Source organism: Furipterus horrens, unplaced genomic scaffold, assembly GCF_987537825.1.
Source record: "Furipterus horrens unplaced genomic scaffold, mFurHor1.1.pri manual_scaffold_9, whole genome shotgun sequence".
Classification (NCBI taxonomy): Eukaryota; Metazoa; Chordata; class Mammalia; order Chiroptera; family Furipteridae; genus Furipterus; species Furipterus horrens.
The window spans coordinates 394,825-502,017 of record NW_028327179.1 but is presented as its reverse complement, the minus strand read 5'-3'; the positions used below and the strand labels follow the sequence as shown (position 1 = coordinate 502,017).

General features: G+C 55.6%; 6 protein-coding genes and 1 pseudogene across 11 annotated transcripts; 3 read left to right on the top strand and 4 right to left on the bottom strand.

The window, feature by feature from the left end:
• Positions 1-3,176: 3,176 nt before the first annotated feature.
• H2AZ2 (H2A.Z variant histone 2) lies at positions 3,177-11,758 on the top strand. The gene is made up of 5 exons (XM_090287763.1): positions 3,177-3,233; positions 5,335-5,412; positions 7,734-7,847; positions 10,423-10,552; positions 11,426-11,758. Exons 1-5 carry the CDS (start codon positions 3,177-3,179, stop codon positions 11,485-11,487), a joined length of 441 nt encoding a protein of 146 aa, XP_090143889.1. The 3' UTR covers positions 11,488-11,758.
• An 8,685-nt stretch (positions 11,759-20,443) lies between these two features.
• Positions 20,444-24,031, bottom strand: PPIA (peptidylprolyl isomerase A). Its single transcript, XM_090287762.1, has 7 exons — positions 23,844-24,031; positions 23,557-23,697; positions 23,362-23,488; positions 21,808-21,838; positions 21,623-21,711; positions 21,267-21,439; positions 20,444-20,793 (listed from the first exon to the last, which is right to left on the bottom strand). The coding sequence occupies exons 1-7, from the start codon at positions 24,029-24,031 to the stop codon at positions 20,661-20,663; spliced, it is 882 nt and encodes a 293-aa protein (XP_090143888.1). The 3' UTR covers positions 20,444-20,660.
• A 3,649-nt stretch (positions 24,032-27,680) lies between these two features.
• ZMIZ2 (zinc finger MIZ-type containing 2) lies at positions 27,681-39,016 on the bottom strand. 2 transcript variants are annotated; one of them, XM_090286972.1, is made up of 18 exons: positions 38,843-39,016; positions 35,516-35,650; positions 34,777-34,979; positions 34,401-34,593; positions 33,923-34,180; positions 33,618-33,764; positions 33,193-33,270; positions 32,857-33,016; positions 32,202-32,346; positions 31,917-32,127; positions 31,371-31,476; positions 31,052-31,209; positions 30,445-30,512; positions 30,156-30,224; positions 29,677-29,921; positions 29,100-29,269; positions 28,777-29,016; positions 27,681-28,250 (listed from the first exon to the last, which is right to left on the bottom strand). In XM_090286972.1, exons 1-18 carry the CDS (start codon positions 39,014-39,016, stop codon positions 28,143-28,145), a joined length of 2,868 nt encoding a protein of 955 aa, XP_090143098.1. In that variant the 3' UTR covers positions 27,681-28,142. The 2 variants fall into 2 exon arrangements, with proteins under 2 accessions (XP_090143098.1, XP_090143099.1); XM_090286973.1 differs by lacking the exon at positions 38,843-39,016 and adding an exon at positions 35,277-35,391 and having other exon boundaries at positions 35,516-35,624.
• A 2,251-nt stretch (positions 39,017-41,267) lies between these two features.
• On the bottom strand, positions 41,268-42,793 carry LOC150001155 (dual specificity protein phosphatase 14-like; annotated as a pseudogene).
• A 1,709-nt stretch (positions 42,794-44,502) lies between these two features.
• OGDH (oxoglutarate dehydrogenase) lies at positions 44,503-87,199 on the bottom strand. Of its 3 annotated transcripts, none has more exons than XM_090286966.1 (23): positions 87,139-87,199; positions 73,703-73,951; positions 68,599-68,790; positions 67,299-67,389; positions 55,966-56,081; positions 55,019-55,173; positions 54,775-54,921; positions 54,384-54,474; positions 53,940-54,119; positions 51,918-52,046; positions 51,602-51,781; positions 51,128-51,280; positions 50,504-50,606; positions 50,255-50,383; positions 49,862-50,012; positions 49,540-49,667; positions 49,276-49,454; positions 49,059-49,130; positions 48,643-48,771; positions 48,045-48,117; positions 45,080-45,243; positions 44,790-44,944; positions 44,503-44,701 (listed from the first exon to the last, which is right to left on the bottom strand). In XM_090286966.1, exons 2-23 carry the CDS (start codon positions 73,922-73,924, stop codon positions 44,581-44,583), a joined length of 3,060 nt encoding a protein of 1,019 aa, XP_090143092.1. In that variant the 5' UTR covers positions 73,925-73,951; positions 87,139-87,199; the 3' UTR covers positions 44,503-44,580. The 3 variants fall into 3 exon arrangements, with proteins under 3 accessions (XP_090143092.1, XP_090143090.1, XP_090143091.1); XM_090286964.1 differs by lacking the exon at positions 67,299-67,389 and adding an exon at positions 67,077-67,179; XM_090286965.1 differs by lacking the exons at positions 67,299-67,389; positions 87,139-87,199 and adding exons at positions 67,077-67,179; positions 86,447-86,470.
• Positions 87,200-87,561: 362 nt separating this feature from the next.
• Positions 87,562-96,162, top strand: TMED4 (transmembrane p24 trafficking protein 4). Of its 2 annotated transcripts, none has more exons than XM_090286971.1 (5): positions 87,562-87,583; positions 93,935-94,035; positions 94,169-94,294; positions 94,489-94,635; positions 95,514-96,162. In XM_090286971.1, exons 2-5 carry the CDS (start codon positions 93,952-93,954, stop codon positions 95,661-95,663), a joined length of 507 nt encoding a protein of 168 aa, XP_090143097.1. In that variant the 5' UTR covers positions 87,562-87,583; positions 93,935-93,951; the 3' UTR covers positions 95,664-96,162. The 2 variants fall into 2 exon arrangements, with proteins under 2 accessions (XP_090143097.1, XP_090143096.1); XM_090286970.1 differs by lacking the exon at positions 87,562-87,583 and adding an exon at positions 93,635-93,834.
• Positions 96,163-99,737: 3,575 nt separating this feature from the next.
• DDX56 (DEAD-box helicase 56) lies at positions 99,738-106,049 on the top strand. 2 transcript variants are annotated; one of them, XM_090286968.1, is made up of 14 exons: positions 99,749-99,842; positions 99,960-100,121; positions 100,653-100,813; positions 100,939-101,109; positions 101,228-101,318; positions 101,872-102,116; positions 102,414-102,533; positions 103,063-103,176; positions 103,271-103,365; positions 104,003-104,076; positions 104,159-104,248; positions 104,756-104,861; positions 105,540-105,610; positions 105,972-106,049. In XM_090286968.1, exons 1-14 carry the CDS (start codon positions 99,783-99,785, stop codon positions 106,047-106,049), a joined length of 1,638 nt encoding a protein of 545 aa, XP_090143094.1. In that variant the 5' UTR covers positions 99,749-99,782. The 2 variants fall into 2 exon arrangements, with proteins under 2 accessions (XP_090143093.1, XP_090143094.1); XM_090286967.1 differs by lacking the exons at positions 105,540-105,610; positions 105,972-106,049 and having other exon boundaries at positions 99,738-99,842; positions 104,756-105,200.
• The last annotated feature ends 1,144 nt before the right edge of the window (positions 106,050-107,193 follow it).

The window sequence follows — 107,193 nt, the reverse complement described above, 5'->3', positions numbered from 1 at the left end:
TTAGGATAGTCTTGACAATTTCTACAAAGAAGCAAGCTGGGAGTCTCCTGAATCTTTCGGTTTTTTTTTTCAACGATGTTTAGTAGTTTTAAAAGTATAAGTCTTGTGCTTCTTTTATGAAATTTGTTCCCAAGTACTTTATTCTTTAAGATGGTATTGTACATGGAAGTGCTTTGTTCCTTTAAAATCTTGTACATGTGAGTATACCACTCACTCAAAAGCTGACTTTGGTCAAGTTTCCCAGGAAACAGACTGGAACACGGGGATCTGCCTCCAAGAAGTTGACTGTGGGATGCTCCTGGCACCATTACTGTGAAAGTACTTTGTTATTTTAGGTCCCGTTCATTCAGGTACAGGCACATACAGCTTCTGAGGAAGGAGGATTAGTGCAGAGACTGAACTGCAATGCAGTGCCACCCACACAGAAGCCGGAGTGGGAATGGCCCTCCAGAGCTGCCCCGAATTGAGGCAAGAGACCCACCAGCCACTGGGGGTGCGCTGCCCGCTGAGAAGAGGTGCAGCCGTGGACAGTGAGCTCCTTTGGGCCAAGTGTCACCTGTGGGGAGAAAGGACCCATCAGTGATCAGTCAACACTCTCAGGAGCTGAGGGACTGAAGCACCTCAGTCTTGAGTGACCTTTGGAACCACGCACCTCAGTTTATACCACACCGGCGGTCCTCAGCTTCTAGCGCACCTTGTTTGACTCGGTGGGTGTGGGTTTGCGGTCAGACTCGGCATTTCTAACCAGTTCTAGGTGCTGCTGCTGCTGCTGCTGGGCTAGGGGCCACGCTTTGAGAACCATCAGGCTGTATTTTTTTACTTTTTTAAGAAATAAAGTTCTTTTTTCAAGAAGATTTTATATTTAGAGATGGAAAGGTAGGGAGAAAGAGCGAGAGAAACATCGCTGTGTGGTTGCCTCTCACGCGCCCCCAGCTGGGGACCTGGGCCACGACCCAGGCCTGTGCCCTGATGGGAATTGAACCGGCGACCCCGTGGTTTGCAGGCCGGCGCTCAGTCCCCTGAGCCACACTGGCCACGGCCATCAGACTCTATTTTACCGGGTCAAATCCAGCAAAGTTGAATAATTCGTTAATGTTTGGGAGTTCATCGTTCATAAACGCTAAGCCCAAGTCCCCACCGGACCGGGGCTCCTCCCGGGCTCACACCGCCTTCTCCGGAGGCCCCGCCACCGCAGACCAGACCTCATTCACTGACGCGCTTTGCGAGCGGCCTGCGTAGACACCGAGGATTTCCATCCGCTCGTCCTCGGCCTGTGGCCTCCGTCTGCCTCTCCCGCCTCTGAACGCGACACACCCGCCGGTAGAGGCTGTTCTGCGTGGGACGAAAGCCGGTTCACTTCACCCTGACTCCGCTTTGGTCAAAGCCGCCCCGTCCACGGAGGCGGGGGGCGCAGCGCGCGGGCACAGTGAACGTCCCGCCAGGAAGTCGCCGCGCACTGGAGGGTCACCGTGCGCGGCCGGGTCGGTGCTCACACCGCCCTGCCACCTGCTTCAGTCCCACACGTGACGGGCCGGGCTTGGGGACACGATACGCCCGGCCCTGGGCACACAGCCAGCCAGGGACGGGTTCTGGGTCCAAACTCGGCTGTCGAAGTGGCTCCAAACAGAGCAGCGCTCTTCTCGCCTCCATTCACCAGGCGGTGCCTCCGGGCGCTCGGCTGCGCGTCCTCGCCGAGGGCCGGCGACGGCGGTGGGTCTGTCGGGCAGGTCTGCGCGGCGGCGGGCAGCTGGGACGCGGGCGCGCTTCCCCGAAGGCGGGAGCACGCGCGGCTCACCCCAGGCCGGACTCGGGCCGCGTTTGCCTGGGGGTCGCCGGGGCTCAGGAGACCAGCTGTGCGTTTGCAAGGAGAGGAAGGCGCGGGGAAGGACGAGAGGGGCTCCTGCTCCGGGAGCGACGTGCCAAAGGCTGCGCCGCTCACGCGTGTGGCGGGGGGGGTCCGGTCGCGGGGACACAGCGGCTGTCCTTCGGTGCCTTCTCGCCAGGGTCCCCGCCCCCGCCCCGCGCGCGCCCGCTGACACCTGCACGCGGGCAGGTCGCTCAGACCCGCACGCCGAGGGCCCTGGCGCGACAGGAGGCGCAGGGCGAAGCGCGGCCCGTCGGCACCTCAGTCTCCCTCGAGGTTCCGCCCCGCGCCTCCGGTTCCCAGACCGCCCTTCTCGCCTCAGCCCCCGTCCCGCCGCCGCGTTATCTTTCCTCCTGCCCCAAGGTCGTTCACACGCGGGGCGGGCCCGCCCACTCGGTGACGGCTGTGAAACGCCGGCCCGGAGACCGCCGTGAGGGCGGCGGGCCCCGCCCTGGGCCGCCCAGCGCGGCCACGGAAAGGCACCCCGAGAACACGGCTCGGCTCGCGGCCGCTGCGAGCAAGACGTGGCCCGAGAAGCCGGCCTGCGGAACCGTGAGCGGACACGCCCGCCCTTCACTGCCTCTCGGCGTCGCAGCGGCCGCTTCCGAGCGCTGCTGCCTTCCGCCCGGCGTCAGCGCCCTCCGGACGCGAGTCGCGCTACCGTTAACAAGCCGCGGGAGTCTGAACACCGGCGGGGAGAAGCCACGCCGCGGCCGCTCCCTCCCGAACAGCGCTGAGCAGCCGGAGAGCCGACGCCGCGAACGCGCGGGAAAGCCCCCACCGCCTCCAGCCGCGCCCCCTCGGCGATCCCGCCGTCGTTCCCGGGGGCCAGCCGCCCTCGCGCGCGGGCGATGTTCTCATTGGTTGACTTCCGCCAGCGGCCCGCCCTCACTAGTCCGTCCCTCCGTTCAGCAGGCTCTGCCGCGGACACAGGCGGAGAGCGGCGCGGGGCCCCGTCCCTGCTCGCGCGCAGGCGCGTCGGTGTGGAAGCTGGAAACCCCGCCCCCATGTGCCGTGTGCAAAAAAACACAGCCGTTAGGGAGGAGGTGTCAGGGGCGTGGTCTAACTAGAAGGTGACGCACGATTGGGCGATTGCCGGGGTTCAAACTAGCAAGGCGAGCGGCCATTGGCTGGGGCAGCGCGAGGCGGGACCTGGTTATTGTCCGGCGGCGGCGGCGGCGGCTGCGGCGGTCGGTGCTGCGGTAGCAGCGGCGGCGGCGGCGGCGGCGGCGGCTCGGCGGGAGCGGGGGCGGCAGCGCCGAGACCATGGTGAGGGCGGCGGCGGCGGCGGCGGCGTTAGGGCGGGCGGGAGATGGCGGGAGGTGCCGGGCGGGCCGAGGCCTGGCGGCCGGACCTGCGCAGCTGGCGAGCAAGTCCAAGTGCTAAGTGGTGCTTCTTGTTGCGAGGACGCTGCGCTCGGCGGGGACGCGCGGGTCCCTAACTGGTCGTGGGGCCGTGCGGCGCCGGTGCCGAGGCCTTTCCGCGGGCTTCCGAGACGCAGTCGGTGCGCCCGGCCCCGCCGCCGGTGCTCTCCGTGGTCACGCGCGCACTCGCGATGTTGTGCAGCCCGGTGTCGCTTTACCGGCCGCTAAAAATACCGGAGGCACCGAGTTGTCACCCAGGCCCTTAGCATTTTAAACTGGAGCGGAAGTCCGCCTGGTCCGTTACAGGGCCGCGCTCGAGTCTCGAACAAAGTGCGCTCCTGCTCCGCCGCGGGTGTGCGTCCTCCGAACGCCCGGCGCACGTTCGCCCCGACGCGGCCCTTGGAATGAAAAGCGTGCAGTGCTTGTGTCCTGTTTCTCAGCCACCACGCGTGTTCAGACTAACATGCAGGGAGAGCGAGGGCGTTAGGAAAGGAAAGTCATTATTTTCTGTATTTGTGATACCACAGAAGTTCAACTTTGTTGAATGTCAAAGTGTATCTGGATTCTCCAAACTTTGGAAATAGTCGTTTAATGTATCGCGGTTTCTAAAAACTGATACCGCGTCTGCTTTCTCAAAATGCAAGTAAATGGATAAAACACATTGGATGGATTGAAACAGGATAAAACTGCCTAAGAGAACCGGGAAGCCTGCGGTGTTTTGCAGTTTGTGGCTTTTAATTAGTGATAGTTCTTCGTACATAATTCATAGGGATACAGTGATTAGAAGTTGGGCCCACGCACCAGCTGAGAGGTTTTTTAAGTGTTTTATACCAGCGCGGACAGGTGACAGATTACTGTGAGGAGTAAGTGAGAATATACTGTTACTTGACCCGACCTCAGAAATAAAAAAATGATGCAACATCTTGTTTAGAAATACGGTCAGAAATTATTAAAATAGATGAGGCACCCCGGAAGTTTCTAAAGATCCTCGATTCTCACTGTTAAACCAGTCTGTTGCTAAATTGTTAAATATAAGAAAGTGACATTAATTAGTTCTTAGACTTTCTTGCTTCTAACACCTCCCACAGCTTTTGTTTTTTACAGAGAGAAACATTAAATTAACCCGAGACCTGCACTTAGGGGGACTATACATGGTTGAATTTTTTCTTTCTTTTTTTTTTTCTTTTAGAGAGAGGAAGGGAGGGGGGGAGAGAGAGGTTCCACTCCTCCGCGCATTTATTGGTTGGTTCACGTTTGTGCCTGAACGGGAATCGGTCCCTCCTGCAACCTTGGGGTATCTGGGGTATCGGCAGCTGAGCTAACCGGCCGGCGCCTACACAGTTGATTTTTAACTTAAAAATTTTTTTAGAGAAAGCATTACAAAGGGGAAATGCCATTTCAGTGCTTACCCTCTACTTCAGAAATATAGCTCCTCAAACAGCCAATCATATAAACTCATTTCTTCTTCTAACACTTTTTTTTTTTTTGCAGCGAAGATATAATAAATTTAACTGGTAAAATCAGACAATGCACAAGGGCACATTAGTTTCCCTCTCATCAGACCCTTAGTATCCCCTCCCCAGGGGCAGATAACTTTTCTAACTTACTGTGTGGTCCTCTGGAAGGTATGTGCGCACACACTATAACACTCCATTTCTGCATAAACGAGCTCAGTTCACTTGCAAATCCCATGCCCTTTTCACGAAGAAATATTTTCTGGTCTGCTCTTTATCAGCACACATCTGTACCCCGTTTGTTGAAATGGTCTGTGGCTTTAAATAAGCAAAACAATGTATAACAAGACTAGGTTTACCGCAGGCTCATTGACATGGATAGGTTATTTGATGTGACAGCAAAACAGTGTTGAGCAAAACGGGGTTCAAGCCCTGACTCGCCTGGTGTGGCTCAGTGGGTTGGTGTCACCCCGCAGACCGAAAGGCTGCTGGTTTGATTCCCAGTCAGGACACATGCTTTACAAGCTGGTCCTCAGTCCCCTGAGCCACACCAGCCAGGGCTTGTTTTCTAAACTAAAGTAAAACTAGAAAACATGTTGCTTCTTGAATATTTCTGAAATAGTGTCTTCACCTGGAGCCTTTTTTCATGTAGGCTGGAGGCAAAGCTGGGAAGGACAGTGGGAAGGCCAAGGCTAAGGCAGTGTCTCGCTCACAGAGGGCTGGGCTACAGGTAAGTTTATTGAATTATTGTTCTTACTGCTATAGTTTCATGACCCACAGATGATTCATTAATTATAAAAATGTGTTAGTGATCATTAATAATGAGATAATTGGTCAGAACTAAATCATAAAGCAGCTATCTTTTAATTTGTATTCTCTTCTTCCAGGCAAGACCAAGTCGTGAAGAGGTCTTAAAATTGGTTATTTTGCTTTCATAAAATCTGTTGTTTCTAGATTATAATTATGTTCCTGATTCGTTTATGAATTGTATCATCGAAATGAGTATGCTGTGGTTTTTCCTTTGGAGAAAGCATTTGTAGTGGTGCATTAACTTTCAGGATGAGGTAGAATTTTTGGTAGAATAATGAATTATCTGTTAGTCCTCTATTTCCCCAGTAGCTTTAGTTTTAGACTGAGTGATATACTCAAAACTAAATATTTTCAGACTTCACGTGTTTGAATAATTGCACCTTTAATCTACAGACGAAAAGTTTTCTGGATAAGGAAGCACTAGCCTCTCTATATGAGACACTTTGTAACCAGGGAAGTTTGAAGGCTGGAACGTAAGGTTTGGCTTTGGCCCTCTTGGCAGTGGCAGGCCAGGGAACACGTGTGAGCAGGAGCCTGACATGACCCGGGCGATGCTGAAGAAAGGGGCCGACGCTTGGTGGGCATGCTCCTGTGCTTGATCGAATCCTGTGAGGCTCGATTGGAATTCATCTGAAGTGGGAGGTGGGGGTTGGGTGAAGGCTGTGGCCGTGCTGAGGAACAGGGTGAAGCGTGCTTGAATGAAGGTAGGACAGGTCATGGCGGGAGCCGGGCATGTGTCTCCAGTGTAGAAAGGAAAGTCAGAGGTTTCCGTCACCTGGGAGCTAAGGGCACAGGAGTCGGTGGAGAGGCGAGCTGTAAGGTTTAGGACTTTACATGGAGTCCTTTTGAAGCTCCACCAAAAGATCCACCTGGAAATGTCCAAAAGCTGTGGATTGAGTCCACCTTTCCAAGAGAGGTGATCGAAAGAATTACAAATGTAGAATCATTCTATACAACTGGTAACTTAATTCATGTTTTGAGTGAGTTTCCAGTAGAGCACGAGAAAGGAGCACAAGGATGGCGGTGGACCCCCACCCACACCCCTGGGAAACACAGGAAAGTGTGAGGGGTCATCAGAGTCTGGAGTTAGTATCAGAACACTCTGCAATTACAACCCAAGGAGAAATGGTTTCTGAGGTCCTACTGTGTGTCAGACACCATGCCGATCTCTGAGGATGCGTCTTCAAGGAGGCATGGATCCTGCTCTTAGGGATGCTATCGAGAGGTGGCTAATACATTTGGTCATTAAAATGTCACTGCTGACCTTCAAGAATGACATTAATAAAAAAAAAACAAAACGTGCGCCTGCGAACGAAGTGTCGCTGGTTTGATTCCCAGTCAGGGCACATGACTAGGTTGCACATCAGGTCCCCAAAGGGCCCCAGTTGGGGGCGGGAGTGAGAGGCAACCACACAGTGATGTTTCTCTCCCTCTCTTTCTCCTTTCCCCTCTCTCTAAAAATAAAAAAATAAACAAGTAAATAAAATAAAAAATTAAGACTTAAAAAGAAAGCACTACTCAGAAGTCATGTTCGGGAGAAAATGGGTGACAAGAAAGTGTTTCAGGATTTGCTTTTCAGTTTTGCCTCGGAAAAGGTCTAGGCTGTAACTGGAAGCAGTTGCCATAGACACGAGGAAAGGGTTTGAGTGACGTGTGCGGGAGGGAAGGAGCGGGGGCAGAGGAGGGACTGGAGCTGCTGGCATGGTGGGGCCAGGGCCAGGGGAGGAGGGCCCAGCGCGCGGACCAGGGCACTAGGGTGTTCTGGCAACGAGAGGGAGCCTGTCCTTAGGAAGCGGGGTGGGGCATGGTGAGAGGATGTGGTCTTTCTCTCAGGTCGGCTCTTGAAACTGAGGGAGACGGAATGGAGTCGGAGCCGAAGGAGGGCGTTGGAGGTTCAGAGCCGCAGGGGCTGTTGGGTGAAGGAATTAATCAGATATGAAACGGTTTCGGTTGGTGGCTGCACAGCAGTTTCCCTTCATATTGTGCTGACACTCCATATTATGAAGAAACTAACGCACAGACCCCTGCCGTGGTTCATGTCCTTTGAACTTGAATCTCTTCTCAGGAGGTTAAAAGCAGGCACGAAGACTTGGGGCTGAATACTGTGATACAGCGCAGAGACCCAGGACTGTTAATTGCCAAATAGGTGTGGCTTCTCATACGAGTAACCAGATTCTTAAGTTCGTATTGTTTGTCTTTGATCATACTCAGTGCCTCCCATTCAGATGGTGTCTCTTTCAGTTCCCCGTGGGCCGCATCCACAGACATTTGAAGACCCGCACCACGAGCCACGGAAGGGTCGGCGCCACCGCGGCCGTGTACAGCGCCGCAATCCTGGAGTACCTCACTGCAGAGGTGTGTGTGGGATGTTAGATGTGCGAGTCCGAAAGTTGTAGACCAAAAAAGGCTGGAACTGTGGCAGATGGGTTTGAAACAAAAAGAGACATATCTCCTCGGTGGCCTTTTTCATAGCAATTTTAGATGTGTCTTAATGAGCCTGTTGCCCGGGACCAGTGTCCTAAAGAATCTTGGTGTACTCATTTCTAAAGTTAAGTAACCGTCGACAACCCGTGTTGTTAAGTGACTGCCAAAGGATTGTAAAAATTTAAGTACTATACTGTTGAGTGTATATAATCATTAGAAGTTACAGCATAATCCCTTAAACATTTGAGGAGCGGGAAAGGTTTGCAGTGCGAGAATACACTTTTAAAAATCATGAATATATGAAATTTGATAAAATACCTCACTTAACCGTTCTGGTTCTACACACGGTTGTGTGCATCTAATGCTGTGTCATGCTCAGTTTCACTTTTCAGGAAGATGAGTAACTTGGGCAAGAGTTTTTAATGACTTGGGCCATGGACCACCCCTCGTCCACCCCAGCACCTCCTAGGGAAAACAGGGTGGTCATGAAACTCCGTGAGTTGTAGTTCAAGCAAGTCACGTGGCAGAGGGGGCCAACCTAGCAGAAACAGAAGGACGTTTTTACTTAGAAAGATTTAGGTTCAGTCTGTATGTTTTTACCTTTGCAGTCATTCCATTAACCTCACCAGGTCATTTGTGTCCCTTTGAAGATTTAAGATTGAATTATCAGTAGTTGCAGCTTTGCTGCGTCACGACCCGCGGGTTGCGTTTTGGGAGCGTGGTGCTAGTTGGTAACCTCTTCCCTCTCCTCCACCTTACACCGGTTTTTTGTTTAGCCCCAGACTTTTCAAAAAGGTGTAGTCTTCTGGCTCAGAATGTTCGTCCCTCCTGAACTCCCATTTTCTTTATTCTTGGAAACCTTGATTACAATTTATTAGGTTAAGATTGGACAGTAACTTATATAAGCAGTCAGCATGTTTTCAGATACATAAATTTGGGGTTTTCATCATTAGTAGAGGTAAAGAAAATAATTAGTCATTAGTAGAAGCGATCACTTTTCAGCCTTGGCTTCCTGCTCGGGTCACTTGGGGAGCTTTCAGGAGACACTGGTGCCAGGCCAGTGAGTTCCCGGGGAGAATGAAGTGGGTTCTGGAGGGTTTTAAAGCGTGCCAGTCCCTTCAGATGCACACCGGGGTTCCTGCCGCTCTGTTTAAGTGCGGAGGTGCTGTGAAGTTACTTCTGTATTGTCAAAGGTTTATAATGCCAGTGTAGTCTACAGAGGCAAAATAAGAAAATTAAAAGTGCATTTCTCTGGCTAGCTGGAACTTTGAAATTCTTCCAATTGAAAATTTCCACGATAGAATAAAGGGCTTCTGGCTTATTGTGTACAGATTATAGGGCCCAGTGATGTTAAAACCTCTTGAATAGCGCTTACAGCTCTTCTTGAATTTGTCCAGTAAAGACAGGAAGAGCCACTTAAGAAAACAAAACAAAACTTATTGAACAAAATTTTTTTTTTAGCCCTGGCTGATGTGGCTCAGTGGATTGGGCATTGGCCTGTGAACCAAAGGGTCACTGGTTTGATATCCAGTCAGGGCACGTGCCTGGGTTGTGGGCCAGGTCCCTGGTTGGGAGTGAGTGAGAGGCAACCAGTTGATCAATATCTCTCCTACTCTTTCTCTCTCCCTTCCCCTCTCTCTATAAAAAAATCTTTAAAAGTTTTTTTTAATTATATTTTTAATCTTTTCTACAAGTGCTAAGAAATAAATTCCAGCCATTAAGGGCTATACAGAAATAGAATACGTGAATATATGATCTTTCTAGATGTTCGCATTTAGAATCGTAGCTAAGGAATAATATCCTTTGACTTTCTTTCTATAGAAGTAGCTTTTTGCTGCCCTGCCTGGTGTGACTCAGTGGATTGAGCACTGGCCTATGAACCAAAGGGTCACAAATTCGATTCCCAGTCGGGGCACATGCCTGGTTGCGGACCAGGTCCCCAGTTGGGGGCATGTGAGAGGCAACCACACATCGATGTTTCTCTCCCTCTCTCCCTCCCTTCCTCTCTCTCTAAAAATAAATAAAATCTTTTAAAAAATAAAAATAATTAAAAAAATAAAGAAGTAACTACTTGCTCAAGTTTCCAGTGCTCTTGCAAAATATGAATATTAAAAGGCCAAATGAAGGAAGGAGAGTTCTATAAAAGCATTACAGAAATATGAAAAAGAAGGATTTTTGGAAATCACGGGCATCCCTAACACCTCTACATTAATGGCAGGGGTGCTTGTGAAAGAATCTCTTTTTTCAAGGATCTGATTTTTTAAATATATTTGATGGGACTTGTTCATATGTTTATATTCCTGTTCAGTGCCAAATGCATTGTTGGAGGAGTATTAATAAATATCCCAGAATTCATATAAATATGAAAAATAAAAATGAACTGTTTCTATATATTTCTGTGTGCTTTATGTACAGATGCTATAGTGATCTTAGCTATAACTGCAAGTCTGTAGCAAAGCCTTCAACGCTCCACCCTCTGTTGGGTGTGCTGTCTGGTGCTTTGTAGGTGCTGGAGCTGGCAGGCAATGCTTCCAAGGACCTCAAAGTGAAGCGGATCACTCCGCGGCACCTGCAGCTTGCAATCCGTGGGGATGAAGAGTTGGATTCTCTTATCAAAGCCACCATAGCTGGGGGTGGTATGTATTATGGCCTCATATGTTTAGTTTGGTACTGGCCTAATTAATAATTCATATCAGTAATTCAGTGCATTTCATCAGCTAACTGGAAAACCTATAAACTTAAATTCTGTAAGTATTAAGTTTTATTACAGTTCTAGGCTTATTTTCATTACCACCTGAATAAATATTTCTTCTCCATTATAGCAAGTCCTTTATCTAAATTTCATATGTGATACTTAAAACCTGGCGTTTAAAATATTTCCCATGCTCGTTAAACTATATTTGAAAAATGATCTTGAGAAATTGCTTAATGTGAGGCGGAGATAATCAGATGATTTAGGGTCAGTGAAGGTGAGAGGTAAGCTGGGTCTCTTAACCCTTTATGAGTCACCTTCGGAGAACCTCTGGAAAGCTGTGGTTACTCTTCTCCCAAAAAACACATAAAATCAGCCCTGGCCAGTGTGGCTCAGTTGGTTGGAGTGTTGTCCTGGAACAAAAAGTTCGCAGGTTCGATCCCCGGTGCGGTCACATACAATTCCAAGTCCAGTTGTACATATGGGAGGCAACCAATCAATGCTTCTCTTTTGCATGAATGTGTTTCTCTCTCCCTTCCTTTCTCTCTAAAATCAATGAAAAAATTCCTCAGATAAGGATAAAAAAAATATTTTTTGAGCACATAAAAATCACATGATTTTACGTAGTCTTATAGGGGTTCCCAGACCCCGAAGTGGGTCCCCCGTTAGTGTGGATACTTAACAGAATTTGTCATGAGAGGGCACTTAAGTTCCATTCTTTGTACACTTGTTCTTTTTGGTTTGAGACACTGAAGTGGTTAGATACAGTCAGCTTAACATTCTTTTTAATGATACGTTTCTCTTTATTTCACTCTAGGTGTGATCCCTCACATCCACAAGTCTCTGATTGGCAAGAAGGGACAGCAGAAGACCGCATAGAGGGCTGTTTTAACCACGCCTCTGGCTCCCCGCCGCCGTGCTATGACTAGGACAGCACGGGTGAGGGGCACGTGTGGAGTTTTAAACACGGTAAACGCAAAAGCATAGACAGTTACTGTAGACGCGGTAAAGGAAACCTTTGTACGTTCTTAGACTCGAAGTTTGATAAAAGTACCTTCTCACACGTCAGCAGTTGTGTGTTGATTAGCTGGGTTTCTCCCATGGGTTTTATACAAAAATGGAATTGATAAACCAGTTTTTACAAAAATAACTTGTCTCAAAACTGTTGTTTTTTTTTTGTGATATGTTGGAAACAGTTTACTCATACTTTGAAATTTTTTAAATTTCAAATCGGTTAATATTCACAATAATCTTAAAGTAGAATTTGGGACTGTAGTTTAACCATGACTGATCACCATATTATATTGAATCTTAGATGCTGTTTCTAGTGTGCACCATTACCTTACATACAACTAAAGAAAGAAAAACTGCCCATTACCCATGATATGCCATTAATAATGAGCTGCATCCCAGTGTCAGAGATGTCAGAATATGGAAGTGTGCACTTAGAGTTGTTGAAAGAATAGTGGAAGTGTTTGATTTGCTGAGCATTTACTCTGCGGTGGGCCCTGTGCTAAGGGCTTTTCTAACCCAGGACTTTTATTACCCCCTCTTGAAAGATGTGGAACCTAAGCTTTTGAATAGACTCCTTCCTTTGTCACCAAAAAAATAAACATGTGGAACCTGATGTTCACGGAAATGAAATGGTTTGCCAGAAAACATTTATTTAGTTGCTAGAAGGTGGCAGAGCTGAGATACAAATTTAGATCTGCCTGACTTCAAAGCCCAAGTGCTCATGTAGAATTGTAATTAAATGTGGCTTAAAATTCAGCCCTGGCTGGTGTGGCTCAGTGGATTGACTGCCTGCCTGCAAACCAAAAAGGTCACTGGTTCGATTCCCAGTCAGGGCAGAGGCCTGGGTTGCGGGCCAGGTCCCCAGTTGGGGGCGTGTGAGAGGCAGCCAGTTGATGTTTCTCTTCCTCTCTTCTTCCTTCCCATCTCTAAAAATAAATAAATAAAATTTAAAAGTTTTTTGGCTTAAAATTCAAACTTTTAGTGGTCTTTTATTGATACAGTAACATTCAGTAATTTGTACAATATTTTTTTTAATTTTTTTTTTTAAAGACTATAGAGGGGGAAGGAAGGGAGAGAAGGGAGAGAAGCATCCATGTGTGAGAGATACATCAATCAGTTGCCTCCTGCACACCCCCAACTGGGGACCTGGCCTACAACCCAGGCCTGTGCGCTGACTGGGGACCAAACCGGCGACCCTTTAGTTCGCAGGCCAGTACTCAATCCACTGAGCCACACCAGCCAGGGCTCTTTTTACTCTATAAGTTTCTCTTCACTCTGTTTTTCTTAAAATTTAATTTTTGAAGAAACTGAGTTGTCCTATAGAATGATCTATAATTGTAGATTTTACTGAGTGCATCCCAGTGTTACTTAATTTTCCCATTTCCTAAACTTCTACAAGCAGTTCTAGGAGGGTTGTTTTTTGTTGTGTTTTGCTTTTCACAAAAATAATTCATAGGTGATACTGTGTACTTGCTATCAGACACTGTCAGGGAACACCTGATTCCTGCCTCACTTCGTAACGTGAAGACTGGTAGGGGGGTGGGTGCTGCTGGCCGCTCCATCCATCCCCAAGCCCTCTACCGGCTCTTCCCTCCCCATTAGTTGTTGCCCAGATGTCGGGCCCCATGGGGGTGGCTAGTGGGCGACACCCTCTCATCCCTCTGCTCTTGCATTTACGGGGCAGGACAGAACTCACATCAGTGGGGTTAGGGTTGACATCTCCTCATTCCCCCTTTCTTCCTGTGTCTTGCTCTTGGGAAGAGGTTTTGAGGCCTTCTTTCTCTATGCCATCAAGTAATTCTCTGTCCCTGGCAAAACCCTATTATGCAGTAACATAAATGCATTGACGTAACGGATTTCATCCCATCCAACTATTGGCAATACTGTTTCAGTGGCATCACGGTACAGTAACAGGGAGCCATGCACGGGCCTCCTTTCCTCGAAATTCGAAACAACCTAGGCCACAGTGTTAGGGTAGTGGATCGACGCCTCCTTTGACGTCAAATAATGACAGTGCCTGCTCAGTCCTCCAAAATCCCACCCAGTGGGCTCCCTCTGGGAGCCAGCACGGAACTGCCCTCACTGGCCGGGAGGTACAGGCCAAAAGCTATAACCAGGAAAACCCAAGAAACCTGAGAACTTATAAACAAAACCGGTATCCATGACTCCATTATTCCAAAGAGTACTCAACAAGCCAATCTGCCCACCAGTCACAACCCGTGATCCCCACACAATGGCTCTTCCAAAGCAGTCCTCACCCAGACCTTGCTTCATGGCCTTTTCCCAGACCTGCTTCCTTTTCACCAGCCAGGCAGGTTTACGCGGCCCACACCTCAGGTGGGCACGCAGGGGCACTCCCGGGCACTGGGAAACCCAGTCCCACTCGGGGTCGACCAGCCACAGGCAGCTAGGGGCCCACCGGAGTCACCATTGCTGTTAGGAAACAGCAAGTGGGGTCCCACTGGCCACCGCCACCCTCTAGGCAAAATTCCAGAGGCAAAGGTTTGGTGGCAAAGGAAAGGAGTTTATTCAAAAGCTTCACAATTTCGGAATAACAGCTTTCCATATGCATTGGTCACTTAAACCTATCAATTAAAGCTGAACTCTGAATACCTGAGTTTTCCTGTTATTCCCTGTTAGTTTTTAATTATCTTATTTCTAGAGGGTTAGTTTACAAACAAAAACATTAGATACAAAAACTACACCATCTGGAAGAACGGCAGGCTTCTGCCACTCTCTGCCAGGCCAGCCTGACTCTAGGCTGTGACTGGAGTTCCTTCCCATCCAGAATGCTGTCTGCTGGGAAGTGCAGGCAGCAGCAGCACGATCGTGCAGGCGTCCTCAAGAAGAGTCAGAGAGCCAGCAAGCAAGATCCAGCCAGTCTGAGAGCCTGAGAGCCCTTCTTTTAATTTTTAAAAATATTTTATTTATAGAGGGAAAGGGAGGGGGAAAGAGAGGGAGGGAAACATTCATTGGTTGCCTCTCACACACGCCCCGGCCTGGGGCCAAGGACCCAACCGGCAACCTAGGCCTGTGCCCTGACCAGGAATCGAACCTGCGACCTTTACTTTGCAGGGTGACGCCCAGCCAACCGAGCCCCACCAGTCAGGGCCCAGCACTGCGTGCTGCACAAACGGAAGGTCTGGGGCAGCCCCGCATTAAGACCGCCAGAAGAAAACGGCAGCGGGCCCAGCCCCAGGTTCGCCATTCGGAGCATCTGAGAGTGGGCAAGGGCTGCGCCCGGGCCCCATAGGCTTCATGAGTCCCAAGTGCCCCAAAGCGCCAGCTGCAAGGCCTTTTCAGCTGGTTGGTAGTTGCATAACCAGACCCCAAACCTCTGTATTACTAAAGGACAACAACCCCGACCCACTTGGATGGGCAGAACAGGATTCCACAGCCTTTACATCTTGAGAGTTTAATGAACCCATCTGCCCTTGGGCGTCCCAACTCACAGAGCCCCTTTTCTCCTTTTGTATAGCAAAGGAGGGAAAGCCTCTTGGGATACTCACCTAGAAATATGAGACACCCCCCCCCCCCAACCCCCACTGGGACTCTGGCATGGGGACTGCCAATGACTGGTTTAGGCACCAAGGAGACCATTGTGGATCCCCTTTCCCCACCTTTGAACCCCAAGCAGCAGAAGCCCTCCGGAGTTCCCATCCCATTCCACACTTTTCAGTCGGCCCCCATACCTCCTATGAAATCCTTGTTACTGCTCCTTACACAACACAATCCGGCTGCTCTTCTCCCATTTCCTGACGCAGCTCCTCACAACTGCTTAACACAGATTGTCACCTCCTGACCCCGGGTGACATCTGCAGGAGGACCCTGAGTGCTGCTGGCTTCTCATGGTTCCTTGAAAACCTGCATTGAGTGTGAGCTATCCAGGCCCTTTCGGATCGTGGAGCCCAACAAGCACGCAGGCCTGCACCCTCGCCCAGGGCAAGGCTGCCAACACTTACACTGAGAGTGGATACAGCAGCTCACAACGCTGAAGTGCTGGGGAAGCAACGTGGCTTTCCTACAGCAGCAGAATAAAGAGTAGGAATTTTTGGACACTATACTTTTTGTTTTATATATATTTTCCTTTTTCTTTTGTCTTATTTTCTCTTGCTATTTTTGGATGCTATACTTTATATTTTTTATTGATTGGTTTTAGAAAGAGAGGGGAAGGGAGAGAGATTGAGTTGTTTTTCCACCTGTCCATGCACTCACTGGTTGACTGCTGCATGTATCCTGGCCAGGAATTGAACCCACAACCTTGGCTCATCAGGACAACGCTTCAGTCAACTGAGCTACCGATCAGGGCTGCACAGTACACTTTGCCTGATGCTTTAGCTACTGTTAAGATCTCAGGACCTCCTAAACTTGTCTCCCTGGAAGCTAAGGGAAATCGCTTTGCCGACATTTCTGCTAGGAATGCCACCCTTAAAGAAGCCAACGGCTCCAAATGGCTACTCCCCCAAATGATGACTTTGAAAAACTAGTTAAAGAAGCCCAACAATGGGCCTACCGACCGAGATGGAAGCATAGGTAGACACGCTTCTCCACCCTCCACATCAATAAGAAGAAATACAACTACCTCAAAACTAAAAACAACCAGAACTACCAGAAAATTGAATTGCACGGAAGTCTTAAGAAAGATAGAAAGAAGCAATGATCATCTAGACAGGTAGGAGCTGCAGAGATGGGGCAGAGAGGACATGGTGTAGAGACAGCAGTGGCTGTGGCCAGCGGAATGAGCAGTCACATATTATAGAAGTCGGGAAGGACACCTGGGGAGCATTCCCAGCTCCTCACCAGACCATGCAGCTCACAGTTCCAGCACCTGGGAAAATCAAACAACATTGCTTCTGTCTGTGCAAACCAGTGGGGGGTGGGGTGGAGGAAGAAACTGCTGGTCTCTCAGCAGAATCCATTGTTTAGAGGCCCCACGGTCTTAGAACATCCACAGACCCACCCACAACCAGAACAACAGCAAGAGAGACACCATAAGGGAAGCGGGAGAAGTGCCTGAAAAAGCAGCATTGTTCCCTCTCAGACCCCTCCCCCACGCACAGCGCCACAACGTGGTGAAACTGGTTGCCCCCACTGACGAATACCTAAGGCTCCACCTCTTACAATGTAACAGGTGTGACAGCTCTACCTAAGACACGGGTAAACACAGGAGGCTGTCAAGTTGAGGAGGCAGAGAGGTATGGCCCAAAAGAGGGAGAAGATCAAGGCTCCAGTGGAAGAACTAAGCAACAAGGAGATAGCCAACCTAACAGATGAAAAGTTCAAAACATTGGTGATAATGTTACAGAAACTGGGGAGTCCAAAAATCCCCCGAGTTTGTGGCTGGGGGATGGGGAGAAGGAAGCAGCTTTCAGAATGCCTCCACACGCCTGAGGCTGGTGGCTGGTGTCTTTCATTATGCAAAAAGGCCTCAGGTGGATGGGAGGAGTCTTGAACCAGGGGACGGTATGGGAAGCACACAGAGCCTGCCTGAGGTTCTGTGAATGGTCACAACTGTTGGCAACACCCACTGCGTCAGAGGCCGCAGTCAGGGATATATAGGCAGCTGCGAACACTTTAGGGGGACGGCGTGCTCTGGGGCTGTCTCCCTCGCTGGTGGGTGTTCGCAGGGGTGCTCTGGAGAAGGAGAGGAGGTCCACACGGTTTACAGAAAGAAGACAGTTTGCAAGGAGGCTGAGAATCCCAGCGGTTTTGTATTGAGAGCTGATGGGAACCACAGCACAGAAAGGACCTCCCCAATCAGATTGAATGATTGGCAGCTGCTGGTAAAGCTGAACTGTGTTTGGGAAACTGGCTAGGTTTGTTAGGGGGGAGGCAAGGATATCTGTAACTGTTAAATAAACAATTTTCTTTTCACTCAACTGAAGTACTGAGTTGTAATTCTGGCGGCGGGCAATTGGACCCCTAACTTTTTAAAAAGCCCATGGGTTTGTTTTCAATTGGAGCAGCCCAGGGGTTCTGTCGTCGTCGGCGGCAGCCGTCCGTCTCGAGAGACGATGGTGTAGCTTCTTAAGAGTCTATCTGCACCGCCGAGAATGGCTGTGCAGTCCGACTCGGGAGTGACACGGTATCTGTCTCCTCCCGTGTTGAATCGACATCTTGCGATGACACTGGAGTGTCCTCTCCAGTGAAGCTGAAGCTACAGAGCCTGGGCAGGGTGATATGGAGGGTCTGCTGTTGCCCATGCAGCAGACCCCCCCTCTCTTCGCAGCTGAAGGGTCCAAGGGAAAGACGGAGTCAATACAGCTTGGCTTCAGGTGCGCCGCAGGAGTTGCCGGTGTTGACTACAATGTCAAACCGCCTTAGGGACTCCGGCTCCGGATTTTCTGTCGGGGTTTACTCCCTTAGCCTTTCCCCTGAAGAGGTATGCCGCAAGGCAGCGGAGGTTTTTTGGAGTCAGAGTTTTCCTTCTCTGATGTGCCCTGACTGGAAGATCGAACCAGCAACACTTAGCTCGCAGGCCGACGCTCAATCCACTGAGCCAAACCAGCCAGCGGTTTTTAATAGGTAGAAATTACAGTATGTAAAAATAACATAGAAGGGTTGTTCTAGATTGAGACTAAAGACACTTCATAATCAAATGCAATGTGTGAACCTAGGTTGCATCCTGGAGGTGCGGTACAGGGGAGAGGGCTTATAAAAAACCTAATTGCATGTAAATTATACCTTAATAAAGCTGATTTTGCCCTAAGTAGTGTGGCTCAGAGGATTGAGTGCTGGCCTGTGAATTGGAAGGTCGCTGGTTCAATTCCCAGTCAGGGCACAGGCCTGGGTTGGGGGCCAGGTCCCCAGTTGGAGGCGTGCAGGAGGCAACCAATCAATGTCTCTCTCATACATTGATGTTTCTCTTCCTCTCATTCTCCCTCCCTCCCCTACTTAAGTAAATGAAATCTTTAAAAATACATTTTAAAAACACCTAGGACCCCTGGGGGAACTCTGAAACATGGATACTCTAGATCAGTTCTCAACCTGTGGGTCACGACCCCTCTGGGGGTCGAACGACCCTTTTACAGGGGTCACCTAAGACCATCAGAAAACATATATAAGTACATATTGTTTATCACTATGCTTTATGTTCAATTCGTAACAATGAAAATACATCCTGCATCAGATATTTACATTATGATTCCTAACAGTAGCAAAATTAGTTATGAAGTAGCAACAAAAACAATCTTATGGCTGGAGGTCACAACATGAGGAACTGTATTAGAAGGGTCGCAGCATTAGGAAGGTTGAGAACCACTGCTCTAGGTTATATGGGTTTTGCTTATTTTCTGAGGCATGATAAAGGTACTGCATGAGCTCACCTCCCAGGAAGCTCTCCTGGCTGGCTCCCCTGTGGGTGGCTCTTGTGCCCTTAGACTGCTGATGCCACACGATGATCCACACACCGCTCACCTTGCCTTGTCCTGCCAACACATAATTGACAATTCACCTTTGCCTAGATTTGAGCTTCCTTTTTTCAATACTAAGCACAATGTGTTAGGAACACATGTGATTGGAGAACACAAAAATCAGAATCACAGTTACCTCTGTGCAACTGAAAAGAGTGGGATGGACTCCCTCAGGGGCTTCTGGGCGGCTGGGAATGCTAGATAGGCTGGTGGTTTCACACTCTACATCTTACATACATAGTCCACTTCTAAAGATGGCTCCCACTGTTCCCCACCTCCGGTTGTACATGCCCGCGACTGGGCTGAACCTAGTGACTGGCTTCCCACAAAAGCGACGGGATGTCATTTTTGACAGGTTAGACAGGTTTTCTCATCTTGCTGGACTCACTGCCTTCAGGATTTTCTTTCGTGAAGCTACCCGTTGGCGAGGCCTCACGGCAAGAATACTGTCCTGTGACACCCACATGAGTGTGCTACAGGGGGCCCTGGCCAACTTGACTGCAGAGGACCAAGCAAGCCGGGCTGATTTCTGACCCCCAAAAACTGATGTTGCTTGGTCACTGAGCTTTGAGGTCATCTGAAATGTAGCAGACACCTGTACAACACGCTTCTGTATGTATGCTTCACAAGAAAACACTAAGTTCCTAGCTCTGGGAAAAAACCAACCAACCAGGGTCTATGTTTGGGTTTGTTTTCACTCCAGTATTTGTGAGACTGTAGCCAGGTTCTCTGACCTGGGCTTTTGGGGACAGCAGATGCCTTCCAGAGGCCACATGACTTCAGGTACCCGACTTTTCACCACCCAACTCAACTGTCCATTTCATACAATTAAGTTACCTCCTCAAAGTAAACAGTTCCTGCTGTTCCGACACAGCCCAGGACCCACCCCCACCCACAGAGCTATGAAGCCTGACAGCTGCACCATCATAGGGTGTCAAGTGTTTCATTAAAACCACCCGTGCCTTTCAATTTGTTGCTGCACTAATTTTCTTTCTTAACTTTATTTTTGAAGAGGGGAAGGAAGAGGAGAGAAACATCTATGTAATCACTACCACTCCCCCAACCGAGGACCTGGCCCACAATCCAGACCTGTGCCCTGAGAATCAAACCAGAAGACCCTTTGGTTTGCAGGCCGGTGCGCAATCCACGGAGCCACACCAGCCAGGGCGCAGCGCTAGCTTTGATAGCTCCCTCAAGGTGTCGAGTGGGAACTTCCCTGAAAGGAGCCCTCCTCCCAGCTTTTTGTCTACACATCCAGTATTCCCCTCACAGCTTACCTGGGGGATACTCTGACATTTAATCCTTAGTAAGGGGAAGCAAAAAACAAAGTACTCTGGAATTAAGCAAACAGCAACAATGCCTTAGAAGGAACATGTTGCTGCTTAAAATGAAACCCTAAACCAAACAAGGACAGACAATTGTTGATTAGTTTTTATTTCATAATCATAAACTTAACTCTGCAATCCAGCTAGACTTGGAAGGGGTAAGGAAAATATGAAACCCAATGAACTGCGGCGAGAGCACGAAGATTACAGAACATTTCCAAGCAGAGAGGGGTGAAGGGGTGCTCTCCTGAGCTACAGAAGGAATGGTCTGGTGGTTAAAATAAAACCCACATCAAATGTATTAGAGTTGTCCACAGTCAGTAATGGTAATCTTCTTGCTGGTCTTGCCATTCCTGGACCCATAGCGCTCCATGGCTGTCACAACACCCATGCCATCTTTCACCTGGCCGAAGACCACATGCTTGCCATCCAGCCTGGGAACAGAACAGTCATTACCAGCGGAAACCAGAGATAGCAACCAGCCTGCACTGTGCATTAAGAGAATAGGGCCCCACAAACCAATGCAGCACACACAGGAGGATGCTGAAGGGCGGCTTATCCAGCCTTTCTAATACTAACTGGTTTAACGACTGGTTAAATAATGGGAACCTTATTTTGTCTCCTGACCTAAAAGAAAAGGCAACACCACAGACTGACCCAAAAAGGTGGCAAAAGATTCTTCAGCCCTGGCCAGGGAGCACAGCGGGTCATAGAGCTGTCCCGACACACCATAGTTGTGGGTTTGATCCCCATTCAGGGTACATACAAGAATCAACCAATGAATGCATATATAAGTGGGACAACAAATCAATACACATACAGAAATATACATAAAAGGGCCAACAGATCACATGCCAATTTAGATAAAAATGCTCCTTGCTTGCCCCCGGCCTGGTTCTGCCCTTACCACTCGGTCTTGGCCGTGCAGATGAAGAACTGGGAACCGTTTGTGTTGGGTCCAGCATTTGCCATGGACAAGATGCCAGGACCTGTGTGCTTCAGGATGAAATTCTCATCATCGAATTTCTCCCCGTAGATGGACTTGCCGCCTGTGCCATTGTGGCGTGTGAAGTCCCCACCCTGTGGAAGTAACATGTCACTTTTGCAACATAATCGGAAAGCATGCCAAGTCTGCAAGGTTCAAACTTCAACACTCAAGTTTAAACTGACCAAAAGGTTTAAGTGAATCCAAAATGGTAGAATGTAAACATTGCAATCCCAAAGGAAGGTGACAGCCCAAGTCAAAGTCGGTAAATTTCATACCTGGCACATAAATCCCGGAATAATTCTGTGAAAGCAGGAACCTTTATAACCAAATCCTTTCTCCCCGGTGCTCAGAACACGAAAGTTTTCTATTTAAAGAAACAAACAGAAAAGGGTATACGCGGGTGCACACACCACACACACCATTAAAACGGGACTCCTTATTAAACTGAGAAAGAACTAACCTGCCGTCTTTGGGACTTTGTCTGCAAACAGCTGTAAGAGAAAAACAACACCTGCTTACACTTCATTGCTCACCCCCCCGCATCTCTAAGGGGTTCCGACTCCCTACAGAGACTGCCTCAGCCGCTGCTCCGAATCCCGAGTAAGCGGCGCCCCGGCGGCCTGCACGTCCTGCGGGGGGGGGACCAGGCAACAGGAGACGGAGACACGCCGACAATCCGGAGCCCGCAGTGGCTGAAATAGTGTGAAGCTTCTAGAAAGTGACTTGGCGCTTCTGAGCGTTGTGACACTCACTTCCGAACAGACACCCGGCCTCTCAAGTGTCCGCCCCCCCCACCCCCCAAGCGCTGGGACCAGAACAGATTTCCGGCCAACCTTGCCCGCTCCCGCCGCACAAACCGCGGACGTCAGACACCGGGAACGAACCGGGCTCGCGGACTCGACCTGCGGCCCCCCTCGGTTCCCAGCGCCTCCGCTCCGACCCTTCCCCGCGCGCACGGAACCTTCGGCTGGAGACGGCCGCACAGCGCACCCCCTCGCCCTTCCGCAGGGACGGCCTGTTTCCACAACGACCCCACTGCCCGGAGACCGGGGGTCGAGCCGTCCACGCACAGGGCCCCCGGGACTGACGTCCCGCACGCCCCGGCCTCCCCGCCAGGCCGGAGGAACGCGGGCCGAGGCCTCACTGGCAGCTCCACCTCCCTTCTCGCCCAGCGGCCCGCGGGAGGCCGAGCGCCTTTCCACTAAGCCCCACGGCTAACCCGACACTCAGCCCCGGCCAAGTTTCCACGTGCGCCCCTGACAGCTACTCGCTTCTCCCGCCAGGGCCGGCGACCGGCGGGAGCGGACGTCGGCCGGGCCGGGCTGCGGCGCCCGCGCGCCGTGGGCAGCAGCCTCCGCCCTCGACTTCACGAAAGGAACCGACTCGCGGCCGGGGCCCCAGCCCGAGCGCCGGCGGCCTGGATACGCGGCCGGGGAGAAGACCACGCCCGAGAAGGTGGCCGGGCCGCCGCAGCTGCCGGCCGCGGCCCTCCCACGGGCGTCGTCACCACGCGGAAGGCGCCAGCTCGCTTCCGCCAGACCCGCGGCGGCTCCACCGCACGGCCGAACCACCGCGGCCGCGAGTCTCGCGGGGCCCAAGGCCGGGCGGCTGCGTTCGCCGTGAGGCGCGCGGGAAAAGCACACTCGGGTGCGGCCGCCGCGAGAAGCCAGGAGAGGGTCCGAGCGCTCAGGGCGACGCCCGTGGTCGCCGTCCGTTTGGGCCGTTGCCAACCCGCAGGGCCCACGGTCCGCGCGCCGGCCAACAGCTCGCGGTCCCAGCACGTGCGCGGCCGGAAGGGCGCGGCCGCCCCTCCCCCGCCGTCTTTGTCTGCCCGCCGCCCCCGGCCTCCCAAAATGGCCCCTCGTCAGGAAATGGCGCCGCGCCGCCGCGCTCCTCAGACGAGCGCCCGCCCGGGCCCCTCGGCCGCCGCCTCCACACCCCGCCCTCTGCCCGGGCCCACTACAAGCGCCGCCGCCACCGCCGCCGCCGCCGCCGCCGCCGCCACCCGCCCCACCTCGAAGGAGACGCGGCCCAAGGGCTCGCCGTCGGCAGCGATGTCGAAGAACACGGTGGGGTTGACCATGGCTGGATGCGGGAATATCCGGGGCGGCGGCGGCGGCGTCTGCAAGGCGGCACGAGTCCTATCGCCCGCCCCTCTTATAGCCGGGTGGGGCCACGCCCACGGTCGGTCGCGCGCCGCTGCCCTGACCAATCGCTACCGCACGCAGGCCGGAGTGACGGTTCTCCTGGCTTACGGGCAAAGGCGGCGCTGGGGCGGGGGCGGGACTGCAGGCGCGCGTGCGCGCTGGCGTTCCTTGGCAGGTTCCCGCCCGCGGGCTCCGTCGCGGTTCTGCGGCGTGAGGTGGAGAGTCGGGGCGCGCGGCGCGGCCTCGGGGTGGAGCAGGGGGTGGGCGCCGGGGACCGCCTGGGTGGCCGGCGGGAGCCCGAGCGGGCCTGGGATTCGGGAGGCTGCCCCCCGCTAAGGCGTCTCCCCACTGCGCTGAGGGGGCAACTGAGGCGAACGCAGGCCTCAAGGTCGCGCGGCGCGCCAAGGTCGCTCGGGGTCCTCGGAGCCCAGGTAGCCGCAGGCGCTGGCGTCCCCGCGGGCTGCAGAGGAGGCGCAGCCGCACCGCCTGCGCGGTGACGAAATGCTTCCAAAATGTCCTACTTTCCGAAAATACCATGTGCGCCCTGCCCGCACCGCCTCCAGGAGGCAGACACTGCGGCGCAGCCTGGCCGCCCCACCTTGGGCAACGCTGCGCCTTCTGCGCCCCTTTTAGATCTCGGCGCCACCCCCACCCCCACGCCCGGGGGCGGGTTTGTGCTCTGGATCCCCAGTCGGGAGGAAGACAGAGCCGCAGTTTATGCAGTGAATGCCCGCAGGCGGACAGCCATCGCACCTTTATCACCGGTACCGAGCGCGCTTCGGCGACCCCAGCGGTCCCTCCAGAACGCCTCCAAGTGGCGAGGACGTGGGTCCCCCGCCGCGCAGCTGCACCGCTCACGACGCCATCGAAAACCTTAGACTCGGGTCCTTCATCTGCAGAGCCAGGACGCGTGTGAGGGGCACAGTCAGGGAGACCCCGTGGCGGAGGGGCGGCCTGCGCGGCGGTCCCCTCGCCGGTCGCAGGTGCGGACGCGCGCTCGGCGTCCCGCGTCGCCAGGCTTGCTCAGAGCGTTAGCGGAGCCGCCCTCTCGTTCCCCATCCCCTAGAGCTTCGTGACCTTGAGGAAGCCGCTCGCCCTCCTCTGACCCCGACAGAAGCCAACCTGGGGCGCCAAACTCCGCTCCCCTCTGGTCTGGGCCTGAGAGCATGTGGGGCCCCACCCCACCCCCGTCCCCATTCCCTACCGCAAGAAGCAAGAAACAGGGGGGCCTAGTAGTGTGACTTCCCTTGTACAACTGATTCTTTTAAAGACTTTAGTTGCTTTTAGAGAGAGGGAAGGGAGGGAGAAAGGGGGGGAGAGAAGCATCCAGGCGTGGTGGCCTCGACTCTTCTGCCCCATCTCTCCAACTCTGACCTTTCCCCCTTGAGCTGTTTCAGATCCCTCCTTTGTCACAGCTGCACGGGTGACCTCGTTTTGTTCTCGGGCACCTGCCACGGGGGACCTTACCCACTCCCAAGGCTCCGATTCTCAGCTGACCTCCAAGCCGAGCTCTGTCCCTGCGGCCACCACACTTGCTTGACCTTTCGCAGTCTGGTTACCAGGCCCCTGGGTTCCCTGCCGGATGGCCCTCCTCAGAACCACCTGCTTCCGTGACTCCCGGGCTGTATGGCCCCCTCGGAGGACTCCTGGGCCGGGCCCCCAGTACGGGACTGAAGCAGCCCCTGTCCCACCTGGCCCTTGCTGGCTGGCTCTGGTCCCTGGAGCCGCACTGGCGCTCACTCACTCACCCCTCCTTGTGTTTCCAGGCCCCACTCTTGACCTGCTCAGGCGCCCCTGCCCCTTCTCCACCCTCGAAGCTCCACGCTGCGGCCCAGATGGGGAGTTAGCTTAGCTCTCCTGGAGTCACTGCCCATGCAACATCCAAACTCAGTACAAGGGAGTTGAGTGGATGTGTAAATGAAGCCCACGCCCCCACAGAGGTGACCAGAGGCTGGCTCTGGAGCATGCCCCCAGGGTAGCTAGAATTGTTACACTGGCCAGCTCAGCAGGCACCCCTCCTCTTGATAGTCAGCCCAGGAGAACGTCCAGCAGGTGAGGCAGCTTCCACCACCCCAGCTGCATCTGCTGACACCTGCCCACACCCTCTCGCCTTCCTCGGATCCGTCTTCTCTGGTCCCCATCTCGCCAAGCCCCTCACAGGTAGCCGGCCTCAGGCTGCTCTTCTTCCCCACCCCTAGGCATCTCCTCGTCCTGCAGCTCACCTGCCCTAGGTCCTGCCCACGCCCAGCCCCTGAAGCATGCCCTCATCCCACTTTGGGCTCACTTCCCAGAACAGTCTGCACTGCTTGCCCTGACCCCTTGCTGCTCCCTTCTCCACCTGTACAATTAGACTTCTGCTCTCACCAAGGCCCCCAGGGACCTGATCTGTTAGATTTCTCTGGGTCTCAGGCCCATCCTGACCCGACTCGACCCCACGGCAGGCAGGAAGGGCTGTTTCAGGGGTCATCTAAGGGTGCTACAGTGGGGAGAGAGCCAAGGGATGGAGATGGGAGCACCTCCTGCAGGGAGAGGGCAGGCGTGGGGCCAGGGGCTGCCTGGGAGTCAGGATGCCTCCACCCCCCCCCCCCCCCACACTGCAGTCTCCGTGTTTGGAAGTGCTCGAAGCTTTGTTGACTTCAGTGGTCCAGTCCCAGGCTTTTTGGGGGCGGAGTTGGTCGCTGACCCAATCTCCTCACTCCCTGGAGTGTTCAGTTGCTGTTTCTCCTTGGGCCAGTTTGGGTGTTTTGCATGTTTCTAGGAATTTGTTCAGCTAGGTTGTCTGATTTATTGGCACACAATTATTCCCAGCGTTATCACCCTTCCTTCTGTCAGGACAGTACTAATTCCCTGCTTTCATTTCTAATTTAGTCATCTGTGCCTCCTCAGTCTTATCTAAAAGTTTGTTCATTCCGTTGTTTCACAACTACCCTGGCTGGTGTGGCTCGGGGGATTGAGTGCCAGCCTGAGAATGGAAGGTTGCAGGTTCAATTCCTGGTCAGGGCACAGGCCTGGGTTGCACATCAGGTCCCCAGTTGGGGGCCTGTGAGAGGCAACCACACATCGATGTTTTTCTTTCTCCCTTTCTCTACAAAAATTAAAATAAAGTCTTTAAAAAGTTTGATTTTAGAGAAACGTCAATTTGTCGTTCCATTTATTGATGCATTCATTAGTTGATTCCTGTGTGTACCCTGACCAGGGATCAAACCTGCAATTTTGGTGTATTAGGACCATGTCCTAATCAACTGACTTATCTGGCCAGGGGGCTGGCTTTTGTTTTTTAATTGCATGATATTTAGTGCACACATAAGAATATGGCCCATATGCACACTGAGGTGAAAACCCACAAAGCCACCGCTGTGCTAGGGATCAGACCTTTGCTCTTCCACAGCAGCCAGCCCCACTACTGTGGGGCAGCAGATGCAGGAACCCCACAGGCTCAGCAGCTGGCCCTGAGCTTTTGACAAGACTTCTACTGCAGAAGCCCTCTCCCTGGTCGTCTGTCCCATGCTGAGTCCACAGTGATGTTGGTGCTGTGGTTCCCACCCCACTGCCCCACGCCATGGCGGTCACTGCTCAGTCCTTTCTTTCTGCCTGAGGACTTCGAGTGGCTTACAGCCTCGGGGTCACGTCCTGTTCTCTCCACACCCCGCAAGGAGCACCCACAATGCGGTTGGCTGGGGGTGCACTGGTGCTGGGAGACCACATGTGGGCCGGCACCCGTTCTGCCCACCAGACCCTCAGAAAGTGCTGTGCTGGGCCCTGTCCCCCTGGGGGCCGTGCTCATTCCCAGGCTGGCCTTCTGGCCCCCAGCCTGGACCTCAGGGGTCCCCTGCCATGCTGGAGGTCGCCTGTGGCCAGACAAGCTGGAAACACAAGCTGCTGCAGGACAAACAGGTTTACATTGGGGGTCCCAAAATGTCAACAGGCAAGGACTGGCAACACCTCTCCCCCTCCCCCGCCAGCATGTGAAACCTGCCCTCTCCCCACCGCTCACAAAAGGGCCGGGGCCCCACCCCAGGCTCCCCGCCAGCATGCCCAGGCGAGGGGACAAGGTGGCAGAGGTGTCTCCCGGCCTGGGCGACACTTCACAAAACAGCAGGACAACTCTCAGGCTGCTGCCAACTTGGAAAATTCCAGGGATGAGGAAACAGCACGGGCGGGGGCGGCGCGCAAGGAGAACCCGGGCCACGTGGGAGTCCTTTAATGGAGACGGGCGGGCGCCCCCATCCGGCGCCTGGACACGGGAGGTGGCTTTAAAAACGCGGCGGGGCTGCACGGTCACGGTATGGGGCTGGAGGGGCAATGATGTCCACTGGAGATGGATGGGGCTCCCCTGGGGCAGGAGGGGAAGGCCGGGCCACGCCCCGCTCGGGAACCGCCTGGGTCACCGCTGGGGGCGGGCGGGGCCGAGGGTGCGCTGTGTGTGGGAAGTGGCCCAGAGGAGGCGGGGCGTGGAGGGGGGCTGATCCCCCGAAACCTCCTGCAGCAGCCGGCGGGGCCAGGGCTAGCGCGCAGGTCCCCTCCCAGCTCGGGGGCGGCTGCCTACAGCTTCAGGGACCAGTGGCTCCAGGTGAATCTTGGGGAGGGGGGCGGGCAGGGCGCGCGGTGACGACTGTGGCTGGGCCCACCCGCAGGCGCGCCCACAGGCTCAGTTGTTCTCGAACAGAGAGAGCAGGTCGTCGTTGCTGTTGGCGGGCAGGTCGGGAGGGCCCAGGTAGGACAGCAGCTCATCGGGATTGGTCAGTTCTGGGAGCAGCTGAGGACAAAGCAAACTGGCCTCAGACCCACCTCCTGGCAGCCCTGTCCCTGTGCCCAGCCGGGGGGTGGATGAGGCCGTGGAGCACCCCCTGCCCTGCACGGGCCCTGCGGCCTGGCTCTCCCTGCAGAAGGCAGCTCTGGGACCAGGAATCCCTGACACGCTGCCCACGGCCAACACGGAACACGCAGGGCTGCCTCAGAGGGCTGAGCTGCTGCGGGCACACGGGCCTGCGCGGGGACCCCACCGTGAACAGGGCCATGCGAGAGCTAGGACCCCAGTCCCCAGGACTTCCCGCTTGGAGCGGCTCTAGTGGTGTTCGCGCTGAACCTCAGACCCCAAGGCTGGTGCTGTCAGCTGCGAGCCCAGCCTTCCTGGGGCCTCTGACGTGCCGCCGCAGTGCCCAGGCCCCAGAGCTCTGCCTCTGCTCAGAAGGCGCCGAGGTGTGAGCGTGTGCACCAGGACAACGGGAAGTCAGCTCCCAGCCAGGCTCCCACGCGCTCCCAGCAGCAGGCTCGGTACTCACGTCCAGGGCCGGTTCTGGGGCCTCCCCTGCCCCAGATATGGGGGGCCCCATCACGCCTGTGGCAGCATGGAAGGCCAGCTCGCTGATGGGACCCGAGTTCATTGGGCCCAGGGGCTGCCGGGCCCCCGGGGAAGGGTTAGGGTGGTGCAGCTGGGGCCCAGGGGGGCCTCCAAGGTTGGGGGTGTGCAGTCCAGGCGGCCCAGGGGTGTGGGCCGGGTCCAGGTGACCTGCAGGCGCCATCTGAGGAAGGAGGGAAGGACCTGGTAAAAGGGCCCAGGGATCCCTTGGGGGGTGGTCCCTCAGCCCCATGGCCTGGTACTGACCTGGCCCGGGAGGCTGGGAGTAGACTTCTCTGGCATCAGGAGGCTGCTGGGAATGTCAGGCTGGTAGGAGATGGGGGGCGGCCCCGGGGTGAACTCAGGAAGAATCGGGGTGCTGGGTGTGGTGGGTGGGAAGGAGTCGGGGAAGGTCCCGGGTCCCAGGAAGCTGGAGCCTGAGAGAGAAGAGCCAGGTCCTGGGAGGGGCCTTGGAGGGCAGGGCCCCAGTGTCCACTCCCAGGTTACGTGATTTTAGGGAAGTCCCTGCCAGGGCAAATGGCCTCAGGACATCACTCCCAGGCCAGGAGGCGACAGGAATGGGACCTACCTTACCACATGGGGTCACATGGGGCCAGTCCATGGATATGTGCCGGCAGATGGCCCCTTGTTTGAAACCTCTGGGAGGGTGGGGTTCAGCTGGAGGCCCTGCTGCCCGTCCCCACTGGCTCAGCAGAGGCAATATCTGCACTGCTGTGTCTGCAACCAGCCCCCCACCCCCACCTGCCCTGGTATCTGACCGGTCCGGAGAGGACGGTCATTTGCCCAGGGCTGTCTGTGTTTGCAGGCCAGGCACTGTACTCACCCTGGGTAGGGTAGTCACTGGGGGCTGGGACCGAGGGGGGCTGCTGGGGGCTGAAGGGGGCAGCCCCTGGGCCCAGGGCAGCTATCATCTCCATCACGCTGGGCAGGAGCGCGTGTGCAGGGCTCACGGTGCGGCAGCGTTTCAGCACCGGCCCGTCTGGCTCCTCCTTGACATGCACATCAGGCTTCACAGGCACCGGCTTCCAGCTGCATGTGGGCTCGATGGTGATCTCCTCACAGTCAGAGCTGGCGGGACACGGGCCAGTCACAACCTGTCCTGCCCCGGGGCAGTTCCTAGGCAGCCCTTCCACTCAAATGCACATCCCCTGTGCCCTGTGGGATGCCGGCCGGGTTGTAGGCAGATTCTGTGAGCCTGGAACCGAGCGTACTCCTCGGCAGATCAGCAAGCGTGCGACCCTGCCCAGCCTGGGGCTGCCCTCTGCTGACCACAGAGGCCGAGGGAGCTGCAGGAAGACTCACTTCTGGATGTAGGTGAGGATGCCCAGCATGTACTGGTCCACCTCCAGGCCCTCCAGCAGGGCTGTCTTGCTGCAAAGAACAAGTGGGACGCAGCTCAGAGGCCTGGCCTGGTCCCCCCGGGGCAGAGGCCGCCCAGTGTGAGGCGGCCCTGTGCGAGGTCTCAGGCCTGAGCTGCAGCGGCTATGTCTGTGGTGTGACGCCCACACCTGGCTGGGGTATTCACTGAGAGCCTCTGAAGAACTGCCCTGGCCCCTGGTGTCCACATGAGGACCATTTCTGGGACACTTACTTGCAGACGGGGCACCTCCAGGTCCCCCGCTCGCAGTTGAGCTGCAGGTAGGACTCCAGGTCGAAGCACTGTGGAGAGAGACCGTTGCTCGCACTGGGCCAGGGCCCAGCCCGGACTCTCAGGAACACGGGGTTTGTTTCCTTACACATGTGAGAAGCTATGTGCACCAGGTTGTCGCTACACCATTATTCTAATGGGCCAAGATTAGGGACAGCCACGCAGCCCTCCCTGGGAATAGATGGCCATGGGGCCAAAGCCAGCGTTGGACCGCTGTGCTCCAGACGTGGTGTCTAAAGAACAGGGTACGGGGCCATGCAAGCACTCGTGGTCACAGGCGGCAGGCGCAGGGAGCCCGTGTGGCGCTCCTGGGGTCGCAGCAGGGGGCTGCACCCTGCATCCTCGATACTGTCAACACTGCAGCCCCCAAACGCAGTAAGGTCACCATGCTTAGAACAAATAGAAGCCCAGCCTGATGGGGACAGGGGAATCTGGCCAACTGCCTGCTGGCTGGGTGACCTGTCCTGTCACCTGCAGGCCCAGGTGCTGAATCTCATCTAAAGATAATTAGACAATGAATGTACTAGAAAAACCTGCAGCAACGACCCACCTGTATATGGCGACAGTCGTGGCCTCGGGCAGGGAGCTGGATCCTGCGGAAGGTGATGGGGCACTTGAGGGACACCTTGATGGCCGTCTGCTCCACCCCGTCCTCTCCGTTGGGCCCCGGGGTGCCAGGGATGGTGCCGCTGCTGAAGTTCCGTTTTACTGGCGGGGACAGGGAGAGGACTGAGGGAAGGGCCGCAGATGGCAAGCGACATGGGCCCATCTGGAGCTGAGCGCTGCCCCTGCGGGGTCCCTGCCCAGGGGAGACAGCCTCTCTGACAGGGTGGGGCCGCGGGGCAGGGCGGGCAGGCCACTCCACTCACTCTTGGTGATGCAGTGCTCAGCGGGCAGCAGCCGCTTCTTGAGGAGGCCCTGCAGCACCGAGCGGACAGCGGGCCGGTGCACCAGCTGCAGCACGAACAGGTGGGACTGCAAGGTAGGTGCAGGTGAGGGGACGTGGGCCGCGTACCTCCTGGCACGGTGCTCGGGCTGGTGCGCTGCCTCCCCCAGAGCCCGGGCGCTACAGGGCTGGCTTTGGCCACCTGGGATCCGCTCCACGCCCCACCCACCCTCAGCATAATCCCTCGGGGGCCTCTGGAGCCTGCCTGTCTGCAGCGCTCCCCCCACCCCCCGGGCTGCCCATCTGAGCGCAGCTGCCGGGGCCCCAGTGCTGGCTGGAGTCGGGTGACCCGCAACAAGGACTCGGGTCCCGTGAGGTTCCTACATGGTGGTGTGAGTGCCCACCTCACGCTGGGACCTAACTGGAAGCCATGAGGGCAGGTTTAACTGGATCTTCCTCTTAAAAGGTTGGAGGATAGATGAACAGGCAGCCAGTGGCAGGACAAAGGCCTGTTGCCCGGGGCACTCACGCAGCAGCAGGCCGTGACAGTGATCTGGATGGTGTTGCGGCCCGGCTGGCACACGTGCTTCAGGTACAGGGGCTTGTGGGAGGTCTTGTTGTCCCCGCGCTCGATGGTGAGCGGGGTGGCGTTGACGCTGACCTGCACGGAGGCCGGCCAGTTGGTGTTCATCTGCCGGTCCTCGTGGTGGTAGCACTTGAACTGCAGCTCCAGGTCAGGCCTGTGGGGGGGCAGATGCTGAGAGCCAGGTGGGAGGGCAAGGGGCCGCGGGGGCCGGGGGCCGGGGCCGCTCACCTCAGCATCAGGGTCTTGTAGACCGAGTCGCGGAGCTGGAAGGCGTGGTTGCTCACAGCCAGGTTGTGCTGCAGGCGGAAGGGCTCCAGGACCACCCCGTCCCGCACGGGGAAGGTCAGCCGCAGCTCCTCACAGGGGCCCCCACCTAGGAGCAGGCCCGTGTGTCAGGCCCCACGGCAGGGGCGGTGGCGAGGGGACTGCAGCTCTTCCCTCCCCATCACCAGGCTGCGGCCTGGGTGGCATCTCTCCTAAAACTCTGGGCTCCACTGTCACCTCCAATGGTAATGGGATCGTACCATGGTTCCATCCTGCCTCAGTCACCCCGCCTACTGTCCCCTAAAATAAACCCAAGAACATGCCCCAACCCAGAAAGAAGGTGCTCCTGGTGTTTTCAGCAGGGTGGGGACTGAGGGGGGGTCCACTTGCTACCTTCCATCAATCACCCTAGTGCTCTAATTACGTTTTAGGACTCCAACTACAGGGGTTCTGAACCAGGAGTGGGCTTCAGGGGTCCCCTGGTTTTGTGTGCACTGGCGCTTTCCCACAGAAGCCCTGCCCATACAGCTCATCCGCAGAGGCCCGGTCCCCCACTCCCTGCAGGGGTCAGTCCTGGGCCCCTACCCACCCACCTGTCCCAGGACCAGGAGACACTCACCAGGGGGTGACAGGTGGAATGAGCTCACGCTGGGCTTGAGGTCAGGCAGGAAGGGAGCCTTGATGTCCTGACTGTAGGGGACGCTGCTGCCGGGGGTCACGGGCGGCGTGGGGCTCCCTGGCAGTGGGGAGCTGGGGTAGCCAGGGATGGCACGGGTGGGCTGTGGAGTGGAGTCAAGGCAGAACAGTGGGGCTGCAGCATGTTTCGGAGCACCCGCTGGGAGCAGTCAGGGCCACCGAGGGGTGCCTGGCTGGGTGCCCACACTTCCTGGTGCCTGGGAGCCCCCTCTCCACCCACCCACCCAGGGAGGGTCCCCCCATCTGCTGGCGCCCGTACCCCACTCAGGCCAGGCTGGCTGTAGGCAATGCTCCCGCCGCTGAAGCCGGTGCCCTGCCCGTTGAACTGCTCTGCAGGCTGAGGAGAGAAGACCACGTGCACCTGGGGCCCCACACAAGACCCAGGACAGGGCTGAAGGCAGGGAGCCCACCACACTCAGACAGGCCTTGCCCTTTATTTTCTTCTTTATACGCATTTGTATTTTTGAATCACCTACAGGGAGCACATACTGATGTCATAATTTTAAAACTGCCACTACAGAAACAGGGGACCCCGTGTCGGAGAGGTTTACGTGGGCGCCCAGCGAGGACGCACTCTGAGGGCCCTTTCAGAGCCGCCCCCCTCCCCAGCCAGCCTAGGCTCCACAAGCCTGTCCGTGCCCCAGTGCTGGTGGCGGCTGCTGCAGGCCCCGGAGCCGGCTCTACCTTGCAGTGCAGTCCCGGGGGCCCAGAGGTGGACAGCTGCAGCCTGTGACCAGGGTAGGAAGAGGGGGCAGGGGGCTGCCCAGGTGTGTACTGGCTGGTGCTGGGTGAGTACTGGCCTCCCGGCAGGTACTGCTGCCCTGGATACACCTGAAGGAGGAAAGAGGCAAGCGCCGGGGGAAGAACAGGTGTCAGGGGATCCAGGTCCCAAGGAGGGACAGCGGTGACCATGGCCAGTTCTCATGGACGGATGTCCGGTCTCACCACGGCTCTGAGTGATGCTTGGGGTGAGGCGCCCGGACACTCACCTCGCTGGAGTAGGCTCTCTTGACCCCCTGTCGGGCCAGTGGCTGGGCCTGGAGAGGCCCCGGGTACCCATGCTGGGGCAGGCGCTGCCCTGTGTACAAGGGTGCCATGCCCCCTGCCCGGGCAGCGTTCATGCCCACGGGCCCGGAGGGGCCCATCAGCGACCCCATGCTGGCAGGGTTTATGCTGTTGGGGACGCTGGGCCCCCGGGGACCTCCATGCTGCAGGAACTGGCTGTTAAAAGACTGTCCGGCCCCCATCTGGGAAGAGAAGGGGGACCATCAGACCCAGCCACCACTGCGGGTACCCCGGCCCTCTGCCCTCAGCGCCTCGCTCCTGCCCGCCCACCTCCTCCCAGGGCCTGCCCTCACCACCCCACGCCATGTGTGTGCCCCGCAGCCCCTGAGCCACGCCAGGCTGCCTGACTGTCCCCGCCTCCCAGCAGCACCCAGGCCCGCCCGGGCGGGGCTGCGGCCTCACCGCTCCGTACTGGCTCAGCTCCTGGCTCTGCTTCTCCTGGAGGGCAGCCACAGTGGCCGTGGCTGTGGCTGTAGCAGTGGCGGCAGCAGCAGCCACAGCAGCAGCCGCCGCTGCTTGAGTGAAGTCTGTGGAGGGTCGTGTGGCATGGGAGGGGAGGCCCAGACAGCCAGGCCCCCCAGGGCCACCTGCATACCTGTAAGACACACAGATGGCTTGGCTAGAAGGGCTTCCCCACCTGTGGCCCAGGGGTGGGGCGCACAGCACCTACGCCCACTCTTTCCCAGCCATTCCCTCGTGAGCTGGGGGAGCCAGCGGAGGAAGCCCAGCAAATCACTGCTGCCGCCCCAGCACACTTGCCGGGGAGGTTCCCGCTTACCCAGAGGTGAAGCCGGGGCCCCCAGGGTAGCCCCCGCGGCCATACACTCCCTGCTGCACGTAGCCCTTGTTGGCGCCGCCCTCACTGAATGCTTGCTGTCCCAGGCACTGTGGGGGGCTCAGGGCTGAGCCACCGCCTGCCATGCCAGGCATCATGGAGCTGCCGGGGGGACTCCCTGCAGGGCCCATGGGGCTCCCCAAAACCTGCGAGGAAGCGAGCATCACCAAAGGGAACCCCCACACAACTTGGTTCACGCAGTAGCTCTGAAGCGTGGAAAGGAGCCACCAGGCAGGTGAGGCGGGGAGCGGAAGGGGCAGCTCACGGCGGGTCCCGAGAGGCCAGGCGTGCGGGGGCGCTAGTCTCCAGGGCCCAGGGAGGGGGGCCGCTGGTTTCCAGGGTCGGGGGTGGGGGGCCGCTGGTCTCCAGAGCCCAGGGGACGGGGGCGCTGGTCTCCAGGGCCCGAGGAGCAGGAAGCCCCGCCCCTGTCCGAGGCGGCTCACCTGGCCCCGCGCTGCGTCGCCGACCCCCCACACGGTCGTGACCACCGACAGGGGCCCCGCGGGCTGAGTGGCGCTCTGTTGCCAAGGACCCGCCTCATAAGCGAAAGGACCATCACTGCAAGGACAGGGGCGGCAGGGGGCCTGGGTCTGGGGAGAACTGAAGGCTGGGAGCAGAGGGGCGCACCCGGCCACCGCACCCACATCCCAGGGGCCGGGGAGGGGAGCAGGAGCCCACTCACCTGGGTGGCGCAGAGGGCAGGGCAGGTTTCATGGGGTTCATGGGGTTCATTGGCGTGGGAGCAGCCTAAGGGGCAGGCCTGTGAGTGGCAGGAAGCAGCTCTCACTGGTGCTGGCGTGGGACTCAGCTGCTCCAGCTGCTGGGACAGGAGGGAAGGACATCAGCAGAGATGCAGCAGCTGGGGAACCCTGGAAGTGGGGTTCGGGATTCAAGGGTCAGGATACAGGGTTTGGGGTCAGGGGTCAGAGTACAGGGAGCAAAGCAGAGGCAGCTCCCCCAGGCCCTGACCTCACCCCCCTCTCTTCCCACTGATATGGGACAGGGCAGGCTAGACTGGGGGTCAAGAGCTCAGGAGGGTCAAGTGCTAGGAAAGTGTCCTCAGCTATGACTCCAAAACCACGGTCCATGGGAGGAAAAACTGAGATTTCTCTCTGAGGAAAACAAGCCACGGGCTGGGAGAAACACCTGCAAAGCACACATGCAGCAAGACTGATATCTGGGACACACACTAAAAACAAGTCCAATTAGAAAAAGGCAAAAGGCAGAGACATGTCACCGAGGAGGATGCGCAGGTGGCAGGTGAGCACAGGACATGACGCGCAGCATCACTGGCCACTGAGAAACGTACATTAAAACCAGGGTTGGGCATCCCCGCACTCCTCCCAGGATGAACCGAGGGAAAACAGTGACATGGGATCGCTCCACACTGCTGGTGGGCGCGCGGGACCCAGCCCCCCTGGAAAAATCAGGCAGCTGCTTAAAAAACGGCGCCTGCAGCTACCGTCTGACCCAGCAACTCTCTCCTGAGCGGGTACCTCAGAGATACAGAAACGGATGTTCACATGAAAATCTGTACGAGAGTGTTTACAGCAGCTTGACCCCTAATCGCCAAAGAGTGGAGGCCCAGATGTCCTCCAGGGGTGAAGATTAACCAAGGGCTGAGCTTCCCCTGCCCGAGGCATGAAAAGGTGAGCTGAGCCAGGCACAGCCTGTGGGAATCCCAGGAGATTCTGCTGCGTGGAAAAAGCCAGTCCCCAAAGGTTACATACTGTACAATTCCCTTTACATAACCCTCCTGAAATGACAAAATGATAGAAATGGAGAACAGACGTGTGGTTGCCAGGGGTTAAACATGGGGAGGAGGGGCCGCAGGGAGGCAGGGTTGGAAATAACTATCTCTCGACTGTATCCACGTACAAGATGTTACCACCGGGGCAGCCAGGTAAAGGATACACCAGCTGTGTTATTGCCTAGGACTGCATGTGAATCTAGAATTCTCACACAATAAAAACTTAGTTAAAAACCCACTACCAGCAGCACCCCCCTCTCCACAAAGAGGCTCCCTGGCCACCCCTCCTGGCCCGGGCCAGCCCACTTTGCTGTCCCTGGAGCATGGGGTTGGGAAGGGCAGGAGGCGGCTGGCTCCCAGGGCAGTTTCCCGTGTCCCACGCAGAGCAGCCCACACCAGAACTGCGGGGAGGGCTGGAGGCGCGCACAGGCAGGTGCAGCTCCCACACCACGTGGGGCTGGGGAATTCCACCCCCCAGGCTTCTCCGCTGTGGAGACCACAGACATTTCCAGTTCCCCCAGCACTGACTCCGCGGGGGTGGTGACTTCCTGCCTGCCCAGCTCCTGAGCAAGACTGCTCTCCTCTCTGAGAAAAGACCCCAGTTTCCAGAGTCCTCTGCAGGTACCCCTGCCCCTCTGCTCCTCACAAGGAGAGGCTGTGACTGCAGACCCTCCTCCTTCCTCCTGGCCTGGAGCCGAGCTGGGAAGGAGCCAGGGGTGTGCAGGGCCGGTGCCTGCGCAGATACCCATTCCAGCTGGAAGCCAGGACCCCTGGCAGAACCTCCCTGGCGTGAGGTCAGTCTGGGCGGCACACAGCTTTCTGGAAATCAGATCACATCTTCTCTCAGAAAAATGACAACTCACTACCCAGACCCCTCTTCCCCGGAGCCTCACAGAGGCTGACACCCCAGCCTCCCTGTGTCAACTGAAGGCACAGTCCTCTACCACCCTCCACGCCATCTCCCCTGCCTGGTCACCAGGAGGAGCAGGACCTGGCCCCAACAGGGCAGCCCTGTCCCGGTCACGGGAGAAGGGACGCACTGCCTCCAGCAGCAGCAGGGAGCTGTGGCTCCAGGATACTCCAGAGGGACACTGGCATCAAACAGGCTCTGAGACCCAGTGGAGCAGGATGACGCCAAGGTGTCCTCCCAGGCCCAGGTGACTGGAAGCCCTGCCCTCCCTACCTGCCAGGCCACAACACTGCTGGGGTTCACCCAGAATGCCCAGGAATGAGGATTCACGAATGGCCGGGCTGTGGGACATTTCTGAGACTGCTGAAGGGTTTTCCTTCTTTGAGACTCAGTTTATCTATAATAGGGACTTTGGGTGGAAGGGACATGTGACCACCTTTATGTCATCAGCCCTGGCTCCTGTCCTGGACACAGGTGCGAGTGGACACTCTGTGAGGGGCCTGCGTGCCCCGGGCCGCTTCCCCAGTTCCCATTCCCGCCTGTAACCATCCCTGGGTGGGACAAGTCCACGGGCCAGTACCCACTGGCTGAGCCTGAGATTCCCTCAAGGGTCCGGTTTCCGTTCTCAAGCTTCTTCCAGGAAGGCCCCCTGGTTCTGCCCCACCAGCATTTGGCGGCCGAGTCCGCGTTCACCTCGTCCGACCCACCCCACCTTCGGTATCGAGTTCGCGTTCTGTGCACATCCCTGCGAAATCTTCTGAGATAACAAGTCACTTACAGACACCACCGTGCACGTCCTGCAACCAGCAGGACAGGGCATGGGGCGGCCGGTGTGGGGGCAGGATGGTGGGGAGCAGGTCGGAGGGGCAGCTGCTCAGGAGTGGAAAGGGGAGCAGGACGGGGGCGCAGGGCAGGGCGGGGCGGGTCACAGGGGCTAGGGCAGGGCACCCTCCCGCCTGAGCGTCCGCGCGTTCCGCGTGGAAAGGGGTGATCCCACGGATCGGCGGCGCGGCGCTGAAAGGTCCGCGTCGCCGGGCCACGTCCCCGCGCCCGCGGGCGCTCACCGCCCGAGGTGAGCCCGCCAGCCACAGCGCTGAGCGGCGGCCGCGGGGACGGGTCGGCGAGGCCGGGCGGCCTCCCGCACACCCCTCGGGGGCTGAGCTGGCTTCCGGCAGCGGCAACAAAGGCGCAGGTGAGGGGGTCGCCCGCGCGCCCCGGCCGGCGGCCGCCCGGGACCACGACGCACGCACGGCAGGCCGGCTCCGGACCCAGCCTCGGCGCCGCACCTGCCGCCCCGTACCTGCCGCACCTGCCGCCCCGCCGCACGCACCTGCCCGCGGCCCGCTCACCTCCGTGCGGCCAGGCCCGGCCCCTCGCCGCCGCGGCCCCCGGCCCGCGCCGCTCCATGCGCTCAGACCGCCCTGCGCGCCGCCCGCCACCCGAGGGCCGCCGCCGCCCGCGCCATCGCGCCGCCGCCGCTCCCAGGGCACAATGGAGCTGCTGCGCCGCTCATGCATATGCATGACGCCGCGCGGCCCCGCCCCCAGGCCAGAGCAGTGGAGCCCAGAGCCGACGCTCCGGCGGGGCGGCCGCGGGCCAAACGGCGGGTGGAGCGCGGACCGTGGGCCGAACGGGGGCGACCTGCGACCCCGCCCGCTCCACACCTCTCCAAACGCAGCGTCCGCGGAGCCACACACTCCCTGCTTGCTCTCTGCCCGGGCGGGGCGGGGCCAGGACAGAGGAGGCGGGGACGGGGTCAGGGTGTAAGAGTGAGAAGGGGCGGGGTCTGTCAGGGCCGTGGGGGCGTGGGCGGGGCCATGGGGAGGGGCCAGGGCGGAGAAGTGGGAAGGGGCGTGGCCTGACGAGAGGCGGGGGCGGGAGGAAATACTAGGTGGGGTGGGGCCAGGGCGGAAGAGGAGGGGTATCTGTTAGGGCGGCTGGGGCAGGAGGAGGGGTGGGGCGGGGCCAGGACGGAGGAGGCGAGGGCGGGGTCAGGGTGTAGGAGATGGGATGGGGCCTGTCAGGGCGGTGGGGGCGGGAGGAGGGGCCAGGGCGGAGGAGTGAGGAGGGGCAGGGCCTGTCAGGGCCGTGGGGGCGGGAGGAGGGCCCAAGGCGAAGGAGGCGGGATCTTCCAGGGCCGCGGGGGCTGTAGAGGGGCGTGGCCAGGTGCATGGGGCGTGGCCTGTAGCAGGGGCGGGGCCTGTAGCAGGGGGCGGGGCCAGCGGAGGTGAGCTGGTGTCTGCGGGCCTCTTCTGGAGGGGCTGGGGATCTTGCAGGGAAAACCACTGAACCAAACCAGTCTCTCTGTTCGCTGCCCTTCCCGCTTTCAAGAGCCGCCCCTGTTGGGACGTTTTTGAGTTCTAGCCAGTGGAACAGCCTCTTTGATGTTTGCAGCTTTCAAATGCTATTATCACTCTAAGTTATTCTCCACTTTTCCTACCCTCCTTTAGGGAGACCACATTGTGGTGATTACCCACAGCATTTTTGTGCTAAAGTACGCATTACATAGACTCTACCATCTTAACCGTTTCAAGCTCACAGCGCGGTGACGTTGAGCACATGCACGTTGTTGTGCCGCCGTTGCCGCTCGTCCATCCACCGAGTTATCCTGCAGAGCTGACTTCTGTCCTACCCAACACTCACTCTCCTCCTTTCCTCCAGCCCCTGGGTCCTCCGGCTACTTTCTCAGGGACCTCGTGTAAGTGGAATCATTCAATATTTGTCTTTGTGACTAGCTTACGTCCTGAAGGTTCATCCACCTTGTTGCATGTGTTAGACTTCCTTCCTTTTTAAGGCTGAATAATATTCCATCGTGTATGCACCACGTTTTATCCCCTCATTGGTTGACGAACGCCCCACAGTCAGTCTGTAACATTGCTGAAATTTCTTCCCTCCAGGCTGTGTGAGCCCTGTGCTCTATTTCTTTCGAGAGAATCATTAGTTCACAGAAGAAACACCTTGTGCCAGGCACTGAGGAAATATAAGTTCCTGCCAACTGCACCTCACTGAGTTGATTACTGTAACTTTGTAGTAAGTTTTGGAATTGGGAAGTGAGTCCTCTTACTTTGTTCTCCTTTTTTTTCCCCAAAGATTTTATTTTTGTTTATTTTTAGAGAGGGAGGAAGGGAGGGAGAAAGAGTGAGAGAAACATCGATGTCTGAGAGATACATCGATGGGTTGCTTCTCGTATGCCCCCAACCGGGGACCTGGCCCACAACCCAGGCCTATGCCCTGACTGGGAATCGAACCAGCGACCTCTTGATTCACAGGTTGGCGCTCAATCCACTGAGCTACACCAGCCAGAGTACTTTGCTCTCCTTTTCAAGATTGTTTTGGGTAGACTGGGTCCCTTGAATTTCCAAATAAATTTTAGGATCAGCCTGTCAATTTCTACAAAAAAATCAAGGATTTTGCCCTGACTGGTGTGGCTCAGTGGATTGGACACCAAGGCTGTGAACTATAAGGTCACCAGTTCTATTCCCAGTCAGGGCACATGCCTGGGTTGCAGGCCAGGTCCCCTAGTTGGGGGCATGCGCGAGGTAATCGCATACACCAATGTTTCTTTCCCTCCCTTCCCCCTCTCTAAAAATAAATAAGTAAAATATATATTTTTTTAAATCAAGGATTTTGACGAGGATTATGTTGAATTTGTAGATTGATTTGGAGAGTGATGCTATCTTAATGATATGAAGTCTTCTGATCCATGAACGTGGGATATCTTTCCATTTATTTAGGTGGTCTTTAATTTTTTTTCAACAATAGTTTGTAGCTATTAGTACTTAAGTCTCACACTTTTTTGCTAACCTTATTCCTAAGCATTTTTTAGAGCAGAACTAGTTTATTAAACTATGCAAATTATTAAAAATGGTTAAAAGCCAGTTAAATATTTTCATAAATACTATTCCAAAATGTTCGTTTTAAATATGTTACCAGCAATGTATGCTATCCCTTTATGTTTCTCCCTTCCCTCCCTAGATCTTTAAAAACATTTTGAATTTATTGATTTGAGAGAGGTAGGAGAGGAGAGGGACACACACACACACACACACACACACACAAACTGATTTGTTGTGTCCTTGGAGCATCAGGACAATGTTCTAACCAACTGAGTTCCTTGGTCAGGGCTCCCTGTGTCTTAAAGCAAACTTGAACCCAGTGTAACAAACCTTTCAGGGGGAACCAGAAGTCAGCCATTTGAAAAGGAAGGTGAGGTAGGGGGAAGATGGTGTGCAGCAGAGTCTGGTCCTGCCCAGGGGGCTGCTGAGGTGGGCTTTGGGGGCACTATATCCCCCAGGAAGGCATCAGGTGTCGGGTCCTCTGCTCATAACCACCAGGGAACTATGACCTCGGGTGTCTGTCCAGTTTGTCGACTTCCCACAGCCTGGCACTGGTTGTCCATCAGCTGCGTCGGGAAGCCTACGTGGGGCCTGATGACAGGCCTGGGCCTTCACCCGGCCGTGCACCTCCAGCAGGCACGCAGTGCGGAGCTTCATCGGGTGAGCAACGCAGGTCCTGGCCAAGTGGCTCACAGCAGCACAGCACACCGAGGTGGCCCCGGGCTTCCTGCTCACGCTGTGGATCTCATCGGCCACGGGGTCGAAGTGCACTCTGATGTCAGCCAGGGGCTATTGACCATATTCAGACTGGGGATCTCGATGGCAGCGTCAACAATACAGGTGATAGATACCATGAGCTAGGAATGGGTGCCCGGGAACAGAGAGGAGATGATTTGAGCCATGTGTCCTATGGCCCCCTCAGAAATCATCTGAGGGGCCACGAGGGGCCGTGGTAGCATGTTAGGACCTCTGGAGCTCACGAGGGCGCTGACAGGCAGGCCTGCCGTGTTGGAAGGGAGCCTAGAGTGTCTCGTTTTCCTGCACCAGGAATCCGAAATGCTGATGTCCTTGTTGGGAGGAGCGTGGTCACTATGGGGTGCCAAGTGACAGCACTGATCCCGTGTGCACAGACCAAGTTGGTGTGGCCGGGCCTTCAGTGTCGGCGGGCAGCCACAAGCAAGCGCCCTCCTCAGCATTTCGTTACTTTTGATGTTCTTGTGTAAGGAACCTTCCCTGAGTTCATTTTCCATTTGTTCATCACAATGGGATAGAAATACAGTAGGTTCTCATGTGTTGACCTTGTGTCCTGTAAGCTGACTGACCTCATTTACCAACTGTAATGGGTTTTAACATGGAGCCCTTAGGGTAAGATCTGTCATCAGCAAATGGAGAGATTTTACTTCTTCCGCTTCAATCTGTGTGTTTATCTCGTCTTCTTGCCTAAGCACCCCGGCCTGCACCTCCAGGATATGGGCTGAACTGAAACGGCGAGAAGGGCCCTCTCACTTGGACTAGGCAAGAGCCTGGTGACCGCCCTCCCAGGCTCTGCCCTCATGGCACACAAGACAGCTGGGGCGGGCGCTGAAAGCCAGTCAGCACGCGACGTGCCTCCCCTCGAGCCCCGCAGCGATGCTCACAGCCCCCGGCAAGGCGCAGCCCACAGCTGGTGCGCCAGCCGCAAGGCGCAGGGCCACACCCAGTCTCCTCTGTTCCTGTGCTTTCTGCCACTCCTTTCCCCGGTTTCCATGGGGCCTCTTCCCTTCCTCCCTGTGGCAATGACTTTGGGTCTGTGGCTCCCACAGCTTTTGGTCTCAGGACAACTCTATTCTTACAAATAACTGAGCAACACTTCTGCTTCTGGGAAGGTGAGCTATGCTTTCCCTCCCTCCCTCCCTCCCTCCCTCGGGCTGAGGGCAGGGCCTGGGGGAGCACAGGAGGCCCCGCCCACACGTGGCACGGTCACGCCAGGGCTGGAGACTGCCGGGCCAGCTGCAGGACAAAACCAAGATTCCGAAGAGGCTCCAAGGACAAGGGACGCAGGAGCAGCCTAGAGGACGGTGACCATCAGAGGCCCTGCTCCTGGAGGGCGCCCCACGCCCTGAGCTGCCCCCACCCCGGGGTCTATGGCTGGCCTGCTGTGGGCTCCAGACTGGGGATCTCTGTCAAGAGCACACTGGACTCCATGAGGGGTGCGGGCCTGCCGGGGTGACCTGCTTCCCTCCAGGGAGCTGCTTGGGCTTCTGGGCAGGGGGTGCTAACCAACGACAGGGGTCCTTGGGGGACCCACCAGGATGTCGGGTCAAGTAGACCCAAGGGTACATTTTCAGGTAGAGTGGAGGGGGACCGGGAGCAGGGGAGGCTCAGGACGGGGCACCTGACATGATGTGCATGGTGACAGGGAGGCCAGGCAGGAAGGTGAGGGCCTGGGCTGTGGGGACACGGACAGGGCACAGTGGCCACTCAGTGAGGGGCAGGGCAGAGGCCTCCGCCTCAGGGGAGACGGTGGCCAGAAAGAACAACTCCCAGACAGGCTCACTGATAACAGTTTATGAGTCAAGCCAAATGCAATGCAAAGTCGTTTTTGCTTTTTTTTTTTTTTAACCAAAATAAATAAATCAGATCTGTCCCTGTGACAGGTGAGGGGAGCCCCCCACCCTGGCCACTGCCCTCCTGACCGGCTTTGGCACAGGGGAGAGCAAGCACTCCAGGCTTTGCACTGTGTGAGGGGTGCGGGGGATCAGTCTGCGCCGTGCCAAGGGCCCAGGGGAGCTTCCTGACCACCCCCTCTGGCCCCACACACGCCCGGGAGATGGAGCAGGTGCTGCGGAGAGCAGACCTGCCCTCTGTGCCAGGCCAGGCCTAGGCTGTCCCCAGCCAGCCTCTCAGGGTCTCTGATGACGGCTCCTGCCAGGTATCTGGGGCTCCACCTGAAAGAGGAGCCCACCTGCTGCAGGTGCAGGACCGCTTGCTAGGTGGGAAGCCCCACGAGACGGCCTTGGGGTACAGCTGAGGGCAGGGCCAGAACACCCTCCCAGGACACCTGTGGGGCTCCCTCGGTCTCTGCAAAGGCTGCTCAGGGGACAGAAGTCTGGGAGCCTGGGGGGGGGTGACAGAGGTCTAACCCTAAGTGAGCAGGGAGTGCGCGGGCGGCGCGGGCAGAGGCGCGGGCAGCGTGGAGGCACTATGTATCCTTTAGTGGAGAAGCGAGGACAGAGGACGTGGAGGCCAGTGGCCCAGCGGCTGGGCAGCGTCTATGAGAAGTTCTTGAAGGCGTCCAGGTCAAAGGCCGTGTCCAGCAGGCGCTGCAGCTCCGTCACGTGGGTCTTCTTGTTGCCGGTGGCTGGGGCTGCCGCCGGGTCCCGGCCAGCATACCTGGGGGGAGGGGACAGAGCGGTGACGGCAAAGCCTTCCAGAGGCCTGGACCCCTCTCCCCCCGGCGCCCGCGTGGGCTGCGGCCTACCACACGGGCTTGGCGCGGCTGATGGTGGTCCGCAGCCGGGGCTTCACGTAGTCGTAATAGCCCTGGTTCTTGTGCTCCTCCTGGCACCAGGCCAGCTCAGCGTTGGGGTACTTCTGCACCTCCCGCAGCAGCAGGTCAAAGGGGAACGGCGACAGCTATGGAAAAGGGCCCCCGTCAGGAGAGGGTGCGCAGGGCAGCCGGTGCCACGAGGACACAGCCCGGGGGGAGCTGCGGAGCTCCGCTGCCTGAGCGGGGATTCCAGCACCAGCGGCAGCAGCCCCTGCTCTCACCTGCTCGATCCTCGTGATGGCCACCTGCTCCACCATGTCCCGCGCTTTGCGCTCCCGGGTGAGGTCGTAGTATACCTTGCCCGTACAGAACAGAAGTCTCTTGACGTTCTCTGGATTCTGGGCTGCAGGGCCGTCTTCAGAGATCACCCGCTGGAAGTGGGTTCCTACGAGAGGGTCGTCCAGACTTGGCTGAGGCTGCCCAGGACAAGTGGGGCCACACAGCTGGGTCTTGCCACGCTGACGCTGGAGCCCATGGCTGAGGGTTAGCGGGCCCCCACCCCCCTCAGCCTCTGATGCCCTTGAATTCTCCAGACCGAGGAAGCCTTGGGGAGCACACGTTGAGTAACAGGTGCACGGGAAAGGCCAGCCTCAGGCGACAGACGACAGCAGCCCATTCCCCAGAACAGCCCGTCGCGGACTTCAGGGGCAGGCGTGTCTGGGAACACATCTCACGACCACCTGCTCAGGCCCTGCTCACAGACACTAAACTTCCTGTCCAACCACAGCTCACGTCAGAAGCCCGTGGCTGGGACTGTGCCCAGGGGACAAGGCTGATTTTGGGAAGCTGTGTCCAAACAAGGGGTTCACTTAGTGAAACATACACAACACACCAGGGCTGGAAGAAAACCACCCCCATGTGACAGGCCAGATAAGGAAAACCCACAAGAACACGACACTCCACGGTTAAGGACGGAAAGCTTTTTCTCCAAGACCAGGAACAAGACAACAGAGCGCACTCTCTCCACCTCCACGCACCAGAGCAGCGGACATTCCAGTCCGAGCCACCAGGCAAGAAGGGGAAATAAAAGGCACCTGAACTGGAGAGGAAGAAGTAAAACAGTTTGTAGATGACATGACCTCACATGTAGAAAACCCTAAAGATGCCACAAAAGCCACATTAGAAAAATAACACGTTCAGCAAAGCTGCAGCACAGAAATCCCGCACCCAGAACTCAGCTGCACTTCTCTCCACTAACAAGGAACCACCCTGGAGTGTAGCTGAGAAAACAATCCCGTCTAAAACAGCAGCAGGAAGAAGAAACACACTTAGGAATAAACAATCAAAAGGAGAAGGATCTGTACACTGGACACTATAAAACATTCTGAAATAAGTGAAAAGACGCCCATAAATGGGACGACATCTGTGACCATGGACGGACTGAAGACTTCATGTTGCTAAGAGGCTAGGGCTGCCCACAGCGATCTATCTGCGGAGTCCGCGCAATCCCCAACAAAACCCCACTTCCTCAGAAATAGGAAACTTCATCCTAAAATTCAGGGACTCTCAGAGGACCCGAAATAGCCTAGACCATCTTGAGCAAGAACAACAAACCTGGGGGACTCACACGTCCTGATTCCAAAACCTGCTATGAAGCGCAGGGGGTCCCACAGCCTACATTCGTGATCAGTGACTTCTGTCCAAGTGCGAGAAGGCTGAATGTCCACATGCCAATGAAGCAGGAGCCACACACCTTCTACCAAAATTAAGTGGCAGTGGATTGAAGACTTGAACACAGAACCAAAATTATAAAACCCTCGCAAGAAAACGCAGGCAAGAGCATCACAACACTGGGCCTGGCAACGATTCCTCGGCTGTGACGTCAGAAGCACGGGTGACAATAACAAAATACGCACGCCTGACTCCATGAAAACGTGAACATCCTGTGCATCCAAAGACAACACCCGGGACGGGAGAAAAGCGCTGCAGGTCAGCTACCTGACAGGCACTGACATCCGGCGCACACAGAGAACTAAAGCTCAGCCACAGAACGAAATGCGACTGAAAAACGGGAAAGGACTGGAACAGACGTTTTTCCAGGGAAGACACGCAAACAGCCGGTAAGCACAGAAGATGCTCAACGTCACTCGTCACTGCAGGAAGGCAGACCAAAACCAGCGAGACGCCGCTTCGCCATCCCAGAAGGGCCGTCGTGGAAAACCAGAGGGCGGCACGTGTTGGCCAGGAGGCAGAAACTGGGACCCTGTGCCCTGCTGGGCACATAAAACGGGGCAACCACTACGCAGAAGTGTGGCAGTCTCAAAAGTAAGAAAGCAGGACTCCCTACAGCCCAGCAGCAGGGTCTTAAAGGGACGTTTGTGGACCGTGGTCACGGCGGTCACATTCACAACAGCCAAGAGGCGAAGCAGCCAAGTGTCCACTCATAGGTGAAGGGTTAACAAGACGTGGTCCCTCCGCACATGGGACGTGGCTCAGCCCAAAAGGAAGGAGGCTCTGCCACCTGCCGCCGCGGGGCTGGACCCGAGGGCGCGGTGCTGCTGAGAGACACCTGACCCAGAAGGAGAGGACGCCCCGTCCCACTCACAGGCGGCCCCGGACGTCAGAGGAGAGACAGAGCAGCTGGGGGAGCCCGGGACAGGGGGTGGGGGAGGGGAACGGCATCCGATGGGGGCAGAGTGTCAGTGTGGAAGATGGAAAGTTCTGGAGACGATGGTGTGGACGTGTTTAACATCGCGGACTGTACAGTGAACACTGGCCAGGCTGGAAAACAACAAACGAGGGTCACCTTGACTGGAGCCTAAAGGGGCCCACGACTGGGAGGAGGTGGCTCCTCTCGCCCCTGAGTCGGGGGCCATCCCCTCACACCTGTGAGCTGGTGAGCTGGCTTGGCAGGCCCTGCCCGCCAGTGCCCCCTCTCTGTCCCTGCAGGTGGCCCACACCAGCCTCCGGGAGCACAGCTAGGCGGCGGGTGGGCTCTGACCTCAGACACACTCCACTGCCTCAAAGGGGGTCCCATGGATGCGTCAGGTGAGGGCCACAGACCTGGGCAAATGCAAGACACGCCTCTGACCTATGCACACGCAGCTCTGACGTCTGGGCTGCTGTGTTTAGTGGTCTTTGTCCGATGACCAAAAATGTGTCGAGAGCCACAGTGAGAGGGACAGTATGAGTCCCAAAGCCCCACAGAGTAGCAGCCAAGACCCGAGATGCCGATCCCACACCCACCTGGAAGCATCTCGTCAAAGCTGGTCCTAGCCTCAGGGTGCCGCAGCAGGGACTTGGGGGTGAAGATGATTAACTGAAAAACAGAACCGCAGGCTGACGATGCACCAGGTGTTAAGCGTTTCCGGACGGTCAGAGTCCAGGGGCTGCCCAGCCTCGCCTTCAGGGCGCTGCCCTCCAGCTCTGGGGTCAGCAGGGGCCGCAGGCCGGAGGTGGGAATGGGAGAGACGGTTGATGCTGTTCTCCCTCGTCCGCCTCTCCTCCGCCCCCGGAGGCTGGGCCCTGCTTAGCCAGGCATCCACCCTGCTCGGAGCCCCACATGCCTCCTGCCCTGGCCCCAGGAAAGAGCCCACCTACTTCCTCCCTTGGCGTCACTGCCTGTGGCTAGGGTTGCCCGCTTGGCCTTGCCTTTGACCTGCAGCAGCAGGGGGTGCTCTCCCTTGGACCCTTCACACACACTCCTAGTCATCCTTCAATGCCCTGCCCAGGTGGCCCCTGCTGGGGTCCACCTGCCTTCCGAGCTCAGCGAACCACCTGCAACTACCCCTCATGTGTCCCCTCCCATTGGCCAGGCCTCTCTGAGCCAGGACAGCCCACTGACTGGCTTGCGGAAGGGCAGGAGGATCTGGCGGCGCAGCACGTGGAAGAAGTTGCCGGGCGTGGAGCAGTTGACAACCACCCAGTTGCAGTCGTACAGCTGGCTGGTGTCGAAGTTTTCCTGCTGCAGGTCCTGCAAGGAGTGGGGGACCACACACACACGCTCAGCAGCTGCTGCCTGGGCTCCCGGCCTCAGCACTCCCGCTCCTCCGACATCGGCCGCCTGGCTGGGGACGACGACCTGGCCCTGCCGTCCCCCGTCTTCTTCCCGACAGATCCCTCCCGGTCGTCATGTCACTGCACTCCCATGGTCTCCCTCGCAGCGGCTGAGTCACGTGCCCTCAGAAGCTGCACTTGGGGCAGCGCCCCCACCCCTGCCCCCAGTGGCCGCTGCAGGACCCAGCGGAGGCGCCTCCTCACCGGCAGGACATCCGGGTCATCGTTGCACATCTGCAGGAACCGCTCAGGCCTGGCCGAGGAATGTTCCGGGCCCTGGAAGCAGACGGCAGTGACAGCCGCTCATTTCTGGTCTAAACACCCAAGCGGCTGCTCTCCTGCTGGCAGCCGGGCTCCTCCCCTCCGCCTCCCCACTCAGCGCAGGACACGCCAGGACAGGCCCGCGCGGGGCGGGGCTCACCATGCCCTCCATGCCGTGGGGCAGCAGGAGCACGATGCCATTCTGCCGCACCCACTTGGCCTGCCCGGGGCAGATGAACTGGTCGATGATGCACTGGGCCGTGTTGTGGAAGTCGCCAAACTGCGCCTCCCAGAGCACTAGGGCGTTGGGGCTGGCCATGGCGAAGCCCAGCTCAAAGCCTGCGAGCGGGGCAGGTGTGAGGGGAGAAGGGGTAGGGCAGGGCTTCAGGGAGGCAGGGCGGGGCAGGGGTGGGGCCTCGCTCACCCAGGACCCCGTACTCGGACAGCGAGCTGTTGCACACGGTGTAGGGGGCCTGCTGGGGCCACAGGTGGTTCATGGGGATGCAGGTCTTCTTGTCCACGTTCTGGTCGTGCAGCACGTGGTGGCGGTGGCTGCGGCAGGACAACGCGGGTGAGCGGGCAGGGCCACTGCTTCTGCCCACGAGCCGCACCGGACCGAGCGGCCACATCCGAGCGGGCAGAGCTCCGGCCTTGGATGGCGGAGCTGGTACTGTGCCCGGTGTTTTCTTCTGGAGAAACGCCTCAGCCCCTTCAACCCCTCCGCGTCGAGGGCCCCGGAGCCTTACCTGAAGGTGCCCCGCTCCACGTCCTGGCCGCTCAGCCGGATGTGGATGCCCTCCTTCAGCAGGGAGCCGAAAGCCATGTATTCCGCCAGGGCCCAGTCCACAGTCCTGTTCTTCACCATCTCCCCACGCGTTTTCAAGATCCGGCTCAGCCCTGCAGACACAGGGCGCTCACCAGTTGCCCCCCGCCTCTTGTGACAAGAGGAAGCCCTCGGAGGTGGTGAGCAAGGGAGGCTGCGATGGGCCATCCTTTTCTCCACAGCTGCCAGTGAGGACCACGCGTTCAATATCCCTGCCCTGGCCTTAACTGAGGCAGGGATGGGCGCCAGGTCCCAAGCCAGGGGGATGTGTCACTGGGCTTGGCCCACATGTCCCATGCCAGAGGAGCGCCCTCACCTCCGTGAATGGTGAAGTTCTCCACGGGCACGGAGCTGGCCACATTCCCGATGTGTGTGAGGATGTCCTCCTCCAGGCCCGTGGAAGGGCAGGTCATGCTCCTGGGCTGCCCGTCCAGCGTGAAGAAGCCTAGGACAGAGGATGAGCTGATGCCTGGCCGCGCTGTGGCCCTACAGGAGGCTGTGCAGAGGCCTGGGCCGTGCCCCCATGAGCAGGGAGTCAGGACTATCAGCAACACCCCGCACTCACCAGGCCAGGGGGAGTCCAGCCAGTGCTTGATGTGCAGGATCTTCTCGTCCTTGGACCGGGCGAAGGCCTCCTCACAGATCTTGTCATACTTAGAGATCTCCTCCTGGGGTGGGCACGGTGCGGCGGTCAGGGGAGCCCTCGGCCCCGGGGCGTCCCCACGTGCACAGCCTGAGATCCGTGTTGCCCCAGGTTCCTTCTCCGTGCTCAGGGCAGATCAGGCCCCAGCCCCCCTCACTTCCCCACCACTGGGCAGCTCTCCCCAGCAGGCCTGAGCCCCGAGCGCCCTCTCCAGCATGTGCTGTTCCCACACCCACTCCAAAGCCACTCTGGGCTGGCCTCTCCCTCTGAGCCTGCCTGGGCCTCCCACGATCTCCACTCACACCCACCAGGCCTCCCCTGGGCAGGACCTGCATCACCTCTCATCCCGACACTCCACCAGCTGGGGAGCGGGCGGGGCCTCCGCCTGTCCCACCACTCAGGCCCCACCTCCTCATGGGCGCCCTGAGGCGCCAGCACCCACCCCCTGGGGACGTCACACAGCGAACGCTGCAGTGGCGTGTCGCTGCCCTCGCTGGCACGAGCCGCTGCCCATGAACACCGGCCTGGGTCGCGTGGCTGGCGCACCTCGTACTCGGGCTGGTTGACCACGCCCTGTGACACCAGCAGCTCTGCGTACTTCTGCAGCACTGGCTTCTGCTTGCGGATCTGCTTGTACATGAGCGGCTGCGTGAACATGGGCTCGTCCATCTCATTGTGGCCATTGCGCCGGTAACACACCTGGGGACAGAGGGCGATGGCAGGGCGCCAGCGTCAGGGACTGCGTGGGGGGCCGGGATCCGTGAGGGCCGGCCCCTCCCCATGGGACATCTCAGTCTGCTGCCTCTAGAGTCAGGGTGTTGTCTCGCTCCCCTTTCCACATGCTGTCCCGCTGTCACCCGCAGTTAGAGCAAGTGACCTGGGAGTGTCCCTGGACAGGATCCCAGCTACCTTCTTGCACAGCTGACTCATCCAGGCTGGACTCTCAGAGGCTCTTGGGAGGGGCAGCAGGTGGCCCCAGCCCTCCAAGCTTGGAGACCCCCAGGACAGGACGGCACTCACCAGGTCCACCACCACGTCCTTGTGGAAGGTGTTCCTCCACTCGGCAGCCACCTTGCACACGTACATGACGGCCTCCGGGTCATCAGAATTCACATGGAAAATGGGGGCGTTCACAACACGTGCCACATCAGTGGGGTAGGGCGAAGAGCGGGCCATGCGGGGGTCCGTGGTGAAGCCAATCTGCGAGAAACACACAGCCTGGCCAGGGGGCGGGGCAAGACCAGGGGTGTGGCCAGGGCAGGCTGAGGGCGGGGCATGGCGGGGCTAAGCTGATCAGAAACGCTGTGGTGGTCTCTGTGGCCTTCCCACCAGTTACCTGGTTGTTGACCACCACGTGGACGGTGCCGTGAGTCGTGTAGGATGGCAGGTCGCTCAGGTGGAAGGTCTCGTACACGATGCCCTGGCCGGCAAATGCGGCGTCCCCGTGCAGAAGGATGGACATGACCTGAAGACATGCAAGGAAGATCGCAAACCCAGCCCATCTTGACCCCTCACTCACAAGGCCCACTGCAGACTAGGTTCCAGTCCGCTCTTCAGAAAACGTTTTCTGATGTCATTTCAGAGTTAGAAAGAAAGTGGTAAGAGAGCACGAAGACGCCCAGACCATTCCCAGTCCCCCGCCTACTGGCAGCTGAGGTCTACAGACCCTGAACATGCTGAGCAGGACCCCCCACTGGGAAGGCAATGCTGACCAAGGCCCTCGTGGGCATGGGTGCTGCGTGAGGGCCGCCTCCAGCTCCGCATCCCAGACCCTCATGATCAGACTCGGCAGTGGCTCACTGCACACCAGGACATGCCGGCATTGACCAGCCCCGTGCCTGTGACAGTAATTTGGTGACCTGGACAGGTAGCTGCTGTCTCTCTTCTTTTAACCTCACCACGTCTCCTTGGTAACAAGAAGTGGGGAAAGCCGCTGTACCCTGTCCCTCCGTGGCCCCGTGCGGCCAGGTGCCACGCCTATGCCTGCGCTCCGGCGTCCCACAGACCCGCACCTTCCACTCTCTACTATTATGTGCTCATGGACCCCGATGTCACCCAGCAGGTCCTAACTGACCAGTCTCACTGTCCCTGACACAACCCAGGGCCCACAGCTCACTCCCTCTCCTGGGAGCCGGGCCCCGGCAGCGGGCGGTGCTGAGACAGCACTGCGTGCTCCTGCCGATGGGGACAGAGCGGCACTTCCAGGCCTGCTCAGCAAAGCTGGAAACAGACACGCTCACACACACTCCTAGCCTCCCCACTGACGGTGCAACCACGACCCCTCCAGCTCCAGTCACACCCCTCAGCCACCTGCCCACGCCACCCTCCCTGCACACTGTGGGTCATGGTCCCCTCTGCCCCCAGTGCCACTTCCCTGCCACCCCAACTTCCGCATGCTCTCTAGCTGTTCGTCCTGGCTCCTGCCCCACCCTGCTTCTCGGTGCCAGGAGGCAGAGGCCCACGAGGTGCTTTTTGGGGACAAAATCTGAACACTGCTGAATGGAACCCACAGGGTCCCTGGGACAGCTGGACGGTGGACAGTGCTGGATCTGTGCAGGGGCCTCCTCAGAAGGTGCAGCTTCGCAAGGTCCCAGACGGGTCGCCCTTGGGTGGGGAGGTCCCCAGGGTCACGCAGCTTCCTCCCTGCAGAGTCCCCGCTGTGGCGCACTTGGGGGCTGGCCCCCGCTCTTGCCACGCTATTGCTCCTCATCTTCCGGTGCAGCTGACGGGGTCCCGGTGGCCCCTCTGGACCAGTCTGTGGCAGCCGCCCTGCTGCAGGGGGGACCTGCCTGCCCACACAAGCACCCAAGAGTCTCAGGCCCAGTCCCACGCCACATTCACAGGCGCCACGCCCTTCCTCCTCAGTGCTCAAGGTCACGGTGCGCGCTCCAGCGCCCGGGCTCACGAGCAGACAGGGCCCCACAGGCTCTCCAGCCTCTCGGGACCTGCACCCCAACAGGACCGTGGGTGTGGCCGCTCGAAGGCTCATCTCACTGCTTTTCAGGACGTTCCTAGTGCTCCAACGAGCGTGGCCTGAGGGGCTTTTGTCTGTAATTCACGAGCCCTGATGTCACAAAGCTTTCTGCGACGCAGCCCCCACTGTCCGTCCAAGAACAGCAGAAACGCTGGAGGTGAGCAACCCGGCCCCAATCTCCCCGGGGCCCCTGCCCTGGGGGCTGCACAAGAGGCAGCTGCCGTCCAGGCCCCCAGCCCGATGCCCAGTGTCCACTGGTGCAGGAGCCTCGTCCTGTGGCGAAGGCCACCCAGCCCAGGCCCGCCCCCAGGGCTTTGCCAGGTTCCAGACGGGATATCCGAGATATGTCCAGGGCTGCGAGCCGCCCGGGCCCTGTGATCTTACCTTCTTCCCCTCAGTGTCCCCGCAGTAAAACTGCTCGGCTTTGGTCTTGCCCATCACCACAGGGTCAGCGGCCTCGAGGTGCGAAGGGTTTGCCACCAGCGACAAGGTGATGTTCCTGTCGGTCACACGGTTGATCCGCCGGTGGTACATGCCCAGGTGGTACTTCACGTCCCCAGAACCCTGAGGACAGACAGGGAGGCTTGGTTCTGGGCCACACAATTGCCTGCTGGGTCACGTCCCCTCCCAGGATGTCAGTCCCAGACACGTGGGCAGGCTCCTCCCAGGATGGCTCCCGCTCAGGGCGTGGGGGGCGGTGGGGGCTGCTGGCACTGACCCGGTGGCCGTCCCTCTATTCGCCCAGAGGTCGGCCACAGGCCACCTGCCCTGGAGGTGGTGGGAAGGGTCCCATTCCTGACAATTCTTTCCTGATGGAGCCAGCCTCACCTCATCAGCGGCCTCCAGCTTTGAATCAAACTGACAGAAAATCTGCTCCAGCTCCTTCCTGATGACATTCGCCAGCACGTTCAGCCGCCCCCTGGGACACGCAGTGTCAGCAGGGCCAGAGCAGGGCCCCAGGCACCCCTCCCTCCCATGAGTGACAGGCAGCACTGTGGTTTGTTGACCACAGCTGGTGGGGGACACCCACCCTCCGCCCGCCCAGTGCTGGGGCCACAGTGAGGGGAGGAAGGTGGCAATGTCTCAGCTGCTGTCACCGAGTGGCCTCTCTCAGGTGAGCCTCGCCCGCTGAGACCCCGAAAGGGCACGAGGCCAACATTCCCGCCTGAAACCATGTGCGGCGGCCGTGACAGTGACCGCAGGGGGGGCTGGCAGGTACCTGTGCGGCATCCCCATGATCACGTAGTCCACGCCGTTCTCACTCGACTTGTCGATGATGGTCTTGAGGGCAGGGATCAGCACCTCGCAGCCTTCCAGGCCGAAGCGCTTCTCGGACGACCACTTCCGCTGCAGGAACTCCTCAAACCTGGGTGGAGCCGAGCTGCCCTGAAGAGCAGGCCCAGGGCCGGCCAGCTCCTGCGGGGCTGGGCCCCCCGCCCACAGGCCGCGGAGCACAGCCCCACCTGGTGGACCGCACGAGCCTGGCCAGCAGCGTGCGCTTCTCCTCGCTGGTGAACTGCATGACCCCGGGTGTCTCAAACTTCTGGCGGATCCACTGGCACTGCTCCAGGTCGTTGATGAACATGAACTCCACGCCGATGTGCTGACAGTAGGCCATCTGCTCCACACACAGGGGGTGTCCACCCGTTAGAGCCAGCTCGGCCACAGCTGAGAGGGACAGGGCCTCCCTTTCAAAAGCACCCGAGCCGCTGTGCGTGTACACGTGTGTGCGTGCGTGTGCACATGTGGAGGGTGCCCTGCAGGCTCAGTGCCCACCAAGGCCAGAGGGGACGAGGAGCGAACAGATAGCCTGGACTCATGTATACACGCCAGGACTCCTCACGTCTGAAACAAAGTTCTGCTGGGGTTGGAACCCACACTTTTTTCCTTCCTGTAGTTCATTATAAAAACAAAAGCCAGTAAGGGCACATGACTAGCTGCATGTCAGGTCCCCAGTCGGGGGTGTGAGAGGCAACCACACAGTGATGTTTTTCTCCCTCTCTTTCTCCTTTCCCCACTCTCTAAAAAATAAACAAATTATTTAAAAAAATAAATAAATAAAGGCCACGTATTTTTATCTATTAAAAAACAACAAAAAAAAAAATTAAAAAAAAAAAAAAGGAAGGAAGAAGACTGCCTGGGCTGGTGTGACTCAGTGGATTTAGCGCCGGCCTGTGAACCACAGGGTCGCTGGTTCAATTCCCAGTCAGGGCACAGCCTGGGTTGCGGGCCAGGTCCCTGGTTGGGCGCATGTGAGAGGCAACCACACACGGATGTTTCTCCCCCTTTCTTTGTCCCTTCCTCCCCCTCTAGCTAAAAACGAATAAATAAAATCTTAAAACAATAAATAGAAAGGGCCAAGGAAGCCCCGCCTACAGGGAGGCCCCCTGGCAAGCGCATAACCCCTCACCTCCAGCCTCCGGATGATCTCCCGCAGTGGAAGTGCCGACTCCTGCCCGCCGATGAACGTGGTGGTCGGCAGGTGGAAGACCTTGTCCAGGTCAGACTCGTCCAGGCCATAGAACCCTGCGGGGCGAGGAGAGACGGGCACAGCCACGCGGGGACCACAGTTTAGGGAAAGGGGGAGGGACTCCCCAAGGGAGAGAAAAGAGAACAGAAAAACCATGAAAAGCTCTGATATGTATAAAAATAAATAATATTTCACTGCTAGAGACACAAATTTAGCAACAAACAGAAGCTGAGAATTTTACTGGGTGTTACAGATGAGAATTAAAATCACATATGCAAATATTAGTTCAAGGCACCAATCGTTCATAATTCAGAGAGAAATGTATCTCAAGGTCCCAAGGACACCAGCCGATGTTGGTCTGCAGAGGCACTGGCCCAGTCAGGGGGCACAGGAGCAGCAGCTCTGGGGGGGCTTCAGGTAGAAAATGAGCAAGTGGAGCAGAACAGACCGCATGTCTCCTACGGGGGCAACACCCGCCTGCCTGTTGCGGGGCAGCGGCAGCTCAGCGAGGGCCACACAGCCGTCCCTCCTCCTGGGGGCCGTGCCGCACACTCTGGACCCGCCCCCTCGCCCAGTCCTAACCCTTCCTTCGCTGGCTGAGGGTGCCCCAGCTGACAGCCATGGTTGCCCCGAGAACCCTGTTGCACAGGCGCCTCAAGCTGACGGAACATGAGGGAAGGGCTCTTTCTAGGGAGCCATGTCTGGTCTCCAAGGGGCAGAGACTTGGAGGGGAACCGCCAGGGACACTGAGAGTGGCCCCCGCCCCCGACAGCGGCCTGTGCCTGCTCCTGAGTGCTTGGGTCTTTTGAGAAATCAAATCCACAGGCTTGGTCTCCGGGCTGGTGGAGAATACACTCTCCTCCCTGTCGCCCACTACGTGCGGCTGGAGCTCAGACGTCACAGGCTAGACCTCTCAAAGGTGGGAAAGAAGCTGCCAGCTGGTGCCCAGGTTTCCTCCTGCACCCCACGTCCCCAACTGGGAGCCGAGAGCCTCCAGTGTAGACAGAGAAGCTCCAGCAAAAGCTGCTCTGCTCAAGGACCAAGAGAGGGCAGCCCGGCTGCACAGGCAGAAACTGCTCAATCCCCCCAAACACCCCACTCTACACGCTGAACTGCAACCCCCCAGCTTTTTATCGCCTCTGGGAGGTCATGAGCCTGTCCACTCCCTGATCCAGGATGTCTGTTCCTACCTGGGGGCAATGCCCCCCACTCCCCCGGAGTGGTGCCCAGAGGAGTCTGCTAAAAGAGAAGCCAAGTAAGACTGCAGGTCTTTTCCTAACCCCGGAATGTACCAGTTTCAAAACACCGTCCCTCAGACAAGAGCCAGGAGCACCTGATGACCCGCAGACGCCACAGGGACACAGGGGGGGGTCTGACCCGGTTTTCAAGGAGCCGCTGGGACGCGGTTTCAGCAGCGACTAGAACATGACAGAGACCAATGACAAGAGATTAAGACTCACCAACAAAACAAAACAAGCAAAATACAGAGATAAAGAAAAATCGAACAGGAAATTCTGAAACTCTGAACTAAAATAACCCAAGTTCAAGCTTGGTGGATGGGCTTCATGGCAGAGCCGGGGACAGGGGATCAGTGACCCTGAAGACAGGACAAGAGAAATCAACCAATCGAAGGCGAGAGAGAAGGATGAAGGCGGCCGTGGGGACATCGACACTGTCACAGGAGATGGCACGCTCTGTCGGCGACCCCACAAGAGCAGGAAGAGGGCAGCCTGGAGAGTAATGGCCAAAAACCTCCCAAATACAGCAAAAGGTCTGAACCCACAGATTCAAGAAGCTGAGCGAACTCACAGGATAAATCCAAGGAAACCCATGCCCACACACATCCTAATTAAGCCTCTGAAAATAAAACAAAAAGTCTTCAGATCAGCCACAGTAAAATGACACCTGGAGGAAAAAACAACTCAAGAGACAGAGGACTTCTCCTCCGAAGCCGGGCCAGGAGGCGGCAGCCCGCAGTGTCCAGAGCCGTGTCAGCTGACAACAGGCTCAGGTGATGGGCACTCAGGGAACCTGTCACATGAAACGAATGGCCACAGGGCGTGCTCTGAACAGGAAGGAAATGACGTCAGAAGGAACCTCGACCCGGCAAGAGGCAAGAACAGGCCAATGAGCGGGCTCTCTGCTCCTCCTGGGTCTCCCAAACCTCGTGGGGCGGCTGGAGTGAACTGCGGAACAGGGGTCGACGGCACTGTAACCCTCACAGAGAGGAGACGGTCGGGGCAGCTGTGCTGTCATCGGAGAACTGGGAAAGCGATGCCGCCAGCAGACTAGGGCAGACGCACACATGTAACATTGAACCGAGGCTGCCTCCACAAAGGCTAGAAACACAGGGATGTGATCAAGCACACCGTATGTACGTGAAAATGGAATTTACAAACACAGGCTTAAAAACCCACAGGAAGTCAGGGAAAAGAAAGCAGAGCACTGAGAAGAGGACATGAAGAATAAAGTGGCAGACTTAAGCCCTGACATAGCACGAATTACGTTACCTGTAAACGTAAATCGGGAGATATACACTGGCAGAGGGGACGGAAAACAGGACCCAACTGCATGTTTGTCCACAAACCCTCACTTCAAATGGAATGATGACACAGACAGACTCAAACAAGGGCAGGAGTGGCTACATCGTTATCAGATAAAGTAGACGTCAGAGCGAAGAAAATTACAGTCAGGGAGGGACATTATATAATGAAAAAGGGCAAGCCCACCCAGAAGACATAGCAACCCTAAACGCACATGCACCAAACAACAGTCACAAAGTGTGCGACCCGAAAACGGGTAAGACTAACAAGAGAAGCAGACACACCCACGGTACTGGCTGGAGACCAAACGCATTCTCCCAGTAACTGACTGAAACACTGGACAGCCAGCCAGTGGGCCACAGTGGACACTTAGAGACATTTCACCCTTCTTGTCGAGGGTCCATGCTGAGACCAGTAACGCCCCAGGCCATAAAGAACCAAGAGCTCAACCACCGTAGCAGAACTGACCGGCACAGACTGTGCTCTCTGACCACAGTGCAGTCAAACTGGAAAGCAGTAACAGAAATATGAAAGGAAAATCTCCATATTCTTGGAAACCAAACACCACACTTCTAAATAATCCCTGGGTCAAGGAGGAATCTCACGGGACAAAAAATACAAGGACCTGCGTGAAGATGGAAGCGCAACCTGTCCGAGCTCGTGGGGCAGCGGAAACAGTTCTGAGAGGGATGCAGACAGCAGGGAAGAGAGGGTCTCTGCCTGGTCCTCTGAGCTCCCACCACAAGGACCCAGAAAAAGGAAGAAAAAAGCTGCAAAAAAAAATCGTAAGTAAGGAATAATAAAGACGAGAGCAGAAATCAGTACAATTAAAAACAGGAAAACAGGAGAAAAGTCAATGAACTAGGGGCTGGTTCTTTGAAAAGACCAGCAGCACGGACAGACCTCTGACAGGCCTGAGAGACGGCGAGCCGCCAGGGGCCACAGGAACATTGGTGCAGACAACGGACGACTCGGGCAGAACGGCCCCGGGACCACACGGCTGCCACCCCTCAGCCGGCAGGACACGGAGGCTCTGAGCATACTCCAGGGATACTAAGGAAATGGAACCCACTAAAAGCTGCTGAAAAAGAATCCCCGAACTCAAGTGGTTTTGCTGGAGAATTCTACCACATGTTTATACAAGAACTGCACACAGTCTCTTCCAGAAAATAAAGCAGGAGGAACACTCTCATTTTATGAAGGCAGAAGTACCATCATACCAAGAGAGCCAAAAGAAACGACCAGCCAATATCCCTCATGAACGAGGATGCAAAACACAAACAGATGCAGCAATGTATACGGACAATCACAGACCATTTAGCACAATCTCTGAAAATCCATCAATGTGACCCATCATTCTGCTAGTGAAACAAGAAAAATCACATGACCGCATTAACAGATGCAGAAAAAGCATCTGACAAAACTCAGCACATACTCACAATTAAAAACTAACCCGGAATCAGGGACAGAGGGGCACGCCCTCACCTGGACCAGCCCCACGCCGAGGTGCGCCTGCGGACGGCAGCCTGGGCCCCCGGGACCGGAAGGAGGCAGGACGCTTACTGCCCCCGCTCTTAGTCAACACGGTGCCGAAGGCTCTGCTGGGGCACGGAGACAGAAGGGAACAAATCAGCGTTCCTGGTTTCAGAGGATACGAATGTCTACACAGAAAATCCTGAGAAATTAGAATAAGTCCTAGAATAAGTGAGCTCAGCGAGACCACAGATGCAACATAAATGCAAACCCCGCCTGTACTAGTGACAGCTATGTGAACAACGAAACTAAAAAGAAAAAGCAGTCCACAGGTGCCTAACGAGACTCGTGTGGACCCTGTGAGCTGGAAACCACAGGGCTGCGGAGACACCAGACGGGACTAATGGGGACACGGTGGCCAGAATCTCCCAGGCGACACGGTCAAGATGTCAACCCTCCCTGAACTGGCCACCGGGCTTCACACTGTTCCCATCCACGCGCCGGCAGGACTTCTGGGAACAGAGACCAGCTTGCTCTAAGACGCACATGGAAGACAAAGTGCAGAAGGCCCAGCCACCGACACCGGGCAGTGATGCCGGGCAGACACAGACCAGGGGACAGGGCTGACCCAGTCCTGACCTGGGTGCAGAGCAACTCAACCAAGGGAAGGCCTGTCCCACTCAGGGTGCTGGAGCCGTGAGACCCCATAGGCAAACCCTTCTCTGAACAAACAAAACCCTTCATCTAACTCACATCTTACGTATAAATTATCTCAAAATGGATAACAGATTTAAACGTCAAATGCAAAACTGTCAAACCCTGAGACGAGCACAGAGAAGAGTGCCTTTGGGACTGGACGCGGAGGGAGGCGCGCTCAGACCTGGCACCAGGAGTGCGGCCCCCAGAGGGAAAGCCGATAACCTGGGCCCGTCAGAACCTAAACCGTCTGCTCTGCAAAAGCCCCCAGTAGTCACAGAAGCAAACGACCCGCTGTCCATCAGCAAGTGGGTGGCTGAAGCCACTAAGGGCCACCGGGGGCCACTTGGGGCCAGGAATGCTACCCAGCAGTGAAAGAACATAGTGCTAGGAAACAGCCCAAGAGAAGCTCTAGAAAGTGAGGCTGGTTCGAAAATGCCAATTCTCAGTCACATGTGGTGACTGCATTAGTATAACTTCTGGGAATGACAGTTATAGAAACCGAGGACAGACATGGCTGCCAGGGGTCATACACTGGGGGCCGGGGGAGGTGGTGTCACTACTGGGGGCAGCAGAAAGGAGCCTGGGGGGACAGACCCGGCTGTGGCAGCATCGTGCTGGGGCGCCTATGAGTGACAAGGTGTGACCACGGGGACCCGCTGAGGAGTGCGGGCTCTGTGACTTCTAGCAATTGCCTCGAATCTACAATTCTCTCAAAATAATAAGTTTACTCTCAACTAATCTCACAGGTGTTATGAGCAAGATGGAGGGAAGAGAACTGAGAGGCACCTGGCATGGAAGGAGGAAGGACAAAGGCCGAGTGACAACAGCCAGAGGACCCCCAGCACCCCACTCTGGATCCCCTGGGGGCGCTCCACCCAGAGCCCAGGGTCATTAACGTTCCTCACTCCAGGAAGAGTTTATCAACACACCTTGGCTCCTGCCCATCTAAGGTCAATGCCAAACCGAACTTGGGAGATCTTGTTACAAACGCCCAGGAGGCAGAATGGGAGACAGCAGAGTCCAGCTGAGGGCCCCGCATGGGGGAGGGGAGGGTGTACACATGCAGGACACCACATGGTCTCGGCGCTGGGGACAGCAGGAGCTCCCAAGCGCAGCGAAGCGAGGGTGCCACATGGGGGGAGGGGCGGAGATGCTCCGGGACACAGGGCGATGGAGGAGAAATGGCAGGAGAAGCAGCTCTACCTGCTGGGTCACTACTGAGAGGCGGGAGACAATGAATGAACTTGAGAACATTGACAGAGGTGTCTGCTTTCCCCAAGGCATGCTGGGAGAAGCCCTCTGTCCAGGGCAGTCAGTCCTCACTGCAGGGAAGAAGGCTCGTTCCTACCTCCCACTGTTAGCACTCGAAGTCGTTCCTGGAAAACGGCAAGGTCTGAGAGCAGGGGGGCGCGGGGTGGGGGCGCAGGAGGAAAAAGACAGGTGAGAGTTAGTTCAGAAACCCACCCCCCAGCCACGGCAATAAAGGGAGCACAGACAACAGACACAGACACTGGAGGAGGGCAGGGCAGGTGACAGGGTCAGGCTATTGTGGTCAACAGCTGGCCTGAAAGTGGGGAAGGCCCCCAGGGCGGCATCTGGGACCCTTGTCCCCACCCACAGAGGTGGCTGACATTCGGCTCCTGGGAAGGAGTCCACCCAGTTAGGACACCTAGGGAAAAGATGAGAGATTCTCAGTCCACAGATCTGGAGCCTCAGGCAGGAAACTAGACTAGAACCCTCCAGATTCTGGTGGACTCTAGGAGGGTCCGTGCATCCCAAGGATAACTAGAACCGAGGTGCTCAGACCCAGAATGCAACCCAGAGCCCCACGCTCGGGGGCGCCCTGTGCACCATGCCGACACTCTCCTGGCTGCAGCGACAACCACCAGACACCTTCTCCCAACCCAGACATCGGGGTGCGTGGGCCTGGGGGACGGGAGGCTTCCGGGAACCATGCAGTCGCTGCGCCTGCAGGTGCTCCTTGCCCTGGCAGTGAGCGCTCAGGAAGGCCGGTGACACTTCCCTGGAAGCTGGTGGTGAGAATTGACTCAGAACACAGGGACTCGACTCTAGGGGGTGCGGGCGGGGGCGGGGGGCGGACAACAGCACCCAGCAAAGACTTTGGAGCAGACAGGCTGTGCAGGCTCCACACCAGGGGATGCCCTGCTCAGGTGAACGAGGACTGCTTTCTTCTTCAGTCCTTGGGATCGAGACACGGACGGTGCCCAGGGACACCAGCAAACACCGTCCACTCAGGTCTAAGGCAGCTCGCTAAGATGTTCACATTTGCTCACTCTGGGCACAGGGCAGGTGGCTGCTTTTGCCTTCACCTGAACAGCAGCCCCCCTTATCTGCAGGTTCAGCTATTCATGGCCAACCACACCCAAAAGTATTCAATGGAAAATGCCATAAATAAACAACTCGTAAGTTTCCAACTGCACGCTTTCTCAGTAGCGGGAGGGAATCGCCCCGTCACTCACGCCTGTTAGCATGGTTATCAGAGAGAGGCCCACGTTTATGTGGCTGTTCCAGCACGTGTTACGGTGTCTGGTCACTGCTCGCACCCTGTCACTGTGCCACAGACATGGGTGCAGGAGAAAACCCAGTGCACACAGGGTTCACCCACTTGGGGATCGTGGGCGCACCTGCACAGATGAGAGGGCACTGCGGTAGGTTTTTAGCTTTTAAAAAATAAAACACGAAGAAAAGACACAAACCAAAGAAAAGTAAAAGAGAAGAAATTCCGGTTGTTGTTCACAAGCGCACACAGGGTCCCTGGCGCCAGCGCCCCGAAACACACTGGAGCTTTACTTCCGGCTGAGTACTGGGGGCTCTGCGGGAGACAGGGGGCGACACCAGGCCTCGCCGTTCCTCGTCTCGGGCAGCAGGCCGCCTGTGGGAACGTGCCCACCGCGGCCAGAGGGAGCCCAGTCCCAGCTCCTCCTGCACAGCAGCCAGAAACACTCCGTGAGCAGTTCTCTACAGCTTTTAGTTCATTCTCCCAGCCATGGGGGTAAGGTCTGGGGGTGAGTTACCCCAGTGAAGCAGCTACAGTGCTGTTACAAATTTGGATTTTTATTTTATTTTTAAAGACTTATTTATTTTCAGAAAGAAGGAAAAGGAGGGAGAAAGAGAGGGAGAGCACCATCGATGTGTGGTTGCCTCTCGTGCGCTCCCAGCTGGGGACCTGGCTCTCAACCTGGGCCTGTGCCCTGATGGGAATCCAACCAGCGACCCTTTGGTTCACAGACTGGCACTCAGTCCCCTGAGCCACACTGGCCAGGGCTGGACTTTTAAACGGGCTTTTGAACAGTTCAGCTCAAGCTCATGTCCCAAGACGGATCTCACGGATGGAACCTGTTTCCAGCCCTGCCTGTGAGTCTCACGTCAGAGCAAGACTCCGTCTTCGCCACTGAGCAGCGGGGCTGGAGCACGTACTTACACTCACACCACAGAGGCGCTGACGCAATCGCTGCAGCTGGAGGAGGAGACAGAGGGCAGGTACTAACGGGCTTTTTCTCTAGGTGCCGAGACCAGTCAGGGCAGCTCAGTGTGGCCAGACCCCAGGTGGCCAGCACCAGCGCTCGGGGGCCACACATGACAGGCTCAGCTCCTGTGCGGCTGGTCCCCAGCTGAGGGGGCAGCAGGGGGCACCGCCTGGACCTTCCCACCAGGAGCCACGCCGACCTTTCTTGAGAGCACCCGGGGGCTCACGGGGAGCTCCAACCCTCCCCTGGGAGGGCGGACGGGACAGCCTGGCACCTAGAACCTGACCCCCGACCACCACATTCTGGCCGTCGCCACGCATCGACAGGAGCCCACCCACGCCTGACGGAGAAACGGGTCTAACACTCACTAGGTTCTCATGAGAGCAGCCAGCAAGCCCACTGCCTGCACAGCGTTGCGCTGCGTCCAGTCGGCTCCGCGGGCGCACTGCCCTACGTCCCTCCCGGGAGCACCCAGGAGATGGTGGCCATCCAGCCTGTGAAGGACCCAGCTCGAGTGGCAGAATTTCTAGGCCGGCGTGTCCCAGCCTTCTCAAGGATGCGGCAGGAAGCCTCCCCACGTCCCACCTGAAGGAATTCCGAGTGGACAGCGGCCCTGCACACCATGCAGGCCGCTCGCTGCCCTCGCCTGCTTCTCTGACAGCAGAGAACGCTCTGGGCTGTGTTGGGGGCGCACGTCGCCCAAGCTTCAGCCTCCCCGCAGGAGAAGCTCTGAGGGGGTGCAGCAGTGTCTGAGGACACCAGCCGCTCAGTCACCCCAGACCCGCACAGGGGCCAAGTTCCTGCAGTGACCCCGCGTCCCCGGGTCCCTCGGGTGAACTCGGGCCTCCCCCAGCGCGGTGTGGCCTGGGACCCATCACTTGGCTTCTGCCTGCACCAGTGGGCCAGTGGCCCTGCCCAGACTGCGCGCCGACGCTGGCTCGGCCCCCAGGAGCGCAGGCCCCAGCCCTGGTCTGGAACAGCCGGCAGATGAGGAGACAGGCGCCCCGTGGAGCCGGCCCAAGGTCTGGAAGACCTGGAGGCGCTACACCCGCGGAGCCATGGGCAGAGAGGTGTGCTGGACCCCCCCATTTCTTGACCTGCGCACATCAGGGGTGAGACAGCTCAAGACTAACTTTCCTACAGACTCAAACCTGCACTAGGTCGGCACCACGTCCCGTTTTTGCAGCTACAGAAAGAACGCATCACGACTTGCATGTCCCACTATTTCAGGTTCTCAGAATGAATACGCACTTTACTTTTACAAAGGGCTGAGGGTTCCCCGACCTTCTCTTGAGTGGTCCTGGGGTCTCAGGGTGCAGTGGGGCCGCTGCCACGCGTCCCAGGTTTATGACATCCGCCCTCCCTCCCTGTGAGACCCGCTGCCAGGGACAGTTCTCCCTAGAGGCACAGCACCAAGGCCGCGGTGGCCCAGAGAATAGTATCCCTGCCTGAGCCCCGGCGAGAGGGGGGCGCTGAGGTGCTGGAAGGGCCCCCAGGCCCGACTTCTCTCCCTGCACCGTTGTCCCCACTGGATGTGGCACTGTCCTACCTGATCAGTCATGGGGGACAGCGGGGAGCTCTGGGCTCCCCAGGCAGTCCTGATGAGAGCTGACAACCACTGACAAAGGTCCACTTCAATGCCAAAAAGCTGGCACTCCTGGGAGAGAAGGCCCCACTTTCTGGGCGCCCTTCCTGCTCTGTTGGGTGAGGCTCTGCCGTGCCTCACACGGTCCTCTCCTGGGAGGGCTCACGGTGCCGAGAAGGCGTCGGCCTGGGTAGTGTGGGGCTGCGTGGTGGAGGAGGGGGGCTCCGTGTCCTGGGGACACCAGAGAGCAGCTTCCTGCTGGGAGCACAAAGCGGACACCACCGAACGGAGCAGCAGACTCGACTCGCCCCATCTGCGCCTGAGCTGCCCCCCATCCCCCCATTCGGGAGGATGCAGTGCAGAGCCCGGCGTCCCTGCGCCTGCTCTTGGGACGAAGACAGAGCCATGACAAGCCACTGACACCGACACCAGAGCCGCACGGCCTGCGCTCCGGCCGCACCTGACTAGTGCCCGTCACTCAGGGAGGCAGGTTAGGGCCCCTGGCAGGAGCAGCGTGAGGCAGGGAGGCCATCATCATCCTCGTTAGCATGCAGCGCTTCCGTGACACCCGCCCGTTTCAGAATTAGTTGCACCATCATTTCCTGAGCACGGTTAGCAGCGCAGTGACTTAGAGCGGATTAACTCGAGGAAGTGGCTGCAGGTGGGAGCCCGGCCACGCCTGCTCAGCACGGCGGCAGTGAGGGGAGCGCGGGGGCCCGGCGCCTCCCACGCGCCTGCCTGCGCCCCGGGGCGCCTTCCAAAGTTTCCTCAGTGTGATCACCAGCAGCTAAGAATCGAGACCCCAGCTGCACACCCCACTCTGAACTCGCCCTGTCGGAGGCAGGCCTGCCGGGCTCAGAGGGGACAGCGTGTGACAGGGTGGCAGCAGGGCTGTGCACAGCCTGGCCCAGCACAGGCGGCCCCGCACTGAGGTCTGGAGCCCGGAGCCAGAGGAGCGAGTCTCGGACTGTCTTACGACCCACCTGCGCGGGTGGGATAGCTTTTTCCCAGTGTCCCAGACCTTTTCTGGCCCCAATTTTACTTTCCAATTTGAGACTCAAGACAGTCGAGCTCCTACAAACTGGCTGAAAAGCTGGGATAAAAATAACCTGCCCCCAACACACTGAGGCTGCCTGACTGATCCAATTCAAGTGATCAGAGCAAAGGAAACTTAAGAGTCTCCCCTCCCGTCTGGGACGTCTGCTGGCACCGCTGGGACACAGGAGCTAAGCAGCACAGCTCTGGCCGCTCTCAGACCCTCACCAAGTTTGTCTGTGGATGAGATAATGTCAGCGGGCACGGAGGAGTCCAGATCCGCATCCAAAATTCCCAGGGGGTCCAGCTGTGCTACATGGTGCCCTCGTATCTATGGAAGGGCCAGCGGTGGACAGGGAGGGACACACACAAAAGGACAGGAGAAAAAAAGAGGGAAGGGGTAAAAAAGTAAAATTACATTAAAATGAGCATTTACAGATTGATCCTCACCCACGTTTGAAGAAACAGTTACTGGAGCATCATCAAAATTTACACAACTAATTCCGAGAGGATCAAGTTTTGCAATGTGGTGACCCCTGACCTGGAAGCAATAACACAAGCAGTGGTTAAGCAGGTCCCGGGCTGTGGGTAAAAGTCACATGTGGTCAAACCTTCCCTGAGAGCAATGAACCCAATGACAAGATTAGTTTTAGAAGTCTTACAACAGCTGACATTCCCAGCACTACGCACACAAAGGCACTTTTACAAAAAGGGGGTACACGCTCAGGTCGTGAGGCAGCTGAGGGCCTGAAAGGACCCACTTCCTGGGATGCCCAGTTTCCCTGGGTAAGTGGAAACAAGCTCTGCTGGGGCCGTCACCGCAGTGTGACGCTGACTCAGCTGAGAACACGCCACGGTCCCCGAGGAAGGGACGCCAGTGCTAGGCAGGGGCAGGGTGAGGTCGGCCCTGGGGTCCCGTCTGTCCCTGCAGGGGGCTCAGGGTACGGTGCCAAAGGACGGCTGTGACAGGGACTCTGACTCCTGGCCTGAACTGTCTAAGGACAGGAGAAAAAAACTCCCTCCCGACCTGCTCCGAGGCGCGGGCACCGCGGGGCGGAGACAGGCATGGGTGCCGCGGCGGTGGCAGATGAGGCTTCGAGCGGCATTGCGGGGCTCGCCTGCTGCCTGCAGTCCCTGCGCTGCCGTCACTTCTCTGGGACAGAGCCCTACCTTCCACCTTCCCCTGCTCACCTGTCCTGAGGGCAGAGAATGCCCAACTCCCCTGTCGCGTTGCAGCCACACGAGAGGCAGCGGGGGAGCCTGGGTCCCAGGGCTCCCCAAGATTTCTGCTGCCAGGACTGCCCCCTGCCAGGTGCCCAGGTCTGCACTCGGTTCCCCTGTGCCAGGCGGCTAATCTGGGACAGGCTCCTGGGCTCTGAGCAAGGCCCTGCCCCAGCTGTCCTCCACGGGTGGACTGTGAACTGGAATGCCTTCCCCTGCCTCTTCCTGCTTCTGTGGGCACCCTGTCCTCACTCCCTACAGTTCACATCCACCTACTGCGTTTGGGTGCTAGGGGCCGACACAGGGACGGCACTGTCCCCGGGTCCTGGTCACCCCCTCCCGCCCAGCACTGCTCCCTGCCCACGGACCCTTCCTGTGAACCCATGGAAACGAAGGAGAAGCTACTTCCAGGGCAGTTCTAGGTGGCAGAGGATGTGCTCTGGGGGCAGGACTGTCCTGGCCCCCTTCCTCTTGTCCTAGACCCCAGAGACAGCGCTGGCGTCTGCAGCAGTGGAGGGCGCCACCTTACCTGGTAGGCCCTGATGAGAGACTGCACCGCCAGGTGGTCCTCCACCAGCTTGTCCACGTTGGGCTGGGCAGCCACCAGGGGCTGTGCTCGGGCCACGGCAGACAGGGCGCCCGGGCTCAGGGGGAGCGGGCTCTGGTAGGCGGTGCCTGGGGGCGCCCCAGCATTGGTGTTTCGGAAAAAAATGTCCCAGGACTGAAGAGAGAAGGAACATGGGTGTCACTCCACTGCTCACCGGGCGCCGAGCCCTCGTTTTCAGCCAGCAAAAGAGCTATTCTTGGCAGGCAGGTCACATCCTGATACGGCAACATTTTCCTGCTCTGCTTCTGTCCCCAAAAGGCGGGTCTCTCTGAGGCTAGGTGCACCTCCCTCCCCACGCCAATGACACAGACACCCTTGGCAGCCCTCCCATCATCCCTGCAAAGGCCCAGGGAGCCCAGTGGCAGGACGAGGCCTTCCCACTCATCTGTCCCCGACCTCTTGTCCCCCGACACAGCCTCCAGGGCCCAGGCCTTGCTGTGCCCTCCCCTGACACAAAAGGAGCCCTCATTCAGAGGGAGCCCAGGCTGGGACCCCTAGAGAAGCCATGCTGTCTGTGCGCTGGGAGGGCCACCCGGGAGCTGAGGCTCGGGGCGTGCGGTCAGAGGGAAGACTTCCGGCTTCAGCTCTGGAATCCTGGAGAGGCACCTAAGGTCCCGGGCTCAGTGTTTTATCCGTAGGAGGAAAAGAAAAGCCTATGCTCTTCCCAGGTCTGCGGCGAAAAGGGACTCGTGGTACAGCAGTCTGCCCACAGCCTGCAGGCAGGGAGAGCTTGCCTGGCGTTACCATCAGCTTCCATTTCCTTTGTGCTAATTAACTAATTCATTTTTTCTCTTTTCCTACTATTCTCAGCTGTTTCACATTTGAATGATTCAATTTATAATTTGCATAGACAGTGTGAACTATAAGTTTATTCTTCTCATACAAAGATACAAGTTTAAAAAAAGATATCAGAGGTCAGAGAAACTAAGACTTAATACAATTACATTGCAAAACAAGCCCAAACTATTAAACCCACTTCCACTTCCCCAGGACCTCATGCCTCCGCACGCGCGCACCAAGACCTGTCTCACGTGTTCTAGGCAGCAGGTGCGGGCACCCGCGCTCAGCTGCACCCTGCCTGCCCGGCCCTCAGATGCGGAGCCCACCCCAACACCAGCAAGCCCCTGCCTACCAGGACCTGAGAGGTCCGTACATTTGGGTGACAGACAGCCCTTGACTGTATGTACTTGGCAAAATCTGTGCACTAACACGTACAACAGGTAAGATCTGTGTCCCTGGGCTGGGCTGCTGATGTCCTCCCTCAGGTGGGACACAGGCAGGTTTAACTGCTCCCTTGCCACACTGAGAGTCAAGGTGCCCAGTTGCTGGGGTCACAGCCCTGATCTCTGAATCTGCCTGTCCCACAACTAACTCGGCGAGGAAGCTGTCCCTCTGCTGGGCCTTGGACAGCCAACGGCCTGAGGCAGACACAGTCCTCTGCCCACCAGAGGAGAGGGGGCTGCTGGCCTGAAGGAGAAGAGACCTCGGCCCAGGGACGGGAAGGGAAGGCACCTACCCCAGAAGGCCAGCTCCTGTGCCCAGCAGGACCACAGGGTCCAGTGACTGTCCCAGTGCAAGTGGAGCGTCTCCCTAGATGTGTGCCAAGGTGAGCCGTTACTCAAAGGCGCCACCCCACAAACATCCACTATGGCTGCCTATGCTGTGTGCTCTGAGGTTTGGGGACAGAAAGGTCTGCGATGAGCTTCTCACTCTCAGGAGCGGCAGGACAGACGAGCGAATCTGTCATTTCAGAGCAGGTGCCGAGAAGGACAGTGCTCGGAGCAGAGATGGGCACGTGGCCATACGGAGGCCATGTGGGTGAGCTGGCAGAGGCAGGACCAGAGGATGGGCTGGGACCAGGCCCTGGGCCAGGCAGGCAGCGGGAAAAATACCACCTGCAGTCACCCATGTCCCTTTCCTCCGCGATGCCCCAAGGATGCCAGTCCAACGCTCAGCAGGTGCTCACCAGCCCTGCTGGGTCAGACCCACAGGGCGGACGGACAGATGGAGGAGTGCCAGGCATGGTGCCAGCTGTACAGAGTTTGAACACCCAGAGTCCAGAGTCTTCCCCACCTCAGAGAGGTGCTGACCTCGGCAGGTGTGGGGCTGGACTTTGCCTGTTTATTGTCAGCAGGTTGCATGCGTCTCAGTGCCAAGTTCCTGGCTGGAAGTCCACATCAGAGACCTTTCAGGGAGGGCTTCGGTGTGGGAGGGGCGGCCAACGCTCCCCCTGGTGGCCCTCACTTGTCTCAAAGGCCCCGCTGTGTGTTGAGCATGTCGGCCAGCACAGGGGAGTGACCTAACAGTGCCACACACATGACAGCGCCCACTGCTAGGGAGCGCCTGCCTGCCTGCTGCTGGCTCTGGGGTCTGGGAGCCCCTGTTCTCTCTCTGTGCTGGCTCCCTCACCTATAGAAGCAGGAGCACAGGCTACCTAGGAGGACACCTCACACCTGCACAGCTCCACGCACTTTAAAAAGCACCTGCAGGGCCCTGGCTGAGTAGCTCAGCTGGTTGGAGTGCCGTCCTGTACACCAAAAGGTTGCGATTCGATCCCCAGTTGGGGCATGTATAGAAGGCAACCAATTGATGTTTCTCTCCACATCCATCTCTCTCTTTTAAAAAAAACAAGGAAAAAGAAAAAGAAAAAGAAAAAAAGAGAAAAAAAGCACCTGTGAGGACAAAATGTTGAACTGAACACTGGGTCACTAAGACACACTTCAGCGGCCGCCCAGTCCTGGGCCTCGGGGGCTCCGGGTCCTGGCTGCAGGGCCACTTTCTCTTGTTCAGCGCCATCCTGCGCTGCTCTGCTGCCTCCACCTCAGCTGGAACCTGCCCTACCTGCCTACACACACACCCTGGCCACGGGAAGGCCACCTGGAATGGACCAGAGCCCAGGTCTGAAGGCCATCCCACAGGACAAACTGATGACGGCCAGTCCACTGCGGACCCCGCACTGTCACAGACAACCTGTTAGCTTCTGACACCAACAACGCTTTGAACTGCTACAAACATGAACCTCAGGGCAGCCCGTCACCGAGGAAATCAGATGCACGGCCACCTTGAAACAAGTTTGGCCAGTTCAGTCAAACAGAGGGACAGGCAGCGACTCTAGAGCCGAGGACAGCAGAAGCGCCTTCCCAGCCAGCTCTGACGGGCTCTTCTGGGTGGCGCAGCGCGGCAAGCGCTGCAGGGAGTCCCAGCACCAGGCTCCGGTGCCCGTCGTCCGGCTCCCGTCCCTGCTGTGCAGGAAAGGCTGCGCTGGGAGGTCTCGAAACCCACCCAAAGCACCCTCTCTGTGCTGACCACCAGGGCTGCACGTCCCTCCTGAAAACACACTGCGTGCTGCCCTGTCTGTGCAGGAGGCTGGTGGTTGGCTCCCCACCCCCACAGAGCCTGCACGCAAGGTTGGTTTAGGGCTAAGCACACAAGACGTGACGTGCTGACCGTCAGCCCCCCATCTGTCGCAGGGCCTCCCTCGAGCTGCCCCCCTGCTGAGGATACAGGGGCTGCGCCCAGGCCCAGCTCAGAGCACCGCCCGGCACCATGTCTCGAGGGCACTGGGATCGGGCCTGCCTGCCTTGTTACCACAGAAGCAGCTAACACCGGGGGTTCTGCTTGGGTCGTCCTCAGCCACGGGAACCAAAAGGATGTGCGTACGCTCCATCAGAGCAACGCTATTGGTTCTGGACAGCAGGCAGCCTGGGGAGAGAACATCTGCAAACAACTTCACTATCCTCTCTCCACAGTGTGCAAGCAAGTGGCAGCGAACTCCAAGGTCAGCAAGGAAGAGCGGCCTCAGTTCTGCCCCCGGACCCGCCAAGGGTGCAAGGCACACCCCTGTCTCTGCCCGAGACTCCAGGCAGCAGCCCAGTGGCCGCGCGTTCCCGTGCCCACCCAAACCCCTGGCCACAGGGGAGCCTCACACCCCTTCAGGTGCTGTTCTCTCTGAAACCAGTCCCAGGTGAAGGCCTGGGAGACAGCAGTCCGGTGCAGGGACCTCGGGCCAAGTTCAGTCCAGAGAGAAGCTCGCAGCACTGTCCTCAGAGGCCTCGCGCCTCCCGGCATCTCCTTCCCGGCCGCCCCTGCTTACAGCCCAGGGAAAGGCCCCGGAGTCGGGCTCAGGGGGCCCTAGGAATGGGAGGACCCGGCCTTGTGCCCTCCGTGACTGAGCCACAGGGTTCAGACAAAGAGGGGGCGTTTCTGGTGAGGCAGGGCTGGTGGCTCCCACAGTCCCACAAGCAGAGCCAAACTTCAATGCATTGTGACGATGAGACCCCGAGATTCACAAGGAAGGAAAAGGTCAGCCCGCAGGATGACATCAGCCCGCACTGAGAACACCTCTGCTGGCCCCGCATGCCTTCCACACGCGTGCTCTGCGATCGCCCACCCTGCCCCCGGGGCCAGCGGAGCCTGAGCGGCTCAAGGCCCCGCCCCCCAGCTCCTACTCTGGGCCAGTGCCTGACCTGAAAACCAAGAAACGGTCATTAAAACCACGAATTTCCACTGGCCACTAGGTGTGCCGGTACCAAGCCAGCCGTGAGGAGAGAGGCGCTAAAAAGGATGTGTCCCACGGGGGACGCGGGGAATCAGAAGGAGCCTTCACGGAATTGACTTCCAAATACAGGAGAAAACCACGAGCACGGTGATCTGAGACGTGACTGGCACAGAAATCTCACGAGATGACTTCAAGGCATTTCTCAGGACCCTGGGACAAAGGGGCCGCCGGATGTACTTCCGCTGGTTTCCTTCCGCCAGCGTCTCCCCCGCCAGCAGCCTTGCCAAGATGCCAGAAGTTGCACGAACGTGTCTTCAGGTCCCTGAGGCGTCGCTGAGCCGCCGTCCGTCGGAAAAGCCCTCCAGAGAAGCGGCTCCTGGCCGGCCCGGGCGGCTGCCGAGGACGCGTGTGGCTGGGGCCGCCGGCCGCCTGCCCGCTGGTCCGCGGCTCCTCGGGACACCCACCTGGACGGCCAGCGACAGCAGCCACAGCTGCAGACACACGCGGACCCGCTCCTGCGAGCCTTACCTTGTGCACGCTCTTGGGGTTCTCCAGCCAGGCGTAGTACATCTCCTCCACGTAGTTGGAGCTCGTCCCGCTCAGGAAGGGCTCCGCAGCCACGGGGGCAGTGTAGTCCCGGGTCTGCCCAAACGTCCTAGCGGCTGCGGGTCTGTTGTGGGAAAATGTCTTAACAGTCTGGGAGGCCGTCAGCGGCCTCAGCTTAGTAGCACAAGTCCTTAAGTGAAACATGGTCGTCCTGAAGTCTTTCCCAGCTGCCTGCACGAGAGAGAAAGGGAAGTCAGAGAGAGCGCTTCGCAGATAAAGCTCCTGGGGGAGAAAACCAAAGGCACAGGCTCCGGCCAGAGGAGGAAGGGCCCTAATGCCCTGCTGCAGGGCTCAGAGCGTGCGAGGTGGGAGCCGGCCCCCCAGCCTCCCTCCAGTGCCCGAGCACCCGCTGCCGGGCCGGTCTTCTAAGGAGTCTCAGTCTAACGCCAGGGATACAAACTACCACGTAACGTACACGTGTAACATCTGAGTGTGTACACTGCATTAAATAATTACCAATTCTAGAAAAGGCAACAAGGATTGTTACAGATGAGATTTAGATTAACTGCAAAATGAGAAGATGTTTTCTACTCTATCCAGAAACTAGGGAGCACCAGCTGGACTCACGATATTCTGGAGAATAGAGAGAAACTAGGAAAAATATTTCTCAATTTATATTTGAACAGAAGAAAAAATACTTTAAAAACATCACAGAGAAAGCACTGAGTGCCTGGGAGGCAGAGGAAACTCCAACCCCATGGAGGACTCACTCCATGCAGGCGAGAGGCTGCGGTTTTCCGGCACCCAGCACTCAGCACCCTGCACCGAAGAGTCAGGAGGGAAGCAGGGGGGGCACAGAGGGCGCAGGGCAGGAGCTGGGGCCCCGCAGGTTCAGGAGGAAAGCACTTCCACACACCTCTGCTGCCCGCGCACCCCGGTCAGCACCCTGACACGTCGGACTCTGCACGAACCCTACAAACCCCCCTTCCATTTCACAGACCAGCCTTCTGAGTTTCAGCTGAGGTCCCCCAGGTCACAGGGCCATCGACAGCACAGCCAGGCTCCCAGCCCAGCTTCCTGGCTGCAAAGCCCCACTCTGCCTGGCCCGCTTGTGATAACATGAACAAACCTGGGCTTGCTGGAGGGAAACGGGATGGACACGTTTACTGGCTTCTCATCCAAATGGACCTTGCACTTGATGGTCATTAAATACTACTGACTCTAACTTATAACTCTAGCAAAAGTAGCCATTTTAGCAAAGCTGACTGCCCACCAGACCATGAAAGAGTTCAAACTATTTCCAGAGGGTCCTGAACCACTTCCAGAACCCCAGCACGCCTCTAGGCAGGCACCTTCTCAGAAAGGGACAAGCACACTTCCAGCTGGCCAAAGGGGCCCGGGGAGGGGAGGGCACCCGGGGCCTGGGTGAACGTGTGCAGACGGCTCCGGCTGTGCTCAGAAACCTGCCTCAACGCAGGCCCCGGGCCGTGAAGTTGGGACCACCCCGGCCTGCAGAGCTGCCTGAAGGAAACCCCAGCTCTGAGACACGCCAAGAACTACCCAGCTCACACTGTGTGAGGACCTTCCCTCCCGAACACATGTCCAACGTGGACAGAGAGCGAGCGCCGGGCCCGCTGCTCGGAAAGGGCCGCTCAGCAGAGGGAAGGGCGGCGCTGGTGCTTCAGAATCAAACTGAGCAAACATGGCACCTGCTCCTTAAATGTTGACGATGAGCAAGCAACAGGTTGCGGCTGTAGCTACAGAATGCAGCCTTAAGCCCCACGGTGTTTGTGCCTTAAAAGTCAAAAGCTCGCCCCAGTAGTTCCGCCTACACCCTGCTGTGCTCTAGTAACTCCCACAAATACACTCAAGGCAGGCAGGGCCATGGAAGACCCTGAGGGCAACAGTAATACTCCAACTGGGGCTTTCAGTGCTTAAAAAACAAAACAAAACTCAGGTCCAAAGGAAAACGTCAGTGTGTTCCCTCCAGTGTCATGAATGATCATCTAGGCAGCTTGAGACCCGTGATGGCCTGAGCCAGGCTCCTCTCCCAGAACACAGCGCATCACCTCCGCCATTGCAGGCGACAGGTGCTCTGCCGACCGCCACAAATGGGTTCCCCCCAGCGACCCTGCAGGTAACCACGTTCCCAGCCATCCACTGTCCCTGAGTCTGACAGGTAGCTCAGTGCTGCCCAGCACAGCTACCAGGAGAGCTGGCAATTTTCAGACAACCCTTAAGATGAGTTTCCTGTCCACAGCTGGAGGGACCCACGGGACAGACACCAGATTTGCATTTCGGATTGGGGTCGCCCAGACCCCGTGATTTTGATCCCAGAGTCGGCTTCTAGAACAGCTCATCCTTGGGAGAGACACACACTCATCCAGACACTTTCACAAAAGCCTTGGGTTGTCCAAAAAGCCCAAGAGTTCCGATTTTGGTTTAGAGGAATATTTCTATTTGACAAGGGTGCCAAACAGATTCCATGGGGAAAACACAGTCTTTTTAGCAGATGGAGCTGGGACAACTGGATGTCCACGTGCAAAGGATGAAGCTGGGCTCCTACCTCACACCACCTACAGAGCTATCAATAGCTCAAAATGGACCGAAGACCCAAATGGAAGAGCTAAGACTGTAAGACTCTTACACGTTTTAGAACTTCCAAGTTAAAATGGAGTAAATATTTGTGGTTTTCAGTGGAATCTTAGGAAACCAAAAGTACAACAGAAGAAAAAAATAAATTGGCTTTCATCAAAATAAAGTTCAGTGCATCAAAGGGTACCAACAAGAAAGTAAAGACACAAACTAGGAGAAAGTATCTGGAAATCATATAACTAAAGAACTATATACAGAATACATAAAGAACTCCTATAACTCAACAAAGAAAAAAAATAACCCAATCAAAAAATAGGGAAAACGTAAGTCTAATTAGGTTGCTAAATTAGATTCTTTGGGGAGGACTCCATATTCCCCCTTTTATGTTTTTTAAGAAGATTTTAAAAGATACGATGGGCTATGTAGCCTGGTTTATTTTTAGTTTTTATTTGCTGTGGTTGATCTAAGAAATTAAATGTTTTGAGTTAAAGTGCCTGAATATGCTTGGCCGATTTTCCTGTAAGAGCGGAGGCACGCAATATCTTAGAGTAAGTATGTATTGATATATGGAGATATTTACATTTTTTAAAGGAGGGGGTATAGCTCAGTCAGTAGAGCATGGAACTCTTAATCCCAGGGTTGTGGGTTCGAGCCCCACATTGGGCACCAGATGAGGCGGAGCTTCCAATACCCTAGGCTCGGTTGGAAACTACTCTGTCCAGCAGATGCTTCATGACCACGGCAGAACAAATTTACCCAGGACATTTTATTATGTCTGGGGGAAGGAAGGTGGCTGCTCTCTCTAGGGGAGGAGAACAACAATTAAACCTCCATCCCTCATGCCTTTTATTGAGGAGGATATACATGGGAGGTACAAGGTCGAAATTCATGAATCATCAATAGCTTTTAGGCGCCTCGATTATAGCTGAGAACAACAGATGACATGTACCAGTACAGGGGCCACTGTGACCAGTCTGGGTCAGGGTCTATTAAACATCATGATGCCACACTGGCATTAGGGGAAGGTTTCATACATTCCTTGCTAGAGACTGTTTATGTTACATTAAAAATAAGGAAAGCAGAGCAAGCTCTAAAGCATAAGCATTCTTTACATCCAATTCCCGTGGAAACCCTCTGAGTGGTTTTCAGTTATGTCTCCTGCGCAGCCTTATGTTGAGACTTAAAGACAAGCACAGCCGGAGGTGCGGTCATGCTTGGCCGGGGCTACAATTCCCTAAACCACAACGAGCAGTTCCCTACAGATATAAATACATTTTCCCTAAAAAGATACACAAATGACCAATGAGCATATTGGTCATTATTGGTCATTAGTTATTATGGAAATGCAAATCAAAACCACAACAAGGTACCACTTCACAGAGACTAGACAGAATCAAAAACGAAATGACAAGTGTCGTGAGGATGAGGACAAATCGGGAGCTCAGACGCTGCTGGTAGGAATGTAAACTGGTGTGGCCCCTGCAGAAAACTGCCTGGCAGTTCCTCGAAAATAGTTAAATGTAGAATTACCATAAGATTCAGCAACTCCACTCCCAGGAACACGACCAGCAGAAGTGAAAATATACGTCCACACAAAAACGGGTACATGAATACTCACAGCAGCATTACACACACTGGCCAGAAAGTGGAACACGCAAAGGTCCATCACCAATGAACGGGGGAAAGAATGTGGTCCAACCACACGAGGGAACAGCTGGGCAACACAGACAAACCTTGAAAACACTATGTAAAGTGAAGTAAGTCGTTCACAAGAAACACGTATGATTTCACTTACGTGATATGTTCAGAATAGACAAATCCATACAGAGAGAAAGTCCACCAGTGGTCAGTTGCCCAGGGCTGGGCAGGGATGAGGTGTGACTGCCAATGGTCATGGGGTTTTCAGGGGCATGAAAATGCTCTACAACTAGATCATGGTGACGGCTGCACAGCCTTCTCAGGCACTGCGAACAGTCAACGGCAGAATTTAATGGGTGAATTGGATGGCATGTAAATTATACCTCAATAAAGTTGCTTTTTTAAAAATATGTCCAGGAAAATGTAAGTGAACCTATTAATGCCAAAAAAAGGTACACGAAATGACATTATTCATAACCCATTACTTTCAGGATGCAAGTATGAACCTATACATTTGACAAAAATAAGGTTTAAAAAGTAAAAACCAAAGAAAACTTTGTTTTTAAGGGTTTGGGGCCCTGCCCTCAGGAAACCAGATGCAAAAGTGAAAGGGAACTTTATCTGTGCCCGCACCTTCCCCGGTCACCTCCCTGTATGCATGGGGACAGAAATGGACTCCTGATGCCTATCAGCATCACCGGGGCTGGGCAGAGGGCCAATTAAAGGGGCAGCGTCAGCAAAGGCAGCCTGGGCCCAGCGTCTCGGGAAATGAGCCTTGGAGGGCAAAGAGCACACATATCATTAGGTGACTGTGACCCAAGTGTTCCTTGGCACCCGTTTTAAAAGAACAACACCTCATTTTGAAAATATTTTTTCTTTTTCTTTTAGGTTTTGGACTCATAAATATTCCTGTGCCACGCCAGTGGCTGTCACTCTAGGCCTGCGGCCACTCTGGTTCTGGCCATGGGGCAGAGACCACACAAAGCGCAGCACCAACTCTCCCTTTGGGACAGAAAGGTTCTAAGGTCCATGCCGGTCCCGGCACGCGTCACCAAACGTCAGCTTGGGCAGGGGAGTGGTCAGGACGCTGTTTAACCTGCAGGGCATTCTGCCATCACTAGACCCTAACCACGAGGGAGCCCAGGGGCCCACAGGCAGAGTGACTCTAACTTGCTGCATGAACCTTAGACACCTCACTTGCTCTTTGTTCAGTTTCCTTCACATTCCTGTCCTCAATGTTTTTCTGTAATTATGATGCAAACGAGAAAGCACTCTGCACTCTTGAAAGTGCTTCTGTGATTAAAGAATCAATCACAACTTACCTAGAAAAAAGATCAACCAAAGATTTCTCTTAAAAGCTGAAGTTCCCAAGGTAACCCTAAATGCAAGTTAACCTGGAGTGGTAGCTGGCCAGATCTCTGGGAGAGACTCCCACGTCCACAGTCAGACCCCCAGGTGACCTTCCTTTGGGGGTCTGCAGGCTGATCTGCTCTTGTCCAGACTGTACCCTCGACAGGAGGGGTCCTGACTGCGGTGCTCCCGGGGCCAGGAAAACAGGCACTTTTCAAAGGTTTTGAATTAGAATGCAAGTTATTCCATCTTTATGGAAAGCAAGGCTGTTTCTCAATATTTATTAAAATGTTTAAAAGCATAAACAGGACTTCCATTTCCTGCTATATGTAGCTCAAGACATGGAATGCTACATTTAAAACAAGACTCTGAGAGATGGAGAGGTGACAGACTGGGAAGGGACTTAGCACCGAGTTCTTGGTTTTCTTTTTGCTTCATACACCCCAGTCCAGGTGCTGAAGAGGCTGGCAACCCAGCAATGCCAACTCATGGAGACGAGAACACCCGGCAGCAAAAGCAGCTTCCTCTGGCCAGAAGACCAGAAACGGGACAGCCAAACAGGAAAGAACTTCTTTTAGACAATGACCGCCCTGCGCAGTTGGCCTCACAGCCAACGTTGTGGCCACCCCCACCCCACCTGGCAAGGCCAGAGATCAGGGACTTCCACCCCCATTACGTGACAATGAGCTCAGGAGGGAAGCCTTGATTCCACAGGCAGGGAGAAACACAAAGACCAAGCAGGGACCTTACACCCACACAGCAGATACCAAGGAGGCTGGGTGAGGAGCCTGGACTGCCACCCTGCCCAGCACTGACCTGGAAGCACCCCCGCCCCCACCCGTGTCAGAGGAAGGCTGCTCTGCTCAGAGATTTAAGTGAGATCACCACAACACCCGACTGCCCAGGCAGCAATCAAAGATCACTTACCACAGCGAGAAAAAAGATAATCTTAACGGAAACAAAAAAACAAAAAAACGACTATAGATACCAACACCAAGATGAGAGGGATGCCAGAATTAGCTGGCAGATTTTAAGAGTCAGCCTCAAAATGCTTCCATGAGCAACTACAAACATGCTTGAAACAAATAAAAAATAAAAAGCCTCAGCAAAGAACTAGAAGATATAAAGAAGAACTGAATGGAAATTTCAGAATTGAAAAGTACAACCACCAATATAAACTTGATGGGCTCTGCCTGGTGTGGCTCGGTGGATTGAGTGCTGGCCTGTGAACCAAAGGGTCGCCGGTTCAATTCCCAGTCAGGGCACAGGCAGGCCAGGTCACCAGTTGGGGGAGCAAGAGAGGCAATGGGGTGATGTATTCTCTCATGCATGAATGTATCTCTCCCTCTCTTTCTCCTTTCCTTCTACCCTCTCTAAAAATAAATAAATAATATATTAAAAAATAATAAATAACTTGATGGATCAGTTAAACTGCAGAATGGAGGAGACAGACGAAAATCAGTAGACATGGAGCTAGCATAAAAAAAAATTATCCAATCTGAACAACCGATAAAAGAGACTGTGGGAAAAAACAAAACAAGAACAAGAACAGGGCCTCAGGGACAAATGACGACATGAATATGTCATCTGAATCCCAGGAGAGGAAAGAGGGAGGTGCTGCAGGGGTATTCAGAGAAACAATGGCTGAAAACTCCAGATTTGGCAAAAGGCACAAACCTACAAATCTAAGAAGCTGGATAAACGCCAAACAGAATAAACCCCAAGAAATCCACTCCAAGACACAGGATAAACAAACTTCCAAAAACTACTGACAATCTGAACCAGCATTATTCATCAGAAACTATGGAGGCCAAGAGAAAGTGACAGAACACTTTCAAGTGCTGAAGGAAAACAACTGTCAACCCAGAATCTCTTATCCAGCGAAAATATCCTTCAGAAGTGAAAAGAGAATCGAAGCAGTCTCCGACGAAGAAAAACTAAGAGGCTTTGCCGCCAGCAGACCTACCCTCAAGGAAGAGCTAAAGGAAGTTGTCTAAAAGGAAAGTCAACGATAAAAGGAGGAATCTGGCATCGCCGTGAAGAAAGGAAAAGCAATGGAAAGGACAAAGATCGAGTAAATATTATTTCTTTCTCCTCCTGAGTCTTCTAAATTATGTGTGATGGTTGAAGCAAAAACTACAGCATGCGTGACGTAGTTTTAAATGTATGTAGAGGGCTCTGGCTGTGGCTCAGGGGACTGAGCGCCAGCCTGCGAACCAAAGGGTTGCTGGTCCGATTCCCAGGCAGGGCACGTGCCTGGGTCGTGGGCCAGTTGGGGGTGTGCACGAGGCAACTGAAAGTTTCTCTCCATCTCTTTCTCCCTCCCTTCCTCTCGCTCTAAAACATAAATAAAATCTTTTTTAAAAAAGCATATGTAAAGAAAAAATAGTTGACAATTTTCAATGGGGGAAGAGTAAAGAGGTGTAAGTGTAAATAGGGTTCCTACACTTCGCCCAAACTGATAATGTCACGATATCTGCGATAAACTGTATATGTTTATATAATGTAACACCAAGACAACCATGAAAAAGCTATACAAAGAGATATACTCAAAACCACTACACTTCAAAAAAGGTGGAATTTCAAAACAATGTTCAAGTAACCTACAGGAAGTCAGGGAAAAAGAAAGCACAGAAACAAAACAAAACAGAAAATACTGTAGAGACTGAAAGGGCAGACTTAAGTCCTAGCACATCAATAACTACATTAAATATAAATGATCTAACTACGCCAATTAGACGACAGATACTGGCACAGTGAATAAAACAGGACCTAACTGTATGCTTGTCTATAATAAACTCACTTCAAACACAACAATATGGCCCTGGCCAGGTAGCTCAGCTGGTTAGAGCATCTTCCTGATGCACCAAGGTTGTGGGTTCAATCTCTAGTCAGGGCACATGTAAGAAGCAACCAACCAATGAACGCATCAATAAATGGAGCAAATCAATCAATCTCTCTCTCTCTCTCAATAAAAATTTAATATGTACACAACAACATAAGAATGTTGAAAGTAAAAGAATAAAAATTATGTACCGTGCAAACAGAAATCAAAGAAAATTGGGGCTATATTATTTTCAGATAAAGTAGACATTAGAGCAAAGGAAATTACTGGAGACAGAGAGAGCCATTACCTAATGATAAAAGGTCAGTTCACCACAAAGACATAGCAATCCTAATGTGCATGCGCCAAACATCATGTTGCAACATATGTGAACCAAAACAATAAAAGCAAAAGAAGAAAAATATAAACCCACAATTATATTTGGAGACTTTAACCCCCTCTCTCAACTAGATATAAGATCAGCAAGGATACAGAAGAACTCAATCAAAGTACAAACTACCACAGCTCACCCAATTTGAAACCAATAAGTTTATAACCCTACAATTATACAGGAACTTTAGTCTGTAATTAAAAAGCTCCTGAGCCCTAGCAGGTGTGGTGCAGTGGACTGGACACCAGCATGTGGACCAAAGGGTCACCAGGTCAGTTCCTGGTCAGGGAATACCCCTGGTTGGGGGCCAGGTCCCCAGGTGGGGGCACAGAAGAGGCAACCAACTAATGTTTCTCTAGCATGTTGATGTTTCTCTCTTTCTCTCTCTTTCTCTTTTCCTTCCCCTCTCTCTAAAAATAAGTAAATAAAATCTTTATTAAAAAAATAAAAACAAAAAAGACTCTTGAAAAAGTAATTTCCCGGCTCAGATGGTTTCACTGGGGAACTCTACCAAATGTCTAAAGGTGATTCAACTCCAGTTCTACACACCTCTTCCAGAAAATACAAGAGGAGGGAATACAATTTTTTTCATGAAGCTAGTATTTCCCTGAGACCTAATCCAAAGACAGTACAAAAGAAAAAAACAGCTTTAAACTAATATCCCTCATGAATACAGATAAAAAATGCTCAATAGAATATAGCAAAGAAAATCGAGCAATATACAAATACAATTATACACAATGACCTAGTGGGGGCTGGTTCAATATTCAAACCCTCCCCCCAGCAAATAAAAGACAATATAACTTACATAGTGACAGGCCAGAGAATAAAAATCACATGATCATATCAACAGATGAAGATAAAGCACCTGACAAAGTTCAAAACCCATTCATAATAAAAACTCTCAGAAAACAAAGACTAGAAGAGAACTTCAATTTAATATAAAATATCCAAAAAGCCTACAATTAACATTATACTTAGTGGTGAAAGACTGAATGCTTCTTTCTAAAATGAGGAAAATGCAAAGATGTCCACTCTCATCCCTATTAGTTACCCCAGTACTGGATGTTGTATCCAGGACAACAAAGCAAGAAAAGGAACTAAAAAGCACACAGATCAGAGATTAAGATATGAACTATTCCTATTTGCAGATGACATGACTGTGCGTGAAACCTCAAGAATTCTACAAAAACACTCAAAAGAACTAGTAACGTGAATTCAGCAGGGTCACAGGATACAAGATAAACATACAGAAGTAGACTATATTTCCATATACTATCACTGAACACATGAAAACCAAAATTTTTAAAAAGGAAATAGTATTAAGTCTAACAAAACATGTACAGAACTTGTATGCCAACTATAAAACACCACAATGAAAGAAATGAAAAAACCTAAATAAATGGATTGAAAGACCAAACAAAAATGCTATCTCCAAATTGATATCGAATGAAAACACAATACCTATCAAAATCCTAGTGAGATTTTTTTTGTAGATATAGGTAAAATTATCCTAGAATTTATATGAGAAAGCAAAGGAATGAGATTAGCAAAAAACAATTTAGGAAAAGAATAAAGTGTGATGAGTCAATCTACCTGATTTTGAGATGCACCATGTGGCTGCATAATCAGGTGTGGGAACGGCGATGAGACTGACCGAAAACCCAACGGGAGCAAACAGAGAACGAGGAGACAGAGCCCCACATGAACACAAACTGATTTTTGACAAAAGTGCAAAAGCAATTCAATGGAGGAAGAGCAGTCTGTTCAATAAATGGTACTGGTTGGATAACCATAGGCAAAAAAAAAAAGATGAAGATGAAGAGGAAAGAAACCACTCGTTCTAAATTTTATACCTTACACTGAAAATAACTCAGTGGGCCACAGATTTAAACGTACAACACAAAGCTATGAGACTTTAGTAAAGCACATACGAGGAAATCTTCAGGAACTAGAGTTCTTAGACTTGACACGGAAGAACAATCTATAATTGACAAAATCGATAAACTGACTTCATCAAAAATTAAAAATTTTTGCTCCGCAAAAGATCCTGTTAAGGAAATGAAGAAACAAGACACAGATTAAGAGAAAATATCAGCAAATCACAAATCCAAAAAAGGGCTAGTATCTAGACCATGTAAGGAACTCTCAAAACACATTAAAAAAAAAAAAAAAGCACATGATCCAATTACAAAATGAGCAAAAGCTATGAATGGGCATTTCACTGGAAACAATATGCAGATGGCAAATAAGCACATGAAAAATATTTATTATCACTAGTCACCAGGGAAATGCAAATTAAAACCACAACGAGACATCCCTACATATGTATGAGAATGGCTAAGACAAAAAGTAATAACATCACCAGATGCTGGCAAGGACGTGGAGAAACTGGATCACAAGTACGCTGTCGGTGGGAATGTAAAATGGTACCGCCACTCTGGAAAACGCTTTGGCTATTTCTTAAAAAATGAAACGTGCAACTACCACATGACCTACGGATGGCAATCCTGGGCATGTATCCCAGGGAATGGAAACTGATATTCATGTAAACACCTGTACATGAATGTTTGCAGTGGCCTTAATCATAAGAGCCAAAGTGCGAAAACAACCCAGATGTCTTTCAATGGGTAGACAGTTAAAGCAGTTGTGGTATCTTCACAGCCTGGAGGCAGGAGGAGGAACAAAGCACTGCCCACCGACACAACCCTTCAGAGAATTATGCTGCGTGGCAAAAGCCAACCCCAAAAGGCTACTTGCTGTACGATTCTCTTTACTTAACGTTCCCGACATGCCAAAATTATAGAAATGCTGGACAGATTAGCAGTCGCCAGGAACTGGGAGCTGGAGGCAGGAGAGAAGAGGACTGTTCTGCATCCTGACTGATCTCGATGTCAGTACCCGGATGTGACCTTGCATTAGTTTTTGATAAATGCTACCACTGGAGGCAACTGGGTGACGGGACACCGGGACCTTTCTGTACTGTTTGCTATAATGGCGTAAGGTAGATTTGTATGCACACTCTCAAAACTAGTTCTCAAAATAAATACCTCAATAACTGTACAACTCCTCCGAAATAAAAACTATCTAAAAACGTAAAAGGCAGATAATGCAGTACTTTTTCCAAATGGAACACGTGAGGCGTGAGGCTGATGAAAAGCAGCTCTGACGCGCAGATATGTACACAGTAAATAGCTGGTATTTAATAAATGAGCACTCGAATTTCAATGAACCCAACGGAAACTCGTGTTCCTCAGATTGAAGTTAGTCCTTGAAAATAACTGAGCTGCGGTCGTGGCCGTAGAACACACAGTGTGAACACACGACCGACCCCTTACTGGCGTGCAGCACCGAAGTAAGGGAGCTAGCTGTTCGCGATGTGAGCGGTACTCAGGACGGCTGTTCAGCCAAAAACAAAAAGAGCAAATGAACGTGGAGAGCGGTCTCAGAAGGGAAATCCGGACACCCTGACCTCTAGCTTCCCAAGGCGCAGTCGCAGCTCACCTGCAGAGCTGCCGGGACCGCCGGTGCCCCTCGGGGGTCCGCACAAAGGTCTGTGCCGTGTCCCAGCGCCCAGGGCACTCGGCCCGACGCTGCTCAGAGCAAAGCGCGGGACGGAAGCGGGCCTCCAGCCCCCGCTGCCAAGTGCAGCGCCGCACGACAGCCCCCGGGGCCGGAGGGCAGACGGCAGGCTCGGGCCCACCCAGCGCCGGTTTTGTACTGAGTGGGGGTACGCGCCTTACACTGTGTCGGGCAAGTGTGCGAGAGGGCAGGGCTGCCCCGATGGGGCCTTCCTCCAGGAAGTGCGCCTCGTCTCATCGGCCCGGACCGTCGAACCTCCTGAAGAGGACGAGGACGCGGGGCGCTGCGGGCAGCAAATCTGCTCAAGGGCGTCACCGCAGCCGCTCGAGAGGAGCCAGATACACACCGTGGCCTGCTGCGTGTGACCGTGAGCTCCAACGGCGCGCCGAGGGCCTCGCCCAGGGGCTCGGGCACGGGCGGGTGGGGTACGAGCACGGCGAGTGCTGATGGCGGTGAGTACGGAGTGAGGTGGGGCACCACGCACGTGCGGCGCTGCAGAGTAACCCGCTCAAGGGCGTCGCCCGGGAGCGCAGGCACAGCCGGGACAGCAGCCGACCCCGCATCGCGCCCCGGGAGGCGGAGCCCAGGGCCCACAGCCGACTCAAGGGCGCGCCGTCGGTCAGTCCTTCTCCGCGCGCAGAGGACACAGCTGGGCGGTCCCGCGCGACGCCTCCTCGACCTTGGGGGTCACCCCGGCGGCTGTGTCCATACCCTCACATCCGCCGCGCGCCCCGCCCCCCGCCTGCCACAGCCAATGGCGCGTCGCTCCGCGCCCCGCGCGACCCCTGCGCGCGCCGGCACCCGCCAATCTCCGCCCGCCAGGAGGCACCCGCGGCGCCATTGGCTGCTGCCTCCGTCCGTCAGATGCCTGTCCCGCCCACCCTCCCGTCAGCCTCGATCCATCCAGCTTGACTCCCTGTCAGCGCGGCGCCGGCGACAAGGGTGAGGCTGCCTCACCCTCCACTGCAACTCCTGTGCCCTCCCTGACGGGCACGGAGCCCCCACACCGAACCGGGCCCTGAGACAGCGCGCGCTTACCTGTCTGCGGCTCAGCTCCACCCGAATGAAGCGCCGACACCCCACTCCGGGGAACCAAACTCTCAGCCCCGCCCAGGCGTGTGGCGTCAGCACGTAGCCCCGCCCCGGGAGAGCCCCGCCACGAGGGCGGGGCAGTGACGTCACAGAGCCGTGCCGCGGTTGTCCGGGGCGCGTCCTCGCGGCGGTGGGGTTGGTGCTGCGGCGGCGGCGGGGGTAGGGTGACCTTGGTGCGTGGGACGGGTCCGGGCTCGGGACTGGAAAGGGCTCTGCGTGAGACCAGCCGTGGGGTGTCGGAGGCCGTGAGGAGAGCGGAGGAGGCTGGACGGAAAGGCGCCTCAGTCAGCGACGCAGTGGGAAGCCGGTGGCCCCGGCGCGCCTCCTGTTTCAGACGTTATTTTACATTCTGCTAAGAAAGGAAAATCGTTACTAGGACACTTCGTAGATCGTAAGATGCGCCCCTGCTTAAACATGTGAACTCTGGGGAAAAACCATCAGAATTTCAATACTGTGAATGGTGGTCAATCCCGTAGTGCGGAAGTCAGCCCCTTGCAGCAGGGAGAAGGCCTCATTTCATGCTGACGTGTCTGCGGCTCCACTGTTTCTTCTTCCCTTTTTTAGTGTCCTTTTTTATTTTGACAGTGTGTTTATTAAAGCTGGGGACAGTGAAACAGGGAAGGGCCTAGGACAAGCAGCAGCCGGGAGACTAGGCAGGGCTGCCTTGGCTGTGGGAGCAGTAGTCACCGCGACAGAAGTGAGCCCACCGAGGCTGCTGTTGGCTCAGGGGAAAGTCGGAGAAAAGGGGAAACCGCGGGCCTTGGGGACAGGGCCAGGGGGTCCGTCTGGGGTGAGCTGCCGCTGCCCGTTGGGCTGGCGGGGACCCTTGGAGTTCAGGAGCTGCGCCTGCGAAGGGGGCGGGGGCACGGGAGGCGCTGGCGCGCCAGGCGCCGCCTCTTTCCCAGTTGGACAAGGAGAGACGAGACCCTGGGCTTGTGAGTGGCCTCTGACGTTTATGGCAAGTGATACTGGTTGTCGTCTTTACAGCAATGGTAGTTGTGAACATTTTTAAATAGGTTTTTAGGCGAGAGAAGGGGAGAGAGAAAGATCAATTTGTTGTGCCACTTACTGATGCCTCATCGGTTATTTCTCGCATGTGCCCTGACCGGCGATCGAAACCGAATCCGCAGCCTTGGTGCATCGGAACGACGCTCTAACCCAGTGAGCACCCGGCCGGGGCAGGATGGTTTTCTTTGTAATAAATGGTTCCGTGTACACACTGCATTAATTAGGTGTTAGTATGGGAAGGGGGCATCCAAATGGCTGACATCAGGGAAACGCTGTTTCACACTGTCCTGAGCCGTTCTGTGTCTGTTCCTAACAACTTCAAGACAAGAACTGCCCAGTGGTGCAGCAGAGGGCACCGGGGCGACGGACAGTGATCTGACCGTGACCGTGATGGCTGCGTAGAGGACACAGTGAATCTGGGCTGGAATTCAGACTGGGAGCGGTTCCTAGATTTCTCAAAGAGAAAGGCAAGTCCAAGCACTGTCTAAATGCTTGCAAGAAGAAAGTTGGGCTGATGTGTGGGATTAGGATCTAGAGACGGAGAAGGTGAAGGAACCAAGGAACAACCTCAGTCTCTTGCCTGCCCCTGCCCCCGTTTTTTATCATGGTAAAATATATATGTGAAAAATATTGTCGTTAAAGCATACAATTTGGCATTAATTACATTCACAATGTTGTACTACCATCACCACTATTTCCAAAACTTTTCCACCAGTCCAGGTGGAAACCAACCATTAAATAATAACTTCCCTTTCCCCTCCCCCTCCCTATACTTTCTGTCTATAAATCAAAAACTTTGGGCACCTCATGTAAGTGAATTCACACAGTAGTTGTCCTTTTACGTGTCGTTTTATTTGGCATGTTTCAAGGTTCATCCATGTAGCATGTGTCAGAAGTTTTTATGGCTGAGTATATTCCATGCCACATCTTACCTGTCCATCAACTGATGAGCATTTAGGTTGTTCCCACCTTTTTGGCTACTGTGAATAATGCTACAGTGACCCTTGGCTTCCAAGTGTCTGTTGAGTACTTGTTTCCAATTCTCTTCATGATACCTAGGAGTAGACTTGGTGAGTCATGGTTGTTCCATGTCTGGCTTTTGAGGAAGTGCTACACTGGTTCCCACAGGGGCCACACCATGTTGCAGTCCCACCAACAGTGCGTGAAGGTTCCAATTTCTCCACGTCCTCATCAATACTTTTATTTTCTTTTTAATAATTTATTATAGCCATCCTAGTAGGTGTGCACGTCCTCATCAATATTTTTATTTTCTTTTTAATAATTTATTATAGCCATCCTAGTAGGTGTGAGGTAATCTCATTTTGGTTTTGGTTTGCATTTCCTTATGACTAATGTCAAAAGTCTTTTCATTTGCTTATTGGCCATTTCTATCTTCTTTGGAGAAAGTTTATTCAAGTCTTTTTATTCCTTTTCCTTATTTTTTATTCCAGGTTTTTGAATTGGTTTGTCTTATATAGTTGGAGTGAGTTCTTCATATATTTTGGATATTAATTCCGCACAAGATACATGATTTATAAATAGTTTTTTCCATTCTTTTCACTTTATTTGTAATATTCTATGATGAACAAAAATCTTAGATTTTGATGAAGTCCATTCTATCCATGTGTGTTATTGTTGCTCATGTCATATCTAATAATTCACTGCCAAATCAGAGCCCATGAAGATTTACCCCTATGTTTCTTCTAAGAAACAGCTTTTATACTTAGCCAGTTATTCGATTTTTAGTTTATTTTTGAGTGTTTGCATGTGGAACTCCAGCTGTCCCAGTATCATCTGTTGAGAGATGATTCTTTCCCCATTGAATAGACTTCGCACCCTTTTTAAAAATCATTGGACTATATATGTTGGGTTTATTTCTGAACTCTCAATTCTCTTCCATTGGTCCGTATACTTTCTTTATGCCAGTACCATAGTGTTTTGATTGTTGTCGCTTGGTAGTAAGTTTTGAAATACAGAAGTGCATTTTCCAACTTTGTTCTTTTTCAAGATTGTTTTGGCTATGTGGATCCCCTCACAAATTCATATAAATTTAAGGTTTGGCTTTTCCACTTGGCAAAAAAAGTTGTATGAGTCTTGATAGGGATTGTATTGAATCTGTTGATCACTTTGGGTAGTATTTACATCTTAATATTAAGTCTTCAGACCATGAACATGGGGTATTTTTTCCATTTATTTGTGTCTTCTTTAACTTCTTTTAGCAGTGTTTTGGGTGTACAAGTCTTTGTTTAATTATCCCTAGGTATTTTATTTGTAAGTGGAATTGCTTTCTTAATTTCCTTTTTCAGTTGTTCATTACTAATGTATTGATTGTTGTGCATTGATCTTGTGTCCTGCAACTTAACTGAATTCATTTATTAGCTCTAGTAACTTTTCATTTGTATTAGTTGGGATTTTCCATATATAGGATCATGTAATGGGAATAAAGATAGTTTTTCTTCCTTCCCAGTTTGGATACTTCTTTTTCTTTTTCTTGCTGAATTTCTCTGGCTAGAACTTCCAGTGCTATGTTGATCATAAGTGGTGAGGGTGGGCACCTTTGTTTTGTTCCTGATCTTAGAAACTTTTCAGACTTTTACCATTGAGTATGTTTGCTGTGGGATTTTCATAGATACTGTTGAACATGCTGAGAAAATTCCTTTCTTTCCCTTGTTCTTGAGTGTTTTTGAGATGAAAGGATGTCGGATTTTAAATGCCTGTTCTCCATCTGTTGAGGTAATCATACATTTTTCCCTTTGGTTCTGTTATTGTGGTGTATTGCATTGATTGCTTTTCTTACGGTGAACTATCCTTGCATTCATGGGACAAATCCCACTTGGTCATGATGTGTAATTACCTACGTATGCTGTTAGATTTAATTTATTGGTATTTTGTTGAGAAGTTTTATATCTACGTTTATAAGGGATATTGGTCTAATTTTCTTGTGACGTCTTTGGCTTTAGTGTCAGTGCAGTGCTGGTCTCACAGGATGGTTTAGGAGGTGTTTTCTCCTCTTCAGTTTGTTGGTAGAGCTTAAGTAGGATTGGAGTTAATTCTTCTGTAATGTTTGGTAAAATTCACCAGGAAAGCCATCCATTGCATACCAATTTTGGTTCTATGTTCAGGTAATTTGTGTGTTTCTAGGAATTTATCCATTTCATTTAAGTTATCTTATTTGTTGATGTACAACTGTTCATAGTATTCTCATAGGCTTTTTATTACTGTAAGGTCAGTAGTAATATCTCTACTTTCAATTCTGATTTTAGTGACATGTCTTTTTTTCTGTCAGTCTAGCTAAACATTTGTCAATTTTGTTGATCTTTTCAGAGAACCAACTTCTACTTGCATCAACTTGTTTTTTCATTGTTTTATTTATCTTTAATTTTTATTTGTTCCCTTCTTCTAGCTTTGGGTTTAGTTTGCTTTTTTTTTCTTTATTTTTTTAGTTCCTCAAAATGGAAAGTTAGGTTACTGATTTGATATTTTCTTTTTTATTGTAGACATCTATGGCTATAAATCTTATCTGAGCACTGCCTTCACGGTGTTCCACAGCTTTTGCTCAATGTGTTTTTTCATCAAAGTATACATTTTTCATTCGTTTAACAAATATTCCTACCACCCTGGTTCTAGGTGGTGGGGATACAAGACAGGCTGCAGCTGAATAGTGGTGGGGCAGCCATTCAGGGTAGAACCAACAGGACAGCGGCTGGTGGTTTCGAATCCATAAAACAGGGCACTCTGACAAAGAACGGCTGTAACGCTGCTTTACCTTCCAGATCTTATGTAACTAGTAATACATAACGCAAGTTTCCAAAAATAGGAAAGATGCTAAAAGGCCTAGTTTGCAAAGTCTCCCTTGCTCCTCTGTGACCCTTACCTAACTCCCTGCTGGCCTGCAGACCCCTTTCCTGTGAGGAGTAGCTTTGTTTATTTGTTGGATCCTGAGGCAACCTGGTATTAATAGCGCAGAGGTGGAGGGAATTCAGGGCTTGGAGAGTGGCCATCGACCAACTAGAAGAGAAATATTTCCATGTTTTAACCAGCACAATCATCCTGCTGTATATTGACTGAATATTCAGGTTACCTGTAAGTAACCACATCTCTTCTTCCAGGGTTCTCCATTAAATGCAAACATCAAAGGTAACTTTCTATGTACTGTCTTTGCACCTTGCTTTAAAAAAAAATTTATGCTCAGCCAAGGCCTTTGTTGTTGTTGTTTTTTAGAAAGGACGGAGAAAGAGAAACATGGATTGGTTGCCTCTGGAATGCACCAGAGGCATGGGGGACCCGGGATCCAGGATCACACCAACCTTTTGGTTATGGGAGGGAGGACGCTCTGACCAACTGAGCCACACCGGCCCGCGTGCACCTTGCTTTAACTTAGCAATTTCTCCTGGAAACCCTTCGCTGTCAGTTCATAGTGTTCTCATTTTTTTCCGGTTGCGTAATTACAGAGTGGTTTGGGTGGTGACAGCTGATCCTTCCTTGTGTCATGTGTTGGCTGCGACAGCTCTTCTAATGGAAGCGTTCCAAAGGGCTTCATTCCACCTGGCTGCTCGGGAGGGTGCGGTGGGGTGTCAGCTGGGTTCCAAGCGGCTGAAAACGGGAGGCCCCAGAGCCATACAGGGCCAGTCCGGATGCCGATGCCGCCTGCAGGGGAAGAGCCAGTGGATGGGGGAGGAGGTGTGGAGGCTCCTCTGCGGGCCACGCCGAGGCCGGTCAAGGTCACGTGTCTGCCTTGGGATTATGCACACGCAGTCTCTTAAATTAGTATATTTCCCCCACTTTCCTCTTCAGTGTCTGAAAGGTTGAATCCAGTTGTCCTGTATTCTGGATCTGCTTGTTTCCTCACGATGTCCTCCGATTTCTTAATTTCCTATAAACTGCAAGGTGGGACAAAGTACCTGATTCAGATTAAGCATGATTTACACAAGATATTGTATCCATTGGTGATTCTCATGTTGCTAGGACAGGATAGTTTAAAAACCTAAGATCAAGTAATTCCTCAAACAAAATCCCCTAAGGGACTCTCACCAGGCTTATCCGACCCCCCTCCGTCCGGCTCAATCCCAGCTCTCAGGGATAAGAGACCCGTGCACACCGCGGGCCGACCTGACCCCGGGACTGGGGAGGTGGGGCGGGGCGCGGAGGCGTTTCAGCGCATGCGTACTGCGCGCGCCGGTGTGTTGCGCCCACTGGGAACTGGGCGCCGGCGCGCTCATGTGCGCTGGGCAGAAAATATACGTGGGCCGACGTCGGTACCATACTATGTCCCTGAGGAGCGGAAAGTTTCCTCTCCTCAACCCCCGCCCCAGCCCAGGCGTTCCGCGCATGCGTACTCTCCGCTTGCCCGTGCTTCGTGGCCTGAAAGGGGCGGGACAGGCGTCACGGCGCACGCGTGGTCTGAATCTGGCCGAGCTGCGCCTCCTGGGAGCAGCGCGCAGGCGTGCGCAGGCGCACTGGGTGGAGGGTGGGCGATGACCGTTGTCGGTTCTCCACCGCGACTCGCGATGGGGCGGACGGTTTTGCTGCTGCTGGCGCTGTGCGCGGTGGGCGTCCGGGGGCTCTACTTCCACATCGGCGAGACCGAGAAGCGCTGCTTTATCGAGGAAATCCCCGATGAGACCATGGTCATCGGTCAGGCGGGACGGGGGTGGACTGGGCCCCCCGTGTACCTCAGACGCGGCCGCGGCGCTCCGCGGACGAAGCGCGTGCTGACGGCTCTCTCGTTCCGCAGGGAACTACCGCACCCAGATGTGGGATAAGCAGAAGGAGGTCTTCCTGCCCTCGACCCCCGGCCTGGGCATGCACGTGGAGGTGAAGGACCCGGAAGGCAAGGTAGGGCCGCTGCCCGCCTGCTGCGGCGGGCCGACCTCCCCCAGAGCCCTCCGGGGAGCGCGGAGGGCGAGAACCCCAGCTGTCCCTGGAGCGGACAGTGCCGGTGGGGCGTGCCCTGACTTCCGCGTTGCAGGTGGTGCTGTCCCGGCTGTACGGCGCGGAGGGGCGCTTCACCTTCACTTCCCACAGCCCCGGGGACCACCAGATCTGCCTGCACTCCAACTCCACCCGGATGGCGCTCTTCGCTGGCGGCAGACTGGTGAGAGGCTGTCCTTTGGCCGCAGCTTGGAGTCGCTCACTTGGCTCCAAGTTGTGCCTCGTCGCCATCAGCATTTGTGACACTGCGGCGTAGTCACAGCTGGGGGAACAGCGAGGGGGCTCCCCCACTCAGACGTGCGAACCTCAGTGTCTCTGACCCTGCGGCTTCGGGGCTCCCGCCCTGTGTCCTTGCAGCGCGTGCATCTGGACATCCAGGTCGGGGAGCATGCCAACAACTACCCCGAGATCGCGGCCAAGGACAAACTGACGGAGCTGCAGCTCCGAGCCCGCCAGCTGCTCGACCAGGTGGAGCAGATCCAGAAGGAGCAGGACTACCAGAGGGTGAGGGCCGGCCGCTGCGCTGGGACCTGCCGTGGGCCCTCGGGACCCCCGCCTGCTGGGGTTTCTGCCTGCGGAGCGGACGGAGGGTGTTGGTCTAGAGCAGTGATTTCCTTTCTTTCTTCCTTCTTTCAGATTCTGTTTTTACTATTATTTACTTTTAAGACTTACTTTTTAGAGAGGGAGAGAGACATGGATCGGTCGCCTTTTGCACGCTCCCCCACCGGGGACCTGGCCTCCAGCACGGGCCTGCGCCCCGGCCGGGAGTCACACCCTTGCAGGCCAGTGCTCAGCCCACGGAACCACATCAGCCAGGGCGACTTTCAGCCTTTTTCATCTCATGGCGTACACAGATTACTAAAATCCTGACGCACACCAAAAAATACATTCCAGTATATTTTTTGCCAACCTGGCAAAGGAGAAAGGTATAGCTGTGATTCATTCACACCAGCCGGCTACTGCTTGTTGTGTTGGCTGGTGTCATTTTTTAATTTGACAGTCTAAGGGAGAAAGATCAGTGCCCCTGACTGAAGAGTCAGGCATTGCATGTTTTAAAGTCTTCGGCAGAGAAAAAAAATTCTGGCGGCACACCGATCGAAAGGTGCTGGTCTCGAGGGCTCTTTTTAACCTCTGTAGAGCAAAGCGGAAGTCTAGGCATCACCTCTTTACCCTGGGGTCCTGCTTGAGATGGCGGGAGCGGGAGCTGCCCCCTGCAGAGATGCTGGTGGAAAGGCTGCTGCGCGCACTTCCTGGGCCCTCCCGGTGGAGTCGGGTGGAATGTGTTCGGTCCCACCGTTGAGCATTCCCCGGGGGAGGGAAGCCCTCCCGCAGCCAGAGCGGGGCTTCCCGCACGTTTGATCCTGGGTTTCTGTCCCGCGCAGTACCGTGAAGAGCGCTTTCGCCTGACCAGCGAGAGCACCAACCAGCGGGTCCTGTGGTGGTCCATCGCTCAGACCGTCATCCTCATCCTCACGGGCATCTGGCAGATGCGGCACCTCAAGAGCTTCTTTGAGGCCAAGAAGCTGGTGTAGCGTCCTCTCCGTGTGACCCTTCCCGCTCACCTCCGTCACTTGGTACTTACCCACCTGGCTTGTGAGAGGAGAAGTGAAAAAAGAATACAAACCACATTGGTTCCCTGGCAACAAAGCATCCCAATCAGCACTTGTTCACACTGGTTCTCAAGGACACAGGACATTGATTCAAGGTTTCAAAAATGGCCTGGGGTTTGTGCACAGTCAGAACTGACTGGGAACTAAGTCTTGTGCTTCTTTTGCCTCCAGTGATTCCCCCTCCGTCCTGTCACAAAATGAGCAAATGGCAAGTCTGCCCTGTGACTTGTCTTCGTCTACCATGCAGTAGGCAATGGAAAGGCGCCACCAAGGAGGCCCCGCCTCCCTGCTCCCATGAGTCCTGGTTCACTCAGTGGCTTCGTGAATGTAAATAAGGGGCAGAGGCCCTAGAGGATTGAAGTGTTTTTCTATATACTACAACTATTTTTTGATAAATTATATATTTTCCTTCCTAGTTGAAGTGCTGCTGCCTGTGTGTGACTAGCTGGAAACATCAGTGCAGCCCCCTCTGCATTCTGTTTACGCACGTTTTTGGTAACTACTGCAGCAGCTCTCGTGATTTCAGCCGTTTGTGCCCCAGAAAGCAGACGTTCCGGCTGCTCTCGAGGCCGGAGCAGAGCCTCCTCTGCGGCACCTGAGGTTTCCATTGCACTGGGCCTCAGGAAGCGTGTGGTCGTGGTAGCGCACACAGGCAGGGCGCGCTCATCCTCCCACTCCCCTTGACCTTTATTTAAGCTATGGTAAATGTTTTCATGGAGCCAGGTTTGGTTCTTTATACAGATTTTTCCAGTGAAATAAAACGTGTTGTACTAGCTGCGTTTGAAATGAAGTGAGAGGCTGTGGGCAGAGGGGAGGCCCACAGGGAAACGGGAGACAGGACTGCTGGCCTGGACCGGCCTCTGCGGAGCAGACTGCTGTGTGTGGGCTTATGGTGCCGGGACTTGGCCACACTGCAGTTTGGGCATGTGGGTGGATGAGTGCTTGCTTAGCCATTCAGAGGGATCGTGGGAGGGGGTCAAGTCCCAGGATCATAAGTTTCAGCAGGTCTTACCACAGCCCCCTCATGCTGTCGGTTTTGGAGAACACTGCCATTAATTGCCCATTCTTGACATTTTATTTCATAGTTTTATTTATCTGACCTGCAGAACTAAATTCTTTCCTTCAGATTTTTCTCATGTCCTATACTATTTCATATATATACCTTGTAAAAATATATGCAATTTAGATTTTTAGGCATTAAGTAATTTTGAAATCCTACATGTTCCACATTTCTAGTTCTGGATGCCGTGTTAGCCCAGTGAGGGGAAGTACACATAACTGACACCAAAACTTTCTGCATGTTTATTATTTATTAAAAACACTCTATTTTTATATTTTTAAAGATTTTACTTATTTTTAGAGAGAGGGGACGGGAGGAAGAAAGAGGGTGAGAAATATCAATGTGTGATTGCCTCTTGCACACCCCTAACTGGACCTGGCTCACAACCCAGGCCTGTGCCCTGACCGGGAATTGAACCGGTGACCCTTTGGTTTGTAGGTCGGTGTTCAGTCCACTGAGCCACACCAGCCACGACTAAAGATATTTATTTTTAAAAACTAGGATCTTTTAGTCCTGGCTGGAAGATTTCATGTATTTTTAAAAGAGAGGGGAAGGGACGGAGAATGAGAGGGAAACAAACCTTGATAAGTTGCCTCTCCTATGTGCCCTGACTGGGGACTGAACCAGAAACCCAGGCACATGCCCCGACCAGGGACTAAACCAGCAACATTTCACTTGGCAGGACCCAGCTAACTGAGCCACACCAGTCAGGGCAAGATATTTAAAATTGTTTCCAGTTTTCTTTGTGTTATAGTAAACGGAAAATTGGGACTAGCTGGCTGTGTGGGCCACTGGCCTGGAGCTCTGGGAGAGGATGAAACATGTCAGGAAGGGCACACTTGTCTGCTCTGTGGCCATTACTAGGAATCCAGCCAGTAAGCAAAGACTGGACCCGGGCGGGGGGTGGCCAGGAAACCACAGGCAAGAGCTGAGGCTGGCTCCAACAGTCCGCCGGTGGGGGACATGACTGCACCTTATGTCCACAGGTCAGGGTCAGTTTGTGGTAGGAAAGGGAGTGGAGTGAGGACTGGTGAGGAACTGCATTACATTGCGCTGATGGGGCAGGCAGGAGGATGCCCATTCTGCTGGGTGGTATTCACAGACACATTGTGGCCTAAAAGCTTCCCAAGAGTTTGGCTATATCCATGGAATTCTAGAGACCCCACCCCCACTGCATACTACCCTGATTTTCTTTCTGAAATTGTTTCTTATAATGTCCTTACCAAACAGCCTTTTACCTCCTTACCATAAAAAAAGAATGAAAAAGGGTGGGGGAGCCATTCTGATGCCCTGTCATCCTCGCCGGGTCCCAGGCTCTCACTGGGACTGGCAGGACCCATGCATCTCTTGGTCCCAGTGTCACGACCTGTGGTGCATGAACTGCTGTCCTCACTCTCACCTCTGGCAGTCTTACTGGGCCCACGTCAAAGTTCGTACAAAGGGAGCATTGGGGAAGCAACACAGATTGCTAAACAACACCCAGACCCAGTCTGATGAAGCAGGTACATGTGGCAGCAGGATGACGACCCTCCGATGATGTCCATGTCCCAATCTCCGGAACCTGACTGTCACCTAACATGGCAAAAGGGACTTGAGGCTGCTAACAGCTGATTTTAAAGGGTAGCTCATCCAGGATTATCTGGGTGTTCCCAGTGCCATCACAAGTTCCCCAAAAAGTTGGAGGAGGGAGGCAAAGGAAGGTCACAGTGAAGCAATATGAGGACTCAGACACTGTTGCTGGCCCTGAAGGTGGATGGAGGAAGCGGGCCACCAGCCAACCTGGGAAAGGCAAGACAGGAGTTGTCCCTCTAGAGTCTCCAGAAGGGAATGCGGCCCAGCCAACAGCTTGATTTCAACCCCATTAGACCTTGTCAGACTTTGGACCTGTAGAACCATCAGTAATAAGTCTGTGCTGTTTTAAGCCACTAAGCTTATGATAACTTAGAGCAGCAACAGCAAACTAATACAGGTGAGAACCAAGCATCTTCGTTTCCTTTTAATCCTCACCTGAGCATGTGTGTACTGCTTTTTAGAGAGAGGAAGGCAGGGGAGGAACATCATGTGAGAAAAACATGGATTGGCTGATCAGGATTGAACCTGCAACCCTTTGGTGCAGGAGAGGACGCTCCAAACCAACTGACCCACCCGGCCAGAACAAGAACCCTCATTTTAACCAAGCTGTGCAGGTAACTGATGGGCAGTCAGTTGAGGGAACCCCAGACCTACCTTCCTTTTTGTCTCATGCTACATCCCCCGTCTTGGCACAGTCCCATTGCTGTGGCCTTTCCTCATAGTGCCTGTGGCCCTGAATCTCGGCCAGCCTCTCGGTGGCCGCTCCCACGTACCGCTACTACACCCACTGCTACTTGCGTCTACTCAGAAAGCTGCTGTCCCCGCCCAAGTTCCTGCGTACCCACTGTCACAGGCCCTGGAACACCGGCGCCGGGAACAACTCCTGAGCGCAGGAGGCGGAGCAGCCACCCCGGGCAGCAGTGCCGGCGAGGGTGCTCCCGAGTAGCCACCACGGGCCGCACTCCTGTTCTTCGGGAGTCACGGGGAATGGGGCCCAAAGACTAGGGCGAGGGTCAAAGACGCGCTGCCGAAGGTGAAGCCACAGCCAGCATCGTGTACTTGCGAGCGGTTTGTCCCGTGGGGCGGCGGGGGCGAGCACAGGGGGACACAGCCGCGTCCACGCAGCCCCGCCCTGCCGCAGCAAACCCCCGCTCAGCACGCGCTCGGAGCCAGCGTCAGAGGGCGAAGAGGGAGCCGCGGGGCTCCCAGGCGACCCCCAGCCTCCCGGCTCCGGACATCGAGAGCCGCCGCAGCCACAGAGCTCGGCCGGAACACCGGAAGCCTAGGCTCCAGCACTTCCGGGAGTGATGGCTTCTCCGACGCTCATTGGTTGTTGCTTTGACCCGCCCGCGCGTCGCACTCTTTTTCTTCCCCGCCGCGCGTGCGCATTGACATTACAGAGCCCCAGCATGGCGGACGCCGAGGAACTGGGATTCGAACACATGGGCCTTGACCCTCGGCTGTTGCAGGTCCCCGGTGTGGCGGGGCGGCGGGGACGCGGCAGGCTGAGAAGCCGGGCCGACCTGGCGGGGGCGGCGGCGGCAGCAGAGGCGCGCGCCGCCTGAGCCACCCCTCGTGTCTCCTAGGCTGTCACCGACCTGGGCTGGTCACGACCCACGCTGATCCAGGAAAAGGCCATCCCACTGGCCCTGGAGGGGAAGGACCTCCTGGCTCGGGCTCGCACTGGCTCTGGAAAGACGGCCGCCTATGCCATTCCGATGCTGCAGCTGCTGCTCCGTAGGAAGGCGGTGCGTCACGGGGGCGGCCCAAAGGCGGGGAGGGAGACGCAGGCGCCTGCGAGCGTGTCGTGCCCTCTCTGAAGGCCGCGTGGTTGTCGTCAGCCTTTCCCAGATCCAGGTTTTCTTGTGGCCTCTCACCCGTGAGGGATGGCGCTGTCGTGGCCGACGTTCTGGGCTGCACTTCAGGTCACCTGGGTCCTAGTCCGGGCCCTGCTCCTGCCACTCGGTGTAATCCCGAGTAAACTTCTTTCCGCGGGAAACACTGGGCACTCCCTCCCCCTGCTTGTCGGCTGTGCTGAAACTGCAGCTGTTTGGCTGGTGCACTTTAAATAACTCGGTAACTGTGAACTAAGTTAGTCTTTGAGGGTCGGCGCCTGGGGAAGGAGCCTTCTTGTTCCCCATTCTGAGGTGCGGAGAAGTAAGCACTGAGCTGTGTCCCAGTCACAGCAGTCGGGCCAGATTGCCCGGAAGAGTTAGAGAAAGCCCCAGGTAGCCACGGTGATGGGAACTGGCTGAAGTCCTTAATTCATGCTCTTGCAGACCGGCCCTGCGGTGGAGCAGGCTGTGCGTGGCCTTGTCCTCGTGCCTACCAAGGAGCTGGCTCGGCAGGCCCAGTCCATGGTTCAGCAGCTGGCTGCGTACTGTTCCCGAGACGTCCGGGTGGCCAATGTCTCAGCCGCGGAAGACTTCGCGTCCCAGAGGTGGGTGAAAGCCCCCAGGGCCACAGGGGAATGAAGCTGCACAGAGCTGTGGGTTTGGGTTTGAGTGGTCCCGGGTGAGGCCCCAGCTGCACCTTCTCCCCGACACTGAGGTGTTGCCCCCGCAGAGCTGTGCTGATGGAGAAGCCGGACATAGTGGTGGGGACCCCTTCTCGCATATTAAACCACGTGCAGCAAAACAGCTTGAAGCTGCGAGACTCCCTGGAGCTGCTGGTGATGGATGAGGCTGATCTTCTCTTCTCCTTTGGCTTCGAGGAGGAGCTCAAGAGTATTCTCTGGTGAGGAGGAGGCATGTGGGGGCTGTGAGTTGACACCAGGGCTGGGGCGGGTGGCCAGAAGGTGCCGCAGTTAGAGGCCCTTGGAGCCGGAGTCTGAGGGGGCCCTGTTTTGTTTCAGTCACTTGCCCCGGATTTACCAGGCTTTTCTGATGTCGGCGACTTTCAATGAAGACGTACAAACGCTCAAGGAGCTGGTGCTGCATAACCCGGTGAGTGCGCTGTGCAAGCATCTGGGGTGGCTGCCATTGTACACTCGAAGGTCTTGGTCTTCTCTGTTCAGAGGAGTCTTTTGATGTTTCTTTTTTTTTGGGGGGGGACAGTTGTTACTGGTTTAGTCTCCAGGTTTTAAAGCACTAGAAACGAGTAGTCATCAACACCCTCCTCTCTTTAAATCTAAAGTCACTGTGCAACTCCAGAGGTCCCGTAGGCGTTTAAATCAGACTTCGCCTAAAGGCCTGAGCAGGGACCCCCAAGGGGCAGAAAGGCTGCCTTTAGCAGCAGGGTGAAGGTTCTCTACTTTGTGATCTCTGCTTTTAGAAAGGTTGCTGCTGTCGGGTGTCCCTCCTCACTCTGGTCTGCGTTACTCTGTGTTCTGTTCCCCAGATGCTTTGCGTGTAATTTTATGTCCTTCATACTGTACAGTAATTGGGGGCCGTTGACCCCTTACACCAGCCGGAGGGGATCTGTGCATTGTGCTTGGCGAGCTGATGGCTTGCGATAGAGTTTCTGTCTTCTTTCCTGACCGCAGGCCTGTCCCCCTAGGTTACTCTCAAGTTGCAAGAGTCCCAGCTGCCAGGGCCAGAGCAGCTACAGCAATTTCAGGTTGTCTGCGACACCGAGGAAGACAAGTTCCTTTTGCTCTATGCCCTGCTCAAGCTGTCGCTGATTCGGGGCAAGTCCCTGCTCTTTGTCAACACACTAGAGCGGAGTTACCGGCTGCGCCTGTTCCTGGAGCAGTTCAGCATCCCCACCTGCGTGCTCAACGGGGAGCTCCCCCTGCGCTCCAGGTGTGCTGCGGCTGCCGGCTCGGCTGAAATGCGTTGAAGTGGGGGTTGCGAAGAGTAGATGCCGTTGATATTCCTGTTTCTTAAGCACTTAGAGGCCAGGCTTCGGGCTTAACTGATAGCATCTTTGTCATAAACTCTGAGAGACCCACTGTTGCTCTGTCTTCAGCTGAGGGGCTGAGTTGCTAAGATAAAGCAGGAGGAGAGTTTAAGAAGAGGGAAAGGCCAGAGGGCGGTGCTGGGCGGGATGAGCTGCCTCCAGCTTGCCCTTGGGGTTGACTTTTCCCTCCTGGCCCCCAGGTGCCACATCATCTCACAGTTCAATCAAGGCTTCTATGACTGTGTCATAGCCACTGACGCCGAAGTCCTGGGGGCCTCGGCCAAAGGCAAGCGTCGGGGCAAAGGGCCCAAGGGGGACAGGTGAGTCCATGTTTCTGTCCTCCTAACCCTCCACAGAGGGACAAACCAGGGTTCTAGAGTTGGGGGCCAGGTCTTGCTGCTAGTGTAGCCCACAGAGCACATGCTCAGCTGCTGGGCCCGGAGAACGGGAGTGAAAGGGACATGTGGCCCCTGGTGGCACAGGGGCCAGGCTGCCTGGGTTGTTGGCACACTCTCTGGTGCCAGGAGATGACCCAGCCTGCTTTGGGTGTAGCTGTGACTTATGGGGGGGATATTTCTAAGGGGCAAAGGGAGCTGTAGTCTGTCTGCCTGATGGGGTTCTTAGATCACCCCACAGGGCAGTTAGTTCCATTGTTGCCCCAGAGCTGAGGTAAGGGCGAGAGTGTGGCTGCTCCACTGCCCTGTTCCAGGAACAGCTCCGAAAATGAGTCTTCCCCTTGCAGGGTCCTGTGGCTTCACACAGGCTTTGTCTGGAGGCTGGGGGTTAATTAAGCTTGAGAGCACAGCCCAGGGAGTGCGGGGGTGAGTCTGTGGTGGGTGTTTCCTGCAGGGCCTTGGACCCGGAAGCAGGTGTGGCCCGCGGCATAGACTTCCACCACGTGTCTGCTGTGCTCAACTTTGACCTGCCCCCCAATCCTGAGGCCTACATCCATCGAGCGGGCAGGTAGGGGAGCTGGGCATGGCAGGCTGGGTGCCAGAACTGTGGACATCCGCGGGACTCAGGCCAGAAACGCGAGCTGGGCCATTTCTCCTCGCAGGACGGCACGTGCCAACAACCCAGGCGTGGTCTTGACCTTCGTGCTGCCGATGGAGCAGTCCCACCTCAGCAAGATCGAGGAGCTTCTCGGTGGAGGTAAGAGCCAGGGCCAGGCTTCGCCCATGATGCTTTGGACCCGGTGATGGTGACGGAGCCAGGACAGTAGTGGGGCCAGCCACCACCTATCTGCTCAGCCCTACTTGCCCCATGTCCCTCGCTCCATCCTTGTCCTGCCCTCTGTAGCAGCACATCCCCCTTCACAGATGAGCAGGCCCAGGTCCAAGTCCCATTTACTGCCTGCCCCAGGGATGGAAGGGGCAGGGGAGACGGTGCTGGGGCTGGTAGTGTCTCAGGAGGTGGCCTGGGAGAGGGCGCTGTCTCGGGGCTGCCAGGCTGTGTCCCTGGCTATGGGAAGAGGACGGTGGAGAAGCAGTGGGCGAGCTGCCCGCCACCGGGATGTTAGGGTGCAGGTGGCCTTGGGGGAGGTGAGTGGGTGGCTGGGCAGGTCCTGCAGCTGAGGGCTGTGACGGGCACCCAGGATACGGGGACAGTGGGCCGCCCTGGCTGCAGCACCCTGGAGGATGTGGTGCCTGTTGGGAAGGCCCAGGTGGTCGCTGCATGTGCCCATCTCATCACACGGAGTGGGCGGGCGGGTGCCAGCTGCCTCGGCCTGGGGCGTGGTATGGAGGGCTGTGGGTCTGCAGCCTGGGGCCGCTCTGCTGCTTCTCCACAGGGAGTGGGGCCCCCGCTCTGCTTCCCTACCAGTTCCACATGGAGGAGATTGAAGGCTTCCGCTACCGCTGCAGGGTGAGTGGGCCAGGGTGGAGGGTGGGTTCCTGAGGGACCGGGGACCGGGCCGCCTATGTCCTGACCCTCAGCGTCCACGCAGGATGCCATGCGCTCCGTGACTAAACAAGCCATCCGGGAGGCGAGGTTGAAGGAGATCAAGGAGGAGCTTCTGCACTCGGAGAGGCTGAAGGTGAGGGGGGGGCGGGCAGGTGCGTCAGCTCCGTGGCGAGGCCTCGGCAGGTGGGCGACGTGGGAGCCATCTCTCTGGCTGGGAGGTGACTCCGTTAAGGACAGTCGCTCCATGTGACACAATGACGGAGTCTGTGGATGTGCACAGCTGTGCGTGTGCCCAAGCTCGTCACAGCACTGTGAGTCCGGGTGCGCTGAGCAAAGTGGGGAGTGCCGCACACACAGAGGGTGAGACGATGTTTGTGGGTCAGTGCGGGGACAGTCTGAGGTGGCGCCAAGTGACAAGGGCATGCTGTGCTGTCGTGTGCCACCAAGGGCTTCACAGAAAAGGGAGCGCGTGCGATGGGGGAAATGAGACCCCGTCAGCTGCTGCCCCTGCGAGGGGACAAGGTGCCTGGGACAGGCGGTGGGGCACCGCAGCTTTGTAAGTCCCAGACACGAGTCGCCGATCAGAGACCCCGTGGGATCACAGGGGACGCCCTGCAGCGCTCTGTCTCTCCCCCGTCAGACGTACTTTGAAGACAACCCCAGAGACCTCCAGCTGCTGCGGCACGACCTGCCCTTGCACCCCGCTGTGGTGAAGCCTCACCTGGGCCACGTCCCCGACTACCTGGGTGAGCGGGGCCTGAGCACGCCGGGGCGCGGTGGGTCCTCGAGACTGTGCGCTGGGCTGACGGGACCATGGAGACCGGCGGCCGCGTGTACTCAGACGTGTGCAAACACGTTTCCCAGCCGTGTTGCTCTGTTGCGGGGACAGGTGGCACAGGGACAAGGAGAGCCTCATCTTTGTCATGAAGGAGCGAAATCATTTGCCAGCAGCATATTGCTGGCAGGCGAGGGCATCAGGGGGCCGTTCAGGGGCCGTCAGGCCATGTGGCCTGGCCATGTGGGGCTGTGCCCCTCCCAGGGTGGGTGGAGGTGAGGGCAGGGGTCAAGGACCCTGCAGCAGGTCAGGGGGAGGACAGCGGACAGGTAAAGGAAGGCTGCGTGGGGAGGGGCCCCCAGTTTGGCATGAATCTGTAGGGACACGGCACTCGGGGGAAGATCACAGGTTTTCTTCCTGTTTTAGTAGCATTTTCTTTTTAAAACACACACCTTTACTTTTTTTCCCTGTCACATGATTATTGCAACAAACTGTGATGACAGATAGCATCATGGGCACTTGGACATGGGACAGGAGTGTGGCCCTGGGTCAGATGGGAGAGGGCCCGCTCGAGGGCCTGGGGGGCGTGGGGGTGGGTGGGGATCGGGCAGGGCTGGGCGGCAGCTGCTGAGCCTCTGGTCTCTCCCAGTTCCTCCTGCTCTCCGTGGCCTGGTTCATCCTCACAAGAAGCGGAAGAAGGTGTCCTGTAAGAAGGTCAGGGTATGTTCTCTCCCTCACCTCGTTCATTGTCACCACGGTGGGCTCGCCTCAGAGGAGAGTGGCCCCAACAACTGGCCCTCGATCCCTGGCCGCCAGGTCAAAGTCACAGGGCTGGGACCTCTCAGCCACCCACACGTACCTCCAGGGGCAAAGGAGGACCCACTTTCTGGCTCCGCCGCCCTCCCCTTCCCCCAGGCTGCAGGAGGGAGGTGGGGCCTGGAGGCGACCACAGGAGCCTCTGGCCTGGGCACCTGGGCTGCAGGTCCTGCAGTGGTGGCACCACCCGCTTCTCAGGGCCTGTCTCGGTTTGAGCGTTTGGACTTACGGTTCCCCCAGCTGACCTGTGACCTTGCCCCCACAGAAGGCAAAGGCCCAGAACCCACTGCGCAGCTTCAAGCACAGAGGAGAGAAGCGCAGACCCACATCAGGGCCCTCCTGAGTCCATGCAGGCCGCCTGCGTGTCTTCCCGGGCCATCGGGGCCGAGCACGTGGGGAGCGGGCTTCCCCTCCGACAGACTGGATTCCTGCTGAACGGACGCTCTGGGCTCCAGGCAGGCCGACAGTGGTCTCCGGGTCCGCGTTGCGGCCAGGTCGGCAATTGTGCCTTAAAGACAATAAAAATTCTAGCTGCCTCGGTGTGGGCCTCCTGCAGGTAGGAAGGGGCCAGCCTTGGAAACTGTCTCTGGGAGGCAGCCCTGCCTCTGCCAGCTGCCTGTGGCCCCTTTGGCCAGCAGGGGTCAGCATGTAGCTCTGCAGCCTGTCCAGGTCTCTTTCCAGCCCACAGCTGCTCCTGTGGCCTTTCTGTTTGGGGTCATGCTGACCAGCCTCTGTCCTCTGAAGCTTGTAAATGACATGTCACCTACAGGGAGGACAGGCCTTCCTCACCACGAGTCTGCTGCCTCCCCATCCAGTGCCACATGCAGTGGATTCAACCGTCCACCACCTCGGCCCTCAGGGACGCTGTGTTTGGGCTCCTGGTGCTGCTCTGCTCCTCCTGGCAGCCTGGGGGGAGGGGGCACTCATATATGGTGCCTCCGCCCTGCACTCGGCCATGAGGCCCCAACAGAAGAGGGTTGCCCCTGGCCGGCCTCCCAGCTCCTGCTGTCCAGAGGAGGGAGTCTGCGAACCGCCCTTGACTGTGCCCCTCATCCTGGGACAGCCACCACCTGCTGGCCAGGCCGCACAGACCATGCTGCGGAGGGGAGGCCTGACGTGGGGCGGGGGGCCCCGGGAAATAGTCGGGAAGGAAGTCTGGTGGGCTGGAGTATTTCAGGAGGAAAATGCGGCTGTGGTGTCAGCACAAGTGGGTGGGCACAGGGCCGAGGGCTGGGTGTTTGGTCATTGCTGGGTGAGTTGGAGGGACCTTGGGTTTGGGGTCTCACCCTTTTCTGCTGCTGTTTAGGGACCAGGCTGTGGGTGTGGGAAGGGGTCTCTGCCCAGGTGGCGTCATGCACATATGGCAAGACACAGCCTGAGCAGTGCCCCAGGGTTCCCGCGCCCCCCCGTGGCTCCGGTGCGCTCGGAGGCAAGAACAGCAGCTTTGTAGCCTCTGCCCCCTGGCAGCATGGGAGAGCTGGACTCAG

Excerpts from the sequence above, each read along its gene's own strand:
- H2AZ2 (XM_090287763.1), top strand. The coding sequence starts at position 3,177 with ATGGCGGGAGGTGCCGGGCGGGCCGAGGCCTGGCGGCCGGACCTGCGC. Across the intron at positions 3,234-5,334 it reads CGGACCTGCGCAGCTGGCGA|GCTGGAGGCAAAGCTGGGAA; the intron begins GCAAGTCCAAGT and ends TTTTTCATGTAG. Across the intron at positions 5,413-7,733 it reads CACAGAGGGCTGGGCTACAG|TTCCCCGTGGGCCGCATCCA; the intron begins GTAAGTTTATTG and ends TGTCTCTTTCAG.
- PPIA (XM_090287762.1), bottom strand. The coding sequence starts at position 24,031 with ATGGTATTTTCGGAAAGTAGGACATTTTGGAAGCATTTCGTCACCGCG. Across the intron at positions 21,839-23,361 it reads TGGGCCGCGTCTCCTTCGAG|CTGTTTGCAGACAAAGTCCC; the intron begins GTGGGGCGGGTG and ends TTTCTCTTACAG. Across the intron at positions 21,712-21,807 it reads CAAAGTCCCAAAGACGGCAG|AAAACTTTCGTGTTCTGAGC; the intron begins GTTAGTTCTTTC and ends TTCTTTAAATAG.
- ZMIZ2 (XM_090286972.1), bottom strand. The coding sequence starts at position 39,016 with ATGCATATGCATGAGCGGCGCAGCAGCTCCATTGTGCCCTGGGAGCGG. Across the intron at positions 29,922-30,155 it reads ATCCTCACCTACATCCAGAA|CTCTGACTGTGAGGAGATCA; the intron begins GTGAGTCTTCCT and ends GTGTCCCGCCAG. Across the intron at positions 28,251-28,776 it reads CCCCAGAACCGGCCCTGGAC|CTGCTCCCAGAACTGACCAA; the intron begins GTGAGTACCGAG and ends CTTTGTCCTCAG.
- OGDH (XM_090286964.1), bottom strand. The coding sequence starts at position 73,924 with ATGTTTCACTTAAGGACTTGTGCTACTAAGCTGAGGCCGCTGACGGCC. Across the intron at positions 49,668-49,861 it reads GTGGAGCGGGGCACCTTCAG|CCACCGCCACCACGTGCTGC; the intron begins GTAAGGCTCCGG and ends GTCCTGCCGCAG. Across the intron at positions 49,131-49,275 it reads CCCACGGCATGGAGGGCATG|GGCCCGGAACATTCCTCGGC; the intron begins GTGAGCCCCGCC and ends GTCTGCTTCCAG.
- TMED4 (XM_090286970.1), top strand. The coding sequence starts at position 93,675 with ATGACCGTTGTCGGTTCTCCACCGCGACTCGCGATGGGGCGGACGGTT. Across the intron at positions 93,835-93,934 it reads CGATGAGACCATGGTCATCG|GGAACTACCGCACCCAGATG; the intron begins GTCAGGCGGGAC and ends CTCGTTCCGCAG. Across the intron at positions 94,295-94,488 it reads TCTTCGCTGGCGGCAGACTG|CGCGTGCATCTGGACATCCA; the intron begins GTGAGAGGCTGT and ends GTGTCCTTGCAG.
- DDX56 (XM_090286967.1), top strand. The coding sequence starts at position 99,783 with ATGGCGGACGCCGAGGAACTGGGATTCGAACACATGGGCCTTGACCCT. Across the intron at positions 100,814-100,938 it reads GAAGACTTCGCGTCCCAGAG|AGCTGTGCTGATGGAGAAGC; the intron begins GTGGGTGAAAGC and ends TTGCCCCCGCAG. Across the intron at positions 102,117-102,413 it reads GAGCTCCCCCTGCGCTCCAG|GTGCCACATCATCTCACAGT; the intron begins GTGTGCTGCGGC and ends CCTGGCCCCCAG.